Here is a 144,179-nt window from a genome sequence, read left to right on the forward strand (position 1 = left end):
CACCCCAGCAGCTGGACTTTACAGTGCTGCTGTTTGGGTCTTCTGGTTCTTTAGGAGTCTGTTTCCTGTCTCCTGTAGACTTGCTAGTGAAGGCACTCTTTATGTGTGTGTGTTGTGTGTGTGTGTGTGTGTATGGGTTTGTGTGTGTGTTCATATGTGAGTGTGTGTGTGTGGGTCTGTGTGTGTGTGTGTGTGTTTGCAACTGCATGTGTGTGTTTGTGACTGTATGTGTGTGTTTGTGTGTGTGTTTGTGATTGTGTCTCTGTGTGTATCTCAGGAAAAAATTAAGGACTTGCTATGGAGCACAACACAAAGCGACTTTATTATCAGAACTTGCTGTTTCTTTTATATGACATCACACTTTGGATAAGAGCTGACGCTCTTATCCAAAGGGACTTACAATAGGGGCATTCAAGCATGGAGTTATTACCTAGAAATTGCATTAATCATGCGAGTAAGTAACAAGCAATGCTTCGAGTAGCCTATAACATTATAGAAACAAGAGATAGCAAATTTACTTTGCTTTTGTGTCATTTTGTATTGACGTTCGAGATAATCCTAATCTGTGGAGCGATTATGATACTGGTTGATAGAGCCCCCCGTTGTCCACATTTAACCCGGTCATCTTGGGTTTAGGACCAAGAACCATTGATATGGTTCTCTCCTTATATCCCCTTTACCTCAAAGGCAAAAATTGGATGTGGATCATCATTCATTTTACATCTAAATAAGTCAGAAAGAAATATTTTAGAAAGTTACTCTTTTGAAAATAAATATTTCATCGCTCAAAGCAATGTAATAAGATAGTTTGTTGTGAATTGCCTAATGTATTATATCTAAATTTTTGAAAGTGTTCTGATGTAAGTGAGAAATATCTGAACATTAATTGCAACATCTGATTGCAATATTTCCGACCCATTAAGGCAATGGAAAACATTAATAATTGCCATGTTACAACATTGCAGCTCTGGTGCTTTGGAAATATCAATTCCCTATTCTTGCTTATTCTACATCGTTTCGTGTGTAAAAGTAGGGGAAACAAACTTAATTCCTCCATCTCTTGTCTGCCGGCATGTATGAAAAGCCCAACATCTCTCATTGGGCAGACGCAGAGAGACAGCACGCATCTCGACGTGTCAAAGGAAACTTTTATCAATACCAAGAACACTTGAAGTTTGTTTGCATTTTGTTTTCCAGCACTCTTAACAACTTCAGAAGTCAGATCACAGGAGGATCTGATCAAAGCGCTTTGGTTAGCTCTGGAAACACAGGAGTGCTACGGCATGCTTTGATACTCCACATCAATATTTCAATTCAACAATCGCTTGACATGCACCCATACTCCCGAAGACGAGAGACGAAAGGGGAGCGATGGAGAGAGGGATCCAGAGGAAGTGAAGATGCAGGGAGGGGGGTGCTTTAGGAAGTGGATGTGAAGAAGCTAGACGGAAGCCTTTTTCACTTTGGTGCAAGCGTTAGCCGTGCTGCAGCCTCGCCGACCGGCACCTGTTATGCGATGATACTTTGTTTTGTGTGGGGTTTTCACCTAGAATGCAATTGGCCTTTTTAATCATCATTGTAAAAGTGCAGGGGATTCTACTTGACGATTTGACCAGAAATATATCGCTACCAAGACTTTGACATCTATTTCTATTATAGTTATGGCTAATGAAGTATTACAACATATACTTCACAACACCCACTGTAGGTAGGATGTTTTTCGTCGTCTGTGTCCATGCCTGTCAATCATTTCATGTCTGAGCTTTGGAGTGTATAAGGTACAGGGTTCATCAGAGAAACAGAGTGGAACCAAAGAAGCTTGAAAAAGGTGTAGAACAATCAGGCCATCGATGAATGACATTTGGCCTTACATCAAATTCAGAATTACGATGATTAGGAATGAGAATATAGTGCATCCAACAGCCAAACATTAGGTGGTCTGGCGTTGCCCTAGAGATCTATTTTTTTTATTTTACCGTTCCATGATTTTCTACCAATGGAACCATGGCACAACGCTAACCATTTCCCCAACACAACATTTAAAATTGATGACAACTAATTTACTGTGGAAATAACTTATTTATTTATAGGGTTTGCTGTGCAGATTCCTAAAAAGACTTCATTCCCTACATTAGCGTGTCGTTGTAATGCCACACAATATGAATAATACAAAAAGCAAGAGCATAAACAAAAGGAAGAAAAACAACAATGGGATTATGAATGAGGACGCTGATCTGAGCACAAAGCAACACATAGAGGAACAAAGGTAAATAATTAGTAGTACCACTGCGTGATGTGATCTCAGTCATCAGTCGAACACGGAGCAGCCGTGGACCCCAGCCAGTTGATCGCACGGCTTTGTTTACCGGCTGGGAGTAAGCACTTGTCACATCGGAAATAATGATTCCCTAATCTCAGATATTCTATAATATATAGTATCATGTTCTGCTCAGAGGAGAGCCGAAGCCCATGAAGTGGATCAAAACAGTGTCGGTGCAGCGCCACTACAGTGGTAACAAGGGTTGCAAGCAGGATCTTAGAGTTATTTTTGTTGTCAATTGCATTTAACCTCATGGATGGCCATGATTCATTAGCTCTAATAGTGTATTCATCAGTTATTTCTTCTTCTGTGGGAGGGGCCTTAGGGAAGGGTGGAGTACACACAACCCAGAACCCCATGCAGCCCATTCTGAAAACAAACCCTGAAACCCATCTCTGATCAAAGCAGGACTCCCGTCACCACGGTAACAAGACCTGGTGGCACAGTTCCAAATGGAATCGGTAATAAAGAGGAGAAGGGAGATCATACCAGGAGGATCATACGAGGACTACGAGTGTTCAGAGGAGTAAATGTATTCTGCTGATGTCACTGCTGGGGTCCTCCATCAGCTCAGCCTCTTAATGCGAGGGGAAATGACACCCTGTCATCACCGTGCCCGGGATCAGCCCCCTGTTTATGTGTATGCTGTGAGGGGAGCAGAGCTTTGAGGAGGAGGAGGAGGAGGGAGGGAAATGACACAGTGGCCCTTTCATCTAAACCGTGTGGCGTAATTTGCACCTCAGTAAGTTTAATTGATGACTACTGATCAAATGCTTGCCTTTGAAAATAAAATCGTAGGGACTGCTAATTCTACCTCCCAACCTGCAAAAAGAATTCTTAATGCAACCGACGAGGTGGGTTGTCTTTGTTGTGGTTATGAAGGATATTAAAAAAAATATATATACAAACAAAAGTTATGACCTGGGTGTCACAAAACACAATAGGCCTACAACACTCAGAGTTGAAAACACAGAACTGCATAAACTTTGAACTGGAGTTATTTTCCACGGCACAGCTGTACTGTACCACACACACCTGGGTTGCGTGTGTATTCCTATCTCGGGAGGACTAACCTGAGCGTCAGTGTCACTCAGAAAAATGGAGAGCGACGCGTCGAGCTGATCCGTGTCAACAGCAGGCTGCTCTGCGCAACTTTCATTCCGCACTTTTCCCACAGCTGAACAGAAGGCTGAGCTTTGCAAAACAAACCAACAAACAGCAGATCTGACTAGCAGCGTGATGAAAGAGTAAACAACATGGTCTGCTAACATGCCCCAAAACCATGACACTTCCTAAGTGGGTTAGCATGCGGTGTAACCCACTTTAGTAGCTGTGTGTGTGTGTGTGTGTCTGAGCTCCCTGGTTCTGAACGCTGTCTTGGTTTTTAACTCCACAAAGTCCACGTTGTCTCAATAGGGTCCATGAAGACCACATCAGCCCTAAAGCGGTGGCCCTGCAAACCAAACGGGCCTAAAGAGTTAAAACACTTCATTATCAAGAAAGACATAAACCAAGTCAATCTATTGATGTTGCTTACTAATTGTAAAACAGGGACTCAAAAAGCAGATGTTGCATTTCAAAGCAGTTGAGAGCAAAGAGACAGGTTATGATTTATGCTAAAACGTGTGGCTTCAAAGCATCGAACGCGGCTTCTAAACAAATTGAACATGTCAAGCACTATTCACCCAGGACCAGCAGAGGGCCCGGCGCACGCAGATCAGAGGCGTGCGGCTGCCGCTTGTAATATCACTCAGTGGAGGGGGTGGTCCCACCGGGCCAGGCCCGCACACAGGGGCTAATGCTGGGGAGGGGGGGGATGGGTCATGTACAAATGCAGCTGCAACACCTGTGCAGAAAATAGGCCCAACCCCCCCGTCATCACAGCATCGTCACCATGATATAGGGAGCTGAGAGGTATATACAAATAATAATAATAATAATAATAATAATAATAATAATAATAATAACAATGATAATAATAATAATAATGATATAATATATTATAATAATAATAATAATAATAATAATAATAATAATAATAATAATAATAATAATAATAATAATAAAATAATCATATATTTGTATGAACATATATAATAATATTATATATGTATCAAATAATGATGCATATTGTATAAAAATAATAAATATGATGTAAAAATAATGATATATTTATATGCATAGCATAATCAGCATTATGATAGAGTGTTGTACTTTGAGACAAGACACTCTTTCTGTGAGGTGATATAATAATATGTATGTCTTGGGGTGGGGGGGTCGTCCAAAGGGTTTTACTTTATTGCTGCTCCCTCCCAAGTGTTAGGTTGTTTGAAGTAAAGCCTACCAAAAGTCTTGTGGAATATTGCACGCACCACTGCAATAACAGTGTTAGGGTTCGGGTTGGTTGTAATAGATATTGTCTCATGTTGACTACTTAATGATTAATCATGAGGAAACATTTAAAGGTATTTTAGAACTGTTATGTAGTGTATATGCACACTTACAGTAGAACAATATGACTTTCCCACCCTGCCACGATTCAGGTTGGCAGGATAAACAGGTTTTGACGCAATAGTTTCATCATATAAAATATCCCAGCTGTCACTGGATTCAATTCCGGACGGCTGCACACCGCTTCCTCCATAGCGAAGCCTTCACACAAACACACAACACGCTCCTTACATTCATTATGTACCAGGGTAGCATAGGAGACTCAACGAGTGACCATTACACATATTGACCATGGACCCTGGATATGGAATATAAGAGTTACAGACCCATCTTTAGTGTTAAGAGCAACACCTGTGTTTGTCCTATGAGGACACCGCTGTGAAGAGGATCTGTTGAAAACGCTGCTGTAACCACATGACAATTTAGCACCTGGGTTCTTCTTCCCGTTTGGCTACCTGTCTCCCTCATGGCCCATGCTGGGGGAGGGCCTTAGGGGAGATGACTCCTATTCCAGTACCTGCCTTCATGTCATCTTGTCATATTCTGCCTGTGACAGAATATGATAGAATGCTGAATATGATAGAATATCATTTGATAGAATATCATCTCATTCTGCATATGATCGAATGTCATATCACTCTGCATATGATATAATATAATGACAAATCCTTCTGCATATTATTGAGTATATCAAATCATTCTGATATCATAGAATGCACGAATCAGTCTCCATATCATAGAATATCATCTAATTTTGCATATCGTGGAATATCAAATAATTTGGCCTATCTTATAATATCAAATCATTCTGCATGTGATATATCCGATCATTCTGCATATCATAGAATATCAAATCATTTGTAATATGATAGAATATCAAATCATTCTGCATGTGATCAAATATGACATCATGCTGCATATCATATAATATTAAATCATTCTGCATATCATAGAATATCAAATAATTCTGCATGTGATAGAATATCATATCATTCTGCATATCAGAGAATAATATATGATAGAAAATAATATCATTCTTCATAGCATAGAATATAATATCCTAGAATATCAGAATAATGCTGCAATGCATATTATGTCATGTGATATAATATATTATTTTGGATATCATAGAATATCCCATCATAGAATATTATATAATAGAATATCATATCAGAAAATAGCATTTCCTTCTGCATGTCATAGACTATTATGGCATAGAAAATCAAAGAATACCAATATTTTGCATATCTTAGAATATCATATAAAAGATTATCATAATTATTACATTATCATAGTTATTATTAAAAATTAATGAAATAAATTAGCTCTTGGATTTTCTCCATATCATTGTAATTAAGATGTACTATTATTATTATTATTATTATTATTATTATTATTATTATTATTATTATAATTATTATTATTATAACTAACAAGTACATTTTCCTGTCTGTTTTCTTTCATTTGATGTAGCCTAGCCTAAATTGGAAATGGGAGAAACCAATGTCTACATTTTTAATGAACTTCATAACATCTGCAGTTGTGCTTTGAGAGCGGCAAGCTTTTTCTTTTAACCTATTCCAGCACATTTGCACACCAAGGTACATCTTTTCGCTGGCACTCTTACAGAAAGGAAGGGGGGAAATCAGAAATGGAAATGAACTCTCACTTGTGTGTACTGATCAAAGAAACAGAATTATTCAACTTTTTTGCCATTGCTTGATCTTAAAGAAATATAGGAGAGAAGGAAAGGTTGAGGAAAGATGAAGCAATCATAGTTTGCGATCTGTTTTCTCATCCAGTTTCTCAATATCCTCACTTACAACTCTCAATCTTTGGGTACACACGCATATGCTGAATATAATTGTTATATACTAACATACACTATACATGAACCACAGTAGATACAGGTACATGCTTCCAGGCTATTTGGGAATATGAATGTATGGTATAGTATTATATATCGGATATTGTATTGGATATATACTGTATATTTTTATATATAATACTTTGGTAATATGCCTGCTCATTATTATTATACAGATTACACATATACTGGTTAATATAAAGTGGAAGAACTGTTCAACTGTACTAATATGTATTTAATGATGTTATACTTGCATTGATTGCGTAACAGGCTTACATATATTTTGATGCTAGAATATTGAATATGTGTCACTTGAATGTATGAAATATTTATTCGTGGAATGCAATGCATTAACATCATTGTGTTCTTGTGTTGATCAGATGAATAAGTAAACCCTGCCACCGTTGACTGCAGTATCTTGTGGAGACTAAAGTGGTCACTGATAAACAACAACCTGACTGAAGCTTTTCATGACATTTGGATACAGTTAGTCCATGGTTATACTGTTTTATGCTGGCTAATTAGTATTATAGGAAATGAGGTGAGAGAGAGAGAGAGAGAGAGAGAGAGAGAGAGAGAGAGAGAGAGAGAGAGAGGAGAGAGATAAAGAGAGAGGGGGGAGAGACAGAAAGAGAGCGAGAGAGCGAGTGGGGAGAGAGGAGAGAGAGAAAGAGAGAAAGAGAGAGCAAGATGGTATATTCTTTTCTGGTTCTAAACAAATCTCTCCTAGCTTTGATACATGTCCCTTTGCTGTTTCACTCCATTCTGTGTGAAGCTTGTGTAATAGGAGCGGGGTAGTCAGCCCTCATCCCTAACCCCCCATTCAGGCACCTGTGCAGGCAGCCGCTGTCTGATGTGAGGGATAACACGGCACACCAAAGCTCTTTGATACAGCAAACACAATGGTGTCTCTATAGAGAACCAGTGTGCTCTATAGAGGTGGTGGAAGCACATGTATTCTACAAGAGTGAACAGCCCTTAGACTGAGTGGTCAATGCAAATATCGTCCGGTTTACATGCTCAAGTAAAAATGAATCTCAATTCCTCAATTACTCAATTCTTTTTTGTGCAGTTTGTGTGTGTGTTTGTGTGTGTGTGTGTGTGTGTGTGTGTGTGTGTGTGTGTGTGTTTGTGTATCTGTGCATGTGTGTGTTTTTGTGTTTCTGTATGTGTGTGTATGTGTGTGTGTGTGTGTGTGTGTGTGTGTGTGTGTGTGTGTGTGTGTGTGTGTGTGTGTGTGTGTGTGTGTGTGTGTGTGTGTATGTGCGTGTGTGTGTGTGTTTTGCTCAAACTACAGACAGGTCCAGAGCCGCCACAAACAATGATTTTACTGTATCTCACCACAAGTGGGCACTGCTCCCATGTTATAAGAGATATGTGTTGTAGCACGTTACATGTGTTTTGATTATATTTCCATTTATAAATTAGACCGACATTACAAATTAAATGCAAATTTGAAAAGATTTGAAAATGTAAGATCGGAGTACTGTAATGTACAGCATGTCATTTGGTTTGCAGTCATATTGATGTATTTAATTGATGCGTTGATGCATGTTATCATGGGACCAGCAAAGTGATTTTCACTGAAATCCTCACTCTCACCCTCAAACTGTTTTGGGTGCTAACAATTGTGTTCCCTAAACAATAATAATTATCTATAAAAAACCTTAACAAGCCTGTTGATGCGGGGGACAGGGGGGAGCCGTCAAGGGGGATGGGGGGGGGGACAGGAGGGAGTCGTGTGGGGATTCTTTGGTGAGGGGTGAGGGGAGTCGTGTTGGTGAGGGGGAGTCGTGGGGGACAGGGGGAGCTGTGGTGGTGAGGGGGAGTCGTGGGGGACAGGGGGAGCTGTGGTGGTGAGGGGGAGTCGTGGGGGACAGGGGGGAGTCGTAGGGGGGAGTCGAGGGGAAGGGAGGGGAGTCTCTGGAGCAGGGAGGGCCGGTTCCCTGGGCCTTTGGCTCTGTCTGCTGAGGGGAGCCATCAGATAACCAGGACAATGGAGCTCCATTCTGAGGGCTCTCTTAAAGTGAGCAGGAAACGTCTGCGTGGTGGGCTCCCTGGGGCCCGCTGGGCCCTGACGGAGCACAGCTCAATGCTACCGGAGGAAATGAGCCGGCCGCGGACCACCTCACCAGAGCCAAGCGTGACCTTTGACTACTGCGTCTCACCCAGCGACCGGGCGAGGGAGGTGATGGAGAGGAGAGGACAGGGGAGGAATCAAACATACCTCTGTGGACTCTTCTGCATAAATGAGGTTCAGAAACTGAAGGGAAATCACAATCTCTCTTACAATCTCTTATAAGAACAATCAGCATTATGTGTATGTGTTTGCATCATGGGTGTGTTTTATGTGTTAATTTGTGCCTGTGTGTGTCCGAATTATGGTTTTGTTTGTGTGTGTGCGCATGTGGGTGTGTGTGTGTCTGCAGAGTGTGTGTGTGTGTGTGTGTGTTCACGTGTGCGTGCATGTGTGTGTGTGTGTGTGTGTGTGAATATGTGCGTGCGTGTGTGTGTGTGTGTGTTAGCGTGTGCACGTGTGCGTGAGTGTGTGTGTGCACGTGTGCGTGCGTGTGTGAGATGTCTAGCAGCGTGCACAGTGAATGTGAAGCCTAGCATTTGGTCATGGCTTCCTTCTACCTTCCAGGGCCCACGTAGCAGCAGTCCATGTCAACCCAGCTGGGCCGCTACGTGACTTGAGCTGGTGGGTGGTGGTGGTTGGTCAGCTGGTGAGGCACCAGATCCACTTCCTAACAGCTACATTCTCTAGGAGATCAATGTAAAAACTGGGCGAGGTGCCAAGGCCCCGAGCCCAGCCATCACACATTCAGGCAGGCTTGGCAGAGCTCAGGAAGGCCTATTGGGACGTCGGGATGAGAGTGTTCCTAGTGACTTCATTCTCATTGCATTTGCTCCAAGGTTTTGTACATTCAAACAATGCACTGTTAGGTTCTGCTCTTCGGTTATTAGCTGTAAGCCAGGCATTCATTTGGTGTGCTTGTGGGTTATACTTCATCAACTTGACACAGCTTGAATGCCATGGAAGAACTAATACATAGCTTTTTATTATTGCTTTGACTCATTGCCCGCATTCACTTTAACTGTTGAGTCAACATTTGTCCACTGACGACCACATGACCTTTCTTTAACTGAAGTTCAGATCAGTCTTGATGCTCTAGTGACTCTTGAGAACCCTCTCCATTGAGCACTGCGGCACTGTAGTCAACTGGCCAGTTACTTACATTGGTACGGCTAATTCTACAAGCTAGAAGCTTAGCTAGAAACTATTAATTTGAAGTTAAAAAGCTTTTCTATATTATTCAAATCTAAAAATAAACAAAGATATAGTATTTTAAAGGTAATTTTAAGTGTACATTTTTGTGAAAGACTTCTAGTCAATGCTGGATGATGAATCCTCATTACTCTCTGCTTTGACTGAATCCTGTGTTCTACAGCTGTCTAACCCCCGCTGGGACTTCTCATCTTCTGGAACTTTGCTTATTTTTCTTCTGAGGTGCTGTACTTCTTTGCAATTGCTCGTATCTGTTTGTATTTCAAAAGTTTTTGTTAAAAGCATACATTTTAAGTCACTTTAATAATGCCTCAGATCATAAAATAACAAAGCAGTTTTTTCAGTTGGAATTTGTTCTTGTGTCAGAGAAATAGAGTAAAATGGAGCAAACTTATTTAGAGTGAGCCATTAACAGTAGCCGTTCGCTTACATGTTCAAGATAAGCACCCTGTATTATGCAACGAATGTCGGCCATTCTTTTGATATGCCGTAATATGTCTCTTGGGCAATGTTCTGGACTTTGGCAATGCATATTAGGGAAGTGGCTTCAAAGGACAATGTGTGGACATTCTCTTCTTATTTTCAATGCTGTGGACCTGTGGTAAAAAGTGAATCTTGTGTTGATGGACTGAAGGAGAGGCAGACAATACAGCCCCTCTCACAATAGGGTTCATGGCTGGGTTCCCCTCTTGCATTTGATAAACACAATGCCCTGGCACGGTCAAGGATACAACACATCCAGCCGCCAGCACTGCTCCCCGCTGTAAGCCCGTAGAGGCCTGCCGAGAGGGCCTGGCGGGTTCTCTTCTTAGAGGACTTCACGGGTTGTCGGACACAGGTCCCAGAACCCTAGAACCCCAAGGTATCTGCTAGGAATCAGACCCCTGAAATATTGAAGGCAATTTATTTAACTTCATGAGAGTAAAGAGCGTAGTTTGAGACACAATGAAAGCATTCTTTATGAAAGGTGATGTAGTGTTTCCAATAGATTTGAGTTATGACCTGTGAGATAAGGGGGTTAGACACAGTATTTTTTCAGTATCATTTGGCAAAATACTTAACTTTCTGGGATCGAGAGATAAAAGGGAGCAAGTACAGACAATGGCTTTAACTGACGAGAATCCTCTACTCAGACTAAACACACACAGGGCTGACCAGGGGGCCAGCATGGGAAGGCCTATTTTCGCTTATTTTCCTGTTTTGATTGCAGGCACGAAAGGAGCGGCAAACTATTTTAAAGGATGCCTGCGCACACACCCAATATCCAACCTCCGAGGCTCTTGGGAGGATGGGAAAAGGCTGCAGGGTGCTGTCTGGCGTGCTGTGGAGGCGCGTGTAGCCTAAGGGGCTGACTAAGTAGTAGGTGGGAGGTCACCCAGTTTTATAACAGGTCACACCCTGTTGCAAATTAAGCACACATGACAATAGTGTAGAGGACAGGACAGTGAAGAGGACAGGACAGAGGACAGTGTAGAGGACAGGACAGAGGACAGGACAGACGACAGGACAGGACAAAGGGCAGGACAGAGGACAGTGTAGAGGACAGGACAAAGGGCAGGACAGAGGACAGGACAGAGGACAGTGTAGAGGACAGGACAGAGGACAGGACAGGACAAAGGACAGGACAGAGGACAGTGTAAAGGACAGGACAGAGGACAAGACAGAGGACAGGACCAAGGACAGTGTAGAGGACAGGACAGTGTAAAGGAAAAGACAGAGGACAGGACAGAGAACAGGACAGGTGAGAGGACAGGACAGAAGACAGGACAGTGTAGAGAAGAGGACAGGACAGAGGACAGGACAGAGGACAGTGTAAAGGACAGTACAGAGGAAAGGAAAGAGGACAGGACAGTGTAGAGAAGAGGACAGGACAGAGGACAGGACAGAGTAGAGGACAGGAGACATGACAGAGGACATGACAGTACGGAGGACAGGACAGAGGACATGAGACAGGACAGAAGACAGGACAGAGGACAGGACTGAAGACAGGGCAGGGTAGAGACATGACAGAGGAAAGAAGACAGGACAGAGGACAGAACAGGGTAGAGACATGACAGAGGACAGAACACAGGACAGGGTTGAGGACAAGGTAGAGGACAGGACAGAGGACACAAGCAAGGAGAAATAATGAAATAGGTAGATAGGGAGAGATCTTGCTGGCAGAATGAGGTTATTAGATCAAATCCGATCAGATACTGTCGGGCCGATCGAGATGCCTAATTACACAGATTTTCTGGAATATAAATATATATATTTATTTAAAACAATTTTTTTACTGGTTTTTGAACACGTCTCAATCATTTACAAAGATAGTTTGAGAAACATGAATCTCTCAAACACATGTATCTAGTGTTCCCTATTAAGGAAGAGTGCCATGATATATGGAGAATAGTTCCACAGAGATCATACCAGACACACAAGTTATGATGTGGACAGCAAGGAACAGGGGAGAGGGCGCTGCGTGACCACAGCCAGTAGAACAGGAAGGGAGAGGTAGGAGAGAGGAAGGGAGAGGTAGGAGAGAGGAAGGGAGAGGTAGGAAAGACGGAGACACGAACTGAGGTGGGCCGCCACCAGCCGAGGACAGGGGGGTCAGGACAAGCACCTCATAGAGATAAGTAACAATTAGAGGAACTATAGCCCACAAAAAAATCGACTTTAGCCTCTCCTTGAAAGAGACAATAATAAAGAGAGAGTCAGAGAGAGGGGAGAGAGGGAGAGGGTGCAAGAGAGAGAGAGAGAGAGTGAGAGAGAGAGAGAGAGAGAGAGAGAGAGAGAGAGAGAGAGAGAGAGAGAGAGAGAGAGAGGCGGAAAGAGAAAGAGAGGGAGAGAGAGGGGGTGAGAGGGAGAGAGAGAGAGGGGTGGAGAGGGTGCAAGAGAGAGAGAGAGTGAGAGAAAGAGAGAGAGGGGGGGAGGGGGGGAGAGAGAGAAAGAGAGAGGCGGAAAAAGAAAGAGGGGGAGAGAGAGGGGGGAGAGAGGGAGAGAGAGAGGGGGGGAGAGAGAGAAAGAGAGAGGCGGAGAGAGAAAGATGGGTGAGAGAGAGTAGACAGAGACAGAGCAACAAGCGTGTGAGCGAGATGGTTGTTGGTAGTTTGTATTTTTGTATTTTTAGTGCTGTTATTAACGTTGTTAGAACAAACCAATGGGAGCTGAGGGTGTCTGCATGAACTCTGCTAAAATGCTCTCAGTTTTGTCTGTTGTTTTGTAAACGTGTTTTTGTCATTTCTTGTCACTGAAAGAAAGGGCTTGGATATGCAGGCCAAAACTGAAATGCACATTTTATCATTGCTTTCCTCATATTATGATTATGCTTGTACTATTGCACCTTAAACCTGACCACATACACACAAGTGCAGAATTTTTGACGTCAATAATATTTATTAGTAGTAGTATAAAAACATAGTAGTATTTCTCCGGGCTAAGCGAGGAAACATACCAAACTGTCTGCATGTTTATTATGATTGGTCAATGCCACATTTCAAGGCTTGTGGACCGAAGTGTCAGGCTGGAATGTGGACTGTCATTGTCTACGTTTATGTAAGACTTGTCTGTGGCAAGGGAGAAAAGGCCCATGTCTCGCTCTCTGGTGGGGGGTTTAAGGTCTCCATATCCTCTTCCACTCAACGCATTGTTTCAATTTCACCACAGATTAATATCTTGTTTAAACAGCCCCCAGACACACAGCGCGCCATCGCACAGACTCCATGCCTCTCTGAGTCTGTCTCTGCAGCCTCGCCAGGCCACTGGAGGTCAATGCATCTGAAGCATGTTTGGACCATAACAAAAACAGCACTTGTGTTGAAGCCAGTATTAATGAAGTCCATTCCTGAGTGATTCAGGAACCCCACTCACACCTTGGGAGAGTTCCGGTTGTTTGGACGTTAGAGAGGAGATTATGTTTTTGTTTAGCTCCAGACTGGCTCCAACCACGCGTTGGGAGAAATCCTTCCACCGGTGGAGTAACCTCATGTTGCATCAGCTCATTAAAAGCAATAGGACCAGCGCCACTATAGTAATACATAGGATCCAGACTGATACCCTATGTGTTTAATGACAGAAGACCTCCTGATTGTTGTATTCATGTTTTTCTCCACACGAGGTCACTGCAAGGCCGACCTTCCAAATGTGCAGACTAGTTGGTGTTAGCTGGTTGGCCATTGATTTGTTATTTTGAGGACTTTGAAACACTCTCCAAATAGCACAGACATAATGACTACAAAATCCCAAATAATTACGCTGGGATTGGCACGATTTGGAGAGTTTGAAGATTGACATGAGTTTCTCCACGTAGCCCTTTGCCACCCGCCATGGGAGTAGGCCCACTTCATTCATTAGACGCAAACACAAATACAAAGAATCCACGACCATTGTTGCTTTGTTTGAATTTGAGTCTGTTTTAATTTCTCCTGAGATATTGATCAGCATGTGTTTGATTGATTAGGACTTGACGCACCAAGCCAGGCTGATCTAAAGGTACAATATGTGACATTTCAGCATCAAAATATCAAAAAACAACAAGACATATGTTATAAATATTTTTGCGCTGTTTACTTTCGTTTTTCTAATTGTTTCCAACAATTTTGAAATCCAGAGAAATGCGAGCGTTACAACGATGTGCTACTTTGGCAAGGGGCACAAGCCAGCCACCAAGCTAATGCATAGTTTTCCACTTTACTTGTGTGGGTCATTTTTTTCTGGTAAACAATGCCTGTTTCCAATACATTTACTAATTTTGAAAGGGTCAAATCTTATTTCATTGTACAGCTGCTCGCAGTGCAGTCATTCGCACTCGCTCTCTCTCTCACCAACCAACTGGCAACGAGCCACCTGTGAAAAGCCCCTTCGCTCCGTTCACACTGTGGATCAAAACACACAGGATGAGGGACTCTTGTAGGCTTTTCCCTGAGCAAATCCATTCATAGAATCAATAGGGAGTTTACAGATTAATAAGAGAGATGCCAGAAACACCAAAAAACTCAATGTGAATAAAAAGTATAAATCTCAACAAATATTCTACTAAAATTGTTGATTACATCCTGTAAAACTCTGCAATATTTTCCAACAATGTACACCTATGTCAAGTCAGTTTAGGTGGTAATATATCAGTCTAAGCTTGATCTTCGTCTGCCAGACCTGTAAAGACCTGTAGTCCTGTCCAAAGGACCAACGATATCAGGTTAGCCCAGCCCACACACACACACACACACACACACACACACACACACACACACACACACACACACACACACACGTTTCCTGCAGAGGGCCCCTCTGCAGTCCAGCACTGGGGAGAACGGCGATACAATCTGTGAGCAGAAGAAGTCAAGCTGGGGGGTTGATCCCTGAACCAAACCGCCATCAGGTGTGATTGGATTTCACAGGAAGAATACAGTTCCTTATGGCTTCACGGTTTAAACACAAGGCCCCGCAGACAGGCATCCATTGCAAGCGGATATGAACACCTCGTAATAACACACCTCCAACATCAGCAACAACTGCCTTGATCTGTTGGTGATGTTACACAGTGCCATAGATTGTGTATCTTGTACCTCCCTAGCTCCGTAGCGACTCTCAGGATGAACAAAAGAGGAGGAGGAGGGGGGAGGGGGATTATTCTGCCAATATACTTTGAGATGGGGGGGGGGGGGGGGATAAGGAAAGTTTACACAGTAAGGATAAGGAAAGTTTACACAGGTTAGATTTGATTAATTCATCATTGTATCATTCAAATCAAATCCTTCTAGCAGTAGGACCCAGGGGTGTAGAGGGTCTCTCTATAGCAGCCGGCCAAGTACACCTTTATGGGGTCTCCGGACCAGAGATGTTGTGAATCCTCCCAAAGCAGTTCAACACAATGATAAAAAAAAATGAAATTTTGAGCCATGTCATTGGCTAAGGAGCGCCTGACAGGAAAAAACAATGGCTGTTGGGGCCAGGGTCCGCTATATATGGAATTCAAAAGACATCCACTTTTAATGCTCGATAAGTTCACTGGACCATAGCGTGTCTGGGGCCACAAGATGACCGCTTCAGTGGCCGTGTATAGGAATATTTACACGGAGGAACGTTTTAAACAGACTTATGGAAAAGAGGACAGGGCGCCCGGCAGTCTGTTACTCGGGAAAAGACTCGCTCAGAAATGCAGGTGTTCACGGCGAGCGTTTCTCCACCTGTTGAGCGAGCGCGTCCCGATCTTCAGCTGGCTGCCCAGCTACAGGCTGAGGAAATGGCTTCTAGGAGACACCATAGCGGGACTCACTGTCGGTATTCTGCACATACCCCAAGGTAAGTAAGTAAGTAAGTAAATAGATACTTTATTCATCCCCTTCGGGAAATTCGGGAGAGCCGGGTCGATTGAAACACTTTTCAGTTAAACGTCTTTTTCAAAGATGACATTACGTATACAAATAATTTTAACATGTGATCAACAACTCACATGTGTGTTCTCTTAGTTACAAGTGTAATTTAACACATATGTTGGATGATCGAGCTGTTTTTTAACTTTGAACGTAAGTTGACATTTGTTTCAAACGCCCCGCCTAGTCGGGACGTTTGAAACACACATGCGGGACGAATGAAACAGCATATTTTAAAAATAAACTATTGACCTTACTCTTGTTATTATGCAACATACCGGACAACATACTAGTGTACTCGTCATTGCTAAAATTTCACAGAATTCCGCATAATATGAATAGGTCAAAATATATTTTTGGCCCGTGCGTAATTGTCAAGATGCACATTTCGATTAAAACTCACTTTTCTTCTTTTGGAAGACTAAATTTGCATTAAATTTACTTATTTCCCTGTCCTAAGCCATGTTTAGGGATACACAGTTGAACATCCTTTTATCTATTTTAAACAAAAACTATTGTACCGGTTATAGCCAGGGGACCTGGCCGCTTCACTGCCCTCCTCTGCCCTCAGCTTGAGGTAGCATGACAACGTGACATGGTTAATGTTGTTGGCCAATGCTGCCTGCCTCACTGAGCTCCCAGAATAGACCTCCCTGCAGGCCCTGGCATACACCCCTGCAGGAACCAGCCCACGGGAGGTGGTTCTCCTTCTGACTCGCGGCATTTTTCTCTCTTAATAATCTGTTGATGCATGTGATTAACACGTTTTGCTCATTCAAAATATGTTATTAATTCAAAGCAGTTGTTATTCATTGCAAAACATTTATTAATTCTGTGATTTATACAGGTGATCATACACTTGATTATACACTTGATCACGCAATGTGCGCGCAATTACGCATGGTGGTGTGCGGGACGTTTGAAACAAGTGTTTCAATCGTCCCGGAAGCGACTACTGACACTTAAACCTTTTTTACCTCTAAACTTCAAAACTCGGACATTGCACACTTTAGCACAGGTTTAAGTACTAATTCATCTGTGGTATAGTCATATTATTATGGCATGAAACAAAAAACACAACTATTTATTACAAAAAAACTACCGCAGGAAGGATTTTACTTAGCGCTCTCGAAAACAGGTTCGCGGGATAACGTTTGAACGGTGTGACGTCATTATACGAAATTTCCCGGGGTTGGTCAGTCTTGCGTGCTGAACGTAGTGACGAAATTTGACGTGAAAGCCTTGCGTGGTTTTCGAGGAAATCGCTGTGTTTCAATCGTCCCGTGTTTCAATCGACCCGGCTCTCCCCTATCCAGTAGCAACAGACAGTACAGTACAGCTGACAATCTGACAAAATGGACTAATAGCAAAAGTCAATGAAATAATTAGATTAAGTAAATAAAAATCAATATAAAGTGAGCAATATTGCAAATAATTAAATCGGTGAAATGGATGAAAAACCATGCCTATGACGCTCAGACAGCACACTGAACAATCTTGGCCTACAATTTATAACCATTATAAAAGGTGTGGACTGAATATTCGTTTTTATGTTAAATACCCGACTTCTTAATTTGTAATTTATAAAATAAAGGAAAGAAAATGTATTGGCAACTTTAAAAAAAAAAAAATCCCAATATTATTCCTTTATGTTAAAATACGACAAACATGCAAGGATTAAGATAGATTGAAGAATGACACTATGATTTATCTGTTTCCCAAAATGTGGTAATTTATGTAGAGCTTTTACAATTCGGCAACGGTGGCTTTTTATAACCTAATCTATGTTTTAAATGTTAACTGCTATGTTATAAAATTGAATAAGTTAAATAAAATTGGAAATTACCATATTTAATTTTCAAATCCAGGTATGGCATTTGCTCTCCTAACATCTGTGGCGCCAATCTTCGGTCTCTACACCTCCTTCTTCCCGGTTGTCGTCTACATGCTGTTCGGCACAGGCCGTCACGTATCCACAGGTAACAGAAGCCTCGGAACCAGCCAACATATCCCCATTTAAATATGCATGTTTAAATGTACCGCATGTACATTTCTATTTTAATTGGTATTTAAATGTAAACTAATTATATTTATTATAAGCAGTTAAGGTTTTTGATATATGTCAGACTGAGATATACTGACATATATCTGAAAAAAACACTATTCTTAAGCTAAATCTTAACTATACTACACTATGCTACAATGTCTCAATATTAAAACGGTATGGATTCTCTGTGGAAGTGAGGCCTTCCCACTGATGATAGCGGTGCTGCTGTGTCAGGTACGTTTGCTGTAGTGAGTCTGATGACGGGCTCGGTGGTGGAGCAGCTGGTTCCAGCCCCCCTGCAGCTCAACGCCAGCAGCCCGGAGGCAGCGGCCCTTGAGGCCCAGAGGATAGGGGTGGCCTCGGCTGTGGCCCTCCTCTCGGGAATAATGATGGTGACATACTGACCGCAACCGACTCAATACACTTATTCGCGCGCACACACACACACACACACACACACACACACACACACACACACACACACACACACACACACACACACACACACACACACACACACACACACATTCTAGCTCAATTCTTAGGCGTTATGTTATCTCAAGTGTTTTGGACCTTATTTTCAGATATGTAAATATAATTGGCTGATGCTGTTGTATGACGGAGGTCTATATGTATTAGTATGAACTATAAGGTGATTTCATGCAAAGTGACTTACTGTGTGATGTTTCAGTCTATCTATACGTTTGTAAAGTACTTTTATTGTACTCTTGGGTTAGATGCATGAAATTAGGGAGCAGGTAGGGGGGCTATCTGGCTCAGTTAGACTGCAGACATTTGGTTTGACCCAGAATGTTTTGGTTTGCAGTCATACAGCCAATAGAATATCCTGCCATGATATTCCTGTCCCATGATATATGTTTCTTTGTCTTTCACACAAATAACTGATAATGCAGTTTTTTTTCATTATCATGTGTGTTTTAACCAATCATGTAGTGGGTTTCATTATTATGTGTGTTTCATGATCATGTGTTTATTTAATCCATCATGCAGTGTGTTTCATTATCATCTGTGATTTAAATCCATCATGTGGTGTGTTTCATTATCATGTGTTTTTAACCCATGTTGCGGTGTGTTTCTAACCCATGTTGTGGTGGGTTTTAACCCATGTTGCGGTGTGTTTTTAACCCATGTTGCAATGTGTTACTAACCCATGTGGCTGTGTTTCATTATCGTGTGTGTTTTTAAACAATGTTGCTGTGTTTTCTAACCCATGTTGTGGTGTGTTTCTAATCAATGTTTTGGTGTGTTTTAACCCATGTTTTGGTGTGTTCTAACCCATGTTGCGATGTGTTTTTAATCCATGTTGCATTGTGTTTCCGACCCATGTTGCGATTTGTTTTCAACCCATGTTTTGGTGCGTTTTAACCCATGTTGTGGTGTGTTTCTAACGCATGTTTTGGTGTGTTTTAACCAATATTGTGGTGTGTTTCTAACCCATGTTTTGGTGTGTTTTAACCCATGTTGTGGTGTGTTTCTAACCCATGTTGTGGTGGGTTTTAACCCATGTTGTGGTGTGTTTCTAACCCATGTTGTGGTGTCTTTTAACTCATGTTGCATTGTGTTTCTAACCCATGTTGCAATTTGTTTCTAACCCATGTTGCAATTTATTTTTAACCCATGTTTTGGTGTGTTTTAACCCATGTTGTGGTGCAGCTCTGCATGTTTGTGCTGCAGCTGGGCTTCCTGTCCACCTACCTGTCGGAGCCCATCGTCAAGGCGTTCACCAGCGCTGCGGCCTTCCACGTCACCGTGTCGCAGCTCCAGAGCATGCTGGGCCTGCGGCTGGCGCGACACACTGGGAACTTTGCCCTGTTTAAGGTAACCTGTTGTGCTACTTCAAGTCCTGCTCAATCCAAGATGTAGGGGGAGCATCTAGAACCACAGTCGTCATGGGTCATCCATCCATCCATATCCATCCATCCATCCTTCCATCCATTCATCTTCCATCCGTCTTTCTAATATCCATTCATACATCCCTCTTCCCTTATGTTTCCTTTTTGTTTAATGCATTAACCTCCTTAGGAAACATAGTAGCTTATCTCAAATCAACGTAATTTACTTTTATACATCACCACCATTCAGTCATCAGTGCACAGCGGATAAACCAGACACAACCACACACACTCAACATAGAGCTCTGACATGTCAATATCACCTCCTGTATCGCATGCAACAAACCTTCAACCTCTGCAATTAAATGGTTTCCTTCAACATCTTCCTAGTCCTGGTGTTGAAGAGACCAGTGAAGCCGTCTGGTTGGCGTGGGGCAGGGTCACCTGCTACATGAGGGTTGTGATGTTTGTGGTTCCTCAGACCCTAGCCTCTGTGATGGAGAACCTGCCTCAGACCAACATGGCCGAGCTGCTTATCTCCTTGGTGTGTCTGGCCATCCTGGTCCCGGTGAAGGAGGTCAACACGCGCTACAGGAAGCGCCTACGGACACCGATCCCTGTGGAGATCCTGACGGTCAGACATGCTACACAGCTTAACACAATTTTGTGTGCACACTAGGGGTGGGAATCACAGGGTACTTCACGATATGTGATACAGCGATTCTGCAATAATCAATATATTGTTGACATCCTATAACGACACATCATATATGTCTAACAATGAATACAAAATGACTGTGAAAAGGTAGAGCGCTGGATTTTGGTCTTTATTCATGTTTTGTCTTTGGTTAGTTATCTTCCGTTAAAGTTTCCTTCATTCATGTGTTGAGTGCCAGCTCGAGGACCTGGGAAATCTGTTTAGAGCGCCCTATTTTATTAAATAAAATATTGATATTTCGGGCGATATTCCCTGTCAAACTCTTCAGGAATAAAGCACAAAAATGCAAAAGAAATTCTTAGATAATATATATATTAATAATAATATATATTTTAAAATATGAAATTATAAAAATATTATATCGATATTTGGCAAATTATCAAAGTACTGGGTGTAGGAACCTGAAAACAGTCATTCTTTGTATTTGTATATAGAGAAAAATGTCTATCTTTCTTTATTCCAGGTGATCATAGCTACCGGAGTGGCTTATGCTCTTTCTCTGGACTCCACTTGTGACGTCCAGATTGTCGGCCATATCCCTGCCGGGTAATAGTTCGTACATGTGGTGAATTATTTGTTGAGGTGTTCCAATTTCTTAATCGCTTGTGTCCCCCTCCCTCCCCATAGTTTCCCAAGCCCTCAGATGCCGGCCCTGCACACATTTCCTGACATTGCTGGCGACACAGTAGCCATAACGTTTGTTGGCTATGCTGTGTCGGTCTCCCTGGCGATGATATATGCTGATAAGCATGCGTACTCCATACACCCCAACCAGGTACCTGGCTCTGTAGTTATAAACACACATACTCTGTACAGCCTCTGTTTGTATTTATAAACACATACTCCCTATACCCTAACCAGGGACCAGCCACTGTTTGTAGTTATAAACACACATACTCTATACAGCCTCTGTTTGTAGTTATATACATACTCTATACACCCCTACCAAGGAACAGCCTCTGTTTGTAGTTATAAACACACATACTCTATACAGCCTCTGTTTGTAGTTATATACATACTCTATACACCCCTACCAAGGAACAGCCTCTGTTTGTAGTTATAAACACACATACTCTATACAGCCTCTGTTTGTAGTTATAAACACACAGACTCTATACAGCCTCTGTTTGTAGTTATAAACACACAGACTCTATACAGCCTCTGTTTGTAGTTATAAACACACATACTCTATACAGCCTCTGTTTGTAGTTAGAAACACACAGACTCTATGCAATCCAACCGGGGACCAGCCTCTGTTCGCAGTTATAAACACATACTTTATTCAACCCAACCGGGGACCCCAGCTTTTGGTAATTGATTCAATCTTTTTTTATTTTCCATCATGGTTGTTTTTATCTTAATATAAAATTGCCTTCATTTAATGTCTTTAAAAAACATGTCATAGTGTAAAATATTTTTTTGCCACATTGTGTGTAGACTAACTCTGTATTTGTATCTAAACTATTTTCACTGGGAAACATGCAAATAGCTCAGGGCCTGCATCGTATTCTATTCAACAGTGATCAATCTCAAATATCACATTCATCTTCTTGGATTTAATTTGAAATATAATCCAAATCCTAAAATCCTTTCTCAGAACAAAGCAGAAATGGCAGCCACTTTTGTGAGATCTCTGTTCCTCATGAAGAAACGGGAGAGTGCAATCTGTTCTCCCAGCATTCAAGACTATGAGTTCCATTCAGTCAAGAGAATGCATTGCCTTTCATATGGTCCTTGCATCCTATTCATTTGAAATCGTACCTTTGTATGTGTCCCATGTATGTTGTACGGGCCTGAGTCACCTGGCGTCCAACTTGGTCCTTTGAAGCTAACCTGTGTGATACATGTGTCCTTCAGGAGCTTCTGGCCCACGGCATCTCCAACACTGTGTCCTCCCTCTTCACGTGCTTCCCGAGCTCAGCCACTCTGGCCACCACCAACATACTAGAGAGTTCGGGAGGATTCACACAGGTTCTCTACTCAGTGCTCACACTACATACAGTGGGGCAAAAAAGTATTTAGTCAGCCACCAATTGTGCAAGTTCTCCCACTTAAACAGATGAGAGAGGCCTGTAATTTTCATCATAGGTAAACCTCAGCTATGAGAGACAAAATGAAAAAAGAAAATCTAGAAAATCACATTGTCTGATTTTTAAAGAATTTATTTGCAAATTATGGTGGAAAATAAATATTTGGTCAATAACAAAAGGTCATCTCAATACTTTGTTACATGCCCTTTGTTGGCAATGACAGAGGTCAAATGTTTTCTGTAAGTCTTTACAAGGTTTTCACACACTGCTGCTGGTATTTTGGCCCATTCCTCCATGCAGATCTCCTCTAGAGCAGTGATGTTTTTGGGCCTTCGCTGGGCAACACAGACTTTTAACTCCCTCCAAAGATTTTCTATGGGGTTGAGATCTGGAGACTGGCTAGGCCACTCCATGACCTTGAAATGCTTCTTACGAAGCCACTCCTTCGTTGCCCGGGCGGTGTGTTTGGGGTCATTGTCATGCTGAAAGACCCAGCCACGTTTCATCTTCAGTGCCCTTGCTGATGGAAGGAGGTTTTCACTCAAAATCTCTATATACATGGCCCCATTCATTCTTTCCGTCACACGGATCAGATGTCCTGGTCCCTTGGCAGAAAAACAGCCCCAAAGCATGATGTTTCCACCCCCATGCTTCACTGTAGGTATGGTGTTCTTTGGATGCAACTCAGCATTCTTTCTCCTCCAAACACGACGAGTTGAGTTTTTACCAAAAAGTTCTATTTTGGTTTCATCTGACCATATGACATTCTCCCAATCCTGTTCTGGATCATCCAAATGCTCTCTAGCAAACTTCAAACGGGCCCGGACATGCACTGGCTTCAGGAGGGGGACACGTCTGGCACTGCAGGATTTGAGTCCCTGGCGGCGTAGTGTGTTAGTGATGGTAGCCTTTGTTACTTTGGTCCCAGCTCTCTGGAGGTCATTCACTAGATCCCCCCGTGTGGTTCTGGGATTTTTGTTCACCGTTCTTGTGATCATTTTCACCCCACAGGGTGAGATCTTGCGTGGAGCCCCAGATCGAGGGAGATTATCAGTGGTCTTGTATGTATTCCATTTCCTAATAATTGCTCCCACAGTTGATTTCTTCACACCAAGCTGCTTACCTATTGCAGATTCAGACTTCCCAGCCTGGTGCAGGTCTACAATTGTGTTTCTGGTGTCCTTTGACAGCTCTTTGGTCTTGGCCATAGTGGAGTTTGGAGTGTGACTGTTTGAGGTTGTGGACAGGTGTCTTTTATACTGATAAGGAGTTCAGACAGGTGCCATTAATACAGGTAACAAGTGGAGGACAGAGGAGCCTCTTAAAGAAGAAGTTACATGTCTGTGACAGCCAGAAATCTTGCTGGTTTGTAGGTGACCAAATACTTATTTTCCACCATAATTTGCAAATAAATTCTTAAAAAATCAGAAGTTGTGATTTTCTGTATTTTTTTTTTCATTTTGTCTCTCATAGCTGAGGTTTACCTATGATGAAAATTACAGGCCTCTCTCGTCTTTTTAAGTGGGAGAACTTGCACAATTGGTGGCTGACTAAATACTTTTTTGCCCCACTGTAGACTGTATTATCCCCAAAGGGATGGTTAGGTGGGCTGGTCCCCCATGTACACAATAATAAAACTAGGCCATTCCAAGAGGGCTTGGTCATTGCTCAGTGTACAATATTCAATAGTAATTTATTAAAACCACTGCGTCTAAACATTTGATCACTGGCTAGTACTGGCCAATGTTCAGTGTTGGCTGAAGTGAGATTCATAACCCTGTAAAAAGTAATTTTGCATAGGCGTTCAACTCTTTGACAACTTAAAAAATGACAGAATCTGGTTATTTATAATTACTCTGCATAATGTGAATACAAAACAAGCATAATATTTATAAGATGAAAGCCTGCGAGTATACAACCTGGTGTCTATAATTTCAAATATCGTTGACCTCTCTGAAGAAACTGTAATGCTATAATTTTGGTTTCTATCTAAAACAGATATGAATTGCAGACTAGGCAACCTATAATAATCCAAATGTTGGTTCCCTTGCAGCTTTCTGGGTTGTTTACCAGCCTGGTGGTCTTTGTTGTGCTGCTCCTGATTGGTCCCCTCTTCTACTTCCTGCCCAAGGTGTGTGTTTTATGAGGCATGAGTGTTTTCTTTATGAGCAAGACAGACAAAAGAGTAACTCAATCTAACTACTATCTAATTAAGTCTAACTGACCAATTCAGACCAACTTAAAACCACTCTGACCAACTCATGATGCCTCTCCTCTCTAACTCAGACTAACTAAGTGTCTAACTCATGTCTCTCTGAGACATACTCATATCTAACTCAGGTTGAACTCAGACTAACTCATGTCTAGCTGAGATTTACTCATATCTGACTCAGGTTTAACTCAGACTAACTCATGTCTTACTCTTGTCTTTCTGAGACTTACTCATATCTAACTCAAGTTTAACTCAGATTAACTCATGTCTTACTCTTGTCTTTCTGAGACTTACTCATATCTAACTCAAGTTTAACTCAGACTAACTCATGTCTAACTCATGTCTAACTGAGACTTACTCATATCTAACTCAAGTTGAACTCAGACTTACTCATATCTAACTCAGGTTGAACTCAGACTAACTTGTGTTTATCTGGGTCTTCTGTCCCGTCCAGGCGGTCCTGGCGTGTATCAACGTGACCAGCCTCAGACAGATGTTCCTGCAGTTCCAGGACCTGCCAGGCCTGTGGAGAGTCAGCAGGATTGACTTTGTAAAGAAACTCATTACTCAGATAATCATTTGTTTTTGTCTGTCATGGTGTGTGTGTGTGTGTGTGTGTGTGTGTGTGTGTGTGTGTGTGTGTGTGTGTGTGTGTGTGTGTGTGTGTGTGTCAAATTATTAAGTCATGACATCAAAAGACAGATTTCATGATGATAGTGTCAATGCAGTAACGAAAGCAATCAATGAAACTTTGTGTTGAATGTTAAGCACAAACATGAGCTGGCTGTGTGTTAAGATTCTTGAGCAAGCTCAACTTGATCTGCAAACAAAATACCATTTCAGATTTACAACACTGGAAGCAGTGGTTTGAGATTTACTTTACATAAGCAGAGTTTTGAGATTTGCAATACCAGAAGCAGAGTTTTGAGATAAGCAGACGACCCAATGGTTGCATCGTTTTGGTTGCAGTAATAATCTGAATGATTTTCATTTAAATAAATGTCTGCTAAGTCCCTATTTATCAGAAAATGAGGTACCACAATAATGATTGTGGTACATCTAACCAATAATTGCTGAAATCCCTTTTCTTTTTTCTGTTTATATTAAAGTTGTTTTTATACTACTGTATGTAAAGCGTCTTTGACAACGTTGCAAATGACTCTACAAGTCTGATGTATTATTAAATACAATAAGATATTCACAAAGTTGATCGTGTAATAAGCTGAACCAGGCAGGCCTTCCCTTATCTCAGATGGTATGGGTGGTCACCTGGCTGTCTGTGGTGGTCCTCAACGTGGACCTAGGTTTGGCCATCGGTGTGGTCTTCTCTATGATGACAGTGATCGGCCGCACACAGAGGTACGTTGTTCCCCATGTAGCAGTAAAACTCAGTGGATATACTGCCACTAATCAACTCTTTTGTTTGTAAAGGAGGGTGCTCCTTAACTTTCGGATAAGTAGATGGTCTTTTTCAAAGGCAATTCCTGTGGCAGACACAAGCGCTTTTGGAGGACGCACATGGGCGGGTCCTTTTGCCCCAAAGGATCACATTGTGGCCCCTTTTGGCATATTTCGGCTGAAGCGTTCTTTGTGTACTGGCCCAGTTTCCTTTATCGTTGTCGGTATGTGTCCCTTCGACCCAAGACTGGAATATAGGGGCCAGGTTGAAGAATCCCCAAGTTCTCCTTTAAAACTATAATTAACTGTAATTCCCCACAGAGCTAGGTGTTCGGTGCTAGGCCAGGCCAGCAACACAGAGATCTACAGACCTATGCAAAACCACAGCAAGGTACACACACACACGCATTACAAAAAAAACAACATATTTTTTGTTCTAGCTGTTTACAGTTTCCATGGATAACCATATACGTTATTCCAGTTACCTAACAACAAGGTTATTGATGTCTGTTGCCTCCACAGTGCAACGAGGTGGAGGGGGTGAAGATCCTCACCTATAACGGCCCCATTTACTACGGGAACCGCAGCTTCTTCAAGGAAGAGGTGAGCCGTCTGCTGGGCCTGACGCCGGAGAGGATCCGCAGCCTCGAAAAGACAAGGAAGGCCCTGGAGAAACGCCGGAGAGACACCACAGTCAGCACCGTGGTACGTCTAGCAGTAGGCCTACTCTCTGTCCTTCCCGAAGTAGGGCTACTCTCTGTCCAAGCCTGGTCCAGCACTGCAGTAAATGTACTAGTAGGCCTACTTTCGGTCCAAGCCTGGTACAGAACCAAGGTACATTTAATAGTAGGTCCACACAAACTGTGGTGCTTGTGTGAAAGCTTTGTTTTGCAGCTCGGGTGGAATAGTGTTGTGGGGCTGGTTTTGGTTTGCTAGTCATTGGTAGTATGTAATGTTGTATGGTATTGCATTGCTCGTCTCGTAGGTATAGACCCTCTTTCTGTTTGTAAACGATAACATTATTTTGTTGCCGAGCTTAGGGTGGAGAAACACTGAATGCGTTGATCTGAATATGTCCTGCAATGATAGAATTCCATCAGTAATCAAGTGTTTTTATACAATTTTATGATGATAGGACGCCTATGTTAGGTTACGTTATTACTTTATTTTCTATATTGTGCTTGAGTATTTCCCCTTAATAACTTAGTACATGCCTTTCTATGTCTTAAATGATGGTGCGGCGTTGAGCTGCAGAGAAGACCTGCTCTCAGAATTGGACTGAACCTAATCTCATTCAACAATAAAATAAGCACTTAGAATGTCAATGAGATTGTATTGTAACCTGGTGTGGAAGAACACCATCTAAGGAGAACCAACACGCTCTCAAAATCATGTTAGGTACTTTGCTCTCCTCCTATCACAAAAGTAAAACGCTATGATTATGAGACATTGCTGTGGAACTAACGCAGTATACAAGATACTTACAGTTCTATAGGATATGGTTATAGTAAATAGAGAAATTGGCTATATCTTAACGGCGAACTGCACTTGCATTTCGGGATAAAGTAACCTACATCTCATGAAAGTGTTAAGCATTAACTTAACCACATAATTGTTATATTATTTGTGTGTTTGGCCCTGGTCATACCATAACTCCCCTTGTTTATCTAAGAGAGTAACAAGGTCAGTCACCTGTTCCTCCTAGTTTCCCAATTTCTGATTTGGTGGACATGACCAACCTTCACTGTCACATATCCAAACCAACAATAGACAATACTTCATTTCTGCCTCTCAACAACACAGATGGATACTATTCATATTTGCCTCCAGCCATTGCTTTGTTTTGTATGATGCTAGTGCTGATTCAATCATGATGTCACCTGAAAAAGGCTAGGCTTGTATTCTGATATCATAGAATTTGAGAGGTATTCTAAGTATAATTGAATGCATTTTCTTTTCTGATTTTCCAGGAAAGAGGTGTTGCAAATGCATCATTCTCATCAGATAATGAGTTATTAAAATCTGGTAAGATTGGAGGAAAAATGCGAGAAGTTATGTTGAGAATGTGAGTGACAATAAATCACTGTGATCATTTATTAATGTTTTTTCTCCTTTCATACACAGCTAAGAAGGAAGTCCAGGCTCTACTAATGGACTGCAGCAGTGTGATATTTGTTGATGTTGCTGGAGCCAGACTCCTTATACAGGTAGGTCTGTGAATCCCTGGACAGATAATTTCCTGTTGCCAGATCCATGCACAGACCTGGTAATCATGGTTTGTTTTTTCCTTTCCAGATGTGCATTGATTGCCAGAAAGTTGGGATTTGCATATACTTAGCAAACTGCAATGGTAAGGCAGAGTCTCAATGATGAAATGTTATGTGAATAGAAACTTGATAAACTAATACACCCATCTCCATCTAGAAAGGGTCTTAAAGATCCTCACCTCCAGTGGCCTGATGAACTACATGAATCCACAGCACATCTTCATCACGGTGCATGATGCCGTGGTCTACATTCAGCACCTCAAGGTATGGCTCAATAATATGACCTCAGAACTTTGATCATGGTATCTCATCTCTGCTCTGCTGTGTGTGGATTGATTAATGTCACCTATGTTTTTGTTCACTGCAGGAGAAGACCCCCGACACCACAACTGTCTGGGTATGAGATGTTCCTGTTCCTCACGGATCCACCCGATGACGCACTGACAAGGGCCGGTCCGTTTCAGACGGAGACAGTCAGGTCTCACCAGCGCCGGTGTTTTTGTGTCAACTGTATGTTGTGGAGGCTCGGAGGGATCTGACCAAACCGCTACACCTGCTGATTTGTCTAATTAGCACACCTTCAATAAGATGGGGGAGAGGAGCTAATTACTGGCATCAGATGTTGTGGTGTTTGGTGAGCAGGCGAGCAGTAGAACGCCAGTCCTCTGGGCTCCAGGGCTGCTGATGGGCTCCAGTGTGAGTCTGTGTTTGTTCCTGAAGACGGTTGCTCAAACTGAGTGACTGCATGCCAGAGTTTCAAAAACAAAATAGGCAGAAGGAAAAGACGTAGCGTCTAGTGTTGCACTGTTGTAAAAAAAGGGCTAGCATCCCATTCCAGTGATACTATGCCATATGTTTGGAAGATCAGATCCCAGATATGGTATAATAAAACATGGGTATATTGGCACACGTGAGTTCTACATGAAAATGTATTCCCCTTTAACGTAACACGAAACAAAAAAACCGCAATAAATGAAATGTAAACAAGTTATTGGACTTAAAAACTTGTGGAAATGTGATACTATTTGATATTTATTTTATATTCTGTAATTTTGTTTTGCATCTTAAATGGCACTATTAGACAAGCCTAATGAAATGCACTGGGTAAAATTATCTATATTTATAAAACATGTCATATCTGCTTATGCCATTTACTGAATGCTATCACATATTGCCTTGAAATATTCTTTAAGAACATTATAAGAGCTATACAAGTGTCTACATAATTGAACTGTTGCCTGTTTTATGCAATTTTTATGGAGATCATTCTTGAATTATAAGATTCTGTCTTTCTAAATAGTTTTGATACTTATTCTTTATGTACATTACATGCCATAAAAAACAATGATAGATGGAATAATGTATGTTGTTGAAACGTCAGCCTAGTTATGATAAATCGATGGAATGTGAAGTATTGCTTGTCTTCAGACTACGGTCAGGTGTGTTTCTACCTCAGGGATGATCTGAACAGTACAGCACGTGTCGGGCAGCTTCTGGAAAGGTACACACACATTACACAGACTCCTCTGTGATTGATAAGGTTCGATTTAAGTCTAAACAAATAGACCATCGTCTCTTGTTCGCCTGTATCATCTTTCCATTCAAAATTGTGAAATATTACAAGGGCTTCCAAAGCATGTTCACCACAAATGAGTGAATGATTATCAAAATGGACACATACAGACGTTACAAAGCAATTGAGTTGTGGAGTGATGCATTCACACTCTAGTGCTCTCTGATGATATGATGGCAGTACTGTTTATTTCCATTGTGTCAGTGTACCCATTCATTATAAGGTTACCTTGACCTGATAAAAATATATATGTAGTGCAAGTTCGAAAACGGGCCAAATAAAAGCAAAACACTAATTATTTGCGTGCTTGATGTTGGTTTGGCCAAGCTTCTGTTTTTTTCCAGTGCATATTTCAAAGAGGCCTCTAGACGCTGTAGGCCTTCTGGGTGTTCCCTTTAAAGCTCAAGGAGTGTTCGCTAATTGGAAGGAAGTAGTCAAAGTAGTTAGTGAGGAAAAGTCCACTTCAATATAAACAGTGTAACCTAGACAGGGCTCTGGACGTCTATCTATAAGCGACACAAACAAGCAAGCCTGACTGTTCGCAGCAACAAATGCACGCACAAATACAAATATTGGATAAGACAATCCAGTAGCAACCTAAGAAAAGCTATGTATGCTTAACTGAGTAAAAGGTATCTGCAATTTAACAGGATTATGCTTTGAGGGTTTTTTTTACGGGTTTAAAGATAACCAATAAAATATGTTATTGATACTATTCTCAGTCGTGTTGTAGTAGTCACGTTGGGGCTTTTGCACATGCAGAACAGCGCATATCGGAAAAACATCCAAACTAAATACTAATCATGCATGAAACCACAGACGAGGCAAGATTGAGTCACTCAGTAATTTTTCGGTTTTGTCTTATTTGTTGTCATATATATGCACACTATATTTGCACCTACAGCGTAACCTACTAAACTAAGCGCTACCTGTTACGTTATTGTAATGTGTCATGTCTCCAAAGAGGTGCGTTGGCGCCCTCTAGCGGCGGAAAGAAGGCAATGATTCTCACATTACCCAAGGCGATGGCGTGATCCAGATGCCTCGGACACCAGGGGCGGGGCCTCTACGAATTCTCTTTTTTGCATAGGAAATTTTCTTTCCTATGGAGATGACCCGGAAGTGCTTGGAGGAAAGGTGGTTCGAATTCTAAATTACTCCTGAGCAACCTTTGCGAAAGGAAAGGAGATAGTGGTATCCCTTAATCCTTTACGGCGGCAATATTTAAAGCAACATGCCACCGAAGACGCATGGGAGACGCGGTAAAGCAGAAGAGACAAGAAAATGCAATTGATAATAATGGATACCAACTCCAGAAAAATATTATTTGAATAGAAATGAAATCATTTATTGCTGGTTATTAAGCAGACAATACTACGTAAGAAAATAAAATGCCGACTTTTAAGAAAGACTACTGGGGGCAGTTAATTTCAACATCAACATAAATTGAGCTTCCTTTTTTTCACATGTGAATTGGGTTTTTAACTGGCCTAAAATATTTTCGTTGGCCATGTCCGATCTAAGTGATTCTCACTGTTGGCGACAACCTGAATGAATCAACACGACAAGAAAGCATGGATGAAAAGAGCACTTGTTGCAGACCAACTTCGGAAAATTGTAGTTCCACCGTAGAGACGCTAGAGGTCAGCAATACTCGCCGTCGCGCAATGAAGTCAGTTAGGAAAAGTGGAATCGAATTCACAGCGCTGTCTTTTCCTATGTTCGAAAGGAAGCACCTTTCATCTCTCCTTGACCCGATGACGTTTTCCACAAAGGTTAAGGAAAGGAGGCATAAAGGTTAGGAGATTTGACTATTCGTAGAGGCCCCTGCCGCGCAACATCAAAGAGAGATTTGCTTCCGCATCATGGGCGCCTAGCTACTCCCTAGTGCATGACCATGGACATATTATAGGATGGACAGCGGATTCCAAAATGACGCCCATTCATTCCTATGAAAACTGCTCAATGTCGCAAGGCAACATCAAGGAGAGATTTGCTTCCGCATCACGGGAGCCTAGCCATACCCTAGTTCATGACGTACCGGATGCAGAAATATTCACTGTTTTCTAGCATTGTAGCATCATATGCGAGAGGTCTGGGCGATCGCAGTCGCATTGTTTACCGACCATGGAAGTATAAGTTTACTTCATAAATATGAAAGATTGCTCCATTTACCACCAACAACATAGTAAATGTATGTAGGCCTAGAAAAAAATACAGTTCAACTTTATTGCTTAAGAAACTGATTCCTTCCAACTATTTATAAAAAATGCAATAAATAATTTGTATACAAATAAATGGTTACATATCGATCAGCAACGAGGTTGGAGTAGCCTACCCACATAAATAATTGTAATACACCAACATTGTTAACTGTCACACAGCTAAACAAGCAAATGAAAAATTAAATACTAAAGCAACTGAAATGTTTATTAGGCTATTAACAATATTATGAAAATGATACCGTAATGCACCCGTTCTTTGTCTTTGGATCTTTTGAATAAATGGATCAATACATGGTGAATCGCAATAATCGCAAGCAGAGGAACGTGAGAGTCATTGAGCAGCAGCTGAACCAGTCTAAAAAATCCTTTTATCACTAAAACACTTTTAGTGATAAAAAGTCACCACAGCGACTAAAAACTATCAACGTCATTCATGTTAAGTAAAAGGAAAAACCTCGGACACGAGAAGTTAACGGAGCCGTGCACTAGGCCCTCTCGAATGCCGGGCCGAAACAATATTTGTTTCACTACGACTCCTTTCAGCTGCCCACCCCTCCTTCTCCAGCAAAAAATAACATAAAACGGCTAATAAAACGCTTGAGGTGGCGTTTTGAAAAGAGAAAATTGACATTTTTTAAGTACATGGCATAAGGATAATAATGAGCCTTTGATTGAGATCCAGACATTTTTTGCGGATACATTCCTGTTCCCCACTTGTATTGGAGTGAACGGAGATATCCACTTCTGGGCCCCTTGAATCGAGGGACCCGTCCACAGCCCGCTTAAACAGCTGCAATACCAGGCTTGGCCGCTGAGCACTGGTGGATTGCGGGAGTATGCACTGTTCCTGGGGGCTTGTGCATGACGTGCCAGATGCAGAAATATTCTCTTAACTAGTATTGTTAGCATTGTAGCATCATAAGCCTGCTTTGCATGCATGTCATTATGAGACGAAGCAGAACAAGTCAAGCCGGTTATGTTGAGCAAGGCTAGAGAGCATGTAGCTGTATACATTGACCACACCTTATGCCAAGGGTTACTCGCTTTGGTTCACAGCCCCTTGAATGTTTGTTATTTTAAATCAGAGGGGGGAAAAAAAGCCATTCCAAAAGCCATAGCTTCTGGAAACATGACTTGATGGAAGGAAAATAGATAAGAGAACCCAGAGATAGGGGTTGGTGGTTGACTGTGTGTTTGTGTGCACAGAAAGCAGATAAGGAACAAAGATATACTGAATCGACAAATACAAATTTGTATAATTAAATATTATATAAATAGTGCAGTCATATTAAGCATTAAAATAATTAAAAAAAAACATCCCTGAGTGACCAGAAGCATGTTCATCGCGTAGAAAGATAGGAAAAGGCTCTTGTCCTTGATTTATGGTGAAAATAATTCTTATAGAAAGTAGAAAGAAAGCATTCTTAGAAATCTCTTGAGTTGAGCTCTTCGGTAATCTGTGTTCCTCCTCCAAACATCAAACAACCCCGGTCGTTTTTTCCTTTTTCCTTCTTTACTCCTAGTTGGCAGTGCCACAAAATTGAGGCATGTGTCAGTTACTGCTCATGCACTTGAACCTGTTCTTAAAGTAATACACCTCAGTGTGCATCCTTCCTTCGCTGTCCGTGGAGGAGTAGCGGAACCTGTCGTAGCTCTTCTCAGACTCAGACTTGCTCCAGGGAAGGACGATCTTCGACGCGTGGCCTATCTTCACGTCGCTGCAGGAGCCCACGTGGAGGGATCCCAGCGCGTCCACAAAGAACTCTGTGAAAAACAAGTTTCAACATTAGATTACAGTGTGAATTTAAAAAGGAAAACTTTTAGATTTTTCAACCTGGACCATTCTTTCCGATCATTTTTGTTCCACGGACTACAATTTATGATATCGGTTCAGTATTGGGCTAGAAGGCTGCAGCCGTGATCCACGAGAAAGGGGTGAACTGTATTCCTTTGGGGCCCTTACCCCTTTGTACGTCCTCTAAGAGAGCTGGGTTTTGCCATTGACAGTCTCAGCATATATTCTATCATTATGGAGAGGATCCATACAGAGAAATACAACCTGTTTCTTTACCGGCTGCTTATTCCAGTGTGTTGTGACCAACCCAGTCTCGATCAAGGAGTCGATCAAGTCCCTCTCTGAAATCTTGTTGTTCCAGGATATTTCCTTATTATCATTACAATCTCAACTCTCCTTCAGCGATATATTTTAGATGGCAATAAGATATTCTTTCTTTAGTCCAACACAACAAACTCTCCTCTCTACAGCTCTCAATCACGATTCCACTGTTATCTTCCTACAACTCAGCACGACTTGTCGTTTCGCAAAACATGGTTGGTCACAAATACATATAATAAAATGGGAGCTTAAGCAGTGCTGCGGACATTACATTTCTTTCACTCAATATTACTTTATTTGTCCTGCACCTGGCCAGAAGGTGGGATGTGCACACAGCTACTTTTTGGAACATTGGACACAAATATAAACACCATGGGCAAGGGAAAGTTAAGAAACAAGTTGTATTTCTCTAGAGATCCATAACGATTTAATATAAACTGAGCATGTCAGTGGCAAAAACAAAAACTTTTAGAGGATTTAGGGGCAAGTGCCCCAAAGGATTACATTGCAGGTCGTTTTTTCAGATTACAGCTGAAGCATCCATTTTCGAAACATTGTTAACCGGCTTAGTCCCTTTGAACCAAAATGTGCCGGAAATAGGGTCCACTTTGAAAAACCAGAATTCTTTCTTTAAGACATTCCCCTTCTCCAACGTTCCTCCACAACAGTGATGCTCCTCCTTTCATAAGTCAACTGTGAATCATTCACTCTGCAATGATGATGCCACACTACAGACTAACAATGTGGACTTTGGATCCTGTGGGGCCAAGCAGTGGTGGCCATTAGTGAATTCTGCTCTTTGTTCAGTTCATGTGACGTGAAAAGACTTGAAGGCAGTAACACAGAACACACACACTTGAAACAGTTACACAGAAACACACTTAAACCAGTCAGACAGAAACACACTGGCACCCGTCAAAACAGGTACACACTGGCACCCGTCAAACAGGAACACACTGGCAACCGTCAAACAGGCACACACTGGCAACCGTCAAACAGGAACACACTTGCCTAAGTGGCCACGCCGTGAGAGCCGAGGGTCGAACCCAACCCTAAGCATCTTGTCCGTCCTCGCCATAAAAAAGTTGATGACGGCGTCGGCCACCACGCAGTCGGGGAACCCCTGTATGGAGTGGTAATGGCCCTGTCTGATGTGGAGGCAGTCCCCCTCAGAGCCCCCCTCATCCACAGAGAAGGTGTGCTGGTAGGTTGCAGCGTAACCAGTCACCTCTGTTACCGCACCTCCTACCTGGGATCAGTAGGACACACACACACACACACACACACACACACACACACACACACAACAGGCAAGTCAGTACACAAAGATTGCAAGTGAACGAACACTGGGAACAACCACCACAAGAAAGCTTGGGCAGGAGAGGGTGTTAAATGTCACCACACCCACTTCTTACACAGTAAAATATTAAATATAGTAAACACTAAATAATGTTTATGTATTGCACTATACATTGTGAGTGTGGGTGTGGTGGGGATACACTTCTTCCACCACCATTCAGAGTACATTATGGATGGCTACAACCACCAACTATATTGTACACGTGTAACCCCCTATTGTCGTAAACGTATAGCAAAGCTATAGCGTTGCCCACTTGCCCCCTCACCAGGTCTAATGTGGTCTTCTCCAGGATGTCCACCATCTTCTCAAGCTTAGTTCTTTCGGTGAAGAAGAAGTCATCGTCGACCCACAGCACATACTTGGTGGTCACCTGCGAGACGGCCAGGTTCCTCCCAGCAAACCAACCCTAGCCAAGCAGAAGGGACAGACGTTTGACTGGAACCGGATGCACAAACATGCAACACGACTTAGAGAACCCATTTCAAACAGAGTCTGTGTACCTTTCCGAAGGGCATGATGTATCGGTCGATGTGCGGCCCGGTCACCGGTTGAGGATGCTCGTTGTCGTCTGCGATCACTATCAAGACGGTCGGGTAGTACTTCCGTACGCTGTCGATCATATCTCGAAGTTTATCGTAACGTAGGAAGGTCTTGGTTGCTATGGTAACGAGGGCGCTTATGTTGTATCCTAAAAAGGGACGAAAAATTTGATGGGAGAACAGTGAGAAATGTTTACCAAAAACTGGATTTTCTTTTTTGTTGATTGGTGAATTTAACATCGACCGACCTTCATTTGTACCCGAGTTGTAAAGTTTAGGGATGGCCCTGTGACCCACTTTAATGGTGAAAGCTGCCTGGTGCCCTCCACTTCCATACAGAACTGAAGATGACGAAAATACAGAGGAAATCACCACAACACACCTGGAACAATGTCCATGGCACTAGGGGACTTCTATTGGGCTCCTCCAGACAAAAGGACGGAGGGTGGGCATGTTGACGGACCAGTTTATTGTAAAGGTTTGCTGAACATAGAACATGGCCTGTTGTTTCATGTTAACATCTAGGATTAGATGTTAACATGCCAACTCCACACACACTCCCTGAGTGTGGTGTTGGCTGAATTAACCTGTGCAAACTGATGACTCAATGTAAATATCAAATACAATCAGATCCGTCCAGTGAGGCTGCTTAAACCAGCCATCATCAACAGACAAAATTGTAACATTGTACATTTAAAGATAACATGATTTGTGTAAAAGAACATGGCACAGAACTGGAATTGCCACCTTGACTTCTAACTAGCCACTTATTATCCTGTTTAAAAGGCGAAGTAAGCAATATTGATTCCTTAAAATAAGTGCGAGGTAGCTTTCTATTCCTACAACCATCACCGATAGAGTATGTTTTCAGTAACATAGGTCTACCAGTCCCACCTCTCTGCCATAAACACATTTATTCTTTCTGGTAACCTGTTCCATCTTTATCCAATCAGGAAAGAGTTACCGAAAGTGGCGACCCTATGTGCCTGTAAGGGAAGGCAGCAGGATTAAAGTGCCACTGTCAGTCCATGGTAGAACATTGGAAGCTAACTATTCCAGTGCTGTCATGAAAGGCTTACACAAGCCATGCAAAATAAAAACTGAAGAAAAGAGAGAATAAAACACAAGCTGCCAGGAAAGAGGAACAGGGGTATTGCTAAACCGGCTTCATTTGATGTTGTGGGGAGGAGAGAGGAGAGTTCTAACTGCAAAACCGGATAGGAAGTTTGTGAGATCGCATACAGCGCCTTAGAATGTGCTGTATGCGATAGGGGCTGGTCCTCTTCCATTGGGGCTGGCATGTCACACTGTTATGCCACGCAGTAGCCCTAACAAAAGGCTCTAGAGAGACATTTTGTATTTTTTCCATACAAAGCATTTACTTTAAGAGGCTTTACCCTTGCTCAGATAGGGACATCAAATTCAAATGCAAGAATGAACTCCATAAACCAACACAGAACGTGACACTATAAGTGTCCGAGAAGATTAACTCTCTCTCGGATGTGGACATCAAAATCAACAGTTGGCCAGATGAAGCTCTATACACAAACTGTGGTGTTATTCTATTGGTTTCCTAGAAGCTTAACCTCTCTCGGATGCCGCTCATATAGCCAGTGAAGATGAGCATGCTCAATCCTTTCCCCAAAATATCCGATGTATTCAGAGGAATACATTATTCACGCAATCCATGTATAAATATCCAAGTGTAAATTAGTGTATGCATTGGCAGTTTGCAGATAAGGGGATCCTGATAAATAGTTGTGCATTCTTTAATGCATCGACTTTGGAGATCTTCGTTCTTGGAGGTGGTTTACATTTAAGTAAAAGTAGACCATCAGTCTTTGGAGAAAGTTGGTATCCCAAATGAGAATCTCTCTCTCTCTCTCTCTCTCTCTCTCTCTCTCTCTCTCTCTCTCTCTCTCTCTCTCTCTCTCTCTCTCTCTCTCTCTCTCTCTCTCTCTCTCTCTCTCTCTCTCTCTCTCTCTCTCTCTCTCTCTCTCTCTCTCTCTCTCACCTGTGTCGGCCGTATTGGGGTGGAAGAGGGTGTTTGTGTAGGTGACAAACTGGAGCTGCCTGTTGAGTTGGGACAGAACAGAGCTGGACAGCCCCATGATGTTCTGGCCTACTCCTGAGATGGACACGCCGACAACGGTGGCGGCCACGTCCAGTGTCCCCATCGTCACACTCAGGTTCACCTGTCACATCATCATCATCATCATCATCATCATCTTTTATTTACATTTATATCTCAAATAAGTGCTGTAAAAATATGTAGGTAGTCGGGGTATGGGGGAGGGGAGGAAAGATATTACATGTAGTATATTTACCGTATGTGTAGGTCTTGGATCTTGTTTGAGACCCAATCCTATGATAACAACATGTAATTCAAATAGATGGAACCAACGAAATTTAATGACGAGTTTATGCTTTTGGTTAATGCTGATATGCAATATGGATTTGGAAACAAAAGTTAAATACATATCTTCTGAAAGAGCCATTGTTAATAATATGTAACAGCATTAGTTGTGGCTTATTAGTCTGTTAAATATACAGTGACAAATCATTTTCACAGTCTGTCTTAGTAGAAAACATTGATAACCTTTGGAATCATTAAATCCAAATATCATGGTGAATGATCTCCTTTTATATATTTCTGTGAATAGAATTTATACTGATCAGGTAAATAGTCTTGATTTGATTAATCTCTAAATGGTTTCATTTTTGCTTGACACAGGAAAACATACAACAACATTCAGGTCATCATTTGTTGTTAAGTGATATGGTGATAGTGGAACTAATGGAGGGTACTTTCCCCTACTACTGGTGCTATAATCTACTTATTTAACCAAAAGATACAACTGATGAGAATGACACTGACAATGAACTATAATCTATTGATAGTAGACTATACCAACTTGGATGATGGGATCATCTTACCAGGAATAATGATGGTCTTCATGGGCCTCACCTCCACTCCCTGGGTGGGGTATTGAAGTGGACTGTTGGCCTCCGCTACGATGAGAAGGTCTGCTGGAGAGTAGGACCTTTGAACATGAGAACACAACAAGAGGATGTCGTAAGGCCCTTTTACACATGCAGTCTTACCCTGCAAAGTTCTTGAAGAGTTCCTGCATTGGGTCACATGTGAATGGGAATAAAAAAAACAATATTCATAGAAATCTGCACCTGCAGTTTGCCGACTCAAGACTTGGTTACATTACCGGATGACGGCCAGTACGACTGTGTTGTGAAAGCATTGAGATGTTCAGGAGAGGCAAGTAAAGGGTTACATCTGACAGAAGATGATTTCATGTGGAGCGAGTGAGACTCGGACTCCGCTGAGGACTGTCTGTGTGTGCCAATGCAGTCTGGCACGTTAGGATACAGGTTCTCGTCTCAGTCCGCAAGTTTTATTGCGGTTGGTATCGTCAAGTGTTGCTGTGGAGCCGGAGCTCGGTCGAACACAGTAACTCCATTATTTATTCCCCCTAATATCAACTGATGAAGTCATCATCCATAACTTACCTTCTCTGGAAGGCACTGTACTCCTTGTCCCTGCGTCCTATCACCCCCCCTGGGTCAGGATCGGACTCAAGGTATGCATGGTTGAGATTGTTTGCCCACACTCTAGGGAACAGGATATGTGGTAATGGCAGGTTGATTTTATTCTCATCACCTTGGCATTCACACGTACCGTACGCCAACTGACTGCAGCAGGAAACAGGTTAGAAGTCACAAGGATGTATACTCATCTAGTTCTGTTGAACAACAACAAATTATCAGCATGTTGAGATGAGGGTTCAACCCACCGTGACACAGACTCTTTTAAAACGTAGGGGACGTCGTGATAAGAGCTTAAGGTGTCCTTATTCTTCTTCTTCAGTAGCTTCTCTATGTGGCCTCTCTGTGTCAGACCAATATCCACGCTTTGTTTCTTGACTGGGAACCACCCGTGGATTAGTCTCAGTAGCACAAAAACACTGATCATGACCAGGACCAGGACCAAACATTTCTTAGAGATGGCCCGCATCTCTGACGCGCTTACAAAGCAGTTTGCTCAAGCGTAGAATCGGACGCCTGCACCTATAGAAGTCACAACAACAAAGTTTGGTTCCATTGTATATTTGAATACCCTGATTGTACGTCTATGGACAGTCAATAACTGTTGACGTCATGCATTAAATGGTATATATTTGTGTCATCAAGCAGCCTCTGCTTCTGAAAGATGTTTAATAGTAACCTGCCTGGGACACGAAGTAAGCCAAACAACTCAACAGTGATACGCCTCGTCCAGATATGAGCCATTGACTCGCTCTACTACTGAGCTGGTGGTGACATGTGAGAGATATGCTGACAAGTGTTTTGTTTGGAACAGCCTAAATGATTCATCTTTTGATACATGTGTCACTTTGTTGATAGTGAGAAAACTTGCATACAGCGGATACACGGACTTAAAGAATGCAATACAATACATGCAATGGTTCACTCTGAAGGCATGCTTTGTATCTACTTTGGCTAAACTGCATTTAGAAACGGAACACATTGGAGGGGAACATTTACCCATAACTCTCGTCCAGCATTATAAAGTATTAAGACAAATATAGGTCACGGATAGTTTGCTCGTGATCATAGCATAAGAAATACAAATAAAGACCAAATATGTGAGGAGTCTTATTTATTCTCGTCAATAAAGTTAATTTCCAAGACCATTTAAAGAGTAGAATAAAGGAAATACCAGAACAATATATATCGCTACGGAGCGATATATATTGTAAATGCGCGCGTTGGAATATAGAACAAATGGGAACTTACTTACTTACTTATTTCTGCTTTTCCGATTCCTCGACGAGGTGGAGAACTAACACAGGATTGGGTCAATTGCACATTTCCTGATATGAGTTTGGGTGCCGTCCGCAAACCAAGGCAATATAACCTAAATGCATTTCCTGCTGTGAGAACTTTAGTACAAAGTGAGGTTGAAAATATTTTTAAATAAAACTACATAGATTAAGACATAAAGAAACGTTGAATGGCTTAAACCAAGTGAAGGGATTTGAAAAAAAATTCAAAAGTCCAAATGGAGTTAACAATTTTAACATGCACACCATTTAAGAAAAAGTAAATGGTTGGGAAAAAATACATAATGTCACCGCTGAATGAAAAGCACAAAGTATGGCTAAAAATGCAGAAATGTCAAATGAATTGAACTGAAGAATCTGAAACGTCAAATGTATTGCCCTGCAATGTGTGTGCGTGTGCGTGTGCGTGTGTGTGTGTGTGTGTGTGTGTATCTTTAAGAGAATAGTGAGCCGGTGCGTGATTAAAAGTCGCTCAACTTTCGGACTTTAATAAACCGCCCAATCTGGCGCATCAACGTAAATATAAATAAATAAATAAACAAATAAATAAATAAATAAATAAAGAGACCTACTGAAAACGAAGCCGGTATGAAACTAAAACTGTGATTCTGAATAAAGTTTAAATGATATCGAAATTCTGTGTGGATATTGTTGAAGATACAAGTGTGTAGATTCGTTAAATGGTTTGAACGAAGGTAAACGGTTGAAATTTGACCGAGTCACGATGTCTTAAGTGTCAGAATGGGCAGAGCCCATGGGACCTATTGAGATCGAAAAATATGAATGGGTTTCAATGGAGAGAAAGTAATTATTTTCTGGTCCCAGTCTTTATATGCCCTGGATTGCACATATGTTGTTTGTGGACTTAAATGTTAATTTTTCATGCAAAGAAAACAAAAATAAATCGCGAAGAAGTTGGATATTTGAGGTTTTGTATGAGGCCGTTCTGTGAACTACAGCCCCTCGCTGCTCTCGACGTGAATGAAATACGTCACCACCACTCTTGTACAGACATGGCGATCTCTCTGCTCCACTTCACTGCTTTTTACCAAGGAAAGGATAACAGCATCGAAAGAGGTGAAAACCATTATAAGTCGGGGCATGTGGAGAGTCTCCGTTATGCCGATGGGGAGATTGTCGGTCTTCTTGTCCACGCCAGCTGCAGGGAGCGTGACGTCACATATGAGACGTGTAGTCTTTCTCATTGTGTTTTCTCTACAGCCTTTAACTGAACAATTGCCCAATAAACGGTCAAACCCTTTAGATGGTGGGCCAAGGGGAGATTACGTGTATTCAGACGATCCCCACCGAGGGAGGACGTAATTTTCTGTGTACAACATCTTCATTTTTCAACAAATTAAACAAAAATTGTTGGCACTCTTACCTCTTGCACATTTTTTGTTTATCGGTAACTTTGTCTGAGTTACTGGTTCCGGCAAACTGAGCGGGCAGCTATGCTCGGGGTCCGACATGTATGATGTCATTGTAGTTATTGTCCAATGACAAGCCTCGAAATTTCCCGGGGGTTTAAGTTTTTTCTTTGTTTGCTGGCGGTTACCAGGGATATTTTGTTTAACTGCTGTCAGTACCGGCATCGGAGTACAGTTCTTTCCACCTGTCAATCCGACAAAAATGACTTCGCAATTAGCCACACTACATTTCTCTTGTTGAAACTACGTTAGCTAGCAAACAATGGAGTGCTGTATGCATGTTTCGGAAAAAGATGGTCCTGTAACCCCGTTTACAGACACAGGATGGAGGAAATTTATTGCTGCCTTGTTTCTCTGGAAAGACCTTGGTACCAGAGAGAGTACTGTGGCAGAAGAGGCAGTGCTGAGATTTAATCTTAGAACCCAGGTTTGTCGTCATACTATATAGTAGTTATATGGCTGGCTTTGGCTTGCCAAGAGACTGAAAATGGAAATTAACTTTGACTATATATCTTTTAATTTATTATGTGTGCTTTCATTATCTGTCCTTTCAAATAAGTTAACTGTGAACCTCAAACTTCAGGAACCTGCTGCTATTCCAGCTAACTGTGGCTACCACAGAGACTGCTACAGCCACTTCACCAACATCACAAACATAAAACGAGCCCAGAGAAGATTTGAAAAGGCGCCTTTATTTTACAAGGAGGCAGAAAAAGAGGGTAGGTGTCCAATAAGAAAAGAATAGTCATGTCAATGTGAATCTTGAACTTCAGCTGTGAATCTGTGAATAAAAACAATATGAAAACACAATTACATTATGCAAATTACATTTGAGAACCAAACTTTGTAACTCGTATGACATAAGTTATGTGGGTGGAAAAAAATCGGATATAACAACTTTCTCGCTGGATGTTCCTGGTGTTTCCCCCTGAAGCACATAATGTTAGCCTCGGACAGGTCTGCCGAGCTGGCTGCTCCCCCTCCACCCTGGGTGGTCTCTGGAGCAGGGAATCCCAGGTGTGTGAGAGGGTGTACGCACCCTCGTCCCAGTTGATGGTGTCTCTCGCCCGCTTCGGTGAGAGACACCATCTGAGTTTTTGTCTAAACACAAGAAAAAAATAATTTATATCCAAGTTATTAACAAAATTAACATAATCAATATGAATGAGATTCCTTCAGTTTAATGCCTGGTGCCACACACACACACACGGGAGGTCAATGGGATAAAAATGTCCACTGACTATAAATTGAGATAAAGTGAAAATCTGACACTACAAAATACCTAATGCATCAAAATAAGTTTTGTTGCCTTACCAATATTAAAAAGAAAAAAAAAAAAAATCGCACACTTGATTAAAGCCCCCCATTTATTGGATACTTGCCTGCAACGTTTCAACCAGATGTCGTCTTCTTCTCTCAACTAGAGAAAAACAAAATTGTTAGTTACCAATCTTACACATACAAAAGATTTCCCACCTCAGATCATTTACTATATTGAAAGTCGGTAATTTTGTTTCTTCTTTATTTGCCAATAAAAATGGTAAACAATAAAAAAAATAGAATTTAGTATTTTTGATAAGAACTGACTGAGGTTGATTGTTGATATATACACACACATACGGCCTATTTTTAGAGTAGCTTATGTTTTGTCCCCAACTGTAAATTAAAGAGTTTTTTGGAAGTGTGACTGAGGGTCAAAATAATAATTGTGATGCCAGTAGCCTGACATCTTTAAAGGGATAGTTCAACATTTTGGCAAATTGGCCCATTGCCATAATCCCTATAGTCATAGCAGTAGGTTCGTTACCTTTAATTGTTGGTGCAAGCTATTTTTAGAACGGCGGAGCAGAGCCGTGAGCTGCTCAAAGCTACGCTACGGAGGCTCATGGGATTTCTTGGTTTCCCTCATCGAATACAAAATCCCAAAACGCTTTTGTGGACAAGTTGTGAGCTGCATATTCACCACGCTATGAGATAATAATGGAATGTTACGAAACGGAGCCGTTTGAGGTAAATGCAGAGACTGCTTGCTGAAAAACTGTCCCTGAACGCAACTCGCATCAGCGGTTTTGCATGAATTTACCTCTTAAACAACTCCGTCTCGTAACGTTTCGTTATTATCTCATAGCGTGGTGATTGTCCAGAGCGTTTGAGTGGTTGGATTGTGTATTTGATTAGTTTGATGAGAGAAACCAAGAATTTCCCTTAGCCTCCATAGTGTAGCTCTGAGCAGCCTGCTGCTTCGCTCCGCCGTTCTAAAAATAGCTTACACTGACAATTAAAGGTTAACGAACCTACTGCTATGACTATAGCGATTATGGCAATGGGCAAATTTGCCAAAATGTTGAACCATCCCTTTAATCTGTTAATGTTATGGAAGAGAGGCCTAAATGTGTTGTCTGCTTCTTGCCTTTTAGTGCCAGGGGTAGAAAAAGAAGCAGAGGATGGTGAGGGAACTGCAGCGAAGACCCGGGCTCTGAGGTCACACACCTCTGACCTCTGCACATCCAAGCGGGCACCACACCTTCTGCCAGTTCAGTGCATTATCTGCAAACATGACAAATCCAAACACCAATCGTACACCCGGAAAAGAATTAAAGAAAAACTAATGCAATGTGAAACACTCACAGCCGGGAAATTGCTTCTTGCAGCTGAAGGCAGGAAAGACGAGTGTCTGCTTCTCCACATTCGGGACAGGGACTTGGTGGCCAGTGAGGCAAGGTATCACTTTACCTGCTTCCGGGACTACACCAGGTATCTTTCTAAAAAAACAAAAGAGACAGAGCGCAACCTGTATGAAAATGCATACAAGCACTTCTGTGCGACAGTGATTGAGGAGAGACTGTTAAGAGGAAGAGAGGTGCTACGACTCTCTAGGCTTACTATGCTGTTTAAAGACATTGTTAGACAAAGGGAAGGACTTACCGTGTCATCTTACAAGGCACATTCTCTAAAGGCCAGACTTCAGAAGTCGCATCCTTTCTTAAAATTTCAGAAAGCATCAACAACATACTTTGTATATGTTGATGATCTGACAGCTGAGGAGATCCTTCAGGAAGTTGCTGCCTCCTCCTCCTCCTCATCCAACAGTGAATCTGAGGGCAATGATGCAGACACACCAGGGTCAAGTCACACAAAACATAATACAGGCAACTTCACAAAAGATAGTTCTCGGCTATTATATCATGCCGCTCTCACACTCAAAGATATCATTCGAAACACATCAAAAAGTTCACCAAAGCTCCCTTGGCCTCCAACAGCAAAGGACCTGACACTTGAGAGTGCCCTAAATATGGTACCAGATCAACTTTTTAACTTTGTCGCATGGACATGTGGAATTTCAATCGAACCGTCAGACAATGAGCGTGTTGAGGTCATGTTGGAAGACAGAAGGAAGATAGTCTCGACCTGTCAGGACATCATTACCTTGAGCACCAAAGGACGGTGGCTCATGCCAAAACAGTGCTCTCTGGCAATGGCAGTCCGGCACATGACTGGCTCAGCACAGCTCATAGGCCTGTTGAATGGTCTTGGCCACAGCTCATCCAACTCCCATGTCCTTGAGCACGATACAGCTCTGGCTCACCAGCAGATAGAAAGAGGAGAAATTTATGTCCCAGAAAACATAAGTGCTGGAGTTCCTGCCACACTTGTCTGGGATAATAACGACTTCGGAGAGGAGACACTTTCTGGCAAAGGAACCACACACAACACAAATGGCATAATTATCCAGCAGGCAATGGCTGATGATTCAGCTTCTTTACCTGGGCCATCAAGACAGAGAACAAGACAGCGTTCTGTTAATCCTCCACTACCTAATCTTGTTGCATGCACAAGAGGACAGAGGTCTGGTCCACAGAATTCTGCATTTAAAGTAGATCTACAGCAGAACAAATACAGAGATGCTCAAACAACTGCAAGAATAGTTGATGCTGCATTCTATCTTATGAAAATGCCTGAGCCCCAGGGGAAAATCCCTCCTGGGTGGACAGGTTTTAACATTATGTTAAAGACAGACAAAATCCTACCCTCTACAAATGTAGGTTACTTACCGGTCATTGATGCTAGCCCAACAGATCTCATTACTGTCCACACCATCCTGACTCACTCCATTGCTGTCGCTGACAGCCTGCAACAAAAAGAAATAGTGTTAGTCATGGATCAAGCCATATATGCCAAAGCCCAAGAGATCCGCTGGCAGACCAGTTATTACATGGAAAGACTTGTCATAAGGATGGGAGAGTTTCACACAGCCATGGCATTCCTCTCCTGCATTGGGAAGATGTTTGCTGATGCCGGCTTTCAGGATATAATGATTGAATCTGAAGTAGTAGCTGCTGGGTCCATTGATGGAGTCATCACAGGCCATCAATACAACAGGAGCATAAGAGCGCACAAACTTCTGATGGAAGCACTCCAGAGACTGCGCTGGCAGGCATACCTTGACACCCTCACACAAGAGGATCATGCTGCAGCTCTGAAAATTACAACAGATTTGCATCAGAAGTTTCCAAGTGAAGATTTCAATGCCATGCTTACATCTGATGCATTTCTGCAGTTACTGAAAGCATATGAAGGATTTGTCAATAAAAGCTCAACCAACCAGACATTCACATTTTGGAGCATTTACATTGAAATGGTGGAAGTTCTGCTTCTATTCATCAGAGCAACCAGAGAGGGGAACTGGACTCTTCATTTGTCAACAGTGCAATCTATGCTGCCCTGGTTTTTTGCATGCGACAAGGTGAATTACGCCAGGTATTTAACAGCATACTGGGTCGAGATGTCCAGTCTGGAAGATACACATCTCACAGCACATCAGCAGCTTCTTTCAGCTGACTTTGTGGCACAAAGACATCAACAGCACGGTTTTGCTGGCACTGCATGTGATCAGGTCATTGAACAAACAGCCAATCGCGATTCAAAGACAAAAGGAGGCATCAGTGGGTTCTCTTTAAACAAAGGTGCAGTTCACAGATGGACCCTGACACAACATGAGCGGGCAGCCATCACACATGAATGTAAAGCAATGGCTGGACAGTGCCCAGTATTACATCTGCATTCTGAGCTGGACAGCGCCAGAATGCAGAGGGACCACGCTGATGTGATGAGCATTACAGCCACTGTCCAAAATATGGTCAATCCTTTCGACTCTTCACTGGATGGAGAGTCTCTTCAACAACTCTCCTCTGGCCAACAAGCACCAGACAGTGTTGCCAGAGATTTACTGGGGGCGAAAGAAAGAGGTATGAAAGCTCTCACTGAGTTCTGTGAGACAAGGATTGCCACGACAAAGAGATCATTCCATGACCCTATAAAGAAAATGAAAATGAAAACGTTCAAAGATACTGGCCACAGTACAAGCACAAAAATCAAAGGAAAAGAAATCGCACTGAAATCACACCGAAACCTGTTTGCCAGATTAATTGTTGTTGGAAATGTCAGACAAATAAACATAAATGAAATGCTCTCCTACAGTCTGGGTCCTTTGCCACAATCACTTGCCAACTTTGACGGCTCTCTGGTAAAGACGAACAAAGCAAAGCTGATGCACACACTGGAGGAGGACATCAGCCCACCACCAACAGTGAGGGACATTCCAGACGGCTCCGTTTGGATATGGGATGCTATGGCTCTGGTGCAGCAGCTAAAGCCACAGCCAACATTTGGCCTATATGCTGACCATGTACTGAGGACACTGGTCAACTCAGCCAAGGAAACCAAGTCAACAGAGCTCCATTTTGTGTGTGACACATACAAACACCATAGCATCAAACATGCTGAGCGAAACAGGCGAGCAGAAGAAGGCTATCAAAAAATTAAAATATATGGTGATGATCAAAAAACACCAAAACAGTGGAGAAAATTCCTGGCATGTGGGCAAAATAAAGAAAACTTGTTGGAGTATTTCTTCCATCACTGGAGCACATCTGCAAAAAAAATAATAGGAAACACGACAGTCATTATTGGGCATGGGGACAAATGTCATGCTATAAAGATGAATGGAAGCAAAAACGAACTTCAAATACTGCGGGTTCAAGACCTGGAGACAAGTCAGGAGGAAGCAGACACCAGACTTTTGTTGCATGCAGCTTATGCAGCAAAATACAGCAGTGACCTGGTAATCAAGAGCCCAGACACCGATGTCTTTGTGCTGGCTCTTGGGTTCTGCAGCAAAATTGATGGTCACCTGTACTTTCACACAGTCAAAGGCAGAAATCCACATATTATTGACATCAATAGGCTTCATGCCCACCTCGGGGAAGACAAATGTGATGCGCTTGTGGGTCTGCATGCATTCTCTGGATGTGACACTGTGAGCGCTATATATGGGGTGGGGAAAACCAAAGCATATAAAAAGCTCATTTCCCAGAGACAATACATCACCCTGTTTAGAGAACTAGGAACAAGTTTCTCTCCATCCCCAGAGTTCTGCAAGGCAGTGGAGGCTTTCACATGTGACCTGTATGATCAGGAGTGTATGGATGTTAACAAGGCAAGAGTTAAGCTGTTCAAGTCAGGAAAGTGCTCTGAGAGAGACTTACCTCCAAACAAAGACTGCTTGGACAAGCACATCCAGCGTGCTAACTATCAGGCTGCAGTCCACAGAAGGAGCCTTGACTGTAGGCCTGATATTCCTGCCCCTGAATGTCATGGCTGGAAGATGGCAGGAGAATTCTTAGAAGTGGACTGGATGACCCTTCCCCCAGCTCCAGAGGCAATCCTTGAACTGGTGCACTGCTCTTGTAAAAAAACAAACTGTGTTAAGGGCAGGTGCACTTGCAAAATGCATGAGCTGCCATGTACAAACCTGTGCCAATGCACAAACTGTGGCAATAGGTCATTTGAAGATGACTAGTGGTTCCAGGGCCAGCATGAGAGGCTAACACCCTTCATCAACCAGTGCCGTGTTCAAGAACACATGGTGAAAACAAGAGTACTGTTCATGTTAATGTTATTTGTTTCTGTAAATATGTTACCAAGCATTCTGATTTATTAACAGTTAGATATTAGAATAAAAGTTAACTCACCAACAGTGTATGGTTTGAGCACCATTTCTCATTGTCTGCCATGGGAGTATCACCTAGTGGAAATATTGTTACTCCATTAGTTGAATTCATCTTTCACATAATTGATATGGCACGAAGCTGGTTTAAATACAATTTAAACTTAGACAGAAAGGTCCATTTTTATCTAATGAATCAATACATTATTAGCCTAACTATTAAAACATGCCATTATGCTCAACAACATTTCAGGGGGGTTTACTTCACTGTTTGAAATTTGCTGACTGGGGTATACCACAGAGAACCATGTCTTTAGATCATTTAAATTCCTTCTGTTATCCCTCTCTCTGGGTATAACGGCAACACCAATATAATAACCAGTAACGTTACTTATACTCACACACTTATACTGAGTGCGTGGCTTAACAAGCTCTTAATGACGCTGGCCAGCTGCCAAATTGCCACAGCTTAACCTCCAACAATTTGGGTTATTCACATCGTGTGACATGAATAATGTTAATTTAAACTCGATGAGAATAGTCAGTGATATTGAAATATAGATTCAGGTCTCCTACGCTTCACGCGTGAAGCTCACGCCGCCTCGCAAAGGTTATACAAATAACTAGCACATAGCTAGCATTTTCCAACAACATTAATACTTACCCACACACGTGTAAGCTTCTTATTTAGCTTATAATATTTCGTGATGTGTCCACCAGGTAAATGTTTAGATCAACAGCTGTTCCTAGCATCTCCGTCTGATTGGTTTAATAACATCACGTGATTTGTAGCGCTGCGTGCCATTGGTTCCACTGACATAGTAGGCTGCCGCGTTTGCCTGAAAATTTAACGAACTTTAAACTATGATTATGAAAAAATGTGCAAGAATTACGAGTGCCAACAAGGAAAATCTGATTGAGAAAAAAATAAACTTTAAAACTTCAAAGATCCAGGTTCTCCCTCCATGGGGATCATTATTTTCAAAAACTAAAGCTGATACGGCGTCTCGGCCCACCGTCTACTTTACTTGAAAAATAACTTAAATCCACAAACAACATATGTGTAATCCGGGGCACATAAAGCTGGGACCAGAATATAATTATCTTCTGGTCCCTTCCGGTCCCTTCCAGCCCTTTCCGGCTCTACCGGAAAGGGCATGACTTCACCACTCTGGGACCAACTGTAGAATATGACGGTTTGAAACTTAAACTGTGATTCTGAAGTTTAAATGATATCGAAATTCCGTTTAGATATTATTGAAGAAACAATAAGTGTGTAGATTTGTTAAATGGTTTGAACAAAGATAAACGGTTGAAAATGGATTTAGTTACGTTACGTCTTAAACAGTTGAAGTACCATTGACCCCCATGTTAAAAAAAGATAGTATTTTAAAAGTAGATCTTAAAATGTATCAAATATTTAAAAAATCTGAAAAGAAGCGCGCGATTCCAAGCTATTCTGAATATTTTAAAATTTGAATAGAGTCTCTATAGTTGAAAAAGGGGGGAGGAGATAGGTCCCAAAGTTTGTAGAGAATAAGAAAGAAAGAAAGAAACTTATGAAGAACAATAGTAAAGCGCTGCATGCGGCACTCACCAAACAATAGTTGAGCGCTGCATGCAGCACTCACCTAAGCATTGGAGTGGAAGTGGCTCTGTATCAAAAAAATCTGAAAATCAGCCGCAACTCGCAACTCCATTTGGCATGAGCAATATTATACTTTACCCTTCAAACCAAACCAAAATATTCTTGTATTGTTTCCTATCAATTGTCATACAATGAATAAGGCTGGATGATAGTATATTTTAAGTGGATATACGAGGATAGGTTAGGTCAGAGCTGTTCATGATTCATGGATATCGGGTTGTTTGTTATTTATAGGAACACCACTGCTGCGGTTACACCTTACAAATTCCTCCTAACAAAGTTCAGGATGAATGTTAACCGAACCAACTGGAAACACAACAACAAAGCATTCACTGCATCAGACGTGCACCGAACTGCAGCTGCAATATGAACGTAAAAAAACAACGCAGAAACGACGCATGGATCAGTGACAGAGCGTTACCCTACGTCACTATAGCCGACCAATAGGAGCCCTAGAGCTCAGCGTGTGACGTCACCATGGAGCGGACTCAGCGGAGCGTCTTTAATGTCATCGAGTTTATCCTCATAAGGTCTCTTGGTATTAACATTAACAACACATTAACAACCAAATGTTGTTAATGTGATGCTGAATACATCCGAGTGAACAGTCCAAATGACAGGATCTGAAAAGCATTTAGCGTATATGGTGATTGCCTTGACATCAAAGCAGCGATAAGGAGCCCTGTGGTTATCATAATGATGAATATTCCTCAAACCAAGGTACAACAAGGTAATCAACGATAACGGTTCATACAAATGTATCGCTTCATTTGTATGGCTAACCTGCATCTCTCAAAACATAAAGCGTATTGTGTTGTTCATGTGATTACAAAGCGATTTGGTTCTAATAAGAGTAATGTCATGTATTTCTAATATCAATAGGACATTATACGAACAAACAACAGTAATATTATGAGTCTGAGAGCTTGTGGACGTAATGTGCAGATTGCACAAATCATGAAACCCTTTTGGACATTACCGTGTGCACCTGTTGGAAGCTTCATTCATTAACTCATGCAATGCAAAGCATATAAGTATTGGTATCGATAATAGTAGTAAAAATGCTTAAGTTTTAGACATACCTCAAAAACGTTGTCCTCCTGCATGTTACTGGTCGTGTATTGAAGGCTCAAAAGTTTGTGGGACATAAACGCCTCTTTTAAGAGAGTTTTTCTGAATCAATGACCATTAACCTTTGCTGATGTCTGAATGCCATTGGTGTACCTTTTCAATGTATTAAAAGAAATAAGTTCTTGTGGAGTTTGACTAGCCATGTTTATTTGACTAGCCCTAACGCCCTTCAAGACCTATTTTTAAATCTACAATTTGCAGAAACGGAAGTGAAAATGCTACTTCCGTTTCTGTTATGATACCCGCTGCTTTCATTCTCTAAATAGGGGCGTTGCACCGACCCTGTGGGGACATGACCATCGACCTCTTGGCCTTGTGAGAGGGATCTGAAGGAGACTCCACCATGAAGGGCCTCGGTTCCCCAGGAGCCTTTTGCACGGGGATCCTGGTGGGGTGTTGCAGTATGTACCTCGTTCTGCGCCAGGTGTGGTTTGAGAGGAGCTACCCCGTTCTGTCAGAGGCGCAGGAAGCGGCTGCTTCAGCTTCAGAAGCAGGTGGAGGCCTGACGCCATCTAATGATGATATGACACACTGGAAGAAGGATGGAGACGCTCTGATCAACTTGCTCCACCCTCACCACGCAGGTGACTCAAGCATTTTTCTCTTGATGCACAATGTGAAATTCTGGTTAGAATGTAAGGTTAGAATGTCATTGGATGTAAGGCCACATCTCTAACCAGAACCTATGGGGTAGAGCTTCAGACACACATTCTATTCTATAGGAATTACTTTGGTACAAAATACCTCAACAATGTTGAACCGACCGCATTCCAGGGATTTTGCCCTTGGTCGATACTTATCAATGGTTGTCTTCACATTTACATTTAGGCAGTGGCGGTGGGTCAATAGAGAGCGCTAGGGCGCTGCCCCACCGTGAAATATTAACTTATATATCTGCCAACTATTAATCAACTATTATCAATACGAAATAAATCAACAAAAATACATAGTGTTTATCCTGGTTTAATTGTGTGATATACTTGCCACTGCCAGCAACCATTTAAATGTGTCTGAACGTCAATGATTTGGGCTAGGCTAGTTACTGGTCATTCGAAATAAAGCCCTCCTCCAAGTCAGGGGCGTGGGCCACGTTGAAGTCAATGTAAGCTCGCTAACATTTTGCTGTCTATCAAGCAGAGTCAGCTTTTCATTGGCGCAAGAAAATTTGCCCTCGGGTCGCATCAGTGTGCGCCCCAGGCCAATGGTATCAATTCAGCGAATCAATCAAATAGGCTCCCTCCCTCAGCAGCATTCGCGCAACACAACTACATGTAGAGAAGAGATAGATCGCTAACTAGCAGAGAGTTGTAAGCACTTTCCACCCTTTTCAGTGGAGGAATTGGACTCCCCAAACAATGTTTTACTTAAAAGGAGCAAGTAAGTTACATATTAATTTAGTTTTTAGGATATAGGCTATGAATCTGAATGAATACTAGGTAAATAGGTAGCGGCCATTCCCAATATGCACCAGAATAAAGGAAATCAAATCTATTAAATTCAATTTTTTTTCATGGGGGGGGGGGGAACCCCAGACCCTAGACCCCCTGTCTATTACTGTGCCCCACCAACATTTTTGATCACCAGCTGCCACTGCATTAAGGGCATTTAGCAGATGCTTTTATTGAAAGCGACTTACAATAAGTACATTTGTCATAAAATAGTGAAACAATATATCTCTGTCGGTACAATAAGGATGTTCATAGAACCAAGTGCAAAGCACTAACAATCACTAGGTTAAGCCATTCCCCGTATACCAGCGGTCCCCAACCACCGGGCCGCGGGACATTCCTAACCGGGCCGTAGGTTCGTAGGCTACGACATGAGTAAAAAAATAATAATAATGAAAAAAAAAAAAAATCATGCAAAATGCATGCATACTTAATAAACTCAATTTACTTTGCAATACTGTCACTCTTTTACATACCATAAGCAGGGTCCAAAACTAACTTTTTCACTTACCAGCCAGGCTGGCTGGTAAGTGAAATTTTTTACCAGCCAGGCAGATATTTTACCAGCCAACCAAATAAAAATTGCTTTTAAGTGTTGTGAATTGCTATCAGTATTATTTAACATGTCATTTGGGTCTAATATGCGATTCTCAATCAATATTTTAATAGTATATGCACTAATACTAGTAGCAATGTATGTTAAAATATGAATCACTGTTTCTGATTTTAGCTCAACCAGACTGCAACAGCCCTATATAAACATGAATATCTGACCAGTGGTGGACAAAGTATTCAAAGACATGACTTAAGTGAAAGTTCTTTTTTTTTTCATTCATGTAAAAGTGGCTGCCGGGCAATACAGATAAATCAATTAAGAATAGTTTTGACCAAATACAGATATTTTGATAATATTGCAGGAATGACTGTCTGTGCTTTAACAAAATATTTACACAAATAACATACAAAAAGAATAATCAATAATGCAATTATGACTAAGTGGATAAAATGCAAATAACAAACAGCTAGGAAATCAGGAAGGAACACCTATGCTGTATCACCATATAGACATATACACAATCTAAAATGATATCTATACAGAGTATAATATTGTTATATTGTCCAGCTATATTGCATACATGACAACATGTATCACTGACTTCAGTCTTCATCGGACAGTCCAGTCAAAACACAGCCATCTTGGTCCTCCTGGTCCTCTGGAACATAATCTGGTCTTCTGGAACGGACAGTGTCACTGTGCCACAGGTGAATGGCAGTAGAGGGATCAAAATCATTGACATCTGGTGAGCAAAGCTGGATTGTCATGAGATCTGACAGTGATGAGGATGTGAGATTGGACCTCCAGTCAGTCTTGACCTATATTGAGGAAAAAAAGCATAACACATTGAGTCAGTGAAAATGTACCTTGTTGGCACACAAAGGAAAGTCAATCCTGTGTTACATCAAATGAAAATAAAAAACATCAGTAGATAATAGAAAATACTGCTTGATTGTTTATCTTGATTGAGATAAACATGTCACATGAATACTCTTCGACACACTCGAAGGAGGGATTTTGATTGAGTCTTTACCTGCTTCATTGTACTGAATCCCCGTTCGCAGTCAGCAGTGGAGGCAGGGACCGCTAGCACCAAATCAATCAAGTCAGGCACATCAGGACACTGTTCTCTGTCACGTTGGTTGACTTTTGACCAGGACGTCGTCTGCACCGTCTGTGTTTGTGCATAGATCCTGCTCTTCAATATAGTCCACTGATCTGGTATTTTCTCAACACAGACACCAGCGGAGGTCAGCACTGGTCCAAAATGTTGGCATAGAGCCTCAATCTCTCTATCCCCAAAATCTGGAAATGGCAGAATACATACAGTATAAAAGCCAGATTTGAAAATGCCATTCTACCTATTTTGAAACTGAAACTGCTCTGCTGTTTAAAATTCGGTATTTCGGTATTATTATTGGAACCTGTTCTGACACAAAGAACCAACCTGTTTCTACAGATTCTCTATCAGTCCAGTTCTTGAAACTCGCCAACATGGTTGCACGCAGGACTCCCTCACTAACATCCTGAAACCTGTCATTCAAGCTGTCCCTGAGTCTTGAGAGTAGAGTCTGCCCTGCGGTCTTGACTGCTCTGTCGTCATTCTTTCCCACACTTAACTTGACTCCTTCAAATGTCAGACCACTGGTGGCCTTCATCATTGGCCCTGCCCTTAAGTTGAAAATTATACACATAACACATTACTACAATATTTTTTCTTTTCTTATATCCTTTATCAATTAATTAATTGAATAGTTTATAGTTGCTCACTGCATATTAATGATCATTTAAATAATCACACTGACAAACCTGGTTTCATATTTATCCAGCACAGCCTGGGTGGCAAGCAGGGAGGCGTGTGCCTCTGCCAGGGTGATAGTAGGCTTCTGCAGAGTGGCAGAGAGGCTGCTGAGGTGGCTCAGCACATCAAAAAGGAACCCACAGAACTGTAACAGAGCACTCTCCTTTGCCAAACTGTGGAACTTCTTTGCTTTAGCTTGAGGCACACTACGGACCCCCTGTGCGTCAGGGGATTGAATCTGGAATATACACAGACACAAAAAAAAGACAATGAAGCTGCTGTACTTTATATTACATATTACATTAAGTGTTTGTGTAGGCCAACTATTAATTAATGTGTCAATAACCTGTTCAAGATGCAGCACAATGGCTGGGTATCCCCTCAGGTAGTGGTCCAGCGCTCGAAGAAGGTGGCCCACCCAACGAGTTCCGCCGATTCTTGTTGGCATGAGGGGCTTTGCTTTGAGAGTCGCGTAGCTCTTGATTAGATTAGCCCTGTTTAGGGGACTTTTGTGGTAGAAAGAGTACAGTCCACCCAGTAGTTCATCCATTCTGCGGAACATGGCAGATTCCTTGATGGCATCAGAGAAGGAGAGCTCCAGACGGTGAGCCATGCAATGAACACCAATAACGTAAGTCTTGTCCCCTTTCAGTCTGGTCACAACCCCACTCTTCCCCCCTGACATGACAGCAGCCCCATCTGTGACACAGGCTACAAGTTTCCCCTCCCACCCTTTACAAGCTGCATCCATTTGATCTTTGATGGCTTGAGTAATGTTAGCAGAATCAGCTTTCTCCACAGCTTCAATGCCAATAAATTTCACATTCACATTCCCCTTTGTACAAAAACGTACATAGACTAACTCCTCCTCCTTCACGGCAGTATCTGTGGATCCATCTGATAAAATAGAGCAGAATTTGGTCTCCTCCAACTCCTCTCTGAGTTTGATTTGTTCCGCCTTTGCTATATATTTTGTGAATAACCTACACTCCACTTCATTTCTGTAGGTTTTCCCAACCTTCAGGCCTTTTTTCTCATCCAAGCTGTAAAGAAGGAAAGAGAAAAACATATTCAATTGCTATGAAATAATAAATGAAATTACATATAATAGTGCATCATACTTCATTCATGCTTGTGCTGTGAAATATTAACATTCCCAAATCAATAAATTGCTGGAGGCAACAGCCAATAGTAACATTAGGCCACACACTTTACTTTTGATATAAATATCAACAACCATCATGTTCTATCTTGACCACGTTTGTTACATAGTGTGTGTGTGTGTGTGTGTGTGTGTGTGTGTGTGTGTGTGTGTGTGTCAGAGAGTGGCGCTTATTTAGCTTAGTTATTGATTAAGCTGTAAGCTGTTACATGTAGTTAACATATAATATAATATTTGGTGGGTAACAAAAACACAAAACATTAACACGAGGTTAGATCAACTTACTTGCACATCCATTTAAAATCTGAAAACGGCCGAGCATTCTTGGCAATCGCATGGGAGGTGCGGAACAGTATTGCCATCTTCTCCTTAGTTGCCTCCGGTAATTTAACCAGAGAGATAACACAGGGTGCCTGTTGAAGAGGCTCTGACACTTTTTCCTCAGCAATCAGGCAGTCTTTGTGGGACTGAGAATTTTCGTGGAATACGATTGTTTCTAGCTTCATGGTGGTGCAGCCAACCACAAACGCATTTCCCCTCCGCTTTCCCTTTGCGTGAGCACTGCAGACATGACAAAACATTTTTTTTTCTTGGGCTGAATGCACTAGCCATGGCCTTGCGACCCGCCATCTCTCGAGGAAATGCCGGCTAACGTTAGCAGGTTTAGGCGGCTGAGACTGAGCAGGAGCGGGAGCAGGAACAACAGCAGCGGCAGCATTATCCTCCGTCTCTTGGTCGTGGCCGCGGGTCTTCGGAGTGTCTGCCTCGGAATCGGCATGCTCTTTTACTTTTCTTTTTGCTTTTTTTGCGGGAGGCTCCACTATATCCGGCCAGCATCTCCACATCCTTGCTTTCTTCTTCGTCTTCTTCTACTACTGAAATGCGTACGACCGTAATGACGGCGCGACGCACTTACGTGACCAAGATCGTCTCTGCCGATAACTCGAGAAGCATCTCGCTGCGGCCTGCGGGAAGGCGGGGCGTGCCCACATCACGGGCGAGTGCATTCTGGGATTGCGTCAAACAAACAAAACTGAGGACTTGAGCCAGCGAAGGAGAGATTTATGGCTGGCTAGAATTAATAGGCGAGACTTCAGCCGACTACTCATAGCGAGGTCTGTTCCCAACATTTCTCCACAGGTAACGAGAGAGTTACCTGTGGTAGTAGTTAGAGTTAGATCGGGAGCGTAAACTATGTTCCCCGGTCGCGTTTTTTCGTAGGTGGAATCCGGAAAAAGTTCCGCCTCAAGCGCTAGGATTGGACAGACAGCCTGTCAGGCAAACTCACACGCTGACTCCTAACCCTAACCATAACCATAACCGTAACCCTCACCCTAACCATAACCCTCATCCTAACCCTAACCATAACCGTAACCCTAATATTCATTCTTCCGGATTCCACCTACGAAAAACACCGGTCACATACAAAGCGGGGAACATAGGGATGACCCCGTTAGATCGGTCTAGCACACAGTCTATACATTATTTTATCACAGGGAGTAAGTTGTAACGTTACGATGGATGGTTTCCACTTGATAACGAGCGAACGAAGCCATAATATTGATAACTCAGAACGACAACTCACTTCACTCAGTTCAGACAACTATACGCTCAATATACAACAGTTAGGAACCAATCAGATCGCTTGATTTATGCCACCCGTTTTATATATATATATATATATATATATATATATATATATATATATATATATTTACGTAATTTACCGTTAAAATATTATTAATATATTCGGGCGCAAACAATCCCAGAATGCACTCGCCCGTGATGTGGGCGGGGCGTGATGTCACGCCCCGCCTTCCCGCAGGCCGCAGCTAGACGTACTTGGAGAACTCTGCTGGAAAGACACGTTACTCTGTCAGGAAACTAGCAGTTCTACTGGGCGCGCCAAACAACACCAATGGGTACGCTGAATGGTGGCATCACGCGCTTACGTGCCAAAAGATCGTCTCTGCTGAAAAGACACATTACTCTGTCAGGAAACTAGCAGATACCAGCGTCGTTCTCCTCCAGTAACGAAAAATTAAATTTTCGCCGGTAAAAAAAATAATAACTCGCCAGAGTGGCGAGTGGTCTTAAAAATTTACCAGCCAGAGACAAAATCTACTCGTAATTGGCGAGTGGCGAGTGTTAGTTTTGGACCCTGCCATAAGTCTATATGCAGTTGTTAGATTGCATATAACATGTTTGCATTTTTGTTAAGGTCTTAACTTCTTTTCTTAGGCATAACTGTCTGTCCCGCCCCCAACACGTATTGGCTTCAGTGGCTGCGCAGCCTAAGCTGCGCAGCTAACTTCACGTGTTCACTTCAACAGTAGTGTCACACTAAGTTAGCTAAACTGCGAAAATGAGCAACTCAAAACAGACGTGTTTAGAAAGTTTCTTTGGAAGGGGTAGCGAGGAAAAAGACCCACTGACGATAATGAGCAAGAAACCGCAAAGAAAAAGAAAGGGTCTTTCAATCGAAAGTATGACGAGTCGTACCTAAAATATGGGTTTATAGAGACCGGTGAGTCACATGCACCAAGTCCGTTATGTGTGGTATGTGGCGATACGTTGTCGAATGAAGCTATGAAACCGTCAAAGCTTATTCGACATTTAGAATCCAAGCATCCTACACTTAAAGACAAACCCCTTGACTTCTTCGAGCGTAAAAAACATGAGCAAGAATCACAAAAAATAGTGCTTAAAACAACCACATCTGTGAACGTGGCTGCGCTAAAAGCCTCATACTTAGTGGCTAGTCGCATTGCTAAGTGTAAGAAGCCCTTTACTATTGGGGAAGAGCTAATTCTGCCTGCTGCAAAAGACATGTGCAATGAACTCCTTGGGGAGGCTGCAGCAAAAAGATAGGCTCGGTACCTCTTTCAGCCAGCACCGTCCATAGGCGAATTGATGATATAGCGGAGGATATTGAAGCACAGTTGTTGGAGAGGGTGAATGGTTCACCGTGGTATGCGATCCAGGTCGATGAGTCCACTGATGTGGAAAACAGGGCAATTCTGCTTGTTTTTGTACGGTACAGTTTTGAGGACGATGTGCAGGAGGATTTGTTGTGTGTGCTGTCACTTCCAACGAACACCACAGCTGCAGAATTATTACGGGCTTTGGATGGTTATGTGTCAGGAAAATTAGTCTGGTCTTTCTGTATTGGCGTTTGCACTGATGGGGCTGCAGCCATGACTGGACGGCTGTCCGGTTTCACTGCAAGGGTTAGAGAGGTTGCACCTGACTGCGAGCCCACACACTGTGTCATTCACAGGGAAATGCTGGCTAGACGAAAAATGTCACCCGAGTCAAATGGGGTATTAAATGATGTAGTTAAAATAATCAACCAATCAACAATTGGTTGATTATTATTACACCAACCAACCAACAATCAAAAGCACACGCACTCAACTCTCATTTATTTGAACAGCTCTGTGAAGAAATGGACGCAGAGCTCAAACGCCTTCTCTTGCACGCAGATGTCAGATGGCTGTCAAGGGGCAGGTCATTGGCCAGAGTGTTTGAGTTGCGAGAGCCGCTGCAGAGGTTTCTTACAGAAAAAAAGTCACCATTGGCAGCACATTTTAGTGATGAGCACTGGGTGTCCAAACTGGCTTACCTGTGTGACATATTCGGATTGCTTAATGAGCTCAACCTGACACTCCAGGGGAGAATGACGACTGTCTTTAAACTGGCAGATAAAGTTGCTGCATTTAAAGCCAAGCTTGATTTGTGGGGACGACGAGTGGACAGGGGAGTATTCGATATGTTCCAAACATTAGTGGGGATTTTGGGAGAGACTGAGGCAGGGCCCATTCTCTCGCAGCTGGTGCGCGATCACCTTGTTGCGCTTTCAAATGAATTCAAACGTTACTTCCCATCCTCCAAAGATCCACGGCGAACAAATGAGTGGATCCGCAACCCATTTGTCAATGTCCCGAATCACTTCTCAGTGCAGGAGGAAGAGCAATTGATCGAAATAGCTAATGATGGTGATCTTAAAAATGTGTTTGAGCAAACCTCTCTGGCGGGTTTTTGGATCAAAACCAAAGCGGAGTATCCCGAGATATCCGTAAAAGCGCTGAAAACGTTGCTTCCATTTCCCACCACGTACCTATGCGAGGCCGGGTTTTTGGCAATGGCTGCCACTAAAACAAAATTGCGCAATCGATTGGACATTTCAAACACGCTAAGGGTGTCACTGTCTTCCATCACCCCCAGATGGAACCTTCTTGTTGCAGGGAAACAAGCACAGGGCTCCCACTGATTAAAATGAATTGTAGCCTATTCTGTGGCCTCACAAACGCGTGTTAAGTTCCCTTACTGACATTTTGTGTTGTGCATGTTTACACTTGATAGATGTTACTTCAAGTTTAGTTCAATATATTTATGTTCATAGTTGTTCATTTTTCACTTGTTCAAGTTCACGTTCTTTTTTAAGAGTTTGTTACCTTCACTGTTCATAAATAACTGGAACTAGTTATTTTAAATGAATGCATGCACTACACTATATGAAAATATCAACAAATTGGCAACTCCTGCGCAACATAATCCAACCCCCCCCCCGGCCCCGCCCCGCCCCGCCGGTCCGTGAAATTTTTTGGAGAATCAAACCGGTCCTTGGTGCTGAAAAGGTTGGGGACCCCTGATTTAAAGTATTTGAAACTCTCCTTAGCTTCTGTAGGTCATATCATTGCAACGCTAGTGCATCGTGTTTACATTATACATTTACATTCAATAATTGACACGTAAAAAATCGGTACGACCCGGTGAGGTGCGACCAGGCACACCTGTCTTTGGTTAAACAGTGAGGTGGTTCATGTAGCCTCCTCACATCCCCATAACAAGCCAAAAGGCAAATAACCTACCAACAGCATGACATAATGCAAACAAACCATTTCATGTCAATGAGGCAAATGAGGATGCATACTTGAACAGTCTTGCATTTATAAGCTCATTTATTCATGACAATCAGTCTAGTAGTGTTTTTGTTGTTGGTGACTGAGTGATCTGTGTGCTATATACATTGATATGGATTTTGGATGTTGGAGCTGTGTGTGGGGCCAGCAGGTCATATCTTAATTATTCTAAAAGGGCAAATTCTAACGCCAAGCCAGGTTGGAGAAAGCATGTTGCTGCTCATCATGCAGAAGCTAAGGAGGCATTTAAAGCTTGGGTTCAGGAAGGCCGACCCAGACAGGGGCCTGTCCTGGATTATAAAATACTCTTTTAAGGTGCAAATATGCAGTTCGTTATGAGAGCAGGCTCTATGGCTGAAAAGCTGCTAAATAAGAATGTCATTGAATTTTGGAAAGAGGTGAGAACTCTAAACAGGAGCAATACATTGATACCTAGTACAATAGGGAGAGTCTCTGGAGCTGATAAAATCACTGAATTGTGGAAGTAGAATTACTCTGCTTTATTTAATTATGTTAAAAGCGACCCATATAAAGTGGGTAATATTGCCAACAGGGATGCAGTAGGAATCACAACCAATGAGGTATTTGAAGCTATTGCACAATAATCTGTCAATAAAGCAAGTGGTTCAGATCAGATCACTGCAGAGCACCTTAAGTTTGCAAGCCCGAAAGTGGCAACTGTACTTGCTGTCATGATCTCCTCTCTCAGTCATCTCATTCTCCCCTCTCAGTCATCTCATTCACCTTAGCTCCCACTGTTTTTCCACCTCCTTCTCTTCACCTAACTGCCAGCCACTCTCAGAATTGCCTGCTCTATCTCTGTCCTGGTGATCGATCCTGCCTTCCGACCCCGACAACGGATCCTACCTGCACCCTGCCTGTCTTCTGTCTGCTCCTATCAGTAAATAAAATACATTACCAACTATCGGCCTGCCTACGTGTGCTGCATTTTGGTCCTCTTCCGATCCATTGCAGTACAATCTGGCCAGACGTGGACCCAGCACACACCCCTGAGCTGCTGGCACGACTGGGCCTAGTCAAGGCTCACCATCAACACCATGAGGCGATCCTAGCCTCCATCGCAGCTGATGTTCGGCAAGCAGCGGCGAACCAAGAGCAAGGGTTCGCCACATTAGCCACCCAGGTCCAGCAGCTCACCAACGCCCTCACTCAGACCATCGTTCTGCCTGCCTCCCGGATCCACCTCCACCCGCACCGATGAAGCATGGTCCTGTCTCGGAGCCTCGGGTCGGGTTTCCCGAGTGCTACGCCTGTGATGTGAAGGGCTGTAATCTGTTCCTCCCGAACTGTTCAATCCTCTTCGCTTTCCAGTCCAACACCTTTGACTCCGAGGAAGCCAGGGTCACCTTAAATCCTCTGACTAGTCGCACTCGGCTGTGGGGAACAGCCGAGTGGGAACGACGCATGCCAGCCTGATCCTCCTTCCAAACCTTCGCCGCCGAGCTTCGCAAGGTGCTTGGGGTCGCATCACGGGGTCCCGACGCCTCAGATGCCTCCTCGAGCCCCGCCAGGGGTCCCGCTTCGTGGTCGACTATGCCATTGACTTCCGCATCCAAGCTCGGCTGAGCAAGTGGAACCAGGCGGCCCAGGTCGACGCTTTCCTTCTGGGACTATATGATTACGTCAAGGACGAGTTGGTTTCTCTCGACTTGCCCTCCTCGCTCGATAACATCATCGTGCTGTATATGTGTGTTGTCTATTTTTTGTATTGTATGTCTTTTAAAATGGACCTTGAGTCTAATAATAAAAGGTGATGTTATTGGACAGGTGAATTTATCTGTAAGGCAAGGCAACTTTATTTATATAGCACTTTTCATATACGAGGCATACTCAAACTGCTTCACATAGAAACATCGTCATACAATAAAATGAAATAATAAATGCAAGGGGTAATATGATGCTTTTTAGACTTTTGCCTTTGCTAGAGACTGTTACATGACGGATGTATAGATCTATATAGAAAAGCCTATGTCCGAACCAGGGGAAATATTCGCGCCCGTCGAGAAAGCCCCTTAATAAGTGCATGAAACAGCTTGTTTGCACTAAAACTTTACTTCCGTGACAGTCTGATGTCAGACTGGGCAGTGGGCGGTGCCGAAGTTCAGAAGTCGCGCCTGCCGGTGTGGGCACCAGATCGACTCGGCTGCCAGATCGACTCGGGGTCCAAGATGCGCAATAATGACGCACTTCCTGTAAACGCTGTCTTTTAAATGTGCATGCGCGTTTCATTCATTCCCATGTTATTCCCAAGTATTAACAATTTCCTTTTGTTTTCTAATCTATGAATAATAATCTAATGTAAAAGATTGATCAGATAATATTTGTGTCTTTGGATTGATGGCTAACATGAGCTAATAAACGTTAGCAGAGCGGTGGCTTTCATCAATATAGGATTAGTTTTGTAGGTGATAATTACTTTAACATATGTGAAAATAAAAATATATGGTAACACTTTATATTAAGACACACATATTCACCATTAATTTGCTACTTACTAACATGTGTATTAGTAGCGAACTAGCTACTTATTACTCTTTGTAAATCACTCGTTAATGCCTTATTCTGCATGACCTTATTCTACCCATAATAGGACATTAAATTAAGAATTTACCCTATATAAGCTCCTAAATAGCCCTTATTTATAGCTATTAAGTAAGTTGTTGCATATGAATTATGATCTAAATACGCATGGTTCAGTATGGGGCTTGTACGGTGGTAGTAACACAAGAACAGTTATTCACCCCTAATAATATTTATCAAAGATGGTCTACTCATATGGAATTAGATACAAAACCACAAGGGATAATAGTGTACAAATTACTCATAATGAAGTCTTTGTAATGCAAAATAGGGTCCCTATTCTAAAGTTGTGTCTTTTCACATTTAATTCACAATTAATTTGGCACTAAGTAAGTCTCATGTGTTCCCTTATCTAAAGTGGCCTCCTATTCACACTTATTAAGTGCATTACAGCACACAGTACACAACAAACACACAGCCAATTTAGCACAAATAGGCTACAAATATCTCTTTTATTAATGAATAGAAGACAGAAGACATCCAGAGTCAAAATATGTATCACTACAAACACAAAAATGAATAAGCAAAAATAAGGATATATATTTTTTTTAGTTGGTAGGAAGATGTAAGCCTCTCGCTCTTCCTCTTGCTTTTTCACTCTCTCTGTCTCTCTCTCCCCCTTCTCTCTCTCTCAATCCCTCTCTCCCACCTCTCTCCCACTCTCTTTTACTCTCTCCCTCTCACTCTGTCTCCCTCTCTCCCCCACTCTCTTTTATCCAATATAAAATGTAGCCCAACAGCCAATTGTATAACAGACAAGTTGCCCCACAAAACAACAGTCACACACTGTACCTGGGCAAGCTAAAACAAGCTCAACATTACTGAACATTAAAGCTCAATGTGTCTCCAATTTAAGTCAGAATCCTGATGACATTTGATGGCCAGGACAGTTAGGTTAAAATTGGAGACACATAAGTTGCGTTTACTTGGAGGAGTCCAGGAAACCGGTTGCCTTGAACAAGTCAAGTACATTGAAATAGAATTTTCAAGTAAGGTGTACTTAGCCTCCATAGTACACCTAACTTGAAAATTCTATTTCAGTGTACTTGACTTGTTCAAGGCAACCGGTTTCCTGGATTCCTTCAAGTAAACGCAACTTATCACATTTTACAGTGTACAAGCTCAACATACAAGCTCAACATTACAACATTTAATACTTCATTAGTAAAGGCAGAAGTTTGCCTCTGGATTTCATATCCTCAATTATAATGCGCTTTTCTGGCCTAATGTGAGAAGCACATTTTTTGGCAAAGGACAGTAGGGTGTCAGAAGGAGGATTAAATTTAAGGCTATTAAACAAGTCAGGATCAACAATTTGTAGCTCAGCAATGGGGGCTGTCATCTTAATGGTGCCCCTGTCCACTCCGTTGATTCAGAAGGCCTCCGTCATGGTGCGGACACGGCTGAATGTTTTCAGCACTTTATTGTATCTCCGGATTGCCTCATCTGGCCCTTTGACTAATACGAAAAAAAGCGTGAGAGAGAAAGAGAGAGAGAGAGAGAGAGAGGAAAACATGAAAAAAAATGACACTTATGGCTGATATTGCTCTAAGCCAAATTATAGCTACAAGTTAAACTTAGCACAAAAAGTATGTGTAAAGTAAAAAAAAAAGTAAAACTTTTGGTTGGTACATTATTTCTCTGTGGTAGCAAGGCTTTTTGGCATTAAACAATTATACAGTTTGAAAGACTGTTTATTTCCCTTTCAAATCTTGTTTGGTGTTTGGTTAATTAGATGATTGAAGTTTGAAGAAAGACATATTGGCAATTTATTGATTTAACAAACAGGAGCCTCAGTAGCGTGTAGAAGAACCATACACAGCCACTACAGCCTGGCGCCTCCACCAGCCCGGTCACACACTGCTGTTGGATGGGATCCCATTCTTCAATTATTTATAAAAATCAAGATATTTAATTTAAATTTCTTTCCATTACTAGTTGTACTGTACTCTACTTTTTTCACTGGATATTTTCCATAACATCTTATATTGATATAGTATTTTCATTTCAGTTAGGCTAATCATTTACTGAGTGAGGGTTCAAGTAAAGCCATTATTACCTCTCATATGAGCTCTCCCAGTTGCCCCTGGAGATGACCGGGGCAGATGAGGCTTGTGTCTTGGAGTGTCGCTGTCTGAAGTGTCGCTAATATTTGTGGAGGATGGGGGAAGGTCATCTTTATCTTCCATGTCGGTATCATCATCCTGATCATCGACTGTCAGCTTCAACATTCTGGGATGGTCTTTAAAGTATCAGACAGATGAGACAACAATAATTGTTATTACATACTGTATGCCCTTAAGCAAGGCACTTAATCCTAAATTGCTCTACTGAAAAGTGGCCCTGATGTAATTGAAAATTGGCAAATGTAAGTCGCTTTGGATAAAAGTGTCTGCTAATGCGTAAATGTACTCACTTGAGGTCTTCTTTATCCCCCCCTGGACTTGAGCACGGAGAAAATCACGTTCTTTCTCGAAATCATTGATCATTTTGGCCTGCCACTGGATCTTGGCCTCTAAAAACTCAACCATGGGGACTGATGATCCTTGATAGAATGAAAAAAAAAGTGCAGGTCATGATAATGATGATTTATAATACCTACTGAATCACAGGATAGATGAGAGATAGTTAAAGTCATACAATAAAGAACTTGATTCAGTTGATATCACATAAAGGGGTATGGTTGTGACCTATATTTTAACACTATGAAAAATGATTATTATACAGCTCTCTATAATGTTGCAGGGGGCTCCATTCACTTTGAATGGGCCTTCTCAACGTTTGCTGGTCAGTTATTTCTGTATAATGACTGCAGTCAATAGCAACGTGTTTTTTGCCTCAGATTCACGTCTGCCTATGCTACATGTTTTAGTGTTGGTGAGAATGACCTTAGTAATTTTCCCACTGCTTTTTGCATAACCTGGTTATAGTCTGTTGTACGTTATCTGTTATTTCATGGCTTTGGTTTGTTGTGCGTTATATGTTGAGTGTGTACAGTCTTCTGTGGTCTGTTTTTGTATTGTGTATTTTAATACAGTAATAACACTGTAAAAAAGAAACCAGAGAAACCATTACCTAAGCCAAGACTACCTAAGCCAAGACTGCTGATGCTGCTGGGTGTTGTTGAGCCTCCATTGTCTATAGGACACAACAAATTCACATTCAAATCTACATTTAATTGGACAAGCTCATTTTTAATATAAAAAGTATCAGTAGGCTGTATGGCTCATCACCTGTACAATTTGGATCATTTCCAGGCTGTGTGATGTCTGTCATCTCATCTTGTTTTCGGACATTTGTCTTCTTCTTTGCTTTAGGCTAAATAAAGATCAAGTTAAAAGTTTTAGTTTACAGAAGATTTACATTGAATAACTTTGAACATTAAGTACATTGTGCACAATAGCCTCTGGTTATAGAAACCCATTCCCACAGGAAAAATTGAAAACTCATGTGAAGTCCAAATTATGACATAAAAGAGACATAATTATGGAATGAAGACTTCAAATGTTGACTTATCTCATTGGCTTTACATGACTTTTCCCCCTTTTACCAATGCTTTACTGACGGAAATGAGCTTCCATATAGACCTATCAGATTAATTGATGAACAAAATCTATCTTCGGTAATGGTTGATGACTCCAATGGCACACTAGCCAAACCATTAACTTGAGCTGCGTTTTTTTGCATAGGCTACTACGTTTAATAAGTAGGCTAAGGGATAACGTTCTGCGAGGCGGTCATTATCGTGCAATATCTACCGACAGAGTGATGCAACGCAGCCCGACGCGTAGCGGCCCGCTTATCATAGGGCTACTTGCCAAAGGAGGAGAGGGAACTTCACACAAACATCTTTTTAAAATTATTGTATTGCCGTTTCGTGGCTTCCGCGGATAAAGAAATAGTTTGCAACAGAATTTGAACTTGAAACATTCTTTAGAACGCAGCTGATTGCCTTTCACTTTCCACGAAGTTCCATTGTGATAAGTGAATGATCTGTACGATATTATATATTATATTATTATATATATGCAGACGTGAAGTTTTCTCTCATGTTTTGGCAAGTAGCCGTATGATAAGCGGGATAACGCGTCGGGCTCTGTTGCATCACTCTGTCGGGAGATATTCCACGATAAAGACTAGGCTATCCCTTATTACTTATCCTAGGGGTTGTCATTTTGCTAAAGGCATGGATGTCGTTTAACCAGCTATGCTATACGTTGAAGTGGCTACATTTACTCCGAAGTAGTATGAAGCACTGCGAACCTTATTAAATACATATAGCATGGCTAATGCATTACCACTCCGTTAAATTTGACACTAGTGGCAAAATACATAATGATGCCACTTGAGCATTCTTCACTCAGATTACTTGCTCACACTAGCTATCATGACAGTTAAAATAATCTGGTCCTCGGCTAGTAACACACTGGAGATGTACTGTCGCTGTTTGACTTTTGACACCACCAGACACTTGTAAGGCAGAGGAGATCTTTCTGTATATGGACATTTTTAATTCATGTAATTTATTAAAAACATAACGTTTCAAAATATTTCATGCAAATTCGTTCAATTTAGGTTAGCTAAGAAATGCTTTCCCCTTGGTATGCTAGCACTATCCAGTGAGTATATCTACACCTCAAGGTAGTGGGTTGTCAATTACCAACACTACATTATACGACAAAATTGTTAATGTTACCATTTCCACGAGTTAGATTTACTGGATAGAACTTCACTTACCATTTTCTTTTTCTGTTTTCCGCCACGAAATATCCAACTGCTCACTCTTCATCAAGCGCCAAAAGAAAGGTTAGACTTTCGCGGGTTCTTTTTGGTGATTGGATGGAAACTGCAAGCACCAGAAGGAAGTAGGCGGGTGGTAAATACTGACTGGTACACAGGAATGTCAATCATTATTCTGCGAGAATTCTTTGGCTGTCCCCATTTTTCCATGGTCGAGGGAACTTCGAGTTCAGATCGCCAAGGAGCTGTGTTTTCTCTATCGCTCCAAGACTTTTGAAAATGGTGTCACATTACGAGCTTTTAAGTAGAATACATTTTAGACAATCTCCGAAAGAAAAACATAGGTTTTGCAAGTGGTTAATGAAACAAGGTCTACTTCGAAAATCAATGAATTGTCCCTCTTGCTGTCATCTCATGAAGTTGAGAAAGCCATATGGCACAAAGGAGTCAGCCTGGTGAGTATGCTTGTACTTTTTGTTAGTCTATAGGGGAAAACTGTTATCATTTATTTGTATGCATTATATCAGGGTAATATGGCTAAACTGGAGCAAGTGATGTAGGCTACTGATGGATTTGATATATCATAGACAAGTATGAACATATTCACCATAGGCTTTCCTTGCTTGATAACTTTGTGTAGCTGAATTGGCATGGCATGTTTTGACCACTGCTGTCTACTCAAAAATAACCTCAATATTTAATTGTCAGGATATGCCGAGATTCTTGTCACAAAAGGAAATCAGTCACCAGGTCCATCCGAAATGGTTCTCTGTTTGAAAATTCTCATGTTGGGCTGCACACATGGATGCATTTCATATACAGGTGAGTGGATTTATAACCTTCTAAAAGTTAAAAGCTATGTACATATTGTGCTGTAGGCTTATCCATAAAACGTGATATTTCATAATAATCCCCAAGTCCAAAAATAGTACTGGATTTATGTCTTAGTAGCCTGGTAAAAACCAGCCAGAGGGTGTACAGAGGGTCTGGTCTGGTCTGAGAAAGGATTATGCATCAGCAAAGAAAATGGGCTTAAGATACGGTAATCAATGACAATTTAAGAAATTGACTTCAACAGCCACCTCTAAATTTCAGAATTTTGATTTATCTATTACAGGTTTGCTCAAGGTCTTCGTTTGCGGCAAGTGGACATGCTACAGGAAGGGATAACTGGGAGCTCTGCAACCCTGAGCAAACTTGCTGACAAGATGCGGAGAGTTTGCCAATCTGCGATGAAGAGAATGAGGAGGAGAGGCAAACAAGCTGTTGGAAGAAGAGGAGAACTCGTTATGATCGATGAAAGCAAATTTGGCCATAAAAGAAAGGTATGCTAGTCTGTTTAAAGTTAAGTTAATGTTAAGATACATTGATGGTAACCACAGCTAGGGAGTGTCGAGACAATACATTACATAACCTAAAAACAGTATAGTGTTGTCCTTTGAGAACATCACAATTATGAAAGTTTGATTACTAATTTATTGTCTACTAATCTAAATGACTGCAGAGCCATTTTGTTGGTTTACTATGGTTTGTCCAGAGTTTAGAATCTTTACTTTGAATTTCTGAATTTCAGTATAACAGAGGACGGGCCTGTAACCGAAGTTCATGGGTGTTCGGAATGCTAGGCCTCAAGGATGACAGAAGGAGACCCATTCTTAAGATTGTGCGCCACCGTTCAGCAGGCCATCTCATGCCCCTTATAAAGAAGCATGTTCGACGGGGCAGCTCCATTATTTCTGATGGATGGAGGTCTTATCACCATCTTCAGAATGAAGGTTATAATCATCTGACTGTGAACCATCAGGACTATTTTGTCGACCCCATTACAGGTGCACATACACAGAACCTGGAACGTCTTTGGGGTGTTTGCAAGTCAACTATATGGAGACTAAGAGGGAACCGCACTCAAAATATTTTGAAAGATCACTTAGATGTAATTGAGTGGACCTGCTGGCGGGGAAACCAATACAAAGATGGACCACTAGGAATGCTGTTACATGACATTAAGAAAAAATATCCTGTGAGAAATGCATGAGTCCTGTACTATACTGTTCATAATGCGAGTTGATACAACCATTACATTTTTTTTGGATTGATTCACTCTGGATGTCTTCTTTACATTTTTGGAATTTAAAACTTTGTAGAAGGGAAGGGAACTATTAGCATATTAAAGATTTGTGTGCTATCTCGTATTCATTACATTAATAAAAGAGATATTTGTAGCCTATTTGTGCTAAATTGGCTGTGTGTTTGTTGTGTACTGTGTGCTGTAATGCACTTAATAAGTGTGAATAGGAGGCCACTTTAGATAAGGGAACACATGAGACTTACTTAGTGCCAAATTAATTGTGAATTAAATGTGAAAAGACACAACTTTAGAATAGGGAACCTATTTTGCATTACAAAGACTTCATTATGAGTAATTTGTACACTATTATCCCTTGTGGTTTTGTATCTAATTCCATATGAGTAGACCATCTTTGATAAATATTATTAGGGGTGAATAACTGTTCTTGTGTTACTACCACCGTACAAGCCCCATACTGAACCATGCGTATTTAGATCATAATTCATATGCAACAACTTACTTAATAGCTATAAATAAGGGCTATTTAGGAGCTTATATAGGGTAAATTCTTAATTTAATGTCTATTATGGGTAGAATAAGGTCATGCAGAATAAGGCATTAACGAGTGATTTACAAAGAGTAATAAGTAGCTAGTTCGCTACTTATACACATGTTAGTAAGTAGCAAATTAATGGTGAATATGTGTGTCTTAATATAAAGTGTTACCCATTCACTGAACGGGGCGATCCACTTTAATTCCAGCGCTCACAACACAGAGTCAAAAAAGCGACCCACACGCAGACACTTCTGTTCTGCTCCTTCAGAATAAGAGTCCCTAACAGGAACTGGGTTACATATCGCTGATTCTTGAGAGTCGGGACCAAACACGTTTTCAAAAACATTTTTTTTTTTAGCACACTATATTAATTAGAGTTATATTTTTCTGCAGAGAAAGGTCTTAGCTATTTAACCATGTAAAGGAACAGGTTCTGAATAAAAACACACTTTTAACAAATAAACATGTTTCCCTTCAGAACTGGATTTGTGTCAACTCCATCAGACACACTAAAAAGTATAAAATTTTAATTCTTCCAATCCAACAAGAATCTAAAATTCTGAAGTATGTTGTAATAGTGTTTAATTACTCTGATATGTAATAAAATACAATATATAAACTTAAGTTGTGATTTCACACTATTCTGAAAACCCAGATATCTAAATATTTGCATTTTCAAACTTTTTTTTATTTCAATATTGTAAAAACAAATTCCTTAAATAAATAAGACACAAGAGGCTGTAGATCAGATGGTCTTTTATTACAAAAACAACATAAACTGAAGGAAGAATTTTTTTTCACCAAAAAATGAACAAAAACATACATCTGACACTGTTGACGAAGATCTGATGGTGTTGACGAAAAACTGACGGTGTTGACAAAAAATGTGTGTGCATTGCTGATTATTGAACAAATTTGCTTTTTAAACACTACTACTAAAACTACTCCTTGTTATTAGAGTTTGAACTTACTGTAAAGCAAATTATAATAAACATATTGCACATAGACCGTTTCAACTATCAAAAAAACAATAAGGGAAACCAGGGGCCCTCCTCCCCCTCTGTTTTTATCTACCTCCCCTACACCACTTCCTGCTCTCCTCATCCACCTCTTCTCTTCCTTTCCTACTTTGTCAGTAGTTATTTACTTGGTCTTCATCCTGATTTTCTTTTTTAAAGTGGCGTGTGTGTGTGCAAGTGTGTGTGCGTGTGTGTGTGTGTGGTTGGGTGTGTTGGATGTGTTATTGCCCTGCACTGCCTACTTCATACTGGGTGTGATCTTAAATTGACATTCCTTAACAACAATACTGCAGCACAAAATCTGTAGCTTAGAATCTGGTTCAATTAGCTTACTTAAGATTTCATTTTTGTCTAACCTGCACTTGTGCCTTGAGCAACAGGCGTCGGACATGCTCACGCTCTATGAAGTCCATCACATCAGGGGCTATGCTGTAGATCTCTCGTGTTCTTAATGGGACTGGTGATGCATTTCCCATTAGTTTCACTATGATGTCTTCGACTGGGCAGAAACAGACATCCTTCGTGAGAAGCTTAGGCTGGTACTTTGCTGTTGGACCATGGGGATGCAGAAACTCCACTTTCACATCGTGCTGCTCAGTATTCACAGCAATGGTCTTGGCTAGCCACCAGTGACCATAATATACTACTGCTAGCCAGTCTCCATTATTAAGGCTGCTAACAGTCGTAACTGTCACAGTACCCTCGGGACCTTTCAGAAGCTCCTCATCCAACTCCTCCTCCATCACATCTTCCATTTCCAGATCCTCTTCCATCTCCCCTCCCATCTCTTTTTCCATGTCCTCCAACAACATGGCCAAAGGTCTTTTCTTCGCTGCCCTCCTTGTATCACTCTGCTGTTTCTCTGGGTAGCCATGGAAATAGAAGGTAGCTGGGCAGAAGCACTGGCAAACCAACATCTTGCTGCAAAAGCAGGATAGTTGTCTGTGGTGGATCCTGTTATCATGTGGGATGACCTGATGTATTTGTCTTGTTGAGGGAACCTGTTTGAGAGGATGCATGAGAAGTGTATCGTACCTTTGCATGTCTTCTTCTGCAACGTGGTACAGCTGAACGCTCTTCAGACTGTTTGAGACCTTTTCAAAGAATGTGTGTCCATCTGTCACATCATTTCCTCTCAGGACCAGGTTGTCAGCTGTTCTTTTCACTGTTCCGCCAATGCCGTCTGGTGCGCCCTTACCATGGGAAGTGGGGAAGAAGTTCCATGTTGTTCTTTCAAACCCCAGTGTAGGGGGGATACAAGACAGTAGGAAAAAAATCTTCTTGTTCTTATACTGTTTACTTGGACCATCAGACCAAAAGTGCACGGTGGTAACCTGCGGATATCCCGTTATGATATCTTTTAGGACTGGATCCATGTGTGTCCAGATTGCTGCAGCATCCTGTCTCTTTGACTCTGAAAGTGTGCAAAACCCTGCCTTATCTGTGGCAGATTTTGTCCAAAATGGCAGGCCTGTACTTCAGATTGATACTTGCATCTCCAGGATTCTGAAAAGTCAACATGAACAATTGCTGTACTTTCTTCACAAGTCTCAATTGTGTTTCTGTATGCTTTTGACTGGTTTTGCACTAAACACACATGTGTTGTGGTTTCATTTCTGAGTATTTGCTCATAGAGTTTTGATGAGCTCTGAAAGACTGCCACTGTGTTGGACGAGTTTAGTGTTGATGTGGATTCCATTGACTGTGTCTTCTTGAACTCTCTCCCACTGCTTCCACTGAACATGGATTTTGTCTTGCTCTTGGGTTGTAACTGTACCTTTGTTTAGACATCGTGAGCAGGTGCGAAGAAGGCAGGCCTCACTTGCTGGAGAGCAACAAACTAATTGAAAACTGTCATCCAGTTTGTTTGACTTCACAACACCAGATAATCTAAGGACCTTGAGCATTAAGTATGCATTGTCATGCTTTTGACACAGACATGTCTTTCGATCAAATGCTTTTGGTGCTGTAATATAGAATGGCTTCAGAGTACAGAAAGAAGAATAGCTCAGCTTCACAGTGGGGTTCCTAATGAGGAAATCAGTGTGGAGGTTGATCATGGAGTCTGTCAGGATCATTCTCTGCTGCTTCATCTTATTCCTAGTGATGGTGTCAGTCTTATCAGTGGTCACATGTGCAGAGTTCAGGAAGAAATCCTTAACAGTCTCTGTTATACCCTTTAGGAATGTTGGCTTTTTCTTTGTCTGTTTCTTTCCTCTCATTAACTTGTAGGTTATCCCAAACTGGTGGATTTGGTGAATGAGGCGATACTTTTTTAGAATCTTGCCTGATGACACCCTTAGTGCTGGTTCCTGACGCCTTGGCCCAGGAGTTTGTTTGTTTTTCTTCAGCTCTCTTCTTAGGATGTTGTGGAATAGAAGGGCTTTCTTGATTTTTGGATTCCTAATTTTGCTTCCTGATAGCATCTTCTTTGTTTCTGTGCCTGGGGAGTCAAGTGGTGTTTTAATTGTAGCCTTTCTTCCTCGAGATATTATTTTTCTCAGTTTGTTTCGTTGCTTTGTTGCCTTCTTAAGCCTCTCTTTCAAAGTTTTTATTGCTCTTGAATGCCTTTTTCTCGTTTTACTTCTTTCCTTTTCCTGTCTGAGAGACTGTCTGCTGTGTCTGGCATTGTATTCTTGAATATTCTGATCTTGCAGACTATCTGGATCCATCTTTTCTGTCTGGACCTTTTCTGTGCCTCTCTCCAATACTTTCTCCAATTCCTCTTTGCCCTGTCTCCAATCTCGTCTATTTGTATTACTTTTTTGTCTGTAACTCTCTTCTTCCACCTTTGTCTTTCCTTCTCTTGCATAGCATGTTTGCTCTCTTGGTCACTGTTTAATTTTTCCCTTCTCTTTTGGTGGTACTCTCTATTTCTTCTCCTTTGCTCTTCAACTGACTGATTTCTGTCTAGCCATGCTTTCCTACAATACAAATTGAAATAATGAAAATTTTACTTAAATAAGACTATAGAATCAGATTTCTATTTACTTGACATGATTGATTGATGGATGGATGGATGTAAAATCCTCAAGGTGCGGGATGTAGTTTCATAACCAGATGTTATGAAAATCTACACACTGGCTTCTCATTTCTCTCTCTCTATCTCTATCTCTACATATATATGTAGAGATATACATATATATGTATATGTGCTGGGAAAGTTACTCGTTATACAATAATAAGCAGACCACTGCCTGCCCCTTCTCTACAAGTCAGATGTGTATGGTTAAATAATGTAATGCATGCTATGTATGTACATTTATGTGTAAATGTAACCCTGAAATAACATTTTAACCCTTTACTATATTCACAAACGATATATTAGCACATTAAGAGGTTTTTGGTGGATTTGTCAACTCCGTCAGCTTATAGGTCAACTCCGTCATAAAACCTAAAACCTGACGAGTTGACGTCTGACGTAGTTGACGTAAGGGCATGTATTTTCCCGCCAAAACAGCTAGCTAGTTTTTCCATAGTTGCTAAGTGTCCCAATAACCACACTAAAATGCTTAAATTCAATCCTCTATGGTTTTAAAAAAGTATCTTAACAGAAATATGGTATTGACATGGTCCAGCTGTGACCATAGCAATATTGACATTGATTGTCTAAAATATCAAAAAATGTAAAACGTACCAGAGCATTTGTGGTAGTGTTGCATTCACCACAGACAGGGAGATGAAAAAGGGTGCTCAGGGATAAAGCTGACCATGCTATTTCCTGATTTATTGTGGCTTATGAGAAAATCTGACGGAGTTGACAGAAACTGAGGACACAACTTTGATAGGCATATTTTTATGGAAAATATTGTTTGACTTTCACTTCATGCATTGTTTTTTATATTTATACCCCTTTTTTATTTGATATATATGTTTTCGCAACTGTAGAGCTTTTTTGAAAGTTTTTTGGGATGGTCAACATTTTGACCTCTTGCTGAGGACAAGTGCAATGACATTGACCTTCTAACCACTGACCATACATTTAAACAAATTTTCCCCAAAAAGATAAAAAAGTATATTCTAAAAATCACATAGGTATATACAATTCCTTTAGATTTAACTTTGTAAGTATGTCAATCATGATGAATTTCTTTATTTTTGATATAAATTAGACTTTTCTATGTAGGACATGTTTTGTCCCGACTCTCAAGAATCAGTGATATGCATTCATCAGTGCTTTTAGACGTGTTTCCAATGGTTTTGTTTGTGTGAAAGAACGGGCTGCGTTGAATGAAATTAAAACCAAAAGGGATTGAGCCTTCTTTTTATGTCCATGATTGAACCCTGTTGATAAGCAACCCTTCCGGGTTTTGTCCGTTGGCTTGTGTCGATACGTCAAGTGTCAATACGTCATCTGTAAGCGCAGGACCCCGAGTCGATCTGGCAGCCGAGTTGATCTGGTACCCACACCGGGTACCCGCAATGTGGGCGTGCTGAGCAATCACAGCAGACTGGGCTAGTCAGGAGGGGGGCCTTAAAGTGACATGATACAAAACAGTGAGAATAGTAAGGGGTATTTCTAACATACAGGCATGTAACCCTATTCTAGTAGAACCCCCAAATGCAACTATTAACCCAAAAAAAAGCATGATATGGGATCTTTAATTTGTTGTTGACTTCCACACTTACAGTATTCTTTACCCTGGTTATGGCTGTGTTCCACCAGGCGAGGACCACCTTGTAGCTGATATGCTCTTCCAAAAGGTGCGTGTCCTCTGCTGGGTGATGACAGGACCTTACAACCTGCGCTCCAGGACCCGCCACGTGAAGGAGACCTGGGCGCGCCACTGCAACACGGTGGTGTTCATGAGCTCCACTGCTGACTCCCGCTTCCCCACAGTTGGCCTGGGTACCAAGGAGGGCCGCGACCAGTTATACCGGAAGACCATCCGCGCCTTCCACTATGTCCATGAGCACCACTCCCATCAGGCCGACTGGTTCCTCAAGGCGGACGATGACACGTTTGTGGTGGTGGACAACCTGCGCTGGGTCCTGGCCAATCACACGCCAGAGGAGCCCGTCTACTTCGGCAAGCGCTTCAGGCCCTACGCCAAGCAGGGCTACATGAGCGGCGGGGCGGGGTACGTGCTGAGCAAAGAGGCCCTCAGGAGGTTTGTGGAGGGCTTCCGGACCAGCGTGTGCACACACACCACCCCGGTGGAGGATTTGGCCCTGGGCCAGTGTCTGGAAAAGATGGGCGTGTTGGCCGGAGACTCCAGGGACACGCTGCATCGGGAGACCTTCCACCCGTTTGTCCCTGAGCACCACCTGACGGGCAAGTTCTCCAAGAGCTTCTGGTACTGGAACTACTGCTACTACCCCATCATGGAGGTACGCTGCAACAGGCTTTCTGATTATTTTTTTGTGCGTCTCAATCGGCTAATCACATAAAATGCATTAATTCATTATATTTCACCCTGCTTGCTTTGTCTTCCAGGTATTTTGATGAATTATTAGGTGATTTACTAACTAATTGGCTTCTAGAGCTGGATAACTATTTCAGAAAGGCCCTCTGCCTTCCTGAGCCATTTATTTCAGTTACAGGGTTTCCGAGGGGTTGTTAAAGGTATTAAAAGGTAGTAAATGAAATTAGCCCAAATTAAGGCCATTAAAAAATATTAAAAAGTAATAAACGTCATCTGACGAGGTGTTAAATTTCCAACAAGGCCTATGAATTTTTCAATTGGTGTAATTTACGTGCAGGCCTATCTCCTAAAATTACTAAAACTTGCGTGGATTTATTTTTATGTTGCGAGTAGGACCTGAGCGATAACCTTGATGACACAAGGTGCGTGCGCTAAATTAAACTGGATAGACCCGGCTGTCTTAGTTATTCCCACTTCGCGAGTTCGCTTCTGTTAGTTCAAAGTCATTTGAAGGACAATAATGGGGAAATGCATATTTTCGGACCTCTGGCTGGAGGAATCGATCTTTAAAGAATAATCGCAAAAAGAACATTTGTTTGACCGGTTGCCATGGTTATCTCCGTGTGGTTAATTTGCAGTTGCGGTGTTAATAAGCGATGTTGTCAGCTTACTGTTACATTAAACTGTAATCAGAAAACGCGGTTATATGCTATAGACCCTATAGTGTCTGTGGTATAAAGGCTGGGACGAATTTCGAATTATAAATATGTACAATCCATAACGTTAGCTCTCTGTCTCATAGCTCAGCTGACTAAAATACCTCCCGTTGCCAAGTTGTAGGTAAGGTCCGTCCTATTTATGTGAAAAGCTGTATATTTGGATTGTAAAACGCATGAAAATATAAATGAATGATCTTAATTCCTTTTCTTTGGCAAGTGACCATGGTATAACTGGGATAATGCCCTTCGAGGTGTCAAAAACATGTTTGATCGATTGTAATTAAAGGGGATTACTTTTTGAGGGAGATTAACTCAAACAGTATACATTTAATAAGCTTGCAATACGAATAAGGAAAAGCATAATTAGTAAAGTATTTGAATTGTTTTATTATGTTGGTAAGCAAGAAGTAGAATAAATTGGATAATCAGTCTTATTAAAACGGTTTGTGCGACCAACCGCACAACAAGACATTATTGCGGCTCTTGTCGCTCTCGTCTCTTTCTGCTTATGACATGCTCGTAGAGCGGGGAGTGACGTAGACTGATAATCCCTCTATAGAAAGTACACTGGTGCGAATTTGCGCTACGGTATGGATTTTGACATTACCGTGAGACCGGTGTGACCGGTAGACAGCCGCGTTTACATGGACACTTCTGATCCGATTAGAAGTGGAAGAACAGCTCAATCTGAATAAAAAATGATCACATATACGGCTCAATCGGAATACAATTCTCTGATCGGAATATAATTCCATGCGGAATAGAAGAGGTGGTGTAGTCCGCTATAATCGACATGTATACACTTACTCCGATTGGTTTCGGGTGGGTGCGGCTACTTTTTAAATTGGAGAGATGGCATCAGCAGCTGCTGTATTTCGCAATTGGTCAGTCGATACTTTTATGCATACCGAACTTGACCACTGTCAAGGAAAGTGGATTTTTTTGCCTGATTCACGTCTTTCTTCTCACTCCGTTAGTAGTCCGGTAATTTATCAACCCTAGCGCGTCCGACGTCAACGTCTTTGGTGGACTTTTTCTCTGCTGTTTTGGCAAAGTGCCGTGTAATAATATATAGAACGTCGCCGGTCATTATCAAAAATAATACCCTTCAGGGCGAAGCAAGACACCTTCGCTTCGCATCGCGGTCCGGTTTACCCTGTCTGGGCTTATTTACCCGATATGACCGGCGTTCTGTACTATAACATTATCCCTTACATATATCATGTAAACCCAGACCAACATAACGGTTGTGCGTGAGAGTTATATGAACGTAAGCTTACCACTTTTGTAAATGCCATAGGCCTATATACAGTACATTCGGATTATATGATAGGAATAGATCTATTATTATTATTAGAGAGGATAATAACTAAAACAGACCAGACACTTAACAGTGTCTCAGTAGAGTGCAATGCTTCTAAACTTTTAATCAAACGTGCAGACTAAATTCAACTTCGAAGTAAAGTTCATTCATGATGCGTGCTTCTTAAATGTTATGCATGACAAGGCGGCAAATGACTAAAAGGCTCATTTGCTTAGAACGTTAATAAAAAAACTTGCTGATTTGTGATTAGTTGAAAGGAGTAGATGCGGCTGACCACCCTTCCTTCGTTTAACATGGTATGGATGATTTACCTCGCAACAGTGAAACAGAATTATGATGGTTATTTTTTATTCTCAAAGGCGGCAAAAGTGAGTTTTGGCCTTCTTTGTCTCCCTTCAGTGGGCAGCCCCGGACGTAACGTACGTCAGCCTGTACCTCCTGCCTACAACATTTTTGTGTAATTATTCAGTAGTAAACACACATTGCACCTAGATAATTTTCAATTTCTCTTTTTTTTTAATAACAATTTCATCATTTTTTTGGGGGGGGGAATCACGAAGAGGTGTTGCCTCCGTTGCCTCCTCTAAGGAACCGCCCCTGGTTTTCAAGCATAATCAAAAATATATACTGCTGTACTATTTTTCCTTCATGTTAATGTAGAATGCCAATTTTGCAATCAGAGACACATCACAGGGGGAAATCAATCATTTTAATGAATATGTTATTATCTGTTACCTTTTGTACAGCCCCAGCATGGCCTTCAGAAAGAATGAGTGAATGGAAATATCAATTAGATTGACGACTAAGTGGTAAATTGCCGTTGAGGCAATTTCTTTACAACAAAAGAAAATGTTGGCAATTTGTAAGTGTTTATGCAGCTAATCAGCTGTGATTTGCACCTGAATGAGGCAGGACTATTATGGCCCTTGTCAGCGAGTGACCATCAGTGTGTTATGGCAGTAAGTGTGGTGTAAACAAACCACTTTTGGAGACTAAATACATAATAAATCTCAAGAAAATTTTCTTTTAGGTTCATCTTCCAAAGTGTGTGTGGGTGTGGGTTTGGGTGTGGTTGTTTGTGTGTGTGTCACAGGGGCCGCGGTGCTGCTCGGACCTGGCTATATCGTTCCACTATGTGGATGCAGAGCTGATGTACACCCTGGAGTTCTACACCTACCACCTGCGAGCCTATGGCTACAGACCCCGCTACCAGCCCCCTGGGCCCCGGGGCCTGGTCCGTGGAGCATCTCCCCCAACAGGGACCCCGGTCCGACTGAATGGCACAGAGAAGGATCAGGGAAAGAAGAACAACAGGTCAATGAGCCACGCGACTTCAGACTTCACCGGTGACGGGAGCCCTGGCAAAATTGAGGCAATCTCAGACCAAGTGGGGACGGTTCAGAATCACTGAGTTAGCGCTGCTGGTGCACAATGCACAAGCCGAAAGACGCACTTCAGAATCACTTCTCTCCTGGCGACGCAGTGCGGATGAAGACACACCAGGAACTTTGATCGACTGCAAATGGACATTGAAGTACCTTTGACCGAAATTGATTTAGCTAAATGCAATTGTGATATTCCATGCAATGAGGTGTGAATCAACAGTTTGGGGTCTATAGTGAACAAGACTATCAGTCAACAAAACTTTTTTTGTTTCCCCACAGCCGCTGACAGTTTTCATGAAGACAGGGTTTGAGGGGTCAAAATGAATCTGGACACCAGCTGATGTCCTGGATATATCAGGATAGAGAAATTCCTGTGTGTCTGTGTCTCTGTGTGTGTGTGTGTGTGTGTGTGTGTGTCAACTATCTATCCTAAACAAAAAATATGTTAGCCCCTCTCTTGATGGACATCAATTTTAACATTCATGTAAACATTTCTCTTGATGCCTTTTGGATATACTATGGATATACAGTTTTTATAACTGTCAGAAACCTTTTACCCACACCCAATTTATTTTTTTACTGCATATTTTTGTGTTTGATGCTTAAGTACAAAAGGTTTTAGGTAGAATTATTACCAGGTCATAACACCTTATCTGTTGAAAACATTGCGAACAATTTCACAGGTAGGATTTAGCTTGTGTTCCATAATGTGAGTCTCTGATGAAGAAAGCAAGCTCATCAATGAATATCGAGTTATATCTATTTAACATATGGCCAAATTGGGGTAGAAGAAAATGTGACGCGTTAATAACCCTACACGACTTCCATCTGACCCGAGCTACGTAACATTGTATTGTAACATTATTACAAAAAAGGTCGTTACCTTCGTTGTAATAATGTTTTGGGGTATATATATCATGAATTGCTCTTAAATCCTTCCAAGATATTTTTGTAGATAAATGCTTTGTCAGCAATTTCAGTAGTGTTAGTAAAGTGAGTCAACACGATTGCATCATCAATAATCAAACAAAATATCATATTCCATTATTTACAAAACGGTTTATTTTAATTGCATGGAATAAGGTAAATAAATTAATTCGATTCATGTTTCAATTCTAAACAGCGCTTGTTGTTCAGATCATTTATATAGGCTACAAACATGTAACACAACAGCAGCCATAAACAATCCGGAGGGTTGTGTTGTAAAATATCCCGTGCCATGTTTAGAGATATTTGCATTTCGTATGCTCGGTAATGAGGTGTCATCTTAGCCAGATGAGATGTACTCTGAAAGGCAGGATCAAAATCCACGCCGAAACCTGGAAACAATGACCACCAATTAAACATATTTTGATTATAATTTAGGCCTTTGGAACAGATGATAAAATTCTAGTTCAAGACGAGCAGACATCATCTCTGTAACGTTAGCCTAGATGAAGTAAGACATTTAATAATACGGTATGTATTCTTTAATGACAACACATATGCCTACCGGAGTCTACACTTATTCAGGAAGCCTCCCCTTCTCTCCGGGTCCGTTTTCCTCCAGGGACCATCATCTGCGGGAGCGATAAATACATCTTCACATAGAAGAACAGTTTGAACAGGACACAGAGGTCATGCTTTATCTGTAACACCTGACCAGAAAAAACATTATGAATGAAAAAAAACACCAAGCTCACCTGTCTCTGAGTTTCTCCGTCCCATAAGACCAACGAAGATGTCGTGCATCTCCCCTGTCAGAAATATTTGCAATATCATATCAATTCAGTGGCTTCGACCAGAAAAACGAATGTATTGCAAAAAATGTAATTCTTACTTTTATTTGCCGATGGTAATTCCTTTGCAGCTGTAAAGATTGATCCAAAAGAAAAATCCGTTGATATAGTTAAATAATTGATATATGTGTACACAATTATATACTACATCTATATTTAAATGTATTTGATGATATATATATGTATATACACACACACACACACACACACACACACACACACACACACACACACACACACACACACACACACACACACACACACACACACACACACACACACACATTTAACCGGACTACGTTGATTGGTAAGGCAATAAAAACCACCCAACTACATCTCAGTAGGCTTTTGTCATATTAATTTAAATGAATGTACTTTTTTTTTATTCTAAAATGTGTAGACAAAAGCTCCAGACTCACCCTCTGTGTTTCTCCTGCCCATCAGTCCCACAAAACTGTCATAATCCAAATCACTGAACCTCCTCACAATGTTCCGCCTGTTCACTAAACTGGGCTATTGAAAGGACGACAAGAAAACGAGATACATTTTCACATTTTGTTGATGATGACACATTGACAGAGCTACAGTTGTAATCTGCGAGCCTTGACACCTACGTCTGAGAGGGGTCTACGCGATCCAGGCTCCTCACATCTGGATTGGGTGGATCGGAGTTTCATAACAAGAAACAGAGTGACCAGCACCAAACTTATTCGCATCTTCTTTGCTCTGCCTGTACAGAAACATTAGCTCAATTTACCTTCAATTAAAGTTAAACACTTGCCAAGATGAATATAAGTCACTGTTTCTTATCAATATCTAATGCGTTGAACCTGTTGCCTTTTGCGCGCATTGCGCTCCATGCGTAATAACGCATGGCACGTTCAACCGATTTCGTTAAAATATGAAAAACATCTCATTCAGTTTTTATTTTAATTGTATATTTATCCAGATGAGCATGACAATACGTCCACCCTTAGTTCAAAATCCAACTCCAGCTCTACAAAACCATCAATGCCTACCTGCGTTCTGTTGAGCTGACAACTGGGTGGCAAAGGGTCCTGGCGTGGAGTTGTGAGTAGTAGATCCTGCAGTGAGATCAGGAGAGGACTGAGGGAGAGGTCCACCCTTTGGTTTATAAAATGATAACCGGCTACCTGCGTAACGCCAATCAGCGATGCGTAGGTGGGGGTAATGGTTCTCACCACGCGCTGGCTCCATGCGCATTTGATCCACTCGCTTGGAAGATCGTGCTGCGTAAAGCGCTTGCGTTCTGTTACCGAAAACAATAGATAATACAATATCCTGCGCAAGAGTCAGTTTAGTTTATGGCCATACTGGATCAGCCTATCCATGCTATTATTACATAAAAAAGTCTACCAACTATCAGCACTTTAAGACCAATAGATAAACGTTGCCAATGAATGGATTATATTTATTTCCTATTGCATATGAGTGACGTTTATGTCTCTTCTCTTTGCCTTCTTGAAATATCCTCCTGGCTCCGAAGCAGTGCATTTCCCTTTTAATGGACCAATTTTAAAATCATTCACTTGACATGACCGATTAACATAGTACTATCAAGCCGTCATAGGAAGACATTAAACAGTAGGATAAGATGTCACGTCAACACGCGAGAGTCTTTAAATGCTCCACTAAAGGCTGTTGAGAATCTCCCAGGTTTCGTTGCTAAAACTGGGGGAAAACGTTTAGCGAGTTTATAAAAAAAACATTCATTGCAGAACCAATCAAAAGTATTTATGGGTGGCCCCAATACGATACGGTCGTACCGAAACGTGTATGTAATGTAATGTAAAATGTTGCTCCTGATGTCCATTTTCAATATTTAAAATTTAGCGCACCATACATAGTGTAGCGTTCCGGGTAATGGTCGCAACCGAAAGGGGAGGTTCAGCATTTTCCTGCAAGAAGGTTTGGATAGGTGGGAGAAGAAGGGGATATAAGATTCTAAAACTCTCTTTTGAGTCATTCTGCATGTCACCTTGTCACTTGCTAAATTAGTGTAAGAAGTGTGATGCAGAGAATACAATCAGGGGAGATGGAGGAATTTCTGGTACGCCTACAAGTCTCGGATCGCGGGGCAAGGCCGCGGGGAAAGAAAATTACAGAGGACGGTGCCTTCCCGCTAACACGACCAGCGGATGGGGCCTGATGGAGCACTTTTAAATTGCCCCGATTTGGTGGAGAGGAGCCCATCGAGACCCACCTCATTTAGGTTTGACTAGTTGCTCAACTTAATGCTATCGCCCAGGTCCAAGCTTTGGACCTGGGCACAGGGGCAGTGACACTCACCCACTCACTCACACCAGCACTGAGGCACAACAGATTCTCACATCCCGAACAGCAGCCCGGGGGTCCTCCACTTCCCCACTAGCAGCCCGGGGCTCCTCCATATCGACAACCCGGGGGTCCTCCACACCGCCACCAGCAGCCCGGGGTCCTCCAGGTCAATGCCTGCAGGCCGGGGGACCTCCACATCGCCATCAGTAGTTGAGGGATCCTCCACGTCACCACTGTCAGCTGCGACCCGGCATACCGTTGATGACCTATTTAAGAGAAGCTGGGAGGGTCTGGAAGCTGACCAGAGGTGCCAGCTGCAAAAACTGATGGAGGCGTTCCCTGACATTTTTGCTGCCAAGGATGAGGACTGCACACGCACCAACTTGGTGCAACACGACATCGACATCGGCAATGCTCGGCCCATCCGCCTCCGCGACCGTAGTCTGCATCTCGCTGAGCAGAAGATCCGTGAGATGGCGGAGGCGGACCTCATTGAACCGTCCAGTAGTCCATGGGCAGCCATAGCTAGTCTGGAAAAAGGACGGAACCTGGCGTTTCTGCGTAGACTATCGCAGCCTCAACGATGTCACCCTCAAAGACTCCTAGCCACTGCCCTGCATCGACGATGCCCTTGATCACATGACAGGGTCCCACTGGTTCAGCCTCCTTGACCTCCGCAGTGGCTGCTGGCAGGTGGAGCTGACACCTGAGGCCCGTCCCAAAACTGCCTTCTCCATCAGCCAGAGGCTTTGGCAGTTCAAGGTGATGTCTTTCGGCCTGTGTAACGCCAAGGCTACCTTTGAACGCTTCATGGAAAGAGTCCTGGCTGACATCCCTCAAAGCAGCTGTGTTGTCTACCTCGACAACTTACTTGTCCACGCTGTGGAGTTGGAGGACACCGTAGGTAATCTGAGGGACATCTTTTGCACTTCTGCCAGGCCGGCCTATGCCTCCGACCCAGTAATGGTCACCTATTCCGGCGGGAGACCGCCTTCCCTGGCCACGTAGTCAGTGGTGAGGGGTTTGCCACGGAACCGTCAAAAGTCGCCGCGGTAAGAGACAGGCCCGGCCCCCAGAACATTGCTGAACTGAGAAGCTTCCTGGGCCTGGCCTCATACTACTGACAGTTTGTCAAGGTCTTTGCCACCATCGCCGGCCTCAGCATCGACTTACCAAGAAAGGTGCCAGGTGTGTCAGTGGGAGGCCCGGGCAGCGTCCATCGAGGCCCCCGTGCTGGCCTATCCAGACCTCAAAACGACCATTTGGGGGTCCACCAAGACACCATCAAGACGCCATTAATGTAGGTCTTGATGCGGTACTGTCTCAGGAGGGGAGCAAGGTGAGCACGTTGTCTCCTACAACATCTGCTCTCTCAGCCAACCAGAGAGGAAATAAATCCCTCGCCTGGCTCCTGAACTTAACGGAGCCGGAGGGCCAGCTGGCCTGATGGCTTGAGGCCATCGAGGGGCAGGGCCTAAAGGTATCTCTGGCTCAGGGTAGGCTGGCTTGGGATACCTCCAACATTTCTGGGAAAGGGCCTATGACACCCGCTGCAGAGGAAAGAACTTTGCAACCAGGCCCAGATGTGGGTCAATATTCCGTAGAGGAAAAAGGGGATTTCCCCCAAGCTGCTGAGTCAATGGGCGGGCCCTTTAAAGTTATAAGATGAGGCGTACAGGGTGCAGCTGGTAAAGCAGAACTGGGTGGTGGCCCCCCACTTCGTCCAGCTCGCCCCTTACCGACCCCTGGCTCCAACCAGGGAGGTATCGGGAGCTCAGGACCAGCCCCGAGCGGCCAACCCTGCGATTGTTGCCGTGGGGGAGCCCCCAAGGCGACTCTAATGGCAGCGCCAGCTTCCTCGACACCTCACAGACTTTGTGATTGACTTGTGGGTTGCTGAGGACAGCTAAGCTCTTGGGTGGGCAGTCTAGCGTCGCGGTGAAAGTGTGGTACTGCAGCTACCAGCATGTGTGAGGGGGTGGTCGCAACCAGAAGAGGAGGTTCACATTTTTTCCCGTGAGTGGGTTTAGTTAGGTGGGAGAGTTTGTAGAGAAGTAGGAGTAAGTTTCGATTCCAAACCACTCTCTTGAGTCATGCTGCATGTCACCCCGTACTTCGCTACAATCGTGATTCGCTATACCTCTAGTTTGTCATACCACAGAGGAGTTAGGGCGATATCGGCGGCCATCTCGCCAAGATCACAAGACGTTCAGTATGCGGCAAGATCTCTGATCGACTGGTACTGCAACAACAATTGACTCCTAATGAATGCGCCTCGATATAATCAAGTTTTGTACGTGTATGTCCATGAATACAGACCACCGCTACCTGCTGATAAGGATTCTCTCTCACGCAGGCGCAGAACATCCTTGCTATAGACCTCTGAAGAATAAGTCCCGCCTCCGAGGCTCCTGGTTCCTTCGGACAAATGTCTATGGGAAATAACATGGGGTTTTTGAAGGATCGTACATAACGAACTCTGTAGGTGGCGAAGAAGTAAAAGCTTCTCACGTTTTGAACTGCACACTTTTTCCATCTAGATTCCACTTGGGTTTTGGATTGTCTGTGCTATTAAATTAGAGTTTGTTATGTACGATCATTCAAAAACACCATGTAATTTCCCATAAACGTTTGACCGATGGAAACGGAGCCTCGGAGGCGGGACTTATTCTTCAGAGGTCTACTATAATGTATTCATGCACATGTTACATGCCACCTAAGTGGCTGCCACACTTCACCTAGATTACTTTTATTGGGACCTTCCAGACAAAGGACGTAGGGTGTTGATGCTAAAGCCGGTTTGCTGATATTGATAAATGGCCTTGTTCTCCATGTTGCCATGTAGGAGAACTCTCAGAATCTGTGCGCGGATGGCTGGTTTAACCTCTGCACAAAGATGACTCAATGAGCAATAGGTTTGCAGCCTCATCCAGCCCCAGAGTCCAATCAATCTGACACAGGCCAGGTGAGGCTGCTCAAACCAGCCATTATCAACACAAAATCCCTAGCTGAGGCCTACTCCCCAGAATCCCACCCCCTCCCCTCTCTTAATGCCATCCCCTGAAATAACACAAAAACTGGAACGTATAACAGGGCTACTCTACCCAGACTACACATATATTGTTTGCGGATTTAAATGATCAAGAATTTGACCGTTTATTGAGCAATTGTTCAGTTAAAGGCTGTAGAGAAAACACAATGAGAAAGACTACATGTCGCATATGTGACGTCACATCATCACCCTTTCTCACAGCGATTCACATTCCCGATCAGACCAAGATGCCGGTGTGTTTTGTTCCTGAATGTACCCATTCCAGCTGGTACGGCTGTTCTTTCTTTCGCTTCCCATCCAATGTGAAGACTAGGAATCGCTGGCTCAAACTGTGCTCAAAAAGGGGAGTGGAGCAGAGAGATCGCCAAGTCTTTACCAGAGTTCCAAATGCGGGCGGTGACGTATATCATTCGCGTCGAGAGCAGCGAAGAGCTATAATTCACAAAGCAGCCTCACACAAAACCTAACATTCTCAAACTTCTTCGCGATAAATTGTAGTCTTCTTTGCATGAAAGAGTATCTTTAAAAACAACAAACATATGAGAATTCATGGCACAATTCAAATGGGACCAGAAAATAATTTTCATCTTGCCATTGAAATACATGCATCAGAAATTCATTTTGAGGACCCATGTACCGGAAATATAAAGGCGGGACTTCGCCACACTATTTAATGCCTGGATTTCCTTCCCCTTTGGGTCACTGAAAAGACTTGAAATTATCGATGTAGAAAAACATTGACATAATCCCTTCAAATCGGCGTCAACCCAAACTTCATGGCTGACATCCAACCTTCATGACCGATGTGACGTTGATGTTGCCTTTCCAAATGTTTGGTGGGTTGCATGACAATTTATTGTAAATGTTTTTTGCTACAATGACTACAACAACAGCTACACTTGGGGAAATTTATGATGGATGGGGATGTAAGATGGTGTTAAGTAGACCAAATAAAAGATTTTTGCTTGGCATGACAATTGTTCCGTTAAATACATGGTTGCTCCAATTAGAAAGGTATGTGCACTGCATTCTAATGACAACATGCAAATGAGGAAAGGCATGAACATCACAATAATATGAGACCAAGATGAAGACAGATAATATGCCTATCCTATTTAACCATTTCGGAGAGCCAAATTATTTGCAAATAGTCTTTCTTTGGATGTCCAAATAATCTCGACAGACAAATATTCAAACCAGAGATTGCAGAATAACTGAGGTGTGTCCACTGGTTATTTAAAAGGTCTGAAATTGTAAGATGGTCTTCTCTCCTAAATTGCTCTGACAGGTGTCAATGCTGGTCGTCTATCTTGCAACTTGTTCTGGAAATAGATCTGTTTGGTCTGTTGATGAAGACAGCTCTGAGCAACAAGGAGGATTTGCCAAAAAACAAACTACAGCTTTAATACATCATCTAGGATATGACATCTTTATCATGAATCACAATATTCAGTCCTATCCAAGTACCCGTAGATCTTGTTTAATTTGAGTGGTAATCTAAGTCTTTTCATGGACTTCCATAAAGAGATCAGTTTATGATTGAACACCCACTGGGATGCAGAAATGCATTTTATTTTTACAATGCAGACAGCATGATTGTTAATAATATAAAGTATGATTTTACAATAAGAGCATGTAGATACATAATATAATCAATATTTTCACAACAAGTTCATGTACATTACAGCCATCTGAACTTGGAGAGTTCTGCACTGGAACACCATGGATTCCACTGACTCTCAACCCCTAAGGGACTGAAAGAGGAGCGAGCGGGAGGACAACAACAGTCATACTATTCACCTATTGCTGTATCTAAACAGCTCATTTCAAAAGGTTAAAGCCGGAAATGTTTTAGTGATGAACTGTTATTATCATATTTGTCCATTGCAGGGCAGAGGGGGGGGGGGGGATCTAACAGGAACGAGGAAGTCATTAACTCGATTTTTACATTATTGATGACTGTTGATTATCAAAGCAAGACCTCGCTCTGCGAATTCAAGAGCATCAGGGCCGTTTTTTGAAGGCTGAGCTCTCAGAATATCAGGGCTGTTTACTAAGGTCTCTAAAACATCAGGGGCTACTGTTTACAAACCCATATGGAGGCAAGAGGAGGTGGTTTTGTTGCTCCAAAACGCACATAGATGACACTTGGTCTCAAGAGATTTGAATGTACCCACAGATTGCATCACACACCCTCACTGCAGGCGTTAAAAGGACAAACCCTGCTGGATTGTTGACAGACATGGGCTTTGCATTCAGCTGATAACCACACAGGAAAAAGGAAAGAACAATTCACAATGTATTACAGCGAATTGTCTTGTTTCAATTGTATCCACATGTATAAGAAGGAAAGACACATTTCGGAAATCAGTGGAGTCCTAACACAAGTGCCTTCTGGCTGACCTCAATTGATGTGCAAATCTCAAGGAATATTTGCATCAATAGCAGCTATACATAAAGCCATGGTTCTAGTTAGGGAGACTGAAGACTTCTGTTAAATGCTTCAGATGTCTAAAAAGCATAATTAACTTCTAGTTATAACTAGAATACTGTTCACCAATACACTAATTATTAGTTCTAATGTTCAAGTACTGTTCACTATGACACAATACAAGCAATTGGAGATTACCTGTATTTCAACAATGTTGCAAAAAATAAATTCATGTTCCTATGACGGAACATGAATTCCTAGGAAGTCTTTGGTAGGTGTGTGAGATATTTATTTTTTAATTGACCCTCTGTGCCGTTTGACAAACATTAATGTACTGCATGGAGAAGTAAAGTCCCACGCCAATCCCTCTGTCTTTACTCTAATGGAGCTCTCAATCATGCATGTTCTACATGAAAGGCATCACCTGGCTGAAGATTAAGTCGGTCTAAACCTTGAGTTCAGAAGGGATACATGGAAAAATATTTAAACAAGGTTTCCTTTTTCGTACACTTTCAGCTAGTAAATAATCATGTTTCACTTAGTAATTTTGTGGAACATATATGATTGCAAGATTACAAGTTCAATGTAATTGCATGGACAATGTAACAACATCTCTACTACAAGGAACATAGTAAGAACATGGTAATAATGTGGAGTCAAACAAGGCTTCCTTTTACAGAACAGCTTCAGCTTACCTCCTGAGTCAATTGTAAAAACATCTGCAAGAACATACCCAGTGTTTAAGAAGATGTACCAGGACAGTAGAAAACCTGGTACCTGGTAAGTATTGAATAGAATAAACCCATTATAAATGGCAATGAACCATAACTATTTAAGAAAAAATAGTATATAATTTAAATTGGGCTGGTACCAACATAAACCTTTCCCGTACAATATTAACTGGAATTGATGGGTAATGGAGGAGACGTTTCCAAGTATTTGTTGCCTAGTGTTTGAGGAAGTAAGCAATTCTAATTAAATCAATTATATATAGGCCAGATGAGATATTACCAACCTAAAACTCACATCACAACTACACTGTAGCTAGTTAAGGGGATGGGTAAATGTGGTGGTTCTTCTTAGTATTTCAGCTGCAGTTTTTCTGTATTTACATGCTTATTTACCCGTTGAAGGCTGTCAAAGGAAGGGTTATCAATGACTGGACTCAATTCAGATGAGAAAGTACATCTGAGCTCGGAGGCCGTGGGGTAAAGAGAGGTTAGCTATATAGAATATAGCTAGATGTGTATATGTGGGGTTATGAGAGGTCAGATATCATATAGAATATAAGTGTATAGACACATAGGTTGGACAGGAACCGTGTGACGGGGTGTGCGGGATGTGTAATGTGATGAAGATGTGTGAACATGGATGAGTACAGGAAACACACTTCTTAACAAGCTACGTCACCCTCCATCAGGAATACATTCCTGATGCAGATTGTATTCCTGGTGTTTTACAACTCCAAGAGAGATCCAGAATGTTTTGGAGATAAAACTCTTCACCGACTACTTTCTATTTTTTGCTTCTATCCAATCTGATGCTTTTCTGTGCTGTTTTTTTTTTTTTTACCACAAACCAATTCACAGAAAATAACCCATTCTGCTGCCCTTTTCATACTCTGTATTTTATGGCAGGGAGAGTTTGTTCCTGGTAGCAACCGCTTTGGCTGTTTATCACCCATCATCCAAGGGAGAAGGCTGTGTGCCCCTGATGGAGAACTGACATCAGAATCTTGTTTCCCACAGCAGCAATCAGTTCCCCCAGTTACCCTATTTGGTGCAGTGATGTAGTGCATACTGTTGTTTGTAATCGCCCTGATACAATGAATGCAATCAGACTTTTCATCTGTGTTCCATCCTCTTCACCACTCCCTCCACTTCAAAAATTTGAAATGTGACTATGACTATATGACAGAAAAAGCAGTGACAGAAATTTCAATAGGATTCTATTCCTAGTTTGATTTACTTTTGTCAATAATTGCAATTCCATGGATGCCATTTGTCTATAAATTGTATGTGATTGGAAATTAGGGGTATTCCAATCCATCGTCGCTGATTTTATAAAAAAAAAATCTATATTTGCTAGTTGTACTGTTAGATTGACCAAGGCTATATCAGTGAGATTATTATCAGTCTTAAGGTGACTCTACAGTTAGAATATTGACATAAACAAATAGATGTGTTCTGGGTTCATTATATATATACGGTTTGATGCAAGCTTGCTTTGCCAATCACTGTTAAATAAATCCATGGCAGTGTCAAATCCAATCATTTATGTTTGATTAAAAAAATGAGGGAAAGCTGGAAGACAGATTAGTTTGTAATGGCCTGAGTGTTTATATCCTACTTCAACAAACATCCACTCATAGGGCAACACCTTGTCTCCCCTCCTCCACATAAAGGTGTCATAGCTAGTTAGCATCAGAAAGCTAACTAGTGGAGATTAACAAGATTATGATAAAAGAGTATGAGGTGCTAACAAGCTACAGTGTTTCAATGCTCTCTTTGCTAGGTTATGCATGAGCAATAAACAGCATACTATCAGCATCCACATCAGATCTGTTAAATTGCCTGCAACCCGTCCTGACCCATGCTTCTTACAACTGTGTCCAACCAGTTACATCTGTGAAATGATGGGGACAGAGATGTTTTAGATATACTTTCCATTGGATAATTGGAAAACTAAAACCTTTATAATGTGTTGTATGCCATCAGATTGAATAAGAAAACACAATTTAAATTTGAATCTATTGACGTGTTATTTATATATATACACATATACTTCTGTGTGCTTTTATGTAAAGAAGCGAAAAGTGTAAAAGTGTAGCCATCAACAAAACCAATACAAATCATTTCAAATACAGAATATAACAAAGTTCATTACTAACATCTGAAAAGTTACAAAGCTGATCACCAATATCTGAAAGATTGCAAATTATCACTTATATCAGAAAGATGTCCCAGGGCCGGAAAAGCAAGTAGGAAGCCGACTGATACCGGACCATATAATTTCGTCCAAGTTCTTTTTAGTACCAATTATGGTCATCATTTCCTGGGGGAGCTCATTAGCTCCTTTGTTATGAATTGGCTTAGTTGGTCATTAGGGTTTGCACAAGATATTTGAAAGGTTTTTACATATGCATGATGTGATGAGTATTATAGTTATTGTTGTTTGATTTCTTCGGCTACGTTTGATTACTTTGGCTGCATTGCATTATAATTGTTGTATTATTTGTAGTATAATCTCCATTGGATTATGACATTATCGGTTGATAAACAATATTTGTGGTGGGATAAACCAATATTAAAGACAATAAACATGTTTCATCATAAACTACCCCTGGTTGTATTCTGTTTCAGTTTGTCTCTTTTCACGTGAGACCAAGTCAATAAACTCATTATTCATGGTATATTCACCCATCCTCTGGTCGTGTGTCCTTTGAGCAAAGACTGGATATTGCTTTCATAATTAGAGTGGTCAGTCAGTGATTCACTGAGACAGAATAAGGGAGGGTGTTTCTCTAGCTAGGACAATGCTAAACAACAGGCAGTGGGTGCAGCTTGTTAAAGTGAGCATGCCTTTCTAAAGAGATGGGAGAATTGTATCACACTGGTCAATGACTTTTTGTAATGACAGACTGGACTGACATGTAAAGAAATCAACTGTCCTTTTGGATTAAGCCTCACCAAGTAGTCAGCCAGGTCCATCAAGTTAGCAAAATAACAAGTCAGAATATGACAGCAATAAGGCTCGAGAAGAACATATGACCTTAGCTGGAAAGTAAATAGTATGTGTACTCTGTGGGGATACTACATGTACTCTGTGGGGATAGAACTTGTACTCTGTGGGGATAGTATATATACTATTTGTGCATAAGCCTTTGGTTTGGTTTGCTGTACTGCATTATCATAACCCTCCAATGTAAACCTAAATTTCATTGTGGTCGTTATTCATAAGACAAAGGTACTCCGCCGTGAGCTCTCCCATAGAGTTATGGACACACACAGACTAACACACACATACACACACACACACACACACACACACACACACACACACACACACACACACACACACACACACAAACACACTTACACACACATACACACACACACAGACACACACTTACACACGCACACACACACACATACACACACAAAGACACACCCACACACACACACACACACACACACACACACCCTAACAGGCCCAGGGCGTTTCTTCCTAAGTGACAAGTGCCATCCATAACAGGCAGGGGGGGGGGGGGGGGCTGATAAAGTGATTAGGTTCATAACACACAGAGTCCTGGTAAACACAGCTGGTACCATGTCTCTCACGCTAGACACCAGGGTAAATTGCTCTCCCAAAATTATAAATGGTGTTTGAGGGAAGGGATGTGGGTGTGGGCAGCCGGACGGAATTTTGGTTCTTATGATACACAATTGCAAGGACTCCATGCATACGACCATAGTCTTTGATGCAGCTCACTTGGTGCGTGTGTGTGTTTATTTGTGGGGGGAGTCTGTCTGCTTGGCCGATGATTGTGATAAATGTAAAGAATGTTCGGCTGATAAGACATGTAGAAAAAACCTAGATTATAAATGTTATTAAATTCACATGCATTAAAATGTGAGTGTCATCCATTATGTCCAATCTGCAAACCGAAACTTGACCCCTGTTTATGAAATAGTATTTTAGGTTATGATATCCATCCATTATTTAAACTGCCACATGACTAAATGGCCACTATTTGTTTTACTCACTTTACTTTTCTGTTGTCAATAAAATATTTTTTTACATCTGATCGATATCTGATATCAGATCCGATGATTTAATTAAATAAGAAAATGAAACTGCTACACATGAGCAAATCATAAAATAAATATTAAATAAATATGGAAGCATTTACCCCCAAAAATCTGATCTGATCTGATCTTAAATACATTGCACTTTCTAAAATGCTGATCTAATTACAAATTTCTTTGCATATGTTTTCTTTTACTTACCTATTATTTTATTTTATTGTATAACAATGTTTATATATGAAGCACTTTGAGTCTGCCTTGTGTTGAAAAGTGCTATATAAATAAAGTTGCCTTGCCTTGGCTTGCCTATATAGTATCTTTGTTTAGAATCCTATAGTACCCTATATATCCTTTAGTATCCTTGTTTAGTATCCTATAGTACCCTAAAGTATCCTATAGTACCCTATAGTATGTAAGGGATAATGTACAACAAGCCGGTCATATTGAAAATATTTTGAAATAAACCCCTACAGGGTGATGCAGGAGTCTTGAATTACCCTGATCACTCTTGTGTACACCCTGATCACACTAATGTACACCCTATTCACACTTATGTACACCCTGATCAGACTTATGTACACCCTGATCACACTAATGTACACCCTGATCAGACTTATGTACATCCTGATCACACTTATGAACACTCTGATCAGACTTATGTACACCCTGATCACACTAATGCACACCCTGATCAGACTTATGTACACCCTGATCCGACTTATGTACACCCTGATCAGACTTATGTACACCCTGATCAGACTTATGTACACCCTGATCACACTAATGTACACCCTGATCAGACTTATGTACACCCTGATCAGACTTATGTACACCCTGATCACGCTAATGTACACCCTCATCAGACTTATGTACACCCTGATCACGCTACACATGATCCTGCTCATTACACGGCTCATTACTAAATAAATCAAATATCAAAATTTAAAATATATTTCTATTTTACCAGAAGAAAATTGAGATTCGATTCCAAGTATCCATAGCAACTGTCTCATATTCATAAAAGCTGTCTGTTTTTACAAAAAGCACCATCTCGGAAGGCCCTTATTAACTAATCAGAGTCAAGTATTAAACAAAGTCTTCTTATAACCTTTTCTTGCATCCTATTGTATCCATATATACTATCCTATAGTCTCCTATACTATTGTTATAAGTATCTTATTGCATCCTTTAGTATCCGATGATGCTAAAGGATTAAGTTTAGGGTTACGCAAAAATAAGCAAAATCAAACGATTCTGAGATAAAAAAAATGGCTCAATGTGGAATTCCAACTCACAACAATGTGCAAGTCAAAAATAGTTTCATAAAACGAGTGGCAGACTCTGAAATACAATTCATAACGCCATAAAATCTAAATGAACCTAAACTTGAGGGTCCTATAGTATTCCTATAAAGTATCCTGTAGTCATACTCATCTTTTTATAGTATAATTTGGTATCATTTAGTATCCTTATATAGTATCCTGTAGTATCCTATAGTATCATATTGTATCATTATATAGCATCCTATAGTTTCCTATAGTACCATATAGTATCCTTAGTTTCCTATTGTATCCTTGAGTATCTTTTAGTATCCATATATAGCATCCTATAGTATCCTTTAGTATCCTCATAGTAGTTTTCTACAGTATTTCTATATGTATCATATCTTTATATAAGTATCGTATAGTATTCTTATATGTATCATATAGTATCCTTACATAGTATCCTATATCCTTATGTACTATCCTATAGTATACTTTATTATTCTATAATATGCTTATATATTATCCTATAGTATCCCATGATATCCTATTGTATATATAGCATCCTATATCATTTTTATATGATTCCTATAATATCCCATAGGGTCCTTATCCTTGAGTGAAGCGTAGGTTTGAGTCAGAATGTTGACCTGAGGCTCATCCTTTACTCGAGTGGAGGTTTGATACAGAATACTGTTTGACCGTGAAATGAGATGGATTCTGCTGATTGAAATGGAGGTTTCCGAGACGAGGAGGTGTACTGACACCTTCAGTCTCCTAGAGTGACACAGTGAGTTAGCCTTAGACACTGCAGTGCGTCACAACAGCCCAAAAGAAGGACTCTGAAACAATATCACTTGTTTACTGCCGTCAGTATGTCTCATCTAATTAAAAGAGGTGTTTTATCGTTCTCATTACATACCACTTACTCTCATATGCACACACACACACACACACACACACACACACACACACACACACACACACACACACACACACACATACCCGGACGCAAGCACGCTCACACATTCCTAGACCATACCCACCCAGCTCAAAATATGTCATCACCTTTAGACCCCCTGCTGGGTTGTGATGTTTGATGTTTCAATGTGGACTTAAAAGTGGATACATCTTTGAGTCAGGTTAAGGGTTAGGGTTCTGTGTTGTCACATCTACGTCTCAGAGCTATATCTCCTACATTACATGACGTATAATTTAATATCTTGTGTTGTGTCCTGTTATGGTGACGGCCTAAAAAAAACAAGAATCAACTAAACATGAGAGACATGTTAGACACTGTTTCCGAGCACAAACCTTTATCAATCGAAACAGCTGAGGCTACAAACGTCTTAGTACTGCGTTCATACTTCTGAAGTCTTTTTATTGTGCCTGCAGTTGTTTCATTCAATTCCCTCTAATGGCGTGACCGCATTAGACCGGCATGCTAGCACAAGCGCTGGCTAGCTGAGCACCCACGGACCACCCACTCCTGCAGACTACAATTCTGACGTTTGGCTCCGGATGCTGCCCGGCCAACACAGCCAAAACGCTGTCATCTCTGCTCGGCGAAAACTAAAGACATTATTACCATCAGGAAGGCAGAACAGATTGGTAGCCTGTCCCTGGAAGGCCAGAGGGTGAGTGTAGTAGACACACGCTGCAATGCTCCTATAGGCAGGTACGTACATAAATATTGCATGACTGTCCATGTGCGCTGGAATACGCCCCAGAGGAGCTTTATTGAATTGGAACTATGCAGTCATTTTGTAGTAATCTCTTTCTATTTCCCCGTAGAGATGAGAAGATATTAGTCATTGAAACGTCTTCTGTCATCACCCTGCTATGTGCTGAGGGAAAACAGGCTTGTTACAGTGTTCTGGTCCATTGAAAACATGGAGGGAAATACCTGTATTGACCTCTCCCAGGATCAGGGGTGGTCGGCATTGCAAAGATAACTCAGAATGGCAAGCCCTTCTACAGAGCTCACCAACAGCATATGTGCTGCTTGTACTGTTGGTTTAAATTATCCCATCTGTCCAAGGGTGTAGTTGCTCAGCTGGAGAAACACCAGCAAGGACTTTGGAATTAGGGAGCCCTGAGATGAAAAAACGAAAAACAACAGAACTTCATCTCCTCATGTGGCTACATGGTCACTTGAACTTTAAAGGTTCAGCTAACTCTCAAGGGAGACGGCAAACCCAACATAACAGCAGTGTTTAGAAAACCAATAGATGGCTCTCTGGAGGATCTGCTGTATAAGTGTTGGAGAATGGTCTTCACTTCAGAAGTGGTTTGCACACACTCACACACACACACACACACACACACACACACACACACACACACACACACGCACACACACACACACACACACACACACACACACACACACACACACACACACACACACACACACACACACACACACACACGCACACACACAGACACCACACTCCTCAGCTTGAAGAGATAAAAAGCATTTCCATTGTCTACTAATCCATCTTTTATTGGTTCACTAGCTCTAGATGGCTAGAAATCAATAAATAAATACATCACAAACAGATATTAATGTAGAGACATGACATATTGACCGTGTTTTCATTGCTAACAATATCCTCGGTTTCTGTTTATTCTCTGTCGCTCACTTTCCAACTGCTTCAAATGGTGCTGTTCAAGCACGCAGTGAACCGCTAATAGATCGGTTTATTCTAGCATTTTGTAAGTAACTTCACAAAGTTACAGTTCAGAAGACATAAAGAAGGAGTAACATAAAGCACCTGGTATTCTTGCAGTGTGCAATAGAGTGATCTTCAGTGCTCTAGCTTTATGGTGGTTACAAGGGTGTTATGTGTTACTTATTGGGTATTTTGGATGGTTGCTAGGGTGTTCTGTATAGCTACTAGTGTTCTGGATGGTTGCTAGGGTGTTCTGTATATTAACTAGTGTTCTGGACGGTTGCTAGGGTGTTCTGTATAGTAACTAGTGTTCTGGATGGTTGCTAGGGTGTTCTGTATGGTTACTAGTGTTCTGGATGGTTGCTAGGGTGTTCTTTACAGTGATTAGTGATCTGGGTGGTTGCTATGGTGTTCTTGGTTGGTGAAATAGGTGGTTGTCAGGGTGAACTGCATGGTTGCTAAGGTCTTCTGGGCGGTGGATAGGGTGTTCTATATGGTTTATATGTTGTTCTATATGGCTGCGTTGGTGGTCGAGGTAGTTTCTGGGATATAATGGATGGATTCAATGGTGTTTTGGGTGGTTGCTAGGCTGTTGCCAACTTGTTCTATAGGGTTTATAGGGTCTTATACAGGGTTGCTATTATGTGCAGATGATAGGGGTTGCTAGAGTGCCCAGGGTTGGTTTTTTTTGTTTTCTAGGCGTTTTTTAGGTGGTTTCTATGGTTTTCTGGGTGGTTGCTAGGTCTTCGGTAGCATATGGTGTTTAAGGATGTTTCAAGGGTTTTGTAGGGAAGTAAGTAAAGTAAAAATTAGCATGGAGTCTAGTCTGGGGGTTTGGGAACACAGTACTAATAGTTTATTGAGAGAAGTTCTTTATTTTTTTATTTTGAGATTTTCATGTGTTTGTATGTGGAGAATGTTTGAAGTTAGCTCTTATAAAAAAGTATTAATCCCATTGGTTAGAACATTGAGATGAGCATGACCGCAAGGAGCTCAACATGTCGATGCATAACATGTCTACAGGGTCTAAATACTGTGGACAAGGAGCTTTGTGTCAGGGGGTCATGACGATCTATCAATATCAGGGTTGTGTCTGTAATCATAACTACAGTATATTTAAGCCAGCTGCCAGCTCCTTTCTCCCTCTTAAGCTCGTCTTAATGAAAGACATTTATCAATGTTTTTCGGAGACTTCAGTATGTATGTATATATCAGTATATATTTAGGCTTATGTGTGCATGCATGTGTGTAAATATGCATGCAGGACCCGCCCCAGTGTTCAGGTAGTTCAATTAATAAAACGTCAGGTGCTGTCGATTTTCAACGTGAGTCCTTGTGGGTCCATCTTGCTTTGTAATCTCAAAACACCTTAAAAAAGTCTGAAGCACCAGAGGCAGTTTTCAATCGCCCCTCCATGGAAACAGTGTTTATATATATATATACATATATACATACATATATATATATATTCACAGTATATGCCCATGTAGGGCGGAGAGAAACAGGAACAGACACAATTGCTGTTGTGACAGTGGAAGTCATTCGACATACTGTCATGTGCAAACAGGATAGGATTGTGTAGTCAGTAATTGCTCTGGCCAATATCATATGGGTCATTATAAATGGATATATCATATGGGTCATCTTGTTTAACTGTCATTGAAGACCATGGTAATAAAATAATACAGCGTATACAAAGCAGTTATCTAGTCGACACAAAACATTTTGAACCCTTTCTGTCCTATATTGAAGGCATTCTGAATGGGTAGTATGTTTCATAAAGTGTAATATCAGACCTAAGAATTAGCTGTTTGATTGCTAAATACCAGAGGAAGAATATTTAGTTGCATTGGTTTTAATTCTGGTTGTTATATTGCATAGTGTATTACGAATGGAATAAAACATGTGTTATATATTCCTATTGGTTGTGAGAACAATGCTATAGTACACAACCTATGATTCCACAGTCATGATAGTACTTCCCTCTGCTGGTGGACATTAATATTGCATCATGACAAATTCTGATCGTACTTCGCATAGGGTTGGTACTATAAACAGTCTTGGCCTGCAGCCAAGATGTTGGACCCTTGAAATACATTAAAGACAGACTAATCTATCTAGACAGTAGTCTCCTCTGTGAGAATGTGACGCGTTCCAGCACAACACAACACATAGCACTCTTCATGGTTACACAAAGACTTTTCCCTTCATGTACAGAAGGACAGGAAGTTGACTGCTGGGCCCGGATCAAACAAGTTCAAAGCTTAAACAAGTCCTTTTCATACGTCGTGATTTCCATAGAAAGAAATGTTTTTTATAGTAGGACAATAATACAATAGAGATTTCAGTTGTTGATTTATTGACATTTATTTCCCCCCACCATGGTTTCCTCTTGATACCAATATAATTCACCACACATTTATTTTTATTTTTAAATTACATTTATAATATTTAACTCACATACATGTATTGGTTTATTTTCTTATTGCAATAGACAAGAGTAGCCAGGATGAGTCAGGTATTGCTACAGTTTGCCAACAAACTCTTTGTCAATTAAAAAAAATAAATTTATTGGCAAGACAGAATTACACCAAAGCCTCTCACCCTCTCTCCCCCTCGGCTCCGGGAGAGACTCAGGGATAAGGAATAAGGCTGATGAGGTGACCAGCCTACACACAACTAACAAGAAATACTTGCCCCGGAAAATAGGATTCTAACATTTGTTTCCCATACGTGAACAATGAGCATCAACTTGTCAGGGATGACATCAATATGAACATATCCATATAACATGAACAGATGTGTGTGGGGTTGCTAGGCCCGTACTTCAATGATCTACCAGAGACGGGATAGCAACACTTTAAACAGCCACGGAACCCAGGCTCTAACACAGTTATCAGTAAGGCTGATTCAGTCCGCAGTGATAGGCCTCTCCAAGTTCAGACTGCCTCTAACGCTCTCTCTGATTGGCTGATAAACACCTGCTCTATTGAATGCTTACAATACACACTGAACTGATAGAGAAAAATAAAAACAATGATGAAATAGTTCTGCCCCCCCCCCCCACACACACACACACAGATCCTCTCCCCTTCCCAGCCTCCCTCTCTTTCTCCATAAAAGCAGAATGGTGGAGGTGGAAATTAGGCCAGCTTGTAAAGTCATCTTTTTTTAACTATATTTTTCAAAAATAAAAAGAGAAAACAAACAATAACAACATTTTCCTTCTAATCTAAAAGAAGGGAATAACATATCCAGATGAGCACTTATTTACTTTATGATACCTGGTATCATACCCTGTTTCCAAAGCAGAGTTTCACCATAATGATGGGACCCTTTAATATGAAGGGTCCGTTCCTATACGCCTCTCTCTCTCTCTCTCTCTCTCTGGGTGTATACTATCTCCTCGGAAGAACAGAAACACAAAGTGAGTGTTAAACACAAGCATAGACAACATGTCACAACATGTTGTCTGTAACGCGTCACTGCGCTAGAAAAACAAAACCCTCTACACCCCCATCCCGCCTCGTTGCAACATCATGTTGATACTAGACTCTTAGAGAATAGAGCGCTTCTCAATGAAAGGGCACAGTGTGCATCTCTGACCGGAAGGATGACCTTCAATGTGCTCCATGCAGCTCGCTGTGTGGCCTGTCTCTCTGCTCCCAGTCCAGTCAGTCAGTCAGCCATCCATTCAGCCAATATTATTATGTTATTCTGCTTATCAAACCATACAATAATAAATATACATGATTAACTTTCTGTCATTTCATTTTGTTATTTTCCTGTGTCAAGTGCATTAAAGCTAACATTTTGAACCTAGAAAAATATTTTGTTCATTTCAGATGAGGTGTACAGTTTCTATATTTGTGATATAGTGATATAGTGATATTCTACATGATATGTCAGTGTGTGTTGCTTATATCCGCATGTCCTGAATTAATTCAACCCAACAAAGTAGAAAAGGGTGGAATCGTAGATCTAATTTATTACTAAATAAAGATAGAAGATATTAAATAGATAATGTATTTCATGGCTTTCAGTTATAAGACAGACGGTATCGTGAGCTAGCCCCGGGCTGTAGTTCAACCTCCCCTCCCTGTATAGCCTCTCTGGGCCGCCTGGTTAGCCCGTCATTCCCATTCATGATCATCACTTCCCAACAACCAAAACACCTCCAGCTTCCCCCCATACCTCCCTCTCCCTTTCTCTCTATGTCTTTCTCTCTCTCACTCTCTCTCTCCCTCTCTCTCTCTTGCCTCTCTGTTGGAAGCACAAAAAAAGAAAACCAAGACGAAGGGCAGATAGAAGCAGCTACCATACAGGTCTCTGTATGTTGATCTAAATGTACATTTAGTTGTTTTAAACAGCCTCTGGGCTCTTCCTGTTGTGTTAAACTGCCTCCGATATGATTGGCCCCTGGGGTTGTACACAATCCCACGGTGGATGCGCAGGAGGGCAGGCGAGGGCGTTGGTGGTGACATGGATTGACCTGACACTACCAGAGTTTGATGTGGGGGCGGGGAGGTGGCAAAGAGAGAGAGAGAGAGAGAGAGAGAGAGAGAGCAGAAGAGAGAGAGTGCGAGAGCCTCAGTGAGAGAGAGACAGAGACATGTATCCCTACCACAGGGTCATACTCTTCCTGCACTCCTATTACTTGACGCAATACTTCACACTTAAGTTTGGACGACAACAGGAGCACAGAGCCTTACAGTCACTCAGGTACAGTAGTATGTAGACAGTAAGACATGTATTAATGTTGCTGGTTCTGTTCCTCTATTCCCTGTCTCCTCTGATTCTAACGGGGCCTGACAGATGTGCCCTCCCAGCAGTCTCTTGTCGGTACAGTCTATTTCAAGACACAAATACGTGGGGCTTTTGTGTGTCTGTGTGTATGTGGTTTTGCTCGTGTGTGTTTGTGTGTGTCTGTCTGCGTCTCGCCTTGGGCCAATCCATCATCTGACCCTCGTCAGCACCACATCTCACCTTAGCCGGGAAATGACAGGGATGTGCTCCACCCCCGCTCCTCTCTCTCTACCTACGGCCCTACGTGACAGCCAGTGTCACGTTGCATCTAGACTAGACCTAGTGCCAAACAGCATGCTGACCCTGGGCACAGCGCGATGCAGCTCCAGCCTGCGGGCCGGCATAGTGTTAGTTTACAACTTGCGAGGATCGAAGGAAGCGCTAAATCCTAATAACACGTAACATTATCGTCTTAGCTGCTAGATGAGCTAGCGTCAGGAGAAACATTGAGATGTTAGAGCAAGGCAAGGGTGGTGGGGATAACAGCATCGCCCTATCGGCAGGCATCAGTGATTTTATCAATAGGTTGGGATATTTTTCTTTTTTGGTTGTGTTTATTTGTAGAAAGATTTGTGTACGCAAAGTGGGTTAATCTCCTCCTGTTGCGGTCGACCGCATCGCAAAGCAGCACTGCGAGGGAGGGAGGGGATATGATTGCAATTAATGCGTGATGACTAATCTCTCCTCCAGTCAGTCTCTATTCCTCTGTCCTCTGGAGGTCTCTGCAATGTGAGGGACAGCTTTCAGTAATAGAGCGGGGGGGGGGGATAGTTCCTTCTCCTCTTTTCCACCGATATGATGATACCTAGGGTGCCCACACAGTTTACTCCCACCCCAACCCCCCCACCCTTCCCCCACTGACACGCCCACCTCACCCTCCTCATCCACCAGACTTTGGGTGTACGTTTCTTCACAGTGTTCTTCAGGAGTGGCGGTCGTCTCCGATGGCCGTGTGGATGAGGAGCGGTTCAGGGAGCCGCGGTGAGGGTGGTGGTGGTTGTGGGTGGGGGTCAAGGGTTGTTGGTGGAGATGGAAGGCGGGGGGGGGGGGGGGGTTGTCAGTATGGCGAGAAGAGGATGGGCCCGTGCGCGGTGCGGATGGGGCCCGGGGCGGGCCTCAGAATGGCGTGGCTGAGGTGCGGGCCCTGCAGGAGGTGGTGGTGGTGCGGGTGGTGGTGCAGGTGGTGGTGGGGCGCGGCCGCACGCAGGGCCAGTGAGTTTGACGAGGCTGCTGCTGCCATCGCCGCGGCAACCGCCAAAGGGTTGGGCAGGAGCCCAGCCCCCAGAGCTTTGGTGAGATCCTTAGGGAAGGTCAGAGAAGACTAGAGGCCGCGAGAGAGAGAGGAGAGAGAGGGGATGAGAGAGGTAGAGAGAGAGTGTAGAGAGAGAGACACACACACAGAGAGACAGAGACCGAGAAAGAGGTAGAGAGAGAGGAGAGAGAGAGGTAGAGCGAGAGTGGAGAGAGAGAGACAGAGACAGAGAGAAAGGAAGAGAGAGAGTGTAGAGAGAGAGACACACACACAGAGATCGAGAGAGAGGTATAGAGAGAGAGGAGAGAGAGAGGAGAGAGAGAGGGGATGAGAGAGAGAGACAGAGAGAAGGAATAGTTATATATGAGGCGTGAAATAGAAGGAGATGGGTAGACACATGAGGGCAAATGTGGAGAAGAAAAAGGATAAAAGGATTAAGCCCAGAAGGTAAACAGTTCTAAGAGGAGAGGTGTTGGCCAAAAACTAAATCGATTTTGTGGGGGATTAAATAATGTAGACTTCAAAGTGTCGACCTGCTTCTTCCGTTCAAGATTAGCACTGATAATCTCAAGACAAAATAATATACAGTTGATAGGCAGGCTTTGTGGTTGGAATCAAAGGTTACCGTGAGGTCAGCTCCCCTGTGCTTCTTGTGTCGGCTGAGGAGAGGGTTAGGCTTGCCTGCCACACCGTCCCGGTGCCTACGACTTGATATGTGCTGCAGGTACAAGAGCCACAGGCAGGGGGAGGTGTCACACTGCAGCTCCAAACACAAGCAGAGCTTTTGTGAATGTGTCTTCGTCTTTTTGTGTTTGCATGTGTCTGCATGTGCATGCATGTATGAACGTGTGTACGATGGATGTATGCATGTATGCTTGTATTTATGTTTCTATGTATGTATGATAGCAGGGGCGTAGGAATGAGTTTAACATTGGGGGGGACACATATCGGAAACATGACAGATCCGGTATAATTTTTAGGTGGGACAAATGCGCCTGTCTCCGATATTGGAGGGGACACGTCCCCTCCGTCCCCCCCGGTTCCTACGCCCTTGTATGATAGTATGCATGATAGTATACATGTATTTAAGCTTGTATGTATGTATGTATGTATGTGAGATTCCCTACTCCCTTCTCCTAGAAATTCCCTACTCACTCCTCCTAGAGATTCCATACTCCCTCTTAGAGATTCATTACTCCCTCCTAGAGATTCCCTACTCCCTCCCAGAGATTCCCTACTCTCGCCTCCAAGAGATTTCCTACTCCCTCCTACCTGTTTGAGCTGTAGTTCAGAGTTGACCCGTACATTGCAGATCTCACAGTGGAAGGTGCGTTCCTGAGTGTTGGGGTCCAGCGCCCCCCCGCCCTGCTCTCCACTGGGCCTGGGGCCCAGGCGAGGATATGCTTTGATGGGGCCCAGGCCACTTCGTGCCTCCAGGATGGTTTTGTGTTTGGTTCCTACACACAAAAACACATACACACAGAGGCACACACAACACACACACACACACACACACACGCATACACACACACACACACACACACACACACACACACACACACACACACACACACACACACACACACACACAAACACACACACACAAACAAAAACAAGTACAATTATTATAAGTGATTTTTAAAGGATATATATACCTATATATCTATATCTATATATTTAGTGTATATCTATATATATATAACACCTGTATGTGCCATGTTGTTTCCATCTGTCAGAGATAAAGAATGGCCCAGACAGCATTCCTCCGGTGCAGGAGTAGCAACAGAAACACAACCTCTGGGTATGAGGGAGAGAACACTTTCTCCTCCTAACCAACACACATGTGTTGCATTCAAAACCCCTGTGCTTTGTGGTGTGTTGTGTATTGTATGTTGTCTTAAGCAAGGGACACTAGAATGTGGTAGTGAAGCATCTATGGATGGTTACTTGTCTCTTGAAGGGATATAATTAGAGACTTAGACTTGGCTTTATTGATCCTTTTGGGATGACTCCCTCAGGGAAATTGAATTGATCGAATGGTATGAAATGCCACCTTTGAACAGAATACAATACACTGACGAAGAACAGAGAACAAAAGTAAAAAAAAACATTAATGTTCCAAAGTCTGCATAGCATAGTTAAAAACACACAGGCTGATACATCCCAGTTATTTCCTACCGCCCTGTCCAGGCACCTGTGTGTGTGTGTGTGTGTGTGTGTGTGTGTGTGTGTGTGGGTGTGGGTGTGTGTGTGTGTGTGTGTTTGTGCGTGAGTCTGTCTGCAGGGTAGATGGAGGTCTTCAGCTCCCCTGGGAGTGAGGGGTCTAGGTTGATGCCTTTGTTCTATTCTGGGTTGATAACGTCGGCCTTGTGAGAATCTTTGTTGACTTAACTTAACTAGAGTCGCGAGCCAAACAAATCTCTAAGTCTTGAATGAACTTCATAAACATCCAATCCAGTCTCTCATCTAGTTTGTTTTCCATGTTCGTTTGGTGCCATGCAACATGGATCTTTCATAATTCCTGCCAATTAGGACACTGCAAACATGTACAGCTGTGTATAAATTATATATATATATATATATATAGAGAGAGAGAGAGAGAGAGAGAGAGAGATAGAGAGAGACAAATAAAAAAAAAATGAATAGAGAGCGAGAGAGATTACTTCCAGATCCTGTTCTATGCTGAACTGACTTGATCTGCCATTGGACTGAACCCCAACACAAAAAAACTATATATATATATATTTCTATACACAAATAATACAAGCTCTGGTTTGAATCTGTGCGTTGGTACTAATGCAATTCAGTGCAAACCCTAAATTGCCGATTCGTTCAAATGAATCGGCAACTGTCTGTTTATTATTGTTCGTCGCACCATTAATAACTTTCTTCCGTGTATGTGTAAGTGAGTGCATGTGTGCATCTGCAAGTGTGTGTCTGTATTTTTGCACTACAAAGGCCTCTCAGCATAACTTGAACTGTTATGATGTCAACCATTACATGCTGATCAGTTCATCTTACTGGTCTTTGGACAACCCCTCCCTGACTGCATGCTCTCTGCAGACACTAGTATTAATACATCCCTATCATTAATACATCCCTGGCCACAAGTAAAAACACTTGCATAAATCAATAGCGGTTACACATCACTAGCATTAATTGATGCATTTATTAATGCTAGTGATGGGTTAATACATGGGGTGTTGATGCATATATTAATGCTAGTGATGGGTTAATGCATGGGGGGTTGATGCATTTATTAATGCTAGTGATGGGTTAATACATGGGGGGTTGGTGCCTTTATTAATGCTAGTGCTGGGTTAATACATGGGGGGTTGGTGCCTTTATTAATGCTAGTGATGGGTTAATACATGGGGGGTTGGTGCCTTTATTAATGCTAGTGCTGGGTTAATACATGGGGGGTTTGTGCCTTTATTAATGCTAGTGATGGGTTAATACATGGGGGGGTTGGTGCCTTTATTAATGCTAGTGATGGGTTAATACATGGGGGGTTGGTGCCTTTATTAATGCTAGTGCTGGGTTAATACATGGGGGGTTGGCGTGCGGGCAGCAGTCTCAGCATTCAAGGGCCAGCTGCGACGGCTGAGGGAGACTTGACAGAGACAGCCTAGCAGAGGTTGTGCTTAGCCTAGGCCTCACACAGATCCCCTATCTGCTGCTCTCAAACAGATCCCCTATCTGCTGCTTCAGCCTCATCCACATGAGGGTCGCTCCCTATCTTGAAGCATCAATGAATGCAGCTTCTCTATCTCATCTTTTCTCCCCTGACAAATCACTGACATTCCGAAGGAAAATGGTCACAGCATCCATGTGTTGTTTGTTTCTCAAGAAGGAGTTGTGTTGGCATGTTATGCCGCATGTCCACTGAACCATGCGGTATGTTGCGGTATGGTCAGTTGCGGTTAGGTGCGGCTTGGAGCGGGGAAGCTAGGTTACAGTTCGCGTTTCCACTGCGACAGTACCCTTATGGTAGGGGGGGTTAAAGCCGGATGGCGATAGCCGCGGCAGCTACGTAAGCATTGTGACATCATAGCAGCCCAACACAGTGTAGCCTGGTAATACATACAATCAAAAAAGAAGAACACAACCCATTAAACAAAGAGCAACAATGGAGGACGTCCAAGAAGGACGGCAAACCTTTGCGCAACATTTTCTTCAATAAACAAATCTTTCGCCGTTGTCCTAAAATACCTTGCGTTAACGTGTTTTTGTTTTTTTTATCCCCCTGTCGCACTCAAGTGACGATTCTGTCTACCAATCAACGGACGGCGTGTGTACCACCTTTTCGGCACCCTTTCAGACCGCTTGTTATTCAACGGAGGAGTACGGAAAAATAGGTACGGCTTCGTGCCGGACCCTGCTCAACTTTTGGCGGTGGAAACGCGAAGCATCCCGCACCTCAGCGCACCAAACCGTAATGCAGATCTTGGTGGAAACGCGCCATTAGTAAAACTGTCCCCTTTTAGCATTAGCCCAGCATAGAGTGTGTGTACCTTTATTATGCGCCTCCAGCTGGGACAGGGAGTTGACGGCGACCTTGCACAGCGCGCAGTATAGCAGCTTCTTGGCCTTGTCCTCCTCGGTGTCCGGGCTGCTGGAGGCCGGGATAGAGGCGGCGGCCCCCAGGGACCCCGACCCGGTCCCCTGCTCAGGAACCCCACCGCCGCTGGTGCTGATGCTGATGCATCCCGGGGAGGAGGGGGACTGGGGTACTAGGGGTGGTAGGGGGGTGTGTAGCAGAGGGCACAGGGCGGTGATGGGGGAGTCCATGGGGGGGGTGGGGGGAGTGTTGAGTGGAGGGAGGGGCCCGGGAGCCAGGAGGTCTAATGGTGCCAGGGGTCCCAACTCATCTGTGAAGAAGGAAGGGGAGAAGGAAAGTATGTCACATATTGCAAAACGTCTTAAAATACATCAGAGGCTGTGGTTTTCAGAAAACAGACAGCAGACATCTCACAGAAAGTGCTGGATCATCATCTTCATGCTTCTTCCAAGACTGTCACCTTTAATGAATACAATTCATTTCTGTTTCTACTTAACATTTCAAAGAAGCCCTTCCAAAGTGAAGGCCACTGCCTGCTGAGATCCCACACACCCACTGGACGGGCTTGCACAAGGAAGTGATTTCTACTCCCAATACTCATTCAGTCAATCCAAGTTCCTGTTTATTGCTCTTTCCCCAGGGTATTAGGGGGTCACAGAGGGTGTTTGTATACCACAAACATGTTTGTGGTATTCAAACCCCCCCTGTTCTGGCTTTCTTTCGAAAAGGTCATTGGAAAGACATGTTAAAAAATTGAATGACCATTTCATTCCACACCTGTTCTTCTTGGCCGGCTGTTGGAGCAAAATGGCCCTTGGCAAAGAAGAAGGCCACGGGACACATGAACTGTCAGTTCTAGTCTTCTCATTATTTTTTACTCTAATCTCTCTTTAATGTCAATTTGAATCTGTACATTATATTGTGGATATGTTATGGATATTGAAGTGCATGCTTCATACGGACACATGTTTCTGGTCAGAGCCTCCTCTATGCAACGCCTTTGGTATTCACCAAGCAGTGGGTGTTGGCAGTACTAAGACCACCCCTAAATATGGCTGGGGTATAATTCCGATCTCTTCAGGGCCATAATGGACCTTGCCCCACTAACCAACCCCTCCCCTTCTCCTCCCCCCATTCGCCCCCCACTACCCCTCCCCCCTGCTTCCACAGGATGAGGGGCCACACGAGGGGAAACCCCCCGTCTGAGATGGACAACAGTGGAATATTCCCTGGGAATTAAACTAATGTTGTCTTTAACCGCTCAATTTCCTACGCCCAAACACACTTTGTTGTTTTTGCTACATGACCCTAGCCATTAATTCCTCCACCTTATTTTATGCACTTTTGGTTGGCTTGGGGAACCGGGCGGTGATGACACATCATTGCTCATAAAGTGGATTTAGGGAGATATTCTCCTGGTGGCTCCCCTGCATGAGCTCTGAGGAAGATGTCATCATGACTGCTTTCCAAAACTTATGCTGTCCATCTTTATTTCCATAATGGAAGTGAAAAATTGGTTTGATTAGTTGAAGATCTAAATATATTTGCTTCCTTCATTTAAAATCTCATGAGTAGATGGGGTTTATGTGTTGATTTAGTAGTAGGCCTACGCTGCAAGTAGGCCTACAGGGCAAGTGTAACGGATGAGAAGTTTGACCACTAACCCCACCCAAGACAATCCCATATTACGGTGGAGGTTTGCGCCAGATGACTTCAAAGTAATTCACCCCCCCTTGACACCTTTTTATGTGTCCACAGGCAATGACACCCACACGCAAGTTCACACAAACACACACACACGCACGCATGCACACAAACGCACATGCACCCAACGCAGACATACACACAAAAACGGCCACAAGCACACGCACACACACCAACACACACCAACACACACATACACACGTACACGCACACAAACACAGGCATACACACAAACATGCAGAAACGGACACACACACACACACACACACACACACACACACACACACACACACACCATGCAGAGCTTAGAACACTGTGACATGTGGTTCTTGTTAAGCTGAAGTAGAGAGGGGATAGGGCTGGTGGGCCAAACCTTACAGGGAGTTTCATGAAGATTACAAACCTCACATCAATAACTCCTGCTGGCCCTCCCTCACTCCCTTAGAACAACTTAGTTTCAGGCTAGGCAAGTTTAGCTTCATAGCATGTGCTGCAACTCCAGTAATCCAGCACCTTAAACTATAAACCCAGATAGTGCAGTGAGCAGTAGATTGTTACTCTATGCCCCCTGAATTAACTAGTTAAATAAAAATGTTGTTTTCTCACAGCTGATAAGTCAAACTAACTAGAACTCCTCTCACTAGCTTCCTACTATTAATAGCTAACTCCTCCTCTGCCCTGAGAATTAATTTTATTAAGCGTTTTTTTTTATCTGCTGCACAAGTTATATCCTGTGGATTCAATCCAACACTAACCAGGAAGTGAAGAGACGCTGCTCCCTCCAGCAGGCCTCACAGTCAGCCATTGAGATGAATAATTGACTTAGAGATGTCAGACAGACGAGATGACCTTCTCCAGATGAGTTACAGAAGGGCTAGGGACATGTTTGTATCGGCATAGTTCAAAGTATAATATAAAATCTGTAGTCTTCAGTGGAAATTGGTTGTTGTCACAAGTTTATATTAATAATTGTATCAGAGATTTCACATAAGCCATAATAACAGCTATGATACAGAAAATTCCAGGTGCCCATGCCTTTAGGGTTTGGAAACAGAGCCAAGATTGTCATTACTGGTCCTGTGTGTAAAGGAACAGGCTATGATTCATGAGTGTTGTTATCAACAAACTAACTTGTATTCTCAGTCAGCTATGGCGTAGCCCACGGTACCTCCATGGGCATTGGGCAGGTATACTGGTGACTCCCTCTCCCTCTCTGTTAGATCCTCTTTAATCTATTCCTCAATCATTCAGGAGCGGAGAAACCTGACAATGGTCCGACCAGTGCCTCATCCATAATGGATCGAGGTGTGTTTTGGCCCAGGCTGGCCTGTCCTCACCCTGGAACCCACATGCGTAAGCACAAACTTAGGCATGCTTATGCACGCATTTGAGCTGCAAAATGTTATTTCTCTGTAAAGGAAGGACAGTTAATAGATAATGTTAGATGCCTACATGATAAGCAGGATTGTTTTCCTCAAATGTGTTCTTCCTAAACCATTTTAGCACAGAAAACAAAAATAGAGAGCAATAGATCAGCATTGTTCTCTCTGTGCATTCCTCAAAGAGTCAGGCAATCCTACCCCAAACAATTACAATTAGGGCATTTAGCAGACGCTTTTATCCAAAGCTTCTTACATCGGTTAATACACACATTGACACACCGACGGCAGAGTCAACCATGCAAGGTGACAGCCAGCTCGTCAGGAGCAGTTAGGGTTAAGTGTCTTGCTCAGGGACACATCAAGAATCAGCTTGGAGGAGCTGGGGATCGAACTAGCGACCTTTCGGTTACAAGGCACCTGCTCTACCTCCTGAGCTAAGCCGACCGTAAACATAAAAGCAATGTCTCTAATTGACCTTGGCAGAGGAGTGTGTTTGTATGTGTGTGTTTGCACAGGAGTGCTATATCAGGGTGGTTTAAACTGGGCCCCGTCATTAGAGAGGGTGTACCAGATGAGTTCACGGAATGGTTGAGGGGAGGGGAGAAGAGCGGAGAGGAGAGGAGAGAGGAGAGGAGAGGAGAGGAGAGGAGAGGAGAGGAGAGGAGAGGAGAGGAGTGGAGGCGAGGGGAGGGAGGGAAGAGGAAGGGATGGGGAGTTGAGAGGAGGAAGGGAAAGGAGAGGAAAGGAGAGAAAAAGAGAGGAGAGGAGATGAGAGGAGAGAAGAAGAGGGAAGAGGAGAGGAGGGGAGAGGAGGGGAGGGGAGGGGAGAGGATGGAAGAGGAGAGGATTGGAGCGGAGAGGAGTGGATGGGAGAAGAGGGAGGGGAGGGGAGGGGAGAGGAGGGAGGGGAGGTGAGGGAGGGAAGGCGATGGAGGGAGTCTGAATCTCTGTCCAAGTAAATAGCTGCCTTCCTTTTTACCGCTTGCTGCCAGATCGCCACAATGCCAGACCGCCAGGCCAACTCCTCCAAAGCCGAAGACCCACTTCTAGAAGGAGGGACCATTACACTCCTCCTCTCCGCCCTCTCCGCCCTCTCCGCACTCTCCGCCCTCTCCGCCCTCTCCGCCCTCTCCAACCTCTCCACCCTCTCTAGTCCGATTCCCCATGTGCAGGACTTCGGGTCATTCCCCATGTGCAGGACTTCGTGCAGGACTTCAATGCATGTTGTGAAACACACAGCATGCATTCTCTCTCAGTTGGCTCTCCGTCATTAATACTTTCCTGCATATGTTTCACAGATGAGTCAATGAGTTAATGTTGCTCAGAACCAGCATACCAACTACCAGATGAGTCAATGTTGCTCCAATCCACCATACCAACTACTAGATGAGTCAATGTTGCTCAGAACCACCATACCAACTACTAGATGAGTCGATGTTGCTCCAAACCATCATACCAACTAATAGATAGGTCGATGTTGCTCCAAACCACCGTACCAACTACCAGATTTGTCAGTGTTGCTCAGAACCACCACACAAACTACCAGATGAGACAAAGAGTCGATGATACCTGAAAGCTAATTAATTCTACACTGGTTAGATATAACATTCTCAAAGTAAGGAACAACAAACAGAATATAAATTGTTGTGGAATATATATATATATATATATATCATATACATCTATTACAAAGCTTTGTTGAGTACTCGATTGCTGTTGAATATGTTTTTTGTAGAAGCAAACACATTTTCTAAACACAGTAAATAGTCCTGTAATAACTGTGTCATTTACCCTGTATGGGTCCTGTATCACCCTCTAGGGGTATATTAATCCTAAGAGTTTATACATATGCTAGAACTGTATTACCATATTGGTAACACTTAATTTGAAGGTGTATACATAAGACTGTCATAACACTGTAATAAACATGACATGACACCTGTCATGAACATTACGAATAGTTATGACTGTTGTCATAAAGTGTCATTCGGTCAATTATGTCACGTTTAATGCAACATTGACATTGTATGAGATGTCTTTGTTATGACAACCTGACATAAGTTGAGACAAAATAACTTGTCGATGTCTTTGTTATGACAACCTGACATAAGCTGAGACAAAATAACTTGTCGATGTCTTTGTTATGACAACCTGACATAAGATGAGACAAAATAACTTGTCGATGTCTTTGTTATGACAATCTGACATTAACGAAGACAAAATACCTTGTCGATGTCTTGGTTATGTCGACTTGACATTAACCAATAACATTACCTGTCATAAACATGTCATAGTAGGCTTAATAATCAAATGTAAAGGAACTATTTCAATTTATGTAAGATTACATTAAACTGTCATATGCGGAAGGTTTTGACATTGACTGTCATGAGACCTTTATTATACTGTCATGAATGATTCTGTTTGCCTCAAGTAAAGTGAAACAATTTGGACATTTCAATAACATGTCATGAAGCGTTATTACACTGTCTAATGCGTTTACAACAGGCTCATGAATGATTCTGTTGGCCTCAAGTAAAGTGAAACAATTTGGACATTTCAATAATATGTCATGAAGCGTTATTACACTGTCTAATGCCTTTACAACAGGCTCATGAATGATTCTGTTGGCCTCAAGTAAAGTGAAACAATTTGGACATTTCAATAATATGTCATTAAAAGTTACTACACTGGCTAATTTTCACATTGACTGTCATGAGACGTTTATTATACTGTCATGAATTATTCCCTTTACTTCAAAGTGAAACAATTTGGAAAATGTTATTGATATTGTTATTAAGTGTTATAAATGTTATTACACTTAATTACACACACAACAGTGTGCAGCAGTCACAACTTCATAAATGTAACATGAAGCATTTGGGTATTACATGAGGAAAATACCTAAACAAAAGCAATATAAGTATAAGTCTCTTTTTACAATATAAGTCTCTTTTATTTACATTAAGACACAAAACAAAAAATGTATACAGTTGTGGCCAAAATGAAATAAGAACCACTTAAAAAAAAAGCACTTTCCAGTCCTTAAATGAACAAGTACGAGAACAAAACATTTGCATTAAAATAAATAATATTTTAAATGGCTGCTCAAAATAGATTAAAATCCAACCATAAACACCAGATGTTTTGTTGAGGGGATTGTGAGGAGCTATTCACTGATTTGAACAAACTTTCAGTGTTGCTCATCCTCCTTTGAACCTAGAACCCATGCCCCTTTGAACCTAAGTATATTTGTACATTATCGGAAGGAGCTTGCCCTTTTTTTTGTTTTCAGTTATGACCTCTGCCATATCCTTTGTAATAGCATTCCTGCAGCGCTCTGCGAAGTCGGCTATCTTATCATCGTGCTCTCTATTGAGCTCTTTGAAACGATCCGGGAAGGTGAGGAACAGCTCTGCAATCACAGCAGTCCTGGCAATTGTGTTCCAGTCTACCTTCAGCTTTTCAAAAACCTTCTTGATCGAGCCATATTGCGAGAATCTTTTCATTGCCTTTTCATACCGCCGAATGACTCCGTCTGTTGTGGTCACTTAACAAGAAAAAAACAAAAACAAAACATTTTTGTCAGGATCCATTTTCAGGCATGCATTGTTGAGTTGCACCCTATCATGTAGGTAATATAAGTAGATAAGAAAGGATTCTACTTTGCTCCTGGTACATTGTTCATCCCCCTTTCAGGCTGGTTATATTAGATTTAGCTCCTTTTCTATATGCCCGTGACTAGCAATGGTGCCATTGCCAGCCTGGAAGTACCAGCGCAGAAAAGTAGTGTCCTTTCTTAACTGCCTCAGAGGCTTTACCTAACATAACCAGCCAGGATGGAGGATGCAGATTGAACCACTAAGGTAAGTAGAAGCCTTCATCTTCCTTCACCTTCATCAAACATTTTGGAGGCTAGTTACACTGCCCGGCCAAAAAGAAAGTCACCACCTGGATTTTACTAAGCAAATCGGAAAGAGCCTTCCATCAGTCAAAAACTGCAGTGCTATGTTTCAGTTGGCAACAAGTTATTTAACCCTAACTGATGCAGTGAATAGCTTCTTATTTCTTAAACAACCATGTCAGAAGACATATGCTGTGGTTGTGGAAAATATGTCATTGTTTCAGAACTGTTAAATTATTGGCCTGCATCAAACAAGGAAAACTATTCAGGAGAAGATTAAACTACTAAAATCGGGTTAAGATCTGTCCAACGTATTATTTAAACCGGAATAAATAGTGGTGAATCGTCATCTTTGAGGAAGAAATGTGGTCAGATAAAATCTTGAATGATCGTGATAGAAGATCTCTTAAAACATTTGATGCAATCAAAATATAAAATATCAACAGTAAAACTCCCGTCTATTTTTAATAGTGAAAGGAAGAGCATTTCCACATGCAATGTGAAGAGAACATAAGGGATATCGACTATACAGCTGGGTAGTTTTAAGACAACCACTCCTCAGTGAGGCATATCAGGAAGAAATGCTTCAATTTGCTTTTTGTGCCAAATAAAGCTCATTAAATTGTGCTACGGAGAATATGTGCCGTAATCAAAGCTTAAGATGGTCGAGTGTGGGACCTTTTTTTTGCAGGGCAGTGTATTTCTAACATAACGAGAGGAGCACAGTATAGCCTTATGACAGCAATGTAGCAATGTAGCTTGCCCACACAGGTTTCCAGAATTTGTAGTGAATACTAAAATATATAATTCTATGCAGCATATGGACATAATGTAACAACTCTTAGTCCCTCTCTGATTATTATTACCTAAGCTGCTTTTAATATGTATATGAACTATAGAGAACAGTTAAGTAATGGGCAACTTTAGTGTAAGGAACTATCTGATTATAAAGACGACCTGTGCTTACTTCTTGAACGGCTGTATGAATCCGATTTTTTCTTTGACTTTTTGGTCTTCTTTTTCTTCTTCCTCTCCTCTTCTTCAGAGGATGATGTGCTGAAGTCTGAGGAGGAGGCGGGAGATGATGATGATGAAGACAGTATCTTTGCAGTCCTTTTAGTGCCTGTGAGAAGGGTGGCTGAGGAGTAGACAAGCAGTGAGATGTATAAGGGCGCACTCACACTAGGCAAAGTTGCCCTGTTCCGTACTCAAGCACGATTGGCCCCCCTCCCCACTCCCCCGCTAGCCTGTGCTCACACTGCTCCAGGCCTGGAACTTGCTCGTTCCCTACGTCACAGTGCGCGTTTGTGATTTGGAGCGTAGGCTACATGTAGGCTATGAAGCTGACTCAATGTAGGCTCACTCTGGGTACTCTCTTGAGTTTTTGAAAGCACACAACTGTATGACAGCTAATCACATTTTCTTCCCCACAATTCCCCGAACAAATTACCAAACAATTGGACATCTCAGGTGTTGAAACAATATAATGAAAATGTGTTCTTATTGCCATCTATCTAGCACATATTTATACGACGCAATACTCTAATACTGCATGAATAACGTTGACTTGCTAGCAGAGGTATGGACATTGTTTGCCTCCTCCAGGTTTTTAATGTTGCTCTCTAGGTGTTCAATCTTCTGTTTTTCCATCTTGGTTTGTTGTTTGAGTTTGTTCAACTCCATTGCCACTGTAGGTGACCCTATACATTTTGGGCAAACAAAGATTTCAAGTAAGCTCCCCAAAAGGATGGTAATATCCAGAAAATTACAACAAAGTAAATTCCTATTAATCAAAAATGAAAAGTACATAAACTGTGTTACAGGATGTTTTTCAGAACCTGTAACTTTGTTACATGCATAGGTTGTGAATTCAGTCTTTATGAATCACATTTAAATTGTTATAACTTGTTATAACTGATATCAGTTTAAGATTGTGTTCGTCTGAACAAACTCCGAGGCCAATTCACTAGGCCTACACACTACAGTTAGTTGAAATAAGTCTATTGTATTCCACTGAAACATTAACACATTAATTAATTTATTGTAAATATTACGTATCTTATTTTTAAAAATTGTATCCATTTGTTCTTATTGCACCCTGGGTCAGATACTAACGTTATTTCGATAACTCTACATGTCTGGCACATATTTTGCAATTGACAATAAAGCTGATTTTGACATCTATTCAGCTATTGAAGTTTATTTTTAACTTTCATGAATTAATTAAGTGTGACAACTCTATAATTATAATACTCCACATATACCACAAGTTCACTATTGTACAATAATGTTAAACCCTGCTGGCAAAAGTAAAAGGAAAACACTTACATAATATCCTTGAGGAATATTTGACGTTCTTTTTGACCTTCTTTTGGTCTAACAGGGACTGTCTCTTCTGGCTGGTCCTCCACTGACTGGTCCTCATTTGACTCAATTTGGTTTGGGGAATCTTCTTTCAGTTCGGTGGCATCCATGTCGTCCTCAAGTGCTCTCCTCTTAAAACTCATTTCCATTTCCATATGTTAGCTAGTTGGTAAAAGCAAAGAACACAAGGACCGCGCCATCTCAGCTAACTTTATAGAGTAAACTCCAAATTTCGGAGGCAGTTTTGCCTAACCTAGTTGTTTTAGAATCGACTTGAACAAAATTGGAGTTAAAGCTATCGTAGCCTGCCTAACGATTACAAAAGTCTGTAAGATATGAAAATGTTTACTAGTACTATTGCTAAAAACTACGTTCAGGTACATTAGTAAAAATGAATGTCAAATATAAATTGTGGCAACCCGACCCCAACCCCCCGGGCTGGACGGCCCAGGGGAGAGGTTGTAGAGGGCGTGTACCGCCCCTATCCAGCAGGTGGAGCCAGAGCACGCCCCCTCCACCCCGATAATCGGCGAAACAGGGAACACCTGCGGCAGAGAGCGAGGAGGGAGAGGTAACCCTTAAAAGAGATTGTCACCTGTCCCCCAAACAAAGTTGGAGCTGGGTGAAAGGGGACTAAACCCAGAGCTGCGGATGTACGAGGATCAGGAAGGTGAACCGAGACGGCCCGACAGGCTCCCAGCGGAACGCGCCCCGTCCAAGGACCAGCCGCCATGCACCAGAACGCCGGCCCGACCGACCCCCCCCCCCTTCCCCCCCGAGAGGATAGAACATTGGTCCCATTTTCCCCTGACTCACGGAGTAGGAGTTTCATTTTTCGTTTCCCCGTTGTCGGCCCGGTTCCATGGGAACCCCTTTATTTCCCCGAATAAATGCCCTCCAGGGCTGTAAACCACTCGTGACATGTGATTTTTCCCGTTAGACAGAGACACTCCTGGGCCCGGGTAGCCACGTATGGTGGAGGATGCAGGCAAATTGACCCCACTACGGACTACAGCGAACTACCAGCTACTCAGCAATGCAGAACCCGGAAGGGGCCACAGCCGCGGCCGCCGCCCAGCGTCAGCAACGGGACCAAGCCCTGGCCGCCGCCACACAGAGAGACACCGCCGAGTCCCTCGCTCTTCTCCGGGAGGCGGTACTACGGCTCACGCAGCAAGCGGTGCGCGAGTCCCCGGCGGCCGCGCCGACCAGCAGTCTCACCAAACTCGGACCGGACGACGACCTGGAGGCCTATTTAGTGGTGTTCGAGAGGACGGCCCGACGGGAGGGCTGGCCAGAGGACCAGTGGGCGCACATCCTGTCCCCCTTCCTAACCGGACCCGCACAGCAGGCTAGCCAGGACTTGACGCCAGAGCACGCCAGTCAATACCCGGCTCTGAAACAAGCCATACTGGCCTACTATGGCCATAGCCTCGCCGCCAGAGCCCAGCGCTTTCACGACTGGCGATTCGACCTCCGGGGCGCCATATGCACTCAGGTCTCCCAGCACGGACGGCTGATCCGAAGGTGGCTCACGGCCGGAAAAGGACCAAGCATCCTAGATCAGGTCCTGATAGACAATACCATCCGTCAGCTCCCACCCGATGCACGGAGAACCCTCGCCCACAACCATCCCGACACGGTGGACGACTTGGTGCGGCAGCTCGAAAACTGGCAGGTGGCACAACATCTGAGTGTCAGCCCCTGGAATACATCCCAGACGGCCCCACGAGGCCGCCAACCTCCTCCCTGAAACCCCGGGAGGACCGACGGTGCTATAACTGCGGACGAACCGGGCACCTAGCCCGACAGTGCACCGGGAGCCGGGATGTATCCATGCCGTCGGCCTTTGCCGACGAGGAACGGCCCGGACCGTGCCTCCTGGCTACCTGCTGGGCCCACCAGAAACCCGGAGCCCGACTATCCTGGTATGGGTAAGGAACAAGGACACGGAGGCCCTCCTAGATACCGGCAGTGTAGTGACACTCCTACGCCCAGACCTAGAGGGGGGACGGCGGGGCGAGCTAATCGAGGTCGTGTGCACATACGACACGTGTCACGTGGTCGTGCGGACCCCCCGAGGAGTGTATGTGACACGGGCCGGGATCGTGCCCAATCTGCCCGTCCCCCTGCTCATAGGCAGGGACTGGCCCATATTCACCCGCCTGTGGAACCCCGACCCCAGCGAGATCAAACCCGACGGCTTATGGGGCTCGACTGGCCCCCTCCACCCCAGCGGAATCATCAGACTGACGGCGACCGAGCAGACCGGCCCACAGGAAGGATCCGAGAGCTCCCGTCTCACCGAGTTTTCGGACTTCCTCTCAACCGGGGGGGGGAGAACAGACCGACCCGGACAGTTCGCCAGCGCCCAGCTACAGGACGACACCCTGAAGCACGCCTGGAGCCACGTCCTCGTCCATGAAGGGCGAGCGAGGGATTCGGTGAGTTGCCTACCACACCCTCACTTCAGCACAAAGGGGGGCCTGCTGTATCGGGTAGTGGAGAGGGGAGGGGAAGTGACAGAACAATTGCTAGTACCCCGGCCCTATGTTAGCAAGGTGATGTTCATGGCCCACTCCCACCTGCTAGGGGCCCACTTAGGCATGGATAAAACCAGGGAAAGGATTCTAGCTAGGTTCTACTGGCCTGGAGTGAAAGGAGACGTAGCCCGATATTGTCAGTCCTGCCCCGAATGCCAGCGCACCACCCCGAGACCCTCGGTACGAAACCCTCTGATCCCCATGCCGATCATTGAAGTCCCGTTTGACCGGATAGCTCTAGACATTGTCGGCCCCCTCCCAAAGACCAGCCGGGGACACAAGTACATACTGGTCATCGTGGATTACGCCACCAGGTACCCCGAAGCCCCTCCCCTCTGCGCCGCCACCATGAAGGCGGTAGCCAAGGAGGTAATGCTACTGTTCAGTATAGTGGGGATAGCAAGCGAAGTGCTAACGGACCAGGGGTCCTGCTTCATGTCCCGAGTCATGAAACAACTGCTCAGTCTCCTCCAGGTGACCCAGCTCCGGACCTCGGTGTACCACCCCAAGACCGACGGGCTTGTGGAACGCTTCAACAAAACACTAAAACAGATGTTGAAGAAGGTCATGGACGTGGATGGGAAGAACTGGGACCAGCTCCTGCCCCATGTCCTATTCGCAATCTGCGAAGTACCCCAAGCCTCGACGGGCTTCTCTCCTTTCGAGCTGTTGTACACGAGGAGACCCAGGGGGCTCCTCGACCTCGCCAAGGAGGCGTGGGAGAGTCGACCGTCCCCCCATCGCACCATGGTCGACCGTGTGGAGCAGATGAGGGGCCGCATGGCCCAGGTCTGGCCCATCGTACGGGACCACCTTAGGCAGGCGCAGCAGGTCCAGGCCCGGGTCTACAACCGGGGGGCCCAGCTACGCATGTTCCGGCCCGGAGACCTGGTCATGATCCTCATCCCCACGGCGGAGTGTAAATTCTTGGCCACGTGGCAGGGGCCCTACGAGGTCGTCGACCAGGTGGGGGAGGTTAATTACCGGGTGAGGCAGCCCGGGAGACGAAAACCCACCCAGCTGTACCACATCAACCTGCTGAAGCAGTGGAGGTCCGGACCACCCGTGCCGGCGCCGGCTCCCCTCGCTCTGGCCGCCCGGCGCGACATACCGGTGGTCCCCATGGGCGAAGATCTCAGTCCCGCCCAGAAACAGGATCTCGAAGAGGTCATCCTCCAGCACCAGGATGTCTTTTTGGAGGTCCCCAGGGGTCACCACCGTGGCCCACCACGACATCAAGACGACCCACGGCATCCCGGTGCGCGTCCCCCCTACCGGGTCCCAGAAGCCCGCCGGAACGCCATCCGGGAGGAAGTCGCCCGAATGCTCTGACTCCGGGTCATTGAGGAGTCCCGCAACACATGGTCTAGCCCTGTCGTCCTGGTCCCTAAACCCAACGGCACATTCCGCTTCTGCAACGCTTCTGACTTCCGGAAACTGAACGAGGTGTCAGACTTTGACGCCTACCCCATGCCCAGGGTAAATGAGTTGATCGAGCGGCTCGGGCCGGCCCACTACCTCACCACCCTGGACCTCAACAAGGGGTACTAGCAGGTGCCCCTCACCAGGGCCGCTAGGGAGATAACGGCGTTTGCGACCCCGGGAGGACTGTACCAATACACGGTCCTCCCTTTTGGCGTCCATGGCGCCCCGGCCACCTTCCAGAGAATGATGGACCAGATCCTTTGGCCATATCAGGCGTACGCAGTCGCCTACATTGACGACATCATTATTCACAGCACAAGCTGGGATATACACCTCCGACAGCTGCGGGCGGTCCTGGCGGAGCTGAGGAGGGCCGGGCTCACAGCCAACCCCACCAAGCGCCACCTGGGGATGGAGGGGGCGTCGTACCTGGGATACCAGGTGGGACGGGGGAATGTCCGACCCCAGGAGAACAAAGTCGCCGCTATCCGGGACTGGCCCCGGCCCACCACCAAGAAGCAGGTGAAGTCATTCCTGGGGCTGGTAGGATACTACCAGAGGTTTATCCACGGCTTCGCCACTCTGGCTAGCCCCCTGAACGATCTGACCCGGAAGGCCCTGCCGGACCGGGTAAGGTGGATGGAGGCAGCAGAGGGAGCCTTCGCAACCCTCAGAAGGGCCCTCTGCTCCGAACCCGTGCTAATAACCCCTGACTTCTCTCTACCCCTAACAGTACATACCGATGCATCCGAAGTGGGGCTGGGAGCGGTACTCTCCCAGGTTTGGGCGGGAGAAGAACACCCGGTGACGTACCTCAGCCGGAAGCTCCCACCCCACGAGAGAAACTACTCCACCGTGGAGAAGGAGGCCCTGGCCATCAAATGGGCCCTGGATAAGTTGAGGTATTACCTCCTGGGTCGGGAGTTCACGCTGGTGACCGACCACGCACCACTGAAGTGGATGGCCGGGGCGAAGGATACCAACGCATGGGTGACGAGGTGGTTCCTGGCACTCCAGGACTACAGGTTCCAGGTGGACCACAGACCGGGCAGGGAACATGCCAACGCCAACGCTCTGTCCCGCCGAGAGGCATGCCTATGGACAGTCAAAGATGACCCGAGGCGTAAACCAGCGGTGGAGGAGTGTGGCAACCCGACCCCAACCCCCTGGGCTGGAAGGCCCAGGGGAGAGGTTGTAGAGGGCGTGTACTGCCCCTGTCCAGCAGGTGGAGCCAGAGCACGCCCCCTCCACCCCAATAATCGGCGAAACAGGGAACACCTGCGGCGGAGAGCGAGGAGGGAGAGGTAACCCTTGAAAGAGATTGTCACCTGTCCCCCAAACAGAGTTGGAGCTGGGTGAAAGGGGACTAAACCCAGAGCTGCGGCTGTACGAAGATCAGGAAGGTGAACCGAGACGGCCCGACAGGCTCCCAGCGGAACGCGCCCCGTCCAAGGACCAGCCGCCATGCACCGGAACGCCGGCCCGACCAGCCCCCACCCCTTCCCCCCCGAGAGGATAGAACATTGGCCCCATTTTTCCCTGACTCACGGAGTAGGTGTTCCATTTTTCGTTTCCCCGTTGTCGGCCTGGTTCCACGGGAACCCCTTGATTTCCCCGAATAAATGCCCTCCAGGGCTGTAAACCACTCGTGACGAGTGATTTTTCCCGTTAGACAGAGACACTCCTGGGCCCGGGTTGCCACAAAATGTTATACCATTTTTTTGCTTACCTAGAATAGTTTATCGTCTGACTCTTCTGACAGTCTTTGGTGCGCATCCAACTCGTCTGTTTCATTTCCCAAATTCAGTTGATGGCCTCCACCTCCCTCTCATTGGCTACGCATTATTTAGAATTGTCACCTCTGATTGGCTGGTTTAAATTTTGGCGCTAGCTTGTTTGGAACTTTGGCCACTTCTTCGCTGTTTTCTTGGTTTGCGCTCACATTGAGCTCCCCCTACAGCTTCGGAGGAGATATTTTACAACACTTTCATAACTACTCGTTGATGACCCTGTTATGTTCTAATAATGTTATGTTCTAATAACATGGTCACACTGTGATACATGGGTTTGCTGTATGTTGCTAAATAGTTGTTACGGTTCCTTTAAGAGACTGTGGGATTATTGTGGGATGCGACGTGACGTGTAATGCGCGCGCATTGTAAAACAAGGAAGTGTTGATCGACACATGAGACTGAAGTAAAGAAATGCAGTGTACGTTCTGAAGCAACACGTGTGCGTGTCAGTCTTTCACACACAACATTTGGCGACAAGGATGGCTGGATTTAGCCTTCCCCCACCCGAAGTGTTTCTCGCGGTACCCGGGGAACCCGCAGTGCCATGGACACGGTGGCTGACAGGTTTTAATGCCTATGTTGATGCGCTCGGATTCTCCGACGACGAGCTTCCCGACAAGCGAAGGACCGCTATCCTCGTCCACTGCCTCGGTACCGAGGGCCAGCGTGTTCTTGGAGCGCTCGGCTCAGCAACAGCTTTCGAGGATACAGTCAAGCTGCTGACGGACCATTTCTCTGGGAAACAACGTGTCCTGATACGACGGTACAGACTCAGGAAGCGCCACCAACGACCCAGCGAGTCTATACAGACTTTTGTAGCTGACCTACGTGAGCTGGCACGAGCCTGTGAGTATGGAGCATTGCATGACCAAATGATCAGAGACCAGCTGATAGAAGGCACGTCATGTGACAAGACACGGGAATAACTGCTTATGGAACCTGATGATTTGTCACTGACTGATGCAATCAAAATAGCGTTGCAAGTGGAATGTGCTCTAGAATGCTCTACTCTGCTGACCAGCCCTGCTCACCACACAGCGTTAGCGCAACAGCTGCAGCGCACAGAAACGTCACAGTTTTTCCCGCCCACTGATAGCGGTGACAGCCTGCCTGTGCAACAAATGAATAGACAGCGCCCCACTGTGGGCTCCAGACGCAATAGTGGCAACTGTGGATCCAGTTCTCATGCTACAAGAGCATCACAGTGCCCTGCCCGTGGACAGGTTTGCAGAAACTGTTCTAGATTAAACCACTTTGCTAAAGTCTGTCGTTCAGCTCCAACCAATGAAGCACGGCAGCACAGGCTTCCTCAGTCCACTTCCGGATACACAGAAATTAGTAATATCCGTTCTACACGAGTATCATTCAAAACTTGCACGATGCGGCTGGGGGAGGTAAGCGTGCCACTCATCCTGGACACTGAGGCTGCAGCATCGCTCCTCAATTTGGCCACATACAGGAAATTCTTTTCCCGCATGCCACTGGGACCCCCATCCACAAGCTTGTGGGGATATGCAAATTCTGCCATCGAGCTGGTGGGCACAATTGACCTGCCTGTCCGCTATGGTACGATACACCTTCCCTCCTTCCCTTTTCATGTGGCACAGCGGGGAACCAACCTTCTTGGCCTCGATCTCTTCATTGCACTGGGCTTCTCTCTGATGGACAATAGTGGAAGAGCTATAATGCAGGTCTTCCCAACGATGCACCAGCAGTGGCCAGCGCTGTTCGACGGCCTGGGCCGCTTGACAGCATTCACTCATCGGCCCCTGGTTGACCCTGCCGTGACACCAGTTATGCAGCCCCTCAGGCGCCTGCCACTCACCTTCCGGGAGGGCGTCACTGCAGAGCTCACCTCCCTGCTAGAAGAGGGCATCATCGAGCCAATAAATGCAGCACCTTGGATCTCAAACCTGGTGGTCGCACAGAAAAAGTCAGGGGGCCTCCGGGTCTGTGTGGATCTGCGACAGGTCAACAAAGCTGTCATTCCAGACAAATATCCTTTACCTACAGCTGAGGAGCTCACCTCTCTTTTCCATGGATCAACGGTCTTCACAAAGTTGGATTCACGCCAGGGCTACCTGCAAGTTCCCCTTCACCCGGCCAGCCGGGACCTGACAGCATTTGTGACACACGCTGGGGTGTTCAGGTACACACGCATGCCGTTTGGTCTTAGCTCTGCCCCCAGCTGCTTCCAAAAGGTCATGTCTACAATTCTCGCTGGGGTCCCGGGGACAGCAGTTTACCTGGACGACATTGTGGTGCATGGGCCAGACCAAGCCACCCACGATGCCCGCTTACACAGAGTGTTTGTGGCCCTCACCAAACATCACCTGACACTGAATGGGGAGAAATGTCTCTTCTCAGTACCGACTGTGGACTTAATTGGATTCCGCCTCTCAGCTGATGGCATTGCACCTCTCTCCTCCAACGTTGACGCAATACAACGCATCCCTGAACCAACCTCCATCACACAGGTTGCATCGTTCCTAGGAATGACGGCTTATTATTTGCGTTTCCTGCCCAACTACTCACAAATGACAGCACCCCTCCGGCAGCTCCTGAAGAAGGAGGAGCCGTGGGCTTGGTCACCACAGTGCTCTGAGTCATTTTTCATGCTGAAAAAACAATTAACCTCACCTCCAGTCCTCGCCCATTTCAGCCTCTCGAGCCCAACCTTCATCACCTGCGACGCCTCCACTGCTGCAGTTGGAGCTGTCCTGTCACAGCTTCATGACGGCACGGAGAGGCCAATTGCCTTCGCATCTCGGGCCCTGACACCCACTGAGCAGCGGTACTCCGTGGGTGAACGTGAAGCATTGGCCTGTGTGTGGGCGTGCGAGAGGTGGCACGTGTATGTCTATGGCCGTCATTTCACCATCAGGACGGACCACCAGGCCCTCACAACGGTGCTCTCCACGTCAGGTTCGGGACACAAGCCTCTCCGACTCCATCGCTGGGCGGAACGCCTCCGCCAGTACCACTATGACCTCATCTTCATGCCGGGCAGGGAAAACGTGGTGGCAGATCTCCTTTCTCGCTCCATCGCAGCCCCAAACCCTTCTGTACCATCACACGATGAAGAACCAGCTCTCATCCAAGCGCTCTATGCACCATTGCAGCCAGTAGTCACACTGGAGGAACTGAACACTGAATCAGGACGAGACCCGATACTATCCAAGCTGTGCACCTACATCAGAAACGGCTGGCCGTCCCACATCCCGGAAGAGTTGAAACCGTTTGCTCGGGTGAAAGATGAGCTCTCCTGCTGGGCAGACACGTGTGTCTCGAGGGGGCTCTGCACCGTCGTCCCAAACACTTTGCGTGCACGTGTCCTGTCAATGGCACATGAGGGCCACCTGGGAATCGTGAAACTCAAGCAGCGGTGCCGTGAGTTGGTGTGGTGGCCAGCCATCGACCGCGATATTGAACATCTGGTCCAGGACTGCTCAGCGTGCCTCCTCAGTGGGAAAACCGGACCCCCTTCAACCCCTCCCCTGCAACCGCTCCCCTGGCCTTCACGTCCCTGGGAAAATGTACAGCTGGACATCTGTGGGGAAATCCATGGCCGTGGTGTTCCCCACCACCAGCGCTTCCTGGTGGTCGTTTACGACCTCCACTCTAAGTGGCCGGAGGTTGTGCCAGTGGGGACGGTGATGTCGCACGTCATGGTTCGGATACTGGATGGCCTCTTTGCCCGCTGGGGCGTGCCTCGGGCCATAACAACAGATAATGGCCCGCAGATGACGTCTGCGGAGTTCTCTGACTTTCTTGCCAGCAGGAGTGTCAAGCACATCCGAACCGCTTTTTACCACCCACAGGCCAACGGTGGAGTAGAGCATTTTAATGCAACACTGAAGAACGGGATTCGTGCACACCTGGCCCAAGGCTGTGCATTCGAGGAGGCACTCAACCAGACCTTGCTGCACTACAGAGCAAGCCATCACTCCACCACGCTTGTGTCACCAGCGTTTCTGATGCTCGGACGAGAATTGGGACTGCCATTACACAGGCTCCGAGCACCAAATAGTGATTTTCCCATGCCCTCCCTGGCCCGAATCCGAGAGACTGTTGCTGCACGGCAGCAGGAGACGAGGGAAAGTGTGGACAAGAAGTGCAGGGCGAGGCCACCATCCCTTCAGGTCTCAGACTGGGTCAGGGCTCGACGGCCGCAGCGACACAACAAGTTGGCCTCGTTCTGGTCCCAACCCAGACAGATCAGTCGCCTTCTTGGCCCCGCCACATTTCTGCTCGACGACGGATCACGGTGGCATGCTAGTAGGCTGAGGAAAGTCCCGGAACCCCTCTCTGAGCACTTGGCCACGGCACAAGCCCAGTCACCATTCCCCTACAACATGGCCACTGATCCGGGCCCACCCCCGCCCCCGGTTGCACCCCCCGCAGCTCCACGCCAGGAGGTTGTGGTGCCGGACCCGAGGCCGGTGCGGGCCAGGGCTCGGCCTGTTGCCTTGCAGGACTATGTCACGAATTACCATGTTTAGTCTAACGGTTGTCTTCACAGATTTTTGCCTAGTACATTTTGATATCTTGATTAGATGTTCAGTTTTCTTGACGAATGTTTGGGTTGGTTGTTAGTTGGGGTGGTATGCTGTTTGCTTTTTCGTGGGGGGAGGAAAATGTTATGTTCTAATAATGTTATGTTCTAATAACATGGTCACACTGTGATACATGGGTTTGCTGTATGTTGCTAAATAGTGGTTACGGTTCCTTTAAGAGACTGTGGGATTATTGTGGGATGCGACGTGACGTGTAATGCGCGCGCATTGTAAAACAAGGAAGTGTTGATCGACACATGAGACTGAAGTAAAGAAATGCAGTGTACGTTCTGAAGCAACACGTGTGCGTGTCAGTCTTTCACACACAACAGACCCTTCAGGCGCTTGCACACCGCCGCGCAGCAACTGCCCTTATAACCGCCTCGCTGCCGGAGGGTTCAGCACGGCGCTGTGAAGGGCAAGGTGTTTTCAAAAGCGGCTGCTGCTGCTTCTAAAAAATATTCGGTGTTCTGATAATAAGAAAAACAAAAGAAAAATAGTTTGATGGATGCAGAAATGGGGTATCCTAAGGAGAAGGATTAACTGTGCAAAATGCCATAGAAGAATGCATTTGGTCAAATTCAAGCGCAGCGATGGGTTAATGTGGTAACCCATCGCTGGGTTACCACATACTTGTTTTTTAATTTAAGTATTAATAAAGTCATAGAACATAGCTGATACTTTTAAATGGATCATTGGATTCGCTTCACTTTCATTTTTTCAATTTAGCTGCCTGAAATCTAATAATAATTGATCTTATTCACAATTTCGCCTTATTTTTTCACAGGGTCTGTAAGCATCACAAATGTTCCACTCTCAGTGCGTAAAGGATCAATATTCACCAGGTCTCACACCCCTTTGAAGAAATGGCTTGAGTTCATGCTCCGGTATAGTTTCATTTTTCAAAATGTTAAACAAATCAAATTCAAATGTTATTCTTCTATTGATTAAAATAAAATTGGAATTAAACTTAGGTACTAGCTAAACAAATTTTAAGCATAGTACTCTTTGCTTTTTTTTTCATGTCAGCCCAATTCAATAACAGGCAATTATGCAGGCCAGGCTTTTATTCTAACAACAGTACAATTTTGAGTTGCTCCAATTAGGTCCATTTAATTTTTTTTTTAGGTTTTTAGGTTTGCACAAGGTTTAATCAATCTAAGCAGCTTGCTATGGTCACTGGTGGGATAGCAGCAAGCACCAAAACGCTGACAAGAATGACAAAACCATTCGGAAAGGTAGATATGACCATACTCAACCTGTTTTATACAGTCTCGTCCCAACCCACTGTTAACAAATGGGTTCAACATTGATACAAACTTAGGTGGTACACATTCAATGAAAATACAGTACATTGATGGCTTGTGTGCGAAAATGCAAAACAAACTTAATTCATTATGCATACAGAATATTTAGTTCCATACTAAGGCATTGCTACAGGTTAACTTTAATATTTCTACATTTGAAGGTGTGTGTTGCTGCCCTCACTCGACTGCGTGGAGAGGAATGAAAATTGGTGGTCGTCATCGATTTGTCATCATTAATGAGAGCAAATTTGCCCACAAACGAAAGGTAGGCTGTCAATGTATGCAGCTGTACCATATCTTTACTTAAGTTCACATTTATAATTTTTACTAATTTGAGAATATATTAATGTCAAATAATATATTCTAATATTTGGAGAATAATTCAGATGTCCACTGTTTCCTTGTGTGCACACTTATTCCGGCTTTAATTAACATAAATAAAAACATAATAGATCAACAAGTGAACTCTGTTGTCAAATCAAGATTGTTATCAATTGAGGCTCTAATGAAGTGAAGAAAGTTGACGCTTGGCTTGCAACCGGCATTTAAAAGCGAGAACATATTTCTCCAATCCTGGCCTCCGTCCATTGTTTCCCTGTGCATTTTAGAATAAATTTTAATATTTTATTATATGCTTTTAAATCTTTAAATAGCCTAGCACCACACTACATTACAGACCTTTTACAAGTATGTCCTCTCCAGGTCTTTGAGGTCGTTTGACCAGTCTCAGTCTCAAAGACAACACTTGAGACCAGGGGAGACTGAGCTTTCATAGTTTTAGCATCTAAACTGTGGAACAAGCTGCCCCTCCATGTGAGGACAAGCCTCCAAACTGCCTGTTTTTTAATCACATCTTAAGACTAATTTTTGATTGACTCATTGGCTTTAACCCAGCATGAGAGGTTTTTATTTTTGTCTATTGTTTCTTTCTGTGTGTATCATTACCTGTGTTTCTAGTATATTCTTATTCCTCTATTCATTTATTTTATAAATATTGTGTCGCTCTGTTATTGTGACTATATTTTGCTTCTTGACTGTGCAGAACTTTTGGTCATGTAACATACTGTGTGTTAAATAAGAAGTATGTGGTTTTTCCACAGTGCTGATTACACTTTGGTCCGAAATGTTGTTTATTTATTTTTTAAATAGCATGAAAATACTGTATACCGTAGTGTAAGTGGAATGGATACCAATGTGTTAAAAATGAAATTGCCCAACCCTTATTAAAGTATATTTCTTTGTTCCTTTTTTTGTTTACTTTGCAGTACCATCGTGGCCGATGTGGCAACACTTGGAGAAGGGAACGCCAGTGGGTCTTCGGCATGCTGGAGATAGATGGGACCTCTAATAGACCCATTCTGAGGCTCGTCAGGGACCGCACACGGAAAACCCTTATCCACCAAATCAAAAAACACATCAGACCAAGAACATCCATCCATCCTGACTGCCCTTTGTGAGGCGTGCTTACAAAGGGCAGCTTTCTAGCTATGGTTTTGAACAGTATTCTGTCTGCCATAAAAGGAACTTTGTCGACCCAGTCAGTGGTGCTCATACCCAACATATTGAGCGTGCATGGCAGAAATACAAACTAGAAATATGGCGTCATAGAGGTAATCGGACTCCTGAGTCCCTGAAGATTCACCTCGATATGATTGAGTGGCACAACTGGTTAGGTGTCCGCCATTATGATGGTATCTTGGGCAGACTTTTTCATGATGTGAAAAAACAGCTGAGGTCAAAGTGTAAGGGTTGTTAGGTTGAAGTAGCTCAGAGAAAGTTTCTTTTGATTTGAGCAGCACCTTTTGACTGAAGCGGTAGTGTTTTCTACGACAGCAGAGCATTGATTTAATATTCGGATTCGGTAAACACATGATGATCATTTTGGCCACCACTGTATACAGTTTTTGTTTTGTGTCTTAATGTAAATAAAAGAGACTCTTGACTTATATTGCTTTTGTTTAGGTATTTCCTCATATTATAACCACATGCTTCATGTTACATTTATGAAGTTGTGACTACTGCACACTGTTGTGTGTCTAATTAAGTGTAATAACATTTACTGAAAAGTCCAAATTGTTTCACTTTGAGGTAAAGGGAATAATTCATGACAGTATAATAAAGGTCTAATGACATTCAATGTGAAAATTAGCCAGTGTAGTAACTTTTTATAACATGTTATTGAAATGTCCAAATTGTTTCACTTTACTTGATGCCAACAGAATCATTCATGAGCCTGTTGTAAACGCATTAGATTGTGTAATAACGCTTAATGACATGTTATTGAAATGTCCAAATTGTTTCACTTTACTTGAGGCAAACAGTATAATATTCATGACAGTATAATAAAGGTCTCATGACAGTCAATGTTTAAACCTTCCGCATACTTTTTTATGACGTTTAATGTAATGTTACATAAATCGAAATAGTTTCTTTACATTTGATTATTAAGCCTACTATCACATGTTTATGACAGGTCATGTTATTGGTTAGTGTCAAGTCGACATAAACAAGACATTGACAAGATATTTTGTCTTCGCTAATGTCAGGTTGTCATAACAAAGACATTGACAAGTTATTTTGTCTCAGCTTATGTCAGGTTGTCATAACAAAGACATCGACAAGTTATTTCGGCTCAGCGTATGTCAGGTTGTCATAACAAAGACATCGACAAGTTATTTTGTCTCAGCTTATGTCAGGTTGTCATAACAAAGACATCTCATACAATGTCAATGTTGCATTAAACGTGACATAATTGACCGAATGACGCTTTGTGACAACAGTCATAACTATTCATAATGTTCATGACAGGCGTCATGTCATGGTTATGACAGTGTAATGACAGTCTTATGACTTAAAGACTGTCTGATGTCTTATGCATACACCTTCAAATAAAGTGTTACCTAAATGGGTATACATACATTTATATGTAAGTTCCACATGCAATAGAATGTGTGTTTGTGTGTGCGTTGGTATCTCGACCTGCAATGGAATGCGTGTGTGTGTGTGTGTGTGTGTGTGTGTGTGTGTGTGTGTGTGTGTGTGTGTGTTGGTCTGTCCATATGCAGTGGAATGTGTGTGTGTGTGTGTGTGTGTGTGTGTTGTATGTGTGTGTGTGTGTGTGTGTGTGGGCTGGGTCTGAGCGACCACACCCAGTGTGTTTGTGAACCAGGCTCTCGGTCTCCAGTCTCCATCCTCCAGACTCACAGCTGTCAGCTCACACAGCTCTGAGCCCTCACTGCTTAGCTGTTAGTCCACCGCATACACACACACACACACACACACACACACACACACACACACACACACACACACATATGCACACACACACACACACACACACACACACACACACACACACACACACACATGCACACACACACACACACACACACACACACACACACACACACACACACATACACACTCACTCAAATTAATTAGGATGAGCCTATGTTCTCGGCCACGAGAGAGAAGGGACTTGGATGGAAAAAGGCATTTTTTCCCATGCTGCTGACTCCCTGAGCTCTCGCTCTGCAGAGAGTTAAACTATGGCAGCCTGCTCTGGTTCCCTACACCAGGCAGGGATCTCTAATTGATGGCAAATAGAATGGAACAGGCCTTACAGTCTCTCCTGAACAAAGAGATGAAGAAACCTTTTCCAGTGTCCAGGCTGGACACACAAAGGAGACAGAATTTGGTATGCATATGGAAAAACTCATGGCAAATATGCTCAGGACCCAATTTTGACATATGTTGGTGCAATGTTTTTTAACATTTCTTCTATGGAGTGTTCGGCTTGTGTGTGCCCCCCCCACCTCCCTCTCTCCCCTCACCCTCCTCTATGGAGGTCAATAGCTGGTTAATAGTAAGCTTGACAATCCTAACATAATTGTCACCAAAACACGACTGCTGCTGCATCTCCCTTTGGTGCTCAGCATTTTAATCCAAGGGCATTGAGGGGACAATGAGGGAATGGAAACTTTTCCTATCGAGGGGAGCGAAGGGGAGGGAGGGAGGGAGGCAGTAAGAGAAACTACTTAGCCTCAGTTTTAGTTTAGAATGGGAAGATGATGGAGGGATAAAGAAAGAGAGAAGTGGATAAGTAATGAAAGCCTTATGGAGGTCAGGGAGAAACAGCCGAGACAGACAAACAAAGCGGCAAGATAAGAGCAGAGACAGTTCTTTAAATAGAGGGACAGGCACAGCCTGGACTATGCCCTGTGTCCTGAGAAGCTAATTTCCCTCCACAATGAGTGATTCCATTCAAGTGGGCTCAAATGTGGTAGCTTCACACAGTGCCTGTCAATGTTTGAGATGTTTGGTCAGTGCTGCAGCAGCACACTGTGTCAACCGACATCTCCCTTCACATTCATTCAGTTAGTGTAGCAGCTTTTCCATACATTCTATCTTGACATGGAGAGAAATTGATTCAAAATTCACAATAATAATAACAGTGAATAATAATGATAACTCAGTCACTCACCAACTCCGCCCTCATGTGTCCATCCCTCTCCTTCTATTTCATGTGTCCACCCCTCTCCATCTATTTCAACTCTCATCTCTCTCTCTCGCTCTCTCTCTTTCTTTCTCTTTCTCTCTCTCTCTCTCTCTCTCTCTCTCTCTCTCTCTCTCTCTCTCTCTCTCTCTCTCTCTCTCTCTCTCTCTCTCTCTCTCTCTCTCAGATTTAATGCAATTAACTGCAATGGGGTCTCGTTTGAAAGTTGCCATAAAACTGCCCAATCACACATTGTTCATTCAAGGACACCTGCCCATGGTCTTAGAGAGTGAACGCTGAACCTGCCTTGCCTTCTTCCGGTCAAACAAAGCGACACTACAGTTCTGAGGAAATGCTTAAGAATCAGTTATAGTCCAATGAGGCGCTGGTTCAAATGGACACTCATATAGAAAGAAATGTGGTGCCTGGATTTTGAATTGGCTGGCTCTTAGCTACATAGCTCTTAGCCAGAGTAAAATGTGATGTATTCTGGATGACCTTCATTCCTTTGGTTTCAAGCATATAAAAATAGCACTCTTCTGTAACATCAATATGTAAAGGGGGCTTATGACATTTACAGGTAGGAGTTCCCATTTGGGTATCGCGGGTAGCACTGGAGTCCTGCATTGTGTGTTGGTGGAAAGGACCACACACAGGGACGATGTGCCCATTAGAAAGCACAACATGGTTCCTGGCCAGCAGAGCCCGTGAGTATGTTTTTACACAGTCCTCATTCAGAATTCTGCGTCACTGCATTCTAGCTCTCGTCTACTCGCAACTAAAAGTTCACTGCCGATATGATTCCCACTTCACCGCTAAAAGATTCATGATCATCCTCCTGTCTTCTCTCTTTATTCGGGCTTCACTCCGTACCCCCACTCACCTGCTGGGATGGGTTCGCTGTCACAGGAGCCGCCCAAGGGCCCTCCGGGTGGGGGGGAGATAGGGGGGGCTGTCAGGGGCTTGTCCCCCTCCTGGGGCCGGCTCTTGGACGTCTCGATGCCTTTGACCCTCCTGGCGTGGCGGTTCCCTTTGTAGTGGGCTTCTGCCTGGCTCTGGGGGAGGGGGAGGGGGGGAGCAAAAATTAGAAGACCCTACTGTGTTTGTACAGTGTCTGAACTGGTACAGTATCTCTACAGTACCTTGTGTATCTTGTGCTTACTGTAACAAACGCACACAATTACTATTGCATTCAATGTGTAAATCTCCATTATCTCCAATGATGCACCATTGAACTACAGAAGGATGCTACATGGGTCTTGCACCAAAGGACTATAGGATGGTGCACCATGGGACAGCTCAATGATACAAAGAACATCAGGGTGAGGATAGAAAGGAGCACAGAGGCCTCAAAAATGTCTCAACTCTACGTTTAACTGGCAACTATTCTCACCAGAAACTTTTTTCTTGGGTGGCTTTATCCAATGGAAGCACTTATTGTGTTGTGCAATTGGTTGTATTGGTCTAGCCCAGCTGTTGACTTCATAACAGTCCAAATATCTTTTTGAACCAAGCTCTGCACAGACAGCGCCATTTCTTTCCGATTAGCGCATAGCTCCACGCATTCCGAGGGTCGGTGACCAGAGGGTCAACTGGCATGACACGCTGCCCAGCCACCGAGCCCCCCTTTAAGCCTGACTCTAAGTCATGCTTAGAGTCAGGCTTAAAAGCATGACTCTAAGATCATGAGTACTAAGCATTATCAATTGTAGACATACACACCAGTATACATTATCAATGTAGACATACACACCAGTATACATTATCAATGTAGACTTACACAACAGTATACATTATCAATAGTAGACATAGACACCAGTATACATCATCAATAGTAGACATACACATCAGTATACATTATCAATAGTAGACATAGACACCAGTATACATCATCAATAGTAGACATACACACCAGTATACATTATCAATAGCAGACACACACACCACTATAGATTATCAATGGTAGACATACACACCAATACATTATCAATGGTAGACATACACACCAGTATACATTATCAATAGTAGACATAGACACCAGTATACATCATCAATAGTAGACATACACACCAGTATACATTATCAATAGCAGACACACACACCACTATAGGTTATCAATGGTAGACATACACACCAATACATTATCAATGGTAGACATACACACCAATATATATTACCAATAGCAGACAACAGAGTGAGCGGCTCCAGCTGCTCCATAGACCCGGGTCCGGTTTCCCCAGGGACAAAACACCAACCCAACTGAGTACTTATAGTGTCAACCTTTCAGCAACCATCCTGCCGCTCGGCACATGGCATTATCTATTATCACAGGGCCCCACAGAGTGTGGATTCTTTTAAAAAAGGCCTAAAAACCCATCTTTTTAGAAAAGTGCTATTTTAAATGATTATTTTTTCTCTGTTATTTTTTCTTTTTAATCTAGTTAGTCTTTTATGTTGTATTTCTTTCTTTCTTTCTTTTCATGTGCATTGTAGCACTTTGAGGTCATTAAGTTGATGTAAAGTGCATTATAAATAAAATGTATTATTATTATTATTATTATTATTATTATTATCTGAGCTATGTCCAATGTAGCACACCAAGGAGGCTTTGGACTTTGGAGTCTGATGTTTTCAAAGCCTGAAGAGTGTACTTTTGTGTGTTTGTTGCATGGGTTGTGTTGTGAGTGTTGTGTGTTGCATATTTTGTTTGTTGTAAGTGTTGTGTTTGTCTTGTTTTGTGTGCTTGTGTGTGTTACGTGTGGGACGTAGGCTACGTGTGTTACGTGGTTGTACGTGTATGTTGCATGTTCTGTATGTGTTGTGTTTGTGCATGTGTTGTGTGTGTGTGTGTGTGGGGGGGCAGGAGGAAGAAGAGAAGGAGGAAGATGAGGGGAGTATTTGCTGCAGCACTCATGATGTCGGCCGTTGCGGTCGGACAGAGCAGGTGAGGTCACTGATGCAGTACATCACCAAGGTTACTGCACATATCATGCTCTTTAGTGCTCCTCTCCACAAGCCCTATGGACTCACTAACCCAGAATGCAGTGCATATAGGCTGCCAGAGATAATCCACGCCCTTGACCACATCTTATAATACATTGGTTTTTCTACACTGTTCATAATGTCATGCAGCGGAGGAAAAGCCAGAGAGTGAGCAAAGCACAAAGAGGGGATCAACAAGTCACAGAGCACGAGATAGTCTGAGATACGTCAACGTTAGGAAGGTTGACTTTAACAGGGAAGAACGAGCTAAGATAACAAAATATCAGGCAAGGGTGGCATTTGCAGACTCTGTAACTCACACAGTGTATTTGCTGCCGTCAGAGATGCCTTCTGCTTTGACGTTAAACTTGATATATTTAGACTTGCCAAAGTGGTTAGTCACGTGCAGGGCCTGGTGTAAGCCAGAGAGATGCTACCTGTAAGACAATATTCACAGCCTGCCCTGTAAGACAATATTCACAGCCTGCTCTGTAAGACAATATAGTCAGCCTGCCCTGTAAGACAATATAGTCAGCCTGCTCCGTAAGACAAAGTGGATATAGGACAGTGTAGCTTTCAAGCTGGCAGTGAAGGCGAAAGGGTGGCAAACATGTGTTGTCATACATGTCTGACAACATCCCAAAATCAGAATTTAGCTTGCAAATGTGTGTGTGTGTGTGTGTGTGTGTGTGTGGTTGTGTGTGTGAGAATTGAGTTCCATATATGCTACATAAGCCTGACAATGAGAAGGTTGTTTCCCAATATAACTCTGTAAGCCATAATGTACCATGGTGTGTGTGTGTGTGTGTGTGTGTGTGTATTTCTGTTCATGCGTGTGTGTGTGTGTGTGTGTGTATTTGTGTGTGTGTGTGTTTATGTGTGTGTGTGTTTATGTGTGTGTGTGTGTGTGTGTGTGTGTGTGTGTGTGTGTGTGTGTGTGTGTGTGTTTGTGTGTGTGTATGTGTGTGTGTATTTTTGTTCATGCGTGTGTGTGTTTGTGTGTGTGTGTTTCACTACAGAGAACCAAGCAGGCTTCCTGCTGTATGTCTGGATCAGATCAGGAGTGGCGGCAGAGCAAAGTGTCTGATATCCAATATTGTTTTTAGAGGAGACAGCTGGGGCGGCTTCTGACTGGTTGGACTACAAACTGTAGATGGATGGATGGTTTACATGCTGGTAGTCTACATCTGCAAAATACATGACAACCCTCCGTGCCCCTGTGCACTATATACCAGTTTCACACCCAGATGTGTGACATAAAGCTGTGTAGCATGTCCTTAAAGACTACAAAAAGGCGTAAACACAAAGTTGTTTGGAGCTTTCGCAAAGGGGACAGCAGATTACAGTGTTGTTTGGCGCCTGACCACATGAGGCCATGATGGTAGACCCAGTGGAGATGCAGAGGCTAGATCCGTCTAACTGCACCTTGACTCTGAAGCACCACAGAATACAGGTCCTGGTGGCCAAGTGATGCGCACCACACCGCACCAGCTCAACCATATCAGGTTGAAGCAAAGAAAAACAAAAACATACGATGGGATTCTTGATCTATTCCTATGATCGTCTTAGAATGAACTGAGATCGGCCCTGAATGTGTTCCACGAATAATGTGTTTGTGCAAAGAAATGACACCTTGTGGTTAAATAAGTTGTTTAGAAAATATATCATTGTAATAATATTGCAATTTAATAACATAATACTATGACAATATAATAAAAAATATATATAACAATATAATACAATTATAAAATATCAAAGTAAAATAACACAGTAATATAATCACATAATAATTATATTATAAACAATATAATACTATAACTTAATGACAATATAATAACATATTTTAATTATAGCTTTTCTGATCTTTGTTTTTCCTCACTTTTCCTTATTTTGTATCTTATCATTTCTGACTTACAGAGATGCACTCTTAACTCCTATCTATCTAATCTCTTATAATTATAATAACAACTATCTTCATCATCATTTTAACCATTATTATTATTAATATTACTATCATTATTGTAAATATTTTCATTATTATTATCATTCTTACAGTTATCGTTAGTATCAGTATCATCTGAGGGGGGAATCTTTATCCAAGCCCTTAATATCTGACAAGCTAAAGGCGTCGATAAATCATAAACGTTGCTCTGCTGAAATAAGTAAAATTCCCAAAGTGTCCCAGCTGCCACAACATACATAAAACAAATGTAGCAGACATGTGGTCTGTGTCAACAGTGTATGTTGGACTGTACACAACACCAGAGAGGCCCAAGTGTCAAAACAACATCCTGTGGGGTCTCAGGCATTTCATGGATGTGTGTCAGTGTGTGTGTGTTGGAAAAGACCTACTTTAACAGATGTAGGGAGGGAGTTATAGAAGTTATAGAGGGAGTTATAGAACAGTTTAACAAGGAGCCAGAGATCTGTTTCACCTCAGAGTAGAAGCTGATCATTTGATGTTATCTCAGAGTTGAAGAACATGATTTAATTTTACCTTAGAGTTGAAGCGGATCATTTGATGTTACCTCAGAGTTGAAGAAGAGGATTTTGTCTTTCCTCAGAGTTGAAGCAGATGATTTAGTTTTACCTCAGAGTTTAAGCAGATGATTTAGTTTTACCTCAGAGTTGAAGAAGAGGATTTTGTTTTACCTCAGAGTTGAAGTAGAGGATTTCGTTTTACCTCAGAGTTGAAGCGGATCTGGCAGACGTTGCAGGAGATGATCGGCCGCTTGGTCTTCACCAGCGGAACGCCAAAGGTGTGATTTAACACTGCTTTCTGCACAGGGTCCATCTGATAGAGAGACACGGGGAAAGAGAGAGAGAGAGATAGAGAGAGAGATAGAGAGAGAATGGTAAACATCTATTCAAAATACTGCCAAAAGTAGTCATGAAACGTCATGATTGAATAACAAAGAGGTATATATTGGAGGTAAGGTGGTATCTGAGTTACAGCCTGCAGAGTTTGATTTGATTATATAATTTTACAGAAAATCTGTGAGGATAGCACTCAAAGTGTTGAACACTTGAAGACCAGCAGCTCCATCGCACTGTGGAGATCAGTGTGGAGATCACTGTTCACCAGAAGGTCACAACCCAGTGAGGTGAACCCATAGTTACAGCCTCCTCCAAAATCACTAGTTCACAGCTCAACTCCAAACATTGAGTGGAGCAGTGTGTTTGTGTGTGGGTGTGGATGTTTCTTGAAGATAAATCAACTGTTGGTACAACAAGCGACAACATACTGTGTATAAAGCTATCAGCCTCATGAAATCCAACAATCATCTAACGAGGATGTCACCACAGCGGTCGCATTTGCGCTCCAATGTAGGAGGTGTGTCAGCTTCACCTGTTGATCAGAGAAGGAGAGCACCAAGCACACATTTCACCGCCTGGCTGTAGCAGCTAGGAAGACTGACAACAGCTAAGCCCTCACATGCCAGCCCTCTCCCCAACATAAAGGCAGGGGCAGCCTTCACCTCATCTCCGCTCGCAGCCTTCATGTGGTTGCATTTGAATGTACCCAGCCATCACCGCTAATTAGAATTAGCATTAACCTCAAGCACATAGCTGGGGTTGGGTTTCATTCCGAGTCGAAAGTCTGGTGCTTGGTCCTGTGTACATGACACACATGCACAAGTCTGGTGCTTGGTCTTCTGTACATGACACACATGCACACCACACACACACACATACACACACACACACACACACACACACACACACACACAAACACACATGCAGACAGACACACAAACAGACAGACAGGCACACTCTCATACTCACACACACAGAGACATACAGACACACTTACACACAGAAATACGTCGTGTTGGTTGTAAATGCGTTTCTGTGTCTCTGTGTGTTACATAGACTGTGCATCAATTAAAGTTATATTTCCATATTTCAAGAAAGGTTTTGCTCAGGTACATGGTGAGGAGGAGTAGCTCAGGAGGTAGAGTGGGTGACTGTTATTCAGAAGGTTGCTAGTTCAATTCCGGTTCCACCTAGCTCAGTGCCTGACTGCCTCTGCCGAGCTGTCTGTCGCACTGTGTGGTTGACCACCCCATCAGTGTGTGAATGACTAAAAGAGTCATCAAAATCCCCTAAATGTGTTTGTGGATGAATGTTTTAAGTCAAACTCAAAACTATGTGAAAAGCTTACACAAGGCTTGTTCCTCGGCAACGCCAGTGGAAAAAGCAAACAGAGAGCGATAGTGGAGTGGAAGGGAGAGTATGGAGGAGAAGGCGGGAGTCAGCCAGTACACTGGGTGACGCGAGAAACACTGCATCTGGATGGGAGCATGAGTGAAGATAAACAGAGCATCGGAGGGAGAGAGGAGGTGGGATGAAGGAGAGAGGGACCAGGGAATACAGCAGGAGGGATGGACCAAAGAGGAATGAGGGAGGATCTCCGCCTGGATGTTCACCAGCACAAC

At 43.1% G+C, this 144,179-nt stretch overlaps 6 protein-coding genes across 18 annotated transcripts in view; 2 read left to right on the plus strand and 4 right to left on the minus strand.

The window, feature by feature from the left end:
- Nucleotides 1-15,947: 15,947 nt before the first annotated feature.
- slc26a10 (solute carrier family 26 member 10) lies at nucleotides 15,948-30,200 on the plus strand (the record flags this gene model as incomplete). The annotated part of the gene is made up of 18 exons (XM_079742497.1): nucleotides 15,948-16,212; nucleotides 18,152-18,262; nucleotides 18,565-18,722; nucleotides 20,005-20,169; nucleotides 20,665-20,817; nucleotides 21,365-21,447; nucleotides 21,529-21,676; nucleotides 22,759-22,872; nucleotides 24,985-25,062; nucleotides 25,598-25,693; nucleotides 26,396-26,502; nucleotides 26,863-26,932; nucleotides 27,064-27,246; nucleotides 28,512-28,566; nucleotides 28,666-28,748; nucleotides 28,837-28,891; nucleotides 28,966-29,072; nucleotides 29,176-30,200. 18 exons carry the CDS (start codon nucleotides 15,948-15,950, stop codon nucleotides 29,209-29,211), a joined length of 2,067 nt encoding a protein of 688 aa, XP_079598623.1. The 3' UTR covers nucleotides 29,212-30,200.
- A 2,597-nt stretch (nucleotides 30,201-32,797) lies between these two features.
- Nucleotides 32,798-41,715, minus strand: b4galnt1a (beta-1,4-N-acetyl-galactosaminyl transferase 1a). Of its 4 annotated transcripts, none has more exons than XM_079741459.1 (11): nucleotides 41,442-41,715; nucleotides 40,431-40,704; nucleotides 40,147-40,329; nucleotides 39,559-39,665; nucleotides 38,949-38,986; nucleotides 38,636-38,816; nucleotides 36,870-36,962; nucleotides 36,583-36,770; nucleotides 36,348-36,488; nucleotides 35,734-35,971; nucleotides 32,798-34,370 (listed from the first exon to the last, which is right to left on the minus strand). In XM_079741459.1, exons 2-11 carry the CDS (start codon nucleotides 40,649-40,651, stop codon nucleotides 34,159-34,161), a joined length of 1,602 nt encoding a protein of 533 aa, XP_079597585.1. In that variant the 5' UTR covers nucleotides 40,652-40,704; nucleotides 41,442-41,715; the 3' UTR covers nucleotides 32,798-34,158. The 4 variants fall into 4 exon arrangements, with proteins under 4 accessions (XP_079597585.1, XP_079597586.1, XP_079597587.1 ...); XM_079741460.1 differs by having other exon boundaries at nucleotides 41,438-41,715; XM_079741461.1 differs by having other exon boundaries at nucleotides 41,434-41,715.
- Nucleotides 41,716-43,592: 1,877 nt separating this feature from the next.
- Nucleotides 43,593-52,836, minus strand: LOC307079208 (uncharacterized protein). 10 transcript variants are annotated; one of them, XR_013812038.1, is made up of 11 exons: nucleotides 50,581-50,828; nucleotides 49,456-49,994; nucleotides 47,124-49,373; nucleotides 46,963-47,039; nucleotides 46,675-46,790; nucleotides 46,337-46,487; nucleotides 45,836-46,005; nucleotides 45,539-45,672; nucleotides 45,321-45,457; nucleotides 44,293-44,330; nucleotides 43,593-44,011 (listed from the first exon to the last, which is right to left on the minus strand). XR_013812038.1 is itself a non-coding variant. In XM_079741361.1 (11 exons), exons 4-9 carry the CDS (start codon nucleotides 47,409-47,411, stop codon nucleotides 45,393-45,395), a joined length of 885 nt encoding a protein of 294 aa, XP_079597487.1. In that variant the 5' UTR covers nucleotides 47,412-49,373; nucleotides 49,456-49,648; nucleotides 49,942-49,994; nucleotides 52,647-52,836; the 3' UTR covers nucleotides 43,593-44,011; nucleotides 44,293-44,330; nucleotides 45,321-45,392. The 10 variants fall into 10 exon arrangements, 9 of the variants coding, with proteins under 9 accessions (XP_079597487.1, XP_079597489.1, XP_079597488.1 ...); XM_079741361.1 differs by lacking the exons at nucleotides 46,675-46,790; nucleotides 50,581-50,828 and adding an exon at nucleotides 52,647-52,836 and having other exon boundaries at nucleotides 49,456-49,648; nucleotides 49,942-49,994; XM_079741363.1 differs by lacking the exons at nucleotides 46,675-46,790; nucleotides 50,581-50,828 and adding an exon at nucleotides 52,647-52,836 and having other exon boundaries at nucleotides 49,456-49,653; nucleotides 49,942-49,994.
- A 202-nt stretch (nucleotides 52,837-53,038) lies between these two features.
- On the plus strand, nucleotides 53,039-82,391 carry c1galt1la (core 1 synthase, glycoprotein-N-acetylgalactosamine 3-beta-galactosyltransferase 1, like a; the record flags this gene model as incomplete). The annotated part of the gene is made up of 3 exons (XM_079741358.1): nucleotides 53,039-53,279; nucleotides 78,238-78,902; nucleotides 82,074-82,391. The coding sequence occupies 3 exons, from the start codon at nucleotides 53,039-53,041 to the stop codon at nucleotides 82,389-82,391; spliced, it is 1,224 nt and encodes a 407-aa protein (XP_079597484.1).
- Nucleotides 82,392-83,853: 1,462 nt separating this feature from the next.
- tac3a (tachykinin precursor 3a) lies at nucleotides 83,854-84,859 on the minus strand (the record flags this gene model as incomplete). Its single annotated transcript, XM_079741183.1, has 4 exons — nucleotides 83,854-83,924; nucleotides 84,048-84,101; nucleotides 84,563-84,656; nucleotides 84,758-84,859. The coding sequence occupies 4 exons, from the start codon at nucleotides 84,857-84,859 to the stop codon at nucleotides 83,854-83,856; spliced, it is 321 nt and encodes a 106-aa protein (XP_079597309.1).
- Nucleotides 84,860-106,362: 21,503 nt separating this feature from the next.
- znf385a (zinc finger protein 385A) overlaps nucleotides 106,363-144,179 on the minus strand; it is an 82,602-nt gene continuing 44,785 nt past the window's right edge. Inside the window, exons 3-8 of the mRNA XM_079740884.1 lie at nucleotides 142,424-142,534; nucleotides 137,642-137,813; nucleotides 111,242-111,598; nucleotides 108,000-108,184; nucleotides 107,353-107,445; nucleotides 106,363-106,796 (exon numbers count right to left, since the gene is read on the minus strand). Of these exons, the coding sequence (XP_079597010.1) occupies nucleotides 106,533-106,796; nucleotides 107,353-107,445; nucleotides 108,000-108,184; nucleotides 111,242-111,598; nucleotides 137,642-137,813; nucleotides 142,424-142,534 (1,182 nt within the window). The 3' untranslated portion in view covers nucleotides 106,363-106,532. The remainder of the gene's footprint in view (nucleotides 106,797-107,352; nucleotides 107,446-107,999; nucleotides 108,185-111,241; nucleotides 111,599-137,641; nucleotides 137,814-142,423; nucleotides 142,535-144,179) is intronic.

Source organism: Pollachius pollachius (assembly GCF_949987615.1).
Source record: "Pollachius pollachius genome assembly, chromosome: 8".
NCBI lineage: Eukaryota > Metazoa > Chordata > Actinopteri > Gadiformes > Gadidae > Pollachius > Pollachius pollachius.

Excerpts from the sequence above, each read along its gene's own strand:
- b4galnt1a (XM_079741459.1), bottom strand. The coding sequence starts at position 40,651 with ATGCGGGCCATCTCTAAGAAATGTTTGGTCCTGGTCCTGGTCATGATC. Across the intron at positions 38,817-38,948 it reads ATCCAAGACCTACACATACG|GTGAACCTGAGTGTGACGAT; the intron begins GTAAATATACTA and ends ATGATGTGACAG. Across the intron at positions 36,489-36,582 it reads ACATCATGCCCTTCGGAAAG|GGTTGGTTTGCTGGGAGGAA; the intron begins GTACACAGACTC and ends CTGCTTGGCTAG.
- LOC307079208 (XM_079741361.1), bottom strand. The coding sequence starts at position 47,411 with ATGCAAATCTGTTGTAATTTTCAGAGCTGCAGCATGATCCTCTTGTGT. Across the intron at positions 46,488-46,962 it reads TGGGCTAGCATCAATGACCG|AGCTGTATCGTGCTCAAGGA; the intron begins GTAAGTAACCTA and ends CTGGTGAGCCAG. Across the intron at positions 45,458-45,538 it reads CAAGAAGCAATTTCCCGGCT|ATAATGCACTGAACTGGCAG; the intron begins GTGAGTGTTTCA and ends TCATGTTTGCAG.